This window comes from Leptonotus elevatus, chromosome 6, assembly GCF_054856555.1.
Source record: "Leptonotus elevatus isolate MCC_2025b chromosome 6, RoL_Lele_1.0, whole genome shotgun sequence".
In the NCBI taxonomy this organism is placed as follows: domain Eukaryota; kingdom Metazoa; phylum Chordata; class Actinopteri; order Syngnathiformes; family Syngnathidae; genus Leptonotus; species Leptonotus elevatus.
In genome coordinates this window covers 13,480,970-13,591,734 of record NC_141244.1, presented here as the reverse complement: position 1 = coordinate 13,591,734, position 110,765 = coordinate 13,480,970, and the positions used below count along the sequence as shown (strand labels likewise).

The 110,765-nt window shown below is 39.9% G+C and overlaps 2 protein-coding genes across 5 annotated transcripts; one reads left to right on the top strand and one right to left on the bottom strand.

Moving 5' to 3' along the window:
• Positions 1–1,340: 1,340 nt before the first annotated feature.
• LOC147172094 (rap guanine nucleotide exchange factor 5-like) lies at positions 1,341–23,874 on the top strand. The gene is made up of 18 exons (XM_086077460.1): positions 1,341–1,628; positions 6,886–7,025; positions 7,601–7,701; positions 11,429–11,507; positions 11,587–11,731; positions 11,824–11,921; positions 14,528–14,558; positions 14,658–14,736; positions 16,645–16,794; positions 17,703–17,800; positions 18,080–18,202; positions 18,310–18,488; positions 18,812–18,902; positions 19,050–19,100; positions 19,590–19,677; positions 19,755–19,819; positions 19,906–19,960; positions 20,042–23,874. Exons 1-18 carry the CDS (start codon positions 1,446–1,448, stop codon positions 20,158–20,160), a joined length of 1,875 nt encoding a protein of 624 aa, XP_085933586.1. The 5' UTR covers positions 1,341–1,445; the 3' UTR covers positions 20,161–23,874.
• Positions 23,875–23,938: 64 nt separating this feature from the next.
• Positions 23,939–65,816, bottom strand: LOC147172093 (dynein axonemal heavy chain 11). Of its 4 annotated transcripts, XM_086077457.1 has the most exons (82): positions 65,616–65,816; positions 65,377–65,520; positions 65,086–65,279; positions 64,830–65,019; positions 64,648–64,747; positions 63,648–63,859; positions 63,305–63,526; positions 63,068–63,235; positions 62,856–62,972; positions 62,639–62,776; positions 62,409–62,524; positions 62,127–62,331; positions 61,105–61,206; positions 60,619–61,014; positions 60,134–60,466; positions 59,292–59,546; positions 59,056–59,225; positions 58,762–58,984; positions 58,555–58,671; positions 58,377–58,463; positions 58,141–58,299; positions 57,849–57,932; positions 57,598–57,756; positions 57,394–57,516; positions 57,033–57,155; positions 56,287–56,511; positions 56,123–56,214; positions 55,922–56,048; positions 55,691–55,831; positions 55,311–55,544; positions 54,828–54,959; positions 54,453–54,613; positions 54,224–54,380; positions 53,958–54,103; positions 53,758–53,874; positions 53,541–53,679; positions 53,380–53,472; positions 53,050–53,244; positions 52,889–52,966; positions 52,641–52,773; positions 52,104–52,231; positions 51,727–51,875; positions 51,457–51,607; positions 51,234–51,365; positions 50,803–50,976; positions 50,006–50,210; positions 49,701–49,866; positions 49,531–49,633; positions 48,547–48,786; positions 48,302–48,463; positions 48,002–48,195; positions 47,184–47,346; positions 46,646–46,769; positions 46,318–46,460; positions 45,380–45,541; positions 40,525–40,758; positions 40,210–40,356; positions 39,985–40,098; positions 39,765–39,908; positions 39,078–39,260; positions 38,889–38,990; positions 38,196–38,330; positions 36,929–37,099; positions 36,591–36,826; positions 36,286–36,408; positions 32,052–32,256; positions 31,796–31,960; positions 31,471–31,611; positions 31,139–31,309; positions 30,621–30,743; positions 29,343–29,536; positions 29,125–29,273; positions 28,924–29,051; positions 28,420–28,647; positions 28,135–28,326; positions 27,240–27,368; positions 26,721–26,963; positions 26,450–26,632; positions 26,253–26,368; positions 25,514–25,626; positions 25,277–25,417; positions 23,939–25,175 (listed from the first exon to the last, which is right to left on the bottom strand). In XM_086077457.1, exons 1-82 carry the CDS (start codon positions 65,745–65,747, stop codon positions 24,928–24,930), a joined length of 13,293 nt encoding a protein of 4,430 aa, XP_085933583.1. In that variant the 5' UTR covers positions 65,748–65,816; the 3' UTR covers positions 23,939–24,927. The 4 variants fall into 4 exon arrangements, 3 of the variants coding, with proteins under 3 accessions (XP_085933583.1, XP_085933584.1, XP_085933585.1); XM_086077458.1 differs by lacking the exons at positions 64,648–64,747; positions 64,830–65,019; positions 65,086–65,279; positions 65,377–65,520; positions 65,616–65,816 and having other exon boundaries at positions 62,127–62,322; positions 63,648–63,765; XR_015095298.1 differs by lacking the exons at positions 25,514–25,626; positions 64,648–64,747; positions 64,830–65,019; ... (1 more) ...; positions 65,377–65,520; positions 65,616–65,816 and having other exon boundaries at positions 25,028–25,175; positions 63,648–63,765.
• Positions 65,817–110,765: the final 44,949 nt, after the last annotated feature.

The window sequence follows — 110,765 nt, the reverse complement described above, 5'->3', positions numbered from 1 at the left end:
TCGAAGCGGCTCCTCTCATTCCCAAAGGCTGTATTTTGTGTTATTTTGAGGGCGAAAATAATTTTAGAATGTTACATAAGATGGAGACTGATTAGTTTTCAGTTTCAGTTTTGTACCATTAAAATATATAATTAAATATCTGCAGAAATGTGAGGGGTGTACTCACTTTGGTGAGATTCTGTATATTGATTACACATACTAATCAGTTTTAACAACCAGTCATGGTAATGTTTAACATTAAAATTACACATTATGTACAATTAAAACTACGTTGTTATGCTGAGAGCAGTATAATGCAAATTCCTAACAATACCATATATACTGGAACAATAGTATGAAATGTAAAATGTTGCATAAAATATTATCTGCAATACAGTTAATTAAGGATTTATGATGAAGGTAACAATTTGAACATGACTTTAAATTGCTGAAATTGTGCAGTTTGTCACTTGTTTACTCGTGACTGCCACCTCTGGCCCAAAGCGTAACTGTAGCATCTGTGTCAGGCTCGTTCATGGTGCGCGTGCGAGTGCGTGCACGATCTTAAAGCAACAGTTACAGTTGGCAAACGAAGACATGGCTTCAAATGAGGTAAGAAAAACTCCGCCCCTCCCCTCCCCAAAGAAACAGTGGAGTGTGCAGGGTGCACACACTCTACTATAAAGGGAAGATAAAAGCTGATAGGTGCAGTCAGGGTAAAACAGTCAGGGCTCCTTGTACTCATCTGGGCATTGGTGGAGCAGGCATGACGTAGAAACCTTTTTAAATGGCACAATGCACCTTTAAATGTTTTAAGGAAATCGATGTCAATGTTGCCATATAACAAAAACTCAACTGGTAGATTGTAATAATAATTATAATAATTTTCCCCCAAATTTTTTACATAACGTCAAAAATGTTAATCAGTGTCCTTTAAAGCATTCATATGTAGTTACTAAATCAAATGGGTCACATAAAAACAAATGTATCGAATGCCTAAAGATCATTTTGTGTAAAATTGTGCCCCTCCTTTATAATTTACCATTATCGTGTCCATCATTCATTGGATGATTAATACGAGGGCAAGTAAGGCCTTACAAATGTGCTTTGACATTTGCTTATTGTATCGTGTGCTCGAGTGTACAAAATGTTTGACCTTCCAGTACAAAGCGCCCTGCCCAGTCCTGAACCCAGACTCTCCTGCATTCAAGAGATTCTCCAACTTCCTTTTTGGGTGTGTTTGGCTGGCCAGATGTTTCCTGAACCTGCCCTGTTCCCAACTCCCTCCCCGCCCCCTGTAGTGAAAGGCAAGGGGAGGACGAGAAGGGAGTGTCATTCACTTTATACACACCCACCTGGACTCCCAGGGATTTTGCCTTCAGTGACAATCGAGCTTACAACAGACTGACTTTTCATCCGCTCACCAAAGTCAGCTCCAGTTGTACTCCCCGCTTGGTGAGGTAGTGATGTCGTGGGATTGCGGTCTGAGATACATGTTCTCCGTGTCCCCTTCGCTGCAGCCGGGCGGCATGTGCATCTTGCATGATAAGGACTCGGAACTGTCCAGATTGGAGATGGTCCAGAGACTGGCCAAGGATGGTTGCCGCTTCTTGCAGAATCACAGCAAGGGCCCAGAGAGGACAAATGAGGTGAGGGACACAGTACAGTGAGAAACTTGTGCAACTCTATTATGTAAATATAGTTTTTAGATAGTAGCACATGTTTGTGAAATGCTGCTCTCAGTGATGTAAAATGTGATCGATGTCATCAGTAAAATTTTCGTATTTACAAAGTTGCCGCTTGAGAACAATTTATAATGATACTCTTTGATATTGTTACAGATAAACTCAAAAGTCTAAGGTAATGCTGTGTAATAATATTAGCATTTACTCAATGAACAAGTTATTGCATGTAAAGTCAACTCGGAAACATAACAACACAGTACAGTTCTGTCCAGAAGTATTTGGGCAGTGAACGTTTTTTTATGATAAACATCACAATAGATTACCACTGTGTAAAAATAATAAAACATATTAATAGAAAATGGAAAGAAATGAACAGAAATTTAAAAAATGTGTAATAATATACATACTGTAGTATTTATGTGTTGTTAGGAGTTCTTCATTTACTTCCCCATATTTTTAGATTCAGATTTTAAAGGGGAAGTCAACACAAACATGTTCTTTACAATAACATGTTGCATGTGCCCCCGCTAGTCTAAGCATGCTGATTAATATTGCGTTTGTGGAATATGAGTTATCGGTAAATAGCAAAACCCACACAGTAAATTCTGTAGAGTAAATTTGACTCTCTTTAGAGTGGGACCAAATAGACTCAGTCTTAGAGAAGGACTTGGAAGAGAGTAAAATAAAGAACGGAGGGTGGGGGGTTTGAGGAATAAAATCTTCCACAAGTTTAAAATTATTCTGCCAACAATAAAGGGTTGAGGAACAAACTCATGACCTTCAATTTGAGAGACTGCCACAGTACTCTGCCTGAGCTATGAGGGGCATAGCTGTTTGCTTATCTCCAAGAGACCAAAAATTATGTTTTTCAATTCTTTATTTTACTCTCTTCCAAGTGTAAATATTACTCCAAAAACTGAGTCTATTTTGTCCCACTCTAAGTAGAGTCAAATTTACATCTCAGAGTGCCGCCATCTTGCCATTTGCTGTACATTAAAAATGATTTCAAAATTGCTCAGGGCTCAGGTAATGACCAATCACAGCTCAGCTTCAGAAAACATGTGACTCGTGATTGGTCGTTACCTGAGCCCTTAGGCACTGTAACGTCATTTTTAGTTGACAACAAGTGACAAAACGGCTGCCCCTTATAGGACATATATAGAACATATTATTGTAAAAAAATTAATAAAAAAAGGTTAACTTCCCCTTTATCTTCGCCAAAGAATATTCTTGACTTCCGTTAATGGTTTGACGGGCTTCTTTCTTTGCTTAGAAAGCATGATATCATTATGACATCATCCACTTTAGTTGTCTTCCATATCTTCGGGGCTTTTTAATTGTTGTCGAGGTCAATGGAGGCACTCTAGATTAAAAACTAAACCTGGAATTCTACAGTGGACATAAAGTCGACACAGACCCTGTTAGAAAAGGGTCTGCACGCCATAATAAATCTTAAGTAAAGATGACTTTTTTTTCTCTTTTTTTTTACTTTCCACTATTTTCAACTGAGTTATGGTTCACATTAATGATGGAAAAACTTTTTAAACTATTAATCTTATATATAATCTTATTTTTTTACATCACATAAACCATTAGAACAGGTTTGAGCAATAAATCATAAAATGTCCATTAATGTTTAATAAACATATCTGGACCCAACTGTGGGTTAAAATCTTCCACAAGTTTAAAATAATTCTGCCAACACACCATAGTTAGTGAACAATTGGTAAAATTTGAGGAATGAAGCATAAAAGATTTCCACCACACTTTTAATTAAAATGATCTCCTCTGATTGGTTGAAATTATGGCGGGCTCAGCTTCCTGCCGACTGGATGCTTGTGCTAGCTAGACTGTGCCAACAATGGCAGGAAGCAGTGACGCAAGTGGGCCAGACCACCGTGCGGGGACATTATGTGGCTTCAGGGTGGAGTCGAGTGCGTCAGGTCCTCGACCTTTTCTCCAAACACTAAATCTCTTTATCTTTGTTGTTATTCAACACAATGACGTTTTGCCTGCACAATGCCACTGCTAAACTGTGCATGATAACATGCATCAACTATTCTCATAGTGCCGTTATATACTGTAAATAGTGCACAATATACTGTACATATATGTACAGCATGTCTATCATGTGTTATCCTATCAGATTTTAGTTAATACTTGACATGGGATATATAGAGATTATCTAGTTGTGTTTACAGATAATGCAATAGTTTACAGTAATCCAATGATGCGGCGCACATACCAGCCATGTGACTCATATACATATCTAAATATGGGCATCAAAGAGCTTAGAGTTCCCAGATGGTGAACGCATGACTATTTCAGTCCAGTGCACTCTTGACTGTTACACAATCACTTTCAATCTTATTTAGTTTTATTTCCACGTGATTTACATCCTTCATATAATTCATATTTAACATGTCATCTTGTTGGATCGTGACAACGTGGAACTGCTCACTGCAAATATTTTGCATAATGTGATATGATGAGAGCCTGAGAACAGAGGCTTCTGCAAGGAACTTTTGGGGATAACATTAGTCAACATCAAATGCTACTTTGAAAACCAAGCTAGTGTTTGAACAACCCCGAGCGGAATTTGGACCAAATGTAAGCCGTGTCAAAACTGACATCTTCCAAGAAGGCCCTTTGAGTGTTCCATACCATGTATGCCAGCATCACAGTTAGAGCAGAGAGGGTCCCTCAAGCCAGCGAATGCATCTGCAACCCAAAGGGAGACAATAAACCATTTCCAATCACATGGCTCTCTCCAGTAGCATTTACTCTTCTCCAGACAAAGTCCATTTTGGGAAGGCATCAGGGCTAGATGAGCGTCGGGGCCAAGAAATCAAGTACCAGGATTTCTGTCCTGTTACAAGCACTGGACTCCAGAGAACTGATAACCGCAAGGCTCAGTCGATGTGTAGTAGCAGTGGCCGCAGCATCAGAGTCGGATCAATAACTCATCGTGAGGAATGGTTTGCTTGCATATTGACCGACAAACTCACTTAATATAGATCAACTTGCTTTGAGAAAATGCATAGATGTGTGTGTTGCGCTGTTTAAATATGTGTAATGTAATATTTTGTGCACTTGTGGTATGTACAGTATTTGCTACGGCATTTCCTTATACTGCGCTATGCTTGTATAGCATGACTGACACGTATCAACCAATCCTAAGACTGCATCCTCAATGTGAAACAAAAACCATTAGGTAGCATTTGCACAACAGTGCAAGGTTGCTAACACCTGTATCTTTGCATCTCAAAATGACTGTGAAAAAGCTTACTGATCAAATCAAAAGTAGCTCACGACGACGTAGCTCATGTAACCCATATTGTATGAATGCGTCCGGAAGCAATGCTTGAACGCTTCTGTGCAAAAGACAATTAGAGCAACAACAACAAAAAATCAACCGCTTGCAGGGTGTCTGCGCAGCTAATTGCATACACAGAGATGAGTGCTGCACTGACTGACGGCTGAGGGTAGGGGTTGGGGGGGGGGGGGGGCTGGGGGTTGAAAGGGCGAACTGCACCATACAGTGAAGTCCTCATTATGGCCAATATCTGTGATCCTTTCAAACCTGCCATTGTGGTTTAGAATTATATTCCTTCTTACAAGCTGGATGGAACAACGAAAGTCTACGGTATACATTTACAGTCTGTTACCATGACAATGTAGAAGGCTGTGCTGAAACCACACCCGCTCATCTGTCAACTGTCAATTAATTACTACTGCTACAACCTGGAAAAAAGAACGCTACTTTACCTAGGCATCTTAACAATGATTATTTGTATCCCAAAAAGAATGATACCATTTCCAGTGGTGGGGTATGCCTCCAAGTTGGAGAACAAGTAATTGGGTTTTCCACGGCAACTCAGACGTGGTCTCAACAAACTAAGTTTTTTTTTTTACATGAACTGATGAAGCTTTCTCAGATGAGAGGTGAAACATCGTATAAGACAAACAGAGCAGTCCAGTTGCGTTTCTGCCGCTTAATCTTTCCAGTGGCTGCAACATACTGCACAGGGCTATCATGATGTTTTTTTTTCTTTCACCTAGCTCTTAAAAAATAAAAAAGTGTAAAATGATGGGGTTTTTTTTTCGTTTAGTTTTTTTACACTTTGGTCTTGAAGTGCCTTCACTCGGCACCGTTTTAGCCATGCCCAACAGTTTAGCGCCTTATCGCCAAAATTCATTACTACATAGTGAAGGCTTTGCACATTTTCGGCAATTATCTTCAAACATGTATAATGTTTTTAGAACCAAATCTGAATAACCTGTATAGGGTCTTTTAATTTTGATATATATATATTTAAACCAACATTTTATGTCTAAACTTGTGTATGAATGTATAATGCAATACAAAAGCAGTCTCAGTAGAACAAGTACCGATATTATATTGTAACTAGAGCTGAACTTCATCAAGTATATAAATGTAATTCTCATTCATTTTCTTTCTTTTTGTCTTTTTTTTAAATGAGTATTTTCTGTCTTGTATTCTGAACATTATTTAACGAAAACATGCCCTAGATTTAAGTCCCAATATTATGTTTGTAAAAAGCAGCTCCAACACTTGACAGTCATGAGCAGATAAATGCATGTTTTTATTGATTTAGTTTTCACTTTATTCCAGACGGATACATTTCCTGGCATGACACACCGCTGGTATTTGCTGTGCACTTTATCTCCTTGCAAATAATTGGAACATTAATAGAAGTTACTGCACTTTTGCCACCCACACTGTCGAGTTAGCTGTACAAAAAGAGGACCTGCCTATTTCCCTGAATAAGACTTAAAGATGGAACAGGGGTGACCTTTCCTGGTTCAGATTTATATCTGATTGGGTGACTTGGCATGACAAATCTGAATATAAAATCATAAAGACAGGTAGGAGACAGCAGACAATGTTAACTCGACACCACCGAGACCCCGAAGGCAGCAGTCATAATTGAATAGAGCCGACATCAGGAATCAGTAATTAAAATATGTATGAGCCACTTATGTTAATCCTTGAATGGGCTCCAAATGATACAGCCTGAATAATGATCAGTGGAAATCGGGCTTCATTTACAGTGCTGGCTTTGACAGAGCATTGTGATGGAAATCAGTGGTGATTTGTGTTAGTTGGAGAACATGCGGGGAGTAGACGTGGGGTGGGAATCTCCTTGGTGATAATACAACCCCTCCCTCTCTCCCTCTCTCCATCTCTCATGTCCAGCCTGTCCAGAGTGACGAGGCAGTGCGCGTGCAGGAGCGGGGCCGCTGTGTTCTGGTCCTCCGGAGAATGGCGTCACAACCAGCGAGGGGAGGAGGGAAGCGGGAGTGGGAGGAGGAGGCGGCGGCGGCGAGAAACAGGAGGTAAAGCCACTCCACAAATCTCTGCCTGCCTCTCTCACTAACGCTTTCTCCACCTCTCATCATTCTCGCTGGATCACTCTTACACATGCGTCCATCACAACTACTGCTCATATAGCACTGTGTTAGATGGACCTAAACAGCATGGAAGTGTGAGCTCCAGCCTTCCCGATCAAGTCATTCGGGGAGTGGGGGCTTGTTTGGACTATCAGTGTGGGCAGTGGGGGGCACAGGACTCTGGATGGCGGGGTAAAGGGGGCATGCAACAGTAACCACGGTAACATTGCCGGTGTGAGGGCAAGGATGAGCCTGCTGCGGGATGAGATGCTGCTGCTGCACGTCGCCTTGGTGGAGCAGGAGGAGGACGAGGACGAAGACGAGGAAGGGTCCGAGGAGGGGACCGGCAGCAGCGGCGAGGGTACAGGCCGGGTAGAGCCGTCCACTCTGCCCACATTTGACGTGCCCTACTTCCGCTACATCGACGACGAGGGCACGGAGGGCGAGGAGGAGTGGAGCAGCGGTCGCTCGCTGTCCTCCATGGATGAAGACTCGTCCACTGACTCTGTGGTGTCTGACAGGTATACAGTGGTGTCAGGGACCCCAGAGAAAATCCTGGATCACCTGCTCAATGATCTGAAGCTGGAGGAGGACCAGGCGGCCACGCAGGGCAAAGACGCAGGTCAGTGGGATGCCTTCCATCTATGTATTACTACTGTTTGGGTTCTTCTTTAGGCAGATAGTTTCGGAATGCATAGGAATGCCTTATTATTAACTCGTTTGCTCCCAAAAACGTATAAATACGTTCCATTTGAAATATTACCATGCTACACAAAAACGTATAAATACGTCATATTTTAAATATTACCATGCTCCTAAAGACGTGTTTATACGTTTTTATGTTTGTTTTTTCATGCAACAACATACAGAAGGCTCTGATACAGCCTCTGAGCTGATGAGAATGGTTGAAGCAATGGTAGTTATTACAAAAAACGGCCAGCAGGTGGCAGCAGAGTATAAGAGATCAACCAGGGCCATGTTGCAAAAACTCTTTGCCCAGTGTTTTAAACATATTTGTAAATAATGATGAAACTTAGCTATTTTCTAATGCTAATTGCTACAAAACGTAAACAGATATAAACATACTTTTACTATTTTTCCTGATGAAAGAAGAGACTAATCTTTCTTTTGGTAGGTTTCATATTTTTAGAACAACAGAACACAATATTCTGTGAAAACTCAAAATCCAGTAAAACAGCCTGGAGCGAAGGAAAATGCAGTGAAAATGATTCTGTGATGTCATCATTGTGAACAAAAGTCTGGAAGACTGCCTCACAGTTAAAGGTTTTGGGTTCGAATCTTGGCTTGCATATTAAGGCATTACTGCAGCCCCATGGCTCAAGCACAAACCTGTCAGTAATTAATGTCTCCCTAAAAAAAATATATATATATACACACAGTATTGAATTTGCCTGTGGATGACCAAAGATGGCAAAGATCTACATCAGTTCTCTACCTGGGTTAGACCGAACCCCTGTCAGTCTCAGGGGATCAGCGGAGGTCAAAACACACACCCGACTCAAATGATTTGTGACAATACCCCCAGCATTGGCTGCAGTTGATCACGCTACTTTGCTTGGCCTGTGCGGCTGGAAATTTGGTCGACTTGATTGTTGTGATGGTACGTTATGTGATTTCTTTATGATTGTAATCCCTACTAACTACGTTGAACAAAAAAAAGAAAGTGGCCGGACGAATATGTGCAATATGAATTCACATGTAAAACTGAAGATATGGTGGCCCACAGGGTTAAATTCTGGGGCCTCTGCGGTTTTCATTGTATCTGCTGCCCATGCGATCCATCTTAAGACAACGGCCGTGGTTGTTTTAAAGTGCTCTAAAAATATATCATTAAGTGATAGGAGTCAGCGCCCTAACTGCATGATTTGCAATGCCAAGTTGAGCAATTCTACATAAAAAGCAAATAGGTGAGATTTTCAGCAAATAACAGAAGACAGTTTTCACAAAAATCGTCCATAGGTACGAATGTGATTTTGAATGGTCTACATTTGCCCTGTGCTTAACTGGTTCCAAGTCTAGGATGCACCCCCGCTCACTTTAAGCCATCTGGGACAAACTCAACCGTGGATGTCACCATTGTTTTTCATTTTATTTCCTCTAATCAAAGGCAATCATTCTCCAATTTTGCAGTTTAGCTCTCCTCATTTAAGAGCTTTTTCATACAGGAAGCTTTAGAATGGAAACACACTTTGTCAACAAATGCCTCACTCATGCCTTGTGGCAGCAGGTACTATAATAATAATAATAATAATAATAATAATAATAATAATAATAATAATAATAATAATAATAATAATAATAATAATAATAATAATAATAATAATAATGTGACACTGTTGCCAAGGCAGAGGAAACTCTGTTGCTAAAGCTTGGAAGAGAAATGGTGACCGCAGCCTGCAGAGAAGAGCAAGGGGGAGACCTCCAGAATGGAAAGAGGGAGACATTTACATACTTGGATTCCTGGTAAATGTTAGTGGTCACATTTGATCTGTCAATGGGATGGAAGCAGGCGAAGCCCCTCGACGGCGATCATTACTCATTCTGATAAGGAAGTGAATGAAATTGATCTCAATGTAGTCACATGGGATTTGTTGTGTGCAGTTGGTGTTGAATTGAACATTGTACAACAACAGCACACCATGCACATGTATTGACGCGAAAGACATCTACCTTTAAGTTCACTGGTCTTGTTGAGTAATCATTCAGCATGAATTCACCATGAAATCAGTGCACTGAAGCTCACTGCATGTAGCATGCGGGGTGATGTCCCAAGGTCAAAGAGCCACATACCTAAAATGAGAAGAAGCAATGATCTCCGTCCACTGATGTGTAATGGTCTAACTTACAGTACTCAATACAGTATGCTCATTGGCATCATGCATGCTTTATATTGTCTTGCTCAAAGATGGCGGAGGAAACAATAATTGAAAGTAATTAGCTTCTAAAAGCACCACAGGCACATACAGTATGAGGCAATTTGTGTGTTGTGTTGAAGGTGAACTTTTGCTGTCCATCAAATTATCAGATTGTGAGATGTCAAAACAAAGACTTCTAGCAACATTCCGCCTCCTTTGAATTTTATGTAAAAAAACAAAGAGGCTTTTTGCTTTAGCCCTTGTTAGAGCTCTGATGTGGCCGTTTGCAAGATCTCTGTATAAATGAGGCTAATCACGGAGCGACTGAGAAGGACGCATTAATCAGGAATTGATCCCATGCCAGCAGCACAAATATCCGCTATGTGAATAGCTTAACCCCACCAAACAACAGCATTCCTTTTTGTTACATTTAGTCTGTGCTGCAAGTTTTAAAACTGTACTAAAGAAAATTTTGTGTTCATAAACACAAGATGTTCCAGCGATTTTAAGCTTTTGACACATGGAAAATGGCTCCTTGGTGGCAGCTATGGTCAATAAGTGGCACATTAACAAGCTTAATTTGGTGGCTGTGATAATCAATGTTATGTCTACTTATTGAAATAGAAAAAGGATTGTCAGCCTGATTGATTCTATGGAAGACTGAAAAAGCGGATCAGTGAATGTTATGATTTTTCCCTATCAAGGTTTGGCTTAACGTTGAGGTACACGATAAAAGCAAACAGTTGCTATCAGGTATAAAATATTCATATTTTGAATACATCATTTATAAACAAAATGTATACCAGATGAAACACCAAAGCATCAATCACATTTTGAGTCAGTGCCGAGTTATAAGCAATCAAATAGAGGGTGTGGACATGTGACATGTTGTCCCACTATGGGGCAAGTTGTCTCACTATATGGGGTAGGATTTCACACTGGATTTTTTTTTTTAATGTGTAAACCAATTAGGCATGATAATGTATTATTTTTAAAGAAAAAAATGCCTTAACAAGGTTTCCTTTATTCAATTTTCCATAACATGTAAGCATATACAACGTTGAGGAGGACAAATAACACGTGAGGATATACTAGCAGAAAAGCACATTAAGACGATGGCTTAGCACAATCAGTCAGTCTCCATCATAGTTTGCAGCGATTCAACCTACACGTTAACGTGATTGACTTATCAACACATTTACAGGCCGAGATGTTTATTGTGTGTGCCATTGAAGATAAAGCCATGTTTGGGCTTGTTTGGGCTCGCTCGTGGAGAATCCTCACTGGGCTTGGTGGAAGTTATCATCAGAGGCTCGAAGGACTTTTCCTCACTGAAATGTCTCTCATGTTGCTCTCCTTTGAAATGACTCCATTTCATAAATGAGTCATGCTGGCAGAGATACAGTAATTTAAATGGTCCAGTAGCACCGCAAAATGTTCAACTGCATTCTAATGATGTGTCTCCGTTTACAGACACACTTTTGGATGACTTTCTGCTGACCTACCCAGTGTTTATGTCAACTAGTGATTTATGCCAAGCTCTTCTGGAACAATATCCTTCCATAACAATCAAATAGTGTTAACAGGCTCCCTAAGTCAGAATCACACCTGAAGCCTTAACCCATCCTTACTTATTGCTGCAAGCGTTGCCGAGTGAAAGAGGACACGAAGGAGGCTCTGGAGAGGAAACAGAAAGTAGCGTACCTGGTGTCACAGTGGATGCTTCTCTGCAGGGACTTCCTGAGAGAGGACGAGCATGTCAAAGTGTTCATGAAGGTAGAGGACGAACGGTTGACAAAAAAAAAGAAAAAAAAAGCAGCACCTGTGGGTGTAAAAGGGGAGAAATGAAAATCGACTTTTCCTTGCAGACTTTGTACCGCTACATGCTGGATGACCTTTATGAGCACCCCGCCTTGCAGAGGGATTTGAAGGAGCTGCAGAAGCTCTACCAGCTGCATCTGAGGCAGTGAGTAACATGATCAGACGTCATCAATGACAAATAACTTCATCATTGATCAACAATATTACAACGACTTGGTATGGCAATTTCAAGTATGAACTTCTGCAGCGTCGAGAGGAGAGGGTACATACTCTGCACAAAGGAAAAGCTTCTTCTCCTCTCATCAATGCATTCTTTCAGAGGCTGACGAGGAAACGCGGCGTTCTGTTCTTTTGTTCATGGAAATATGAAAGTCGCGGAGCTCTTTATACTGACGCTCCATAAATCGAGGGGAATAAAATAAAGACGAGCTGTCAGATGAATGACAGGTTTATATACCTTAACAAGAAGGAAGAACCTGCCCACACTGAAGCCTAATCTAATACAAAATACTCCTATACATAGTTAAAAATAATAATAATAATACAGCAACATGCAACATATATCTATATTTTTTGGGTGATAAAGCTTTGTGATGTTACCACGTTAGGCGAGGGACACCCCAGGGTGTGCGGCAAAGGAAGCTAGCGAAGCGAGGCTGCAATTTTAATAGCCACATTTTGGCACCCTTTCTGTCCTTGCATGATAACGAGCAAACTCATTATCAATGGAAGCGGCAGCTCATTGCAACGTCTCATTTCTCTGCATGAAAATATGCGAGGAACAAGCTGCACATTCATCAAATTATTCGGAGCTGTTCAAAGAAAACAGATTTAGATTAACTCACATGCACACACAAACGATATATACATTCGCAATCTATAGCGAGCCATTGGCACATGTATTTTACGTCATGAAATTGTCACTGCATCAAATAAAATGTCACAAAAAGTTTGTAAATATGCTGAAATAACTGTAATATTGTCTCTTTGCATTCACACATGAGAGTGAAATCAGGGTCTGTTTAACTGAGCTCAATGCTATCATTCTTGTGAAAAAGCACAAGAAGAGTCGCGGCACAGTCGACATAAAAATTAATCGGAACATCTTGCCGGCTGCCGTGCAGACGAATGATGAATAATAATCAAAATAAAATTCTTATTACTTTTAATTAGGGGTGTTAATTTAAAGTTCCTTTAACACCACTATTTGTATTATTATTTTTTTTTTATTGCGCGATTAATGACCATCCCTTACTTGGAAAGCCTGTACTGGGGCAATTCCAGTCGCAACGCAGCAGACACGTCCACATCAAAATTTAGCAGTCAGAAATTTAATAATAATGCATATATTTGTGGAGACTGGGGTCAAGCTGTATTTTACAATTTTAAATGTGTGCAGAATTTCACAAGTTACTTCATGTTAAAGATTAGATAGCTCTTAATAAAAGAAAAATGCACTTAGCTGTCACCAACGTCTTACAAATGCAATTATGCCATCTAGTGGCAGAAGAATGACCTCATCACAAATAAATATCACACTCATTTTTTACAGTACGTCTTTTTAATTTTAACTCAATTTTATGAATTATTATGAAATTACTGTATCAATGACTAAAAGATGCAGCCATATTTCTATTAGTTTAACATGTTTTCACTTTTATGTAAACAAGTGTGAAAACCTAGAAAAAAATATTGTACATTCAGAACAACATAAAATGTGCGATTAATCGTGAGTTAACTATTAAAGTCCTGCGATTAATTATAATTTAAAAATGTAATCACCTGACACCCCTACTTTTTATACATATCGCCATCTACAAGCTTTTGTGGAAATCGGTTCGGTAGCTGCGGAAGCCTGCTCACTTCCAAACGAACATGACCTTCGTGGTGAAGGTAACAATCCCCCACCTGACAAACACTTTACCATGTGTGGCTGCCCCTCCCTCTCCCTTCTTTGGACCGCAGCCTCCAATCAGAGTCTCCCTGGGGAGTCTCTGTCCTGCTGCCCATTAGGATCCATTGCAAATGATTCCGCCTGATGCTGTTGCTGCTTTTGTTTTCTGGCACTGACTCATTCCTGCTCACATCCAGAGAGGGAGACCCACCACAACCAGTACACTTTGTGTGGGTGGTACTAAGTGACATACTCTACTATTTATAGGCTTTTTACAATGAGACCCATTGGGAGGGCAACATTGGCTGCTTTGTGCTACAGATTGCAGACTGAGCCAATCTAGTAGCTTTTCTGCAAAAGAAAGCCTGTTGTGTGCTCCTAGGAGCGAAGTAACTTAACTCCATTACTTGTCTTAAAACCTTTCGTAAGGCTGCCCTAGCACTGAGTGCTGAAATATATTTTTATGAGGCCAGGACGGCTGCTGCCCAGCCAGTGGGTCCCTCAGGGTTGGCTTTGTGCCAACATCCCTATTGTGATGCAAAGGACCCTAATAGACATAGGGCTATCCATCATAGCCATCCATCAGGCCTAAATGTGAAGAATAGGGTGAATAAATAAAAAGGTCTGGGGGGGAAAACCCCCCACCAAAGAATCTGCACTTCACCTTCTTGACATTGACTTGAAATAATGAAGAGAACCCATACACGCATACACTTTGATTAGACAGTGTGGGAGATGTATTTATGCAAATCAAGAAGGAAAAATCACAAGATCCACTTCAGGGGCTAAATAATGAAACGTGCTTGGCTCTGTGTTGGTTGGTACTTTATTGTTTAATTTAGTCTTTTCTTTTTCAGCACGGTGGATGAATATTCCCCTCAAAGAAAGGTGAGTAAATGCTATAATAAAACTAAACATATATTGCCATGCTTCCTGCCTTGTTCTATATTGTGACAACACTCTCAGTACGCATTCTCCTTCTTCCAGAGCAAAGCACTTTTCCATCAATTAAGCCTGAAGGAAAATGGAGTCCTGTCCAGGGCCACACACAGACAGACCAAGGAAGGTAAAAAGAAGGGGTGTGCCAAAAAAATCGATGCTCATAAGAATCGCGATTCTCATTTAGTATCATTTAGAATAGATTTTAAATGTCCCAAAATAAATTGTATTTAAATTATTTTATACTGTCTTGCCTTTGTCTGTGTGTGCCTTTATTTGGAGCGCTGTTCATGTTGTACCCGGTTTGGCCACTGAGGGGGCAGTGTGGTTCCACGCGGTATAATACACTGTTAAGTTGTAGCCACATTAGAGAGTAGAAGGAAAAAGTCACGATCAAGTTTTTTTTTCAGCGTGGAGACGTTCTTTTGAGTGATAAAAGTGCCACGAGTAGCGCACTATTTAGCATTAGCGTGTCGGACTGGAGTAAATCATTACAATTCCTTGCACATCTATAAATTGAAGCAAAAATCATTGTCAATCAAATCATTTTGAATCAAAAATCATTCTTAATCGAAAATCAATTCTGAATCGAATCGCAGGCCCAAAAATCGTAATCGAATCGAATCGTGAGACATTCAAAGATTCCCACCCCTCGTAAAAAGACATGCATTCCTGCCATCATAGGTTGTTCCTTAAATCTGTTCTGGTGAGGAAATATCCTCAGCATCCGCACAATTGGAATTCTGCCGAGGACTGAATGTGACAGTTTGGCATGCACATTCCTGAGTTATGATCCGGCTGTGAAAAACAATGCAAACACAGGTTGCAACAGCATGTTGAGCTGCCGGGAAGCCTCTCAAGGGAAGTGCTAATTTAGTGATCATGACAACTGCTGCGTTTGAAAACTAGAACGACAAAATAGCACGCAGTCCTCGGGAAGTGAGTAAGAAAGATCTCAACTGGTAGAAAACTGACAACAAAAAAGGCTTTACTGTATATCAAATTCAATATGACATTTGGCAACTAATTAAAGAGATGACTTATATAGGCTAAGGTTTTGTGTTTGGTTAGTTCAACGGTTCTAAAACCTTTTCCACCATGAAACACCAAAAAGAAACCTTAGCTCTCGTAGTGGGCCAAATTATTCATTAAAAAAAAGGCTTTATTCCTAAAAAGTGTATTATATTTAGCCAGTACAGTTTGACCATTCACATATAGTTGTGATAGTCACAGAAAACGCATTACTAAGCTAGCATTAGCACTGTTATCTTCTTAGACAACCAGAACTAGCCTAGTTGCGATCGATTCAATGCCTTGAGAATGAAATGACCTGAATAAATGAGAATATCAACAGGCAAGACAACTTCAGCCATGGCTGCTACATTGTTTTTTTTTTTGGAGCATATAATCAATTCAAAATCAAAAAGATGTAGTATCCAAACCTAATTCTCTGTCGCTTCTGAATAATGTTTGAGGTCCCTTAGCTCTTCTTCTGTTTACTATTCTTGCCCAGCAGTAAGCAAACGAGGAGCGGGTATTTTTTCCCTCTATTTTTCAGAAACAGATATTTCAAAATAGTCGACAAAGTTCCTGAAGCCCAAGCTAACAGGTTGCACATGTGTGATTACTGTGCTGATGACTGGAGTGCGCGTGAGAGTGCACAACAAATGACTGGCACTTTCTCGGTCACACTTTCTGTTTCTCTTAGATTGTTCTTCCTCGGGAGCAGTGGTTTCTTAAAATAAATAAATAAATAAATTTGATATATATATATATATAAAACTATATATATATATATATATATATATATATATAAAACTATATATATATATATATATATAAAATTATATATATATATATATATATATATATATATATATATATATATATATATATATATATAAAACTATATATATATATATATATATATATAATGTATTGGATTTAAAGCCTCTATAATATTATACTCAGTTTGAATATTTAACCATTATTTTTGTTTTTTGCCTTGATAAAATACAATACTCCCTGTTTGCAGTACCATGTCATGTGTACATTACGATGGACTCGTACCTGAGCATGAGGGCCCATCCCGGGGCTGTGGCTCAGGAGTTGCTACAAGCAGTGGCTGAGAGGATGGGCGTCTCCCAGGGTGAACTGGTGCTGGTGGCCGTCCCTTATCCTGGAGGTAAACACTACATTATACAAGGTCACCTTTACAAGGTGATTAACATTAAGTACACCCAATTAGTCCAGCACATACTAGGGATGTAACGATAACAGCAATATCGTGATATCACGATTTTAAAACTGCCACAATATCATCGTCGTCATGTCACGTTATTAAACGCAGCACATCTGAAAAAAAAGTCAGGTTGATTTCCATTTGTGCAGTTCTAGCGCCCTCCGGTGGCTAGTTTTTTTGTGCAGTTTCATTTTTACAAGGAATGTTTTGGCCCTTCTATGTTTAAAAGCCACACTAATGGTCAGATGAAGGGGAACGTAATATGTGGAGGAACTCAATGTGTGCGTGGATCAGCAAGTGCCTCAATATTAAGTGTTATTAAAGATTGTAGGTGATTTATATGCATTGGTGTTTTTGTTAGTATGAGCTCATTTGAAAAAAATATTGTGACCTTTTTTTTAACCTCCCCACAATATCGTGATAATATCATACCGTGATGGTTGGATAACGTTACATCCCTAGTAAATACATGATTTGAAATTTAAATAACAAACAAGTGAGTTGCTACTGATCCTAACACAGCAGATTACACACACTTGATTGCTCTAAAACTACATTACTCACAATATATTGACCATTACCCTATTAAAAGGTACAATTGATGTCTCCTGCCAAACAGCTGCTGATTTCATACATGCCTACTAACCTTTAATGTTGGTCTAAACTGCTATATACTGGGGACAAGCATGAACTGCAGCATTTAAAAGGGAGACGCGTTTTATAGTCGATCAATAATCAGTTAAGTCCGTGTCTGCCTTCTTCCAAGTGGGATCCTATCTCTTGTACTCTGCTTGACATATCTTGCCTGATGTCTGCAGCTTGTGATATGTGATGCATTTCCTCTCCTGCAGGCAGAATCCTCCTGCAGCCTCACGACACGCTTTTCTCCCCATCCCTGCAGCCGGTGGGAAGGCTGCATGTTTGCAGAAAGGACCTGGGTGAAGTCCTGGTAGGGGAGAAGTCATCAGTCACTTCATAATACATATTATGTTTCCATAAGTAGACCATTACAACAACCAAATTGTTATTAAAGCTACTCAAGAACAGTACAATCTTCTTTAGAAGACAATGTTGTGTTGGTTGAAATATTGGAACATTTGATAAGTCGAGGACATTGATGTTGGAAGCATAGAATGATCTCAAATGTAAATGAGTAAGAGGTGAACTAAGGTGTAAATAATTATATTATAATAACAAATATATATTGCATTGTGTTGTTGTTTTTCAGAACCCATTGACAGAAAACTCAAAACTGCAACAGAGGACAGCCCACATGCTTAGTTTAAACACATGGGATGTTGCTGTAGCTTTCAGCAACATTGACTGGACCATATTTGACTCCGTCCACGAGGTTTGTACCAGACCCTGACTTTCATTTTCCATGGTTGTTGTCTCAGAAATGTACTTTTATATCTAGATCCATTTAGCAACCTGAGCCGTGTCATTCTGTTTTTGTAGCAAGAGCTGATCTACTTCACCTTCAGGCGTAATACTAGTGGAAACCACACGGCGGCGCTAGAGTTTTTACTTCAGCGCTTCAATGAGATCCAGTTGTGGGTGATGACTGAAGTGCTGGTGTGCACGGCCCTCTGCCAAAGAGTACAGCTCATCAAGAAGTTCATTAAGATAGCTGCCCAGTAAGTATCCATATAATCATTGTATTTCCTCAAATAATGCCCTCCATGCTAATAAACGCCCCCAATTAATCACTGAGTGCGTCATCCACTTAAATAAACACAGTTCCTCAAATAGACATCTCCTTACCCCCCATGGAACAAATACAAATATATTGTATTTAATATTCAAATGTTTACATGTAAAGCCAGTAATGCCCTGGCTGCTCTCTCCTCAGCAGTACTGTTCTGGAGCTGATGATGGCAAATGCTGTCCTCTAGTGGCTCATTAATGAACTGCATTACCTTGTTTGCTGTGACTAATTTCACTTCATACCATTTGGCAGCTGCAAAGCACAGAGGAACCTCCACTGTTTCTTTGCCATTATAATGGGGCTGAACACTGCTGCTGTCAGCCGCCTCAGTCAGACGTGGGAGGTAGCAATCACACATTTTAATAATAATATTAATAATAATAATTATTATTATTATTTTCTATTATAAGCACTATTGTTAATATTATCTGTATTATTTCACTCACTTCCTGGCAATTTGATAGTAATATGTGTTTTTTTATTCACACAGAAAATTCCTGGTAAATTCAAAAAGCTGTTTTCTGAGCTGGAGAGCGTAACGGTAAGCGTCTTTCAAGGTTCTCATCGAAAACAATGCATACTCTACACAGGTGTAATGCAACAAAAAATACAATACTTCCGAAAAGTTAATGTCAATACTATTAAAAAAAAGAAAGAAAAGAGAGACAGTACTCAGTTCGACAGATTCATTAAGGCCATAAGAAATCGGAGTTTCAAAATCCTTCTTATTATTTCTGATGCAATATTCAAATTCCTAGAGCAGGTGAATTTTGTGTTCTTGTTAGCTGTAAACCATCATTTTTTAAGATAATAAATAATAACTAAAACCATATATCACCCCGTGTAGCGAATGCATGATAGTTTCACTTTTTGAACTGAACTACTGAAATAATCCCCCCCCCCATATTCTAGTTTATTGAGATGCACCATATGGTAAAAAATTTTTTGCATCTTTTCAGTGACGGTCAATGTGCATGCGCATTGCACACGCTGAGCATTCCACACATTTGCTTTGAAAATGTCTTCACAGGATCCCTCGCTCAACCATAAGGCCTACAGGGACACCTTCAAGAAGACGAAGGCGCCAAAGATCCCCTTTCTTCCTCTGCTACTTAAAGGTACCACCACCATCATCCTCAACATTGTGACAACCACGAGTAGCTCAAAACTAAAGATGTCGCTCTCTTTCTTATAGATATCACATTCATTCATGAAGGCAACAAAACATTTCACGATCATCTAGTCAACTTTGAGAAGCTGGTAAGTCACGGAAGAGAAAAGCCGCTAGGTTTCAAATCACGTTGATTACTGACACGCTTGTTCCTCCTCTGCTCTTTCTTCACCAGCACATGATAGCGGACACGGTCCGTCTCATCAGACAGTGTCAGAAGGATCATGTGGGTCAGTACTCCTATTTCGTGCTAACCAGTTGCACAGAAAGTAGAAGATGACTCCAAATGCTCTCCCTTTTATCACTTCCAGGAAATGGCATGAGCCCAAAGAGCAGCGCAGACGTGCGCGCTTACACGGATAACCTTCACATCATCGACAATCAGCAGACCCTGTTTGAACTTTCGTGCAGGCTGGAGCCTCGGACTTGAAAGGAAAGACATGTGACTTAACTGTAGCCTTCTTCTTAACACTCAGGACCATGTCAGCAATCCGAGGTCACGCAGCTGAACAACCAACAGAGAGAGAGAGAGAGACAATCAGGAAATACTGACACGGGAGAATAACACAAATGGAAGCATTGTTTTATTTACACATATCAGCCCGACAGACATAGCATATTATTTATCAGCATTTTCACATCCAACTTTCTGTTTTTTTTGTGGCATATAGACTCTATGGTCTAAACGGTTGCTGTTACTCTCATGTCTAGCAGGTGGCAGCATTTGGCAAGTGGATATGATATTGTTCCAGTTAGGCTCATCTGGGGAGGTTTAGCCTTCTCTTTCCTGACCTTTACTACACACAAAAACTGTCACAAAAACGATATATACTGAAATGTTTTCTCAATTTACAAACAAATTAACTTACTTAGTGTAAAATCTGGTTTAGTTTAGTTGAACACAAAGCTATTCATATCCTGTTATGCGCAATCAATGTATGAGTAGGTAAGGATGAACAATTTACAGTATTAGTGCAGAATATTCATGTGAAAACATGGGTGAAAAGTGATAAATTAGCACCATTTTTTTTAATTTTGTATTCTCCCTTCATGTAAATGCTGTGGACAATCAGTATAATTAAGTAGCAGACACACTCATTGACGTCGGTCTATACTCAAGGTTCTTTACTTGAGACGTTGTTATTAGGGGTGAGAATCTTTGAATGTCTCACAATTCGATTCAATTCCGATTTTTGGGTGTGCGATTCGATTCAGAATCGATTTTCGATTAAGGACGAATTTTGATTGACAATGATTTTTGCTTCAATTTATAAATGCTCAAGGAATTGTAATGATCTACTCCAGCCTGATTCGCTAATGTTAATTAGCGCGCTACTCGCGGCACTTTTATCACTCAAAAGAATGGATCCACGCTGCAAAAAAACAACTTTTATTGGAATAACTTGATTGTGACTTTTTCCTTCTACTCTCTAATGTGGCTACAACTTAACAGTGTATCATACCGCGTGGAACCACACTGCCCCTAAGTGGCCAAATTGGGTACAACATGAACAGCGCGCCCAATAAAGTCACACACACATACAAAGGGAAGACAGTATAAAAATAATTTAAATTACATAGATTTTGGGACATTTAAAATCGATTCTGTATCGTACTAAATGAGAATCGTGATTCTTATGAGAATCGATTTTTTGGCACACCCCTAGTTTTTATACAGTATTTGTCCAGAATGCTACAAAGCCGACAGCCAATTTCAACTATCTAATTTCATCTCAAGGTTTACATGGATAGTGTAGTATTGTAGGGAGGAGCTGAGGAAGATGTTAACTGTCCCTTTAGAGAAAATGTGAAGTAAAATGCTGCAGCACTTTCAGGAGGTTCTGCATACATTTAGTGAGAAGTAATGAAAGAAAAACAAGTTTTCTATTTTAAAACCAATTGTTGCTGCTGCTGCCCTAGATGTATCTTGAGTTCGAACTCAGTAGAATGTACATTATAGGCCATGTATTTGTATATTTCAAGTCATGACTGTTCAACAATGCATATTTTTTTTGTATTTGAACTGTATTCATAAAAGAATGTTTGTGTATATCCCATTTATTTGTTTCAGAATAATTCATTTCTATTGTCTGAACGTATTGTTAAATTTTCGTGTGCAGTTTTGACTGGCCTGTGTGTTAAGGAAAATCATAGATTGAACCAGTGTGCACCTAATAAATATTTTTCATAAAAGTAACCCAATTACTATAAAATGTGATTTTTACATTGTATTATATATAGTAAGGTACATGCTGTCATTTAAAATGCATTACTTGGATGCTATTGATACTGTTGCTGAAAAAATTATAAAAACCACACATGTGAAGGGTGTGTGTTATAACTAGGGATACTCACGACCACGATTCATACCGGCATGGCTCAGTGGTAGAGTGGTCGTCACCCAACCCAGAGGTTGTGGGTTTGATCCCATGCTTATTGTGACCATGTCGAAGTATCCTTGAGCAAGTTACTGAAGTCCCAATTGCTCCTGATGCTGCGTTATCAGTAGTTGAATGTAAAGTGCTTTGAGGGCCTTAAAGGTGGAAAAGCGCTATACAGTATAAATGAAGGGCCAGTTACAAGTATTGGCTGGCCTCTAGTGGCCATTTTACAATAAGGAACTAGAAATTAGAATAGAACAGAAAGAAAAATGAGAGATAACAAGAATAGAAAATTGCCATGAATTAATTGTATGCAATATTAAGGAAATTCTATATTGAGATATACTGTATAGGTATTTTTGTCATTGTTTTTTGGGAAGAATGTATGTATTAAAAAATATTAGTGGTATCAGTACTTAGTATCTGTATTGGTAACTTCTCAGGAGTTGAGTACTCATAATACTCCTACTATATCGAACATCCCTAGTTACAACTATAAAAAATAAAAATAAAAACTCACCGACTAATGTCAAACCAGTGATGCCACTTTTCACACGTTTCTGGCTGTAAAACGGTAAAAAAAACCACATAGTTGTTAAAAACAACAAAGAGACAGTTGTGCAGTATTTGAAAGTATGAATATACGGTATAACACTAAAGGTCAGGGGTGTCACTGAGGGGCCACATGGAGGAAAATATAGTACCAAGTGGGCCGGACCGGTAAAATCATGGTATATAACTTAAAAACAATTGGCGTTAGTTAAGCACACATCTTTGCAGGCCAGTTTTAAATTGCGGGGCTCAACTGTAACTATATTGTTCTAATTCCTAAAAAATAGCACAAATGCAAATTGAATGCAGCAACACTTTGCCCGTATAAGTTCTCGGCGTATTACACCTACCTGTTTTGCATTTATATTGTTCCCAGAATACATTGCGTAGCGCAGTTAACAAAGTCATAGGATGTTAATCCATGTTATATGTGTGTATGTGTGTGACACTCAGCACCTCTATTTTTGATTTATGTTGGTCTATGTTTTTATTTGAATTTTTTTTTCAACAAACCATAACTTTAGGTTGTGTGTAAAATAATGACATCCAGGTCAATTCCGTGTAGAAGTTGCATTGCTCATTTGAGGATTGCATGTGTAATTATAAATTTATGTTTTGATTTTGGCCGTCAGCTTAATTGGTCCGACATTACTCTCTTTTTTTTTTTTTACTTTATAAGAGCATCTCGCGGGCCGGATTAAACCCCTTTGTGGGCCTGATCTGGCCCGTGGGCCGTATGTTTGACACCTACTATATGTACACAATCGAGTAAGATGCAATACAAAAGCTGTAACAAAAATCAACCTTTAATAATGCTGTTTCTAGAGTGGGTTGTAATTTGCATGTACTGAGCAATGTTTGATACTTTGCCATTTTATCTATTGTGACCTTTGTACATGAGCAATGACAGGATTGACTGATTGATTGTTTTCTTTGATCATGCAGTACAAAAAAATAAACACAAATGTATGATATAAATTGTATCCCACTATCAAAACATCATGGACTGCTGGTCCAAAAGAAGTAGGAAGAAGTAAAAATGTGTATTTCCACAGTATCTATCAGCACAGAGTCTTACTGACATTAACCAGGTGTCCTTGTTGGCCTTTTAACTCGACTAACTGTGGCACGTCCCCTGCTGCGACGGGCCCAGCGTACCCTGCCATTTCTGCCCAAATACATCGGGCACGTTATCATTTCCCTGTCATCAAATGACTGGCTAGCTGCTGTGGGAAGCTAATGACAGGAAGAGAGGGGCAAATGAAGAGACGCTACTGGGAAGACGAGTTCTTCATTTCCTGTGTGTGATACAAAGCACAGAGTCAATCTTACACCCTGCACAATTCTGCCTGCTGATACAAGAGATGTAGGGCGGAATTAGCAGAAGCGCAGACATCAGTGTTTGAAAAAACACATTTTCACATCATATGTACTAGAATTTGCATGCGTAACAAACTGAAAACTGTTGTTGAATACAGCACATGAAGCACATTTATTCATTATTTCTTCACATTATACCCTTAATTTTGCACATATGTGTTTTCAATTAGCTTGAAAGGAGTACGGTTGGGAGCTTCTGAGTTATTTTGGTTCATCAAGACAGAGAGCAGACAAATAAAAGATGTGTAATCTGATGCGTTGCTGTCTCATTGAAAGCTATCAATGGCTTTGAATAGGTTTCTTCTGCAGGCCCGGCTGAATGAATTACACTAGTCTGTTAGTATTCTACCGAAGCCGTACAAAAGGTCAATGTCAAATGCACCTCATTTAAAAGTCAATAGCGACCATGCACATCATCTCCTGGGAATTCAGGCCGGGAACTCTCCAGACGGCATTGTGTATCATTCAGTTAGTAGAGGGCAACCAGCGAGCTTTTTTTAAATCTTGACCTTCCAATAAAATATGCTCCCTTTCCAAAATTACATGGCCTAAAATGGAGACATAAGCTCCCAACAAATCATGGACAGATTGAACCATCTCAAGCGAGAGGTCCAACAGTGTCTGGACAATATCAGCTGCTTTAAACATGACGCTTGTGATCTTGGTTTACATTTTTTTCAATCTCTAGGAAAAAATAAAAAATAAAATACATGCCGAAGGATCAGTGCTGACATAAACAAATATCAAACAAATAAAAAATGCAAATGTACTAAAAGCTTAAAATGTATTTAAAAAAATGGATATGACTAAAAATACATTGTTATGCAAAACTTTGCATAATAATACTATTGCCAGAAATAATACTATTTGCATTCCTTTAGGCATCACACTGACAGCAGCAGGGCCACACCAGCTAAAATCCACTTAGCAGGAGGCTGTCTGTTTCGGAGGTAAAGCGTCCAAACATATGTAGATCCGCGATGTTTAGTGCGGTACACCGGACACTCGTAAGTGTTTTTGAGTTCCTGCTCTTCCGCCGGTACGGCTCGTACATATAGCACCGGCATGGGAGGGGTCAGATCTCTCAAAACCGCCTCTGCGATGACTCCCGACTGTGTGTCCCAACGTGCTCCTGAAGCGACATGGAGCATGTTATGTGTTGAGTCGAACTGCTGATTGCAACAGTTTTGAATGTTGTAATTCAGCAAAGTGAATATTGTGTATTGATTCTACCTTCTATGAAGAGGCCATGGATATAGGCCCCCTCCCGTGGTGGATGCCCAAAATCATCTTTCGTCTTCTTTGTCACATCAGCGGTTAACGTCATTTTATCCAGGGGCCACTGATTCTTACGGGCAATGCTCTGCAGAATGGCTGTCAAAAGTCAGGTGTCAATTAACACAATTTCTGAAGAGCACTTTATCTACTACTACTACTTTATAATCTGCCTCATTGTTTTTGAGAGCTCACCAGTGAGGAAAGACTGCGGGTTGAACATGCCCGAGAGCCAAACAACTGCAGGTAGAACAAAGTCCTGTGTCCAGCCGTCTAAGTCACGGCAGCTACACTTAATATCACTGAACCTAAAACACAAATCAAGTTACAATGTGACATGCACCGAGTTAAACTTAAATTTGTTTCTTTTAATTATTTAACCAGTCCACTGTTAAAAGCAACACTAAGGAATTTGAGTTTACGTTGATTATGGCGACACCGTATGGACAAAAGCGGTATTGTGATGTCTGAAGGAAAACCACATTTCCCATGCGGACAAGCGCATTGTGTCGTTTTTTTAGCTCACGCCAGCGAGTCAAAGCCGGTCCAGTGTTGATCCTTGACTGTCTTTCTATCCGAGTAGCTTCCCTTTTTCTTTTTTGTCTCCTCAACAAAACTTTTCAGTTGTTTTGCAGCTTCTGCCAGAAAAGCAGTAATTGTGCGTTGACATTCAAGTGACGTATGCCATAAAGCATTCAGTCCATTTTTAGGTTTTTGTGTGGCAGTGTTCCTACAATCCTCCTAAAAGTTGCTTAGTGCCAGTAAAAATTATAGACGCCCTCACGCCATGGCAAAGGCCACGGTACTAGTTTTAAGTCAATGTTTCATCAGAAGAGTTATGAAGATATTTTATTAAGGTTGAAAAGTTATTTAGTGTTACTTTAAAAGTTAGCAGTGACAAATGACAACTTATGGAGAATGTTGTTCTGTTTACCAATGTGTAAGTGTTTTGGTGGAGGCGTAAGCCAATCTGGCCCAGGAATCAGGTACATCTTCATTGAACAAGGCCAACTGCAGAGTCTCCATACTGGAAGAGATGGTGAGCTCTCCCTGTAAGCACGTCCAATCCTAATAAATTATGCAGCACAAACAGTAATTCTCATGACCAAACCGAAACCTTCAACACACTACCTTCAAGCCAAGATCTAGTTCATCAAGGGACTTCCTAATTTCCCCCAGTAAGAGATTCATGCGTTCACACTCCTGCAAACAGACTGAAACGTACGGGCTTCGCTCTGTTGCTTTAACCAACAACTCTGCCATGTTATACTGCTCAGGAAGTTTGTCGAGAAGGTCTTCAATCATAGATTTAACCTGACAAAAACATGGGCCTGTGGTGAGCATTTTTGGTGATTCATACAAGTGAGCAAGTTCTATAAAAGGTGACAGGGGGTGGCCACACCTTCTCCTCCATGCTCGATACTGCCCCCTCCCCTCTGGAGGAATCTTGCGGCTGCAGCTCCAACAGAGTCTTTAAGAGGTTGTCCGAGGTGAGAGTGAGGCACTCGAGCTCTGCATTTGAATGCAGGCCGTACAAACAGGGGCTCTCAGGTGGAAGATGCTCATCAATATAAGCGTGGTACCCGCTGTGGTCCATGAATGGAGGGGCCATAAAGCCAGGACACAGATAGAGCTCCCCTTCAAACTGGCAAGTAAAAAGCAGATTAAAAAAATACAATTACTTGTGCACAGAAGTTAGTAGGACAGCAAGACATAAACACAATATTGGTCTTTTTTTCTTTCTTTTTTGCGGATGTTATGAAGCACTTTGTGAGAGTTAAGACAATAAAATTGCAGTTAAGCTTTGCATTCCAAGAGGGCACCCTTTCTTTAAGAGTTAACACATACTAGCTGAAAAAGCAACATCTTTCACAAGTGTTATATAATGTGGATGTAAATGCAGAATAAATGACAGACTCACCATTTTGGGATGCATCAACTCTTTCAGATAGGCCTTACACAGCCTTCTGTCCCAGTTATTAGTAATGTGTCCGCCATACATGATCTCCCCGAAGAGATAGCACAGATCCTCCCATGGCACCTGCATGAACTTAAGCCACAAAAAAGACGTATACATATGAGTTATTCTTTGATTCTTCAAGGAAGAACAAGATGATCTGCCCATAATAACTGCACGAAAATACAAGAAAGTGCTTCTTGAAACACACTGATCTGACGTGTGACAAGTTTTCCCCTTAGCAGGCGATGATGAGAACCTGTGAGAGGTTAAAGAGGGAGAAGATAACCTGCGATTCATAACAAATTACAAAAGCTGGAGGTTCACAATCATTTGTACCTGTATTGTTTTGCAAATTGCTTCCTTCGTCAGCTCTAATTGCAGTGATCACTTATGTAGCGTTGCGAACTGTCACATCGGCTGCATGTAATTACATTTAGGACGACGCTTCATTGCTCTCCTAATGAATTCTCTGTATACGCACATACAGGTTACTGTTTGGTTAACATAATGAAGGACATTTGTTTTTTGGAGGGCAGAACACCTTGGAGACGTGATTGGTTCTGACCGGGGTAATAGAAGCTCTAAGAGGAACACATTAGCAGCGGCGAGTACTGCAGAGAATGGATTTTTTTGTCGTCTTGAAATAAAGCTAAATTATAGGTTGCATGTTTATAGCAAGCATAAATGCGGAATAATGGGATCAACAGCATCCATCATAAGAGTGAAAACATTTCACTAATTAATTTGAATTACTGACTTTTTTTTTAAACTACAGTATTTTGGTAATTACTAGAACTAATGATCCAGCAAATTGTGAAAAATATTCAAAACAATGACGAAACATTAATGAAATTACCTTAGTGTTGGACTCTAAGTAGTTGAACAAAACATTAGCTGAGATGGTGAGGTCTCCGGTGCTAAAGGGATACTTGTGGTTCCACCCTTGAGGGCCAAACCTCCGGCGCTCCGTGACACAAGCGTGAAAGAAACAGAGGGAGAACAACATGGAGTTGAATTCCTTTTCTCGTGAGCACATGTCCAGAGTGTCCTAAAAAAACATACACATATGAAAAACTCACACTGTCGCAACCAAACTGATTTTCAGCACAAAAAATAATGCATTTCTTCAAACTAAACATACTTGACTGAAGTTGTTGAGGGCGGCATGTAGACTGGGATTCATACCAGTGGGCGGCTCGTTGGTGATTTTGATTGCATTCTCGAGAATGCCTCTGGGGATTACGTGGTGCTCAGGGCAGGGTGCTGGCTCCCCAGTGATGAACACTCTGTAGCTGGGGTGACAATCCACAGCCTCTGTCTCCAGTAGAGCTTCGAGAGTAGGGAGCCAACGCGCTACCAGGTGAACATTCTAAGGAGCCAAATTACACATTAAATAATAAAGCATTATGTTTGTGAAAAGATCATTCTAAAAATGTCTTCCTTCATCCCTCAGGGACTGGCTTGGCTGCCAGCTTCTACTATCAAAGGAGGCTATTACAGGGCTGATCTAGCCAATTATGCTTTTTATTGAACCAAATTGAGTCTATTCCCCACTCCGGGGGAGATAATATCATTAGTTGCAAGGGCTAAAAGAACAGCTTGGCGCAACTACAATAGCCAGTTAGTGAATAGGAAATATTCTTACCTGCAGAATGACCCAATGTCCAAGTTTAGAAGAATTTCTGAGCATCCTTTCAGCTACGTCTTCCTGTCCCTGTCCCAGTGAAACATTGTGCAAATTGCCTAACTCGATTGACAATCCCAGCATTAATCCTACACAAACAAAATTATTTAGAATATAGTCACAGAGCAAGAAATTGCGGATTTTGGACCTGGTGTGTTATACCTAGTTTCTCTACATCTTTGAGTGGGTTGACACCAGGTGAGAGGATGAAAAATACAGGTGTTGAGGGGCCGCTACTTTCATACAATTTGTCAAATTCCAACCTTGCAGTTTCAACATATTTTGCTCCCATGCAGTCCCCCACAAAATTCCTGCCACGAAAGTAAAAATTATTGTCATACACTAATTACAACCATGAACACACATGGTCTTGTATTCACCTTAGCGTGTACATCACCCTATCGGGGCGCAGAGCTCTCAGGATGATAAGCTTCTGAATACAACTCTTATTTTTCCAGTCCTGTGGAAGTCTTTCCTTTTCAGGACAACTTGATTCAACGATCTTCCTCCAGCGCTTATGTGAACTTTCAATGTCTCGGTCCAGTCCGTTAAACTCCTCCATTGAGGAAATGGTCTAAAGTCACATGATACATTGTCAACTCTCTTGACATAATGAAGATTCATATTGAACATTGACAGCTTTAATGATATCTCTTTCACATCTGATGACAACAGTGATTCTTAAACTGGTGTTAGGTGAGTCAGTCTCAGGTGTTCAGCGGAGGCCAAAACACACCTGACTCAGCCATCGTTGGCAGCAGGTGATCACGCTACATTGCTTAGCCTATCTGTGCTGCAGGGAACTTGGTGCGCTCAGTACTCGAGTTATGACTGTTGTGATGGTATGTCGTGTGATTTCCTTATTACTGTAATCTTTTAATACTAACTATGTGAAACAAAAAAAAGAAATTGTCGAAAAATACAGTATGTGTAATATGAATTCACATGTATAACAGAACGTTCCACAGGGCTCAATTCTGGGGCCTCTGCTCTTTTCATTGTATCTGGTGCCCCTGGGTTCCATCTTAAGAAAACAGCGGTGATTGTTTTTAAGTGCTCTATAAATATACTGTAGAGTTGAGTTGAGTGATAAGCTGCATGGAGATGGGGAGATGCCACGGACTTCCGATTTTCGTGTTTCACACATCAGCGCCAATTACAGCCACTACTGGCCGCGTTCCAACACTCGCACGCCCACCTCTGCCCCTCCCAACCGCGCATACCCGCCGATGGGCGTAAGCGCGCTGAATGTCTCAGCTTTCTGAAATGCTTTGGACAACTGAGACAGACGCACTAAACACTCGCACCCATCGACGGGAACGCGCAACCGAGGGGCACAGGTGGAAGCGCTAGTACTGGACCGTGGCCCACATGTCGAAAACCGGAAACGGAAACAAAGCTGATGTGTGGCATATACCCCATACAAGAACACAACGCTTTCTGAATTCAAGGTGAAGAGAGACAGATTTAATGAAAAGGCTACTCTCCCCGTTGATTTTGTTCACCAGTAAACTCTACACTTATGTCTTGAATTTGAACAAAAAACACATTTTATTTTCTTTAAAGAAGGGTTCTGTGAATGTGCACAAGAAACTGGTGGGGCTCAGTACTTCCAACAAGGTTAAGAACCACTGGATTACATTGTCCATATGAAGTACCTTAATGGCTCCCCAGGCCTCTGGTGACAGGAAGGACACAGCGCTAACTTTGCTAGCTTCCACCGGGAAACGCAGAAGAAAGTCGAACTCCTGTGCATCAATCAGGTTCTGCTTGAGCTGAATCTGGAAGGAAGAGTATTTCATAATGATGTATTTCTGTCATATCAATCAATTTCAAAGCAAATCAAAGTTTCAAAACAACTCCTTAACAAAAGGACACTACTGCTATATCCGGTGTAAAATAGTGACGTGAAGGACAGCCTTCACAACTACACAGTTTCTTTGATGGGAAAAAGTAGCCGCAATGACAGATAATTCCATTATGCCACCAGAACCAACCCCCTTGTCAGAACCGACTGTCTGAACAGCAGCTGGTGAGCGAGGGGTGAGAGGTAATCAATAGCAGCGTATAGTCCTGCTGACTGCTTTTAATTGAAGTTAATGTGAGGGCAGAAATATCTTTTGATTGATCAGGGTGACAGGACGCTCCACCTCCAAGGCGGCCCAAAGTCCCTCACCTGGAAGGCAGCGTGTGACAAGAAGGTTAACTTGTCTCTCTCAAACAGGCCCAGGCTGGTGTACAGGAATACAGAATAGGTAATGGCCTCGGTGAGTGCAGCCACTCTGCTGCTCACATCCTCCTCACATTCCACACGCTCCATTGCTTTGCTAAATACTGAGATAAAGCTCTGCAAAACAGCAAATAGAACAGCATGTTTAAAAAAAGACATTTAAATGGAAGGAGTGCACATTTAATACTCTAAAAGTCATAATCTGACCCCAAATAGAAAAAATAATTAGACAAAATTGGGCATGCACAGAGGATTTTAGGGATAAAAGGCTATAATACCTTGAGAGAAAACTGGTACATGGGGTTAATCTTGTTGAGGTCATTGATGATGAAGAAGAGGAGTGATGCTCTCTCAGCAGCAGGGCGGTATATTTCCCGAGCCTCGTTGATCTTTGTCTCATTCTCTCGGGCCTCCACCACCTGTGTGTTCCAAATGCACAGAATGAGCTATGAGGCTCTCAGTCATGCTCCAAAAGCTGTTCATTACACATATTCCAAACTGCATAGCGTTTACTGCAAGTTCAATAAGAGATGAGTCACAGGTTGCAATAAGACATTGCGAAAAACTTAAATAAGTGCAACACTGAAATGTGATGCGTCGTACTTTGTCTTGAATGTGGGCAGCTGTGGTCTTGGTGATTTCAAGTTGCTCCACCAGAGATATATCCCCCAGGAAATTACCACAGGCTGTAGAGAGGCGACTCAGCAGATCATCCTCCAAACTTTTAAGCTCAATCTTAAAGTGGTTCTGCTGCCTGGTCAGCTCCATCTTTGACAGAGTGCACAAACCAGTTATTCCTTTCTGATATCCTGGAATTAACTCTCATATGTAAATTGACTAAATAACTACGGGGTTTGACCTTCAGATCTTCAAGGTCAGGCCTTTCCCGGGATACTACTTGTCCCAGCAGCTGCTCCTCCAGACCAGCCGGAGTCACAGTGAAGTTGATGAGGGTTGTTTGAGCCTGGAGCTCAGGAGGAAAATGGGGATTGGCCAGTTTGGTGTGCAGAATAAGACGGAAGTTACTATTGTATTCACACTCCTTGCCACAAATCTGAATGTACCTGGAAGATGAAAGAAAACTATTAGCCAGAAGTCCAACTTGGATAGTGAATATACTAACACTTAACTATACCACTTTAGGGATAATGTCAAAAACATCTAAATGACAAGACTTGGGTTGGGATTACCAAAATCATTATGTTAAAAAAAAAAAAGAGACATTATTTTATGGTCTGAAGAATTTGTGCCAAATATAGTAGCAGCCAGATATTCACAGATTTACATATTTACAAATGTGGCTCAACTTTGCATCCATATGCCCACTTTTCAGCCACATACTCGATCAGACTAAATCAATAATGTCTCTCTGTTGGTTACAGCCAAGTAGTGCACTGCACTCCATTTTTCATTGATTGTTTAAATAATTGATAAATCAATTTTCTATTCTACACAAGCACCGGAAGTTTTTTTTTTTAGCAATCAACAATTGCCTCTTAAAGCCAGTGAAACTTGAATTATATTAAACCTTACACAATAATTATCTACAATAATATAAAAAAAATACAGAAGTGCTTTTCAAGGGACCAGAACAGAGAAATTCATCAAATTTTGAATATGTTCAAAATTGCTCTGCCACAAGAAAACCCCACCAACTTCAACAACTACCGCCCTATCTCCAACCTTCCCTTCATATCCCAAATCCTTGAAAAATCAGTTGCAGCTCAACTCCATTCCCACTTATCCTCCAATCATCTGTATGAACCGTTCCAGTCCGGTTTCCACCCACTCCATAGCACCGAAACAGCCCTCATCAAAATCACAAATGACCTTCTCATGGCAGATGATTCCGGACTTCTCATCATCCTCATTCTCTTTGACCTGAGTGCGGCCTTCGTTGAACTGGTTTTCATCTTACCTCTCCTGCTGCACTCAGTTCATCCAACTCAAGTCCCTTAAATCTGTCCCCTCCCCTGTTACTTCAGGTGTGCCCCAGGGATCTGTCCTGGGGCCCCTCCTCTTGATCATCTACCTCCTCCCCCTTGGCAATATTTTCCGTAAATTTAACATTCAATTTCATTCTTATGCTGATGATACCCAACTTTATCTCTCCACCAAACCCTCCTCCACTCTAACACCTACCTCCCTTACAGACTGCATCTCTGAAATAAAAACCTGGTTCAGTCAAAATTTCCTGCAATTAAACAGTAACAAAACTGAATTCCTACTCATCTGCACCAAAACCAACCTCTCAAAAACAGCCAGTTTTTCAATCACTATTGACAACGCCTCTATTTCAACCCCTCTCACTACTGCAATTCTCTCTTTTTTGCCTCCCTCACAAATACCTCCATAAACTCCAGTTGGTCCAGAATTCAGCTGCCCGCATCATAACCCGAACTTCCTCCACCCAACACATCACCCCCATCCTCCAACAGCTTCACTGGCTCCCGGGTTCAGACTCACATCCAATTCAATTCCTCCTCTTTGCATTCAAGGTTTTCTGATCTTCTGCAAGTACCAACTCCCACCCGCACTCTCAGATCATCTTCCTCCATTCACCTGTCTCTCCCCGCCGTTCGTCTTACCACCATGGGGAGCAGAGCATTCAGCCGCTGTGCTCCCCGCCTCTGGAACTCACTACCACCTCAACTCAGAAACATAGACTCTTTTACGCAATTTAAATCACAACTCAAAACACACCTGTTTAAAACTGCATAACCAACTTAAATGTCATTCTGCTCTTCTACCGCACTCCATTTTTATTTTTTTCCCCTCTTTTAACTTACTGTACGGTGTCCTTAAGTGCTAAGAAAGGTACCTTTAAATATAATGCATTATTATTATTATTATTATTATTTTAAAATGATTTGAGAGCATAAAGAGTTTGAGAGAGTGTGGCATGTGTCTTTGCAACGTTTTTCAACACTGCCGAAAAGCAACATTCGCTACGTGCGTGCACCCTCATAAGCATGCCCCACTCAGTGACATAGGCTTATGTTTGTTTGTTTTTAATATCCAGGCAAGAAGCCTCTCAGACTTAAATAGAGAGAAAGTTTCAGAGGTTGTGAGCTGCGCCACTGAAGGCTCAGTGCCCAATTGTCGGTGAAGTCGGTGTTTGGGATGGAGAGAAGGCTAGCGCCAGATAGGTGCAGATTCTGTGCAGGCATGTAATGATGTTGGAGGTACTGTAAGTGATGCATGGTGGGTCCAAGGTGTGGAGGGATTTGTACATCAAGGAGAAGTTTGAAGACTATCAGGAGCTTGATGCACAACGGGTGAAACGGCATGAGGGTGATTTTTGAGCAGATGAGCTCTCAGATGAAAGTGGCAGTGGAGTGTTGGCCGCAGAGTTTTGGATCATGTAGTATGGCCAGGACTTTGTTCTATGTATGGGACTCAGTTGCAGTGGTCCAGATGGAACGGAATTAGGGCACCAAAAGTATTTGTGAAAATAAAGTAGAAGACGAAATGGAAGAAGAAGAAGAAAATGTAGTCATGAAAAGTATGTTGTTTGCTGCTGCCGCTAGTTTAGGATTTACTATTTACAGCACCAAAAAGCGCAATAACTGACCAGGATTCTACCATTGGTCACAATACGACGTGGGATTAGTTAAGATAAAGCATTTTAAACTGAAAAGAAAAACTTTTTTGTAGTTAGATGCATTCCTGATGCATTTTTTGACTGGTTACTCCAGAGCAACTTATGCTCTGAAAAATATGGTAAATATAAAATATTGCTTCCTCCACAGCCAATATTTATCTGTCCCTGCATTTCAATTAAATTAGCACAGGCTTGACAAACATGGGGGCTTTTAATTTTTCTCTAATTACCACTTGGATGGCAGGCAAGGCCATGGTGCTACAGCGCAGGTTCCTTGCGTCCTAATCGGGTTCAACTCTTTATCTTCACAAGCAGAATTAATGTACTATTGATAGAACCATTACTCCACCAAATTAAAGTTTGCTGATGGATTGTCTCGTAGTCTTCCGTCAGCCATGAAAGGAATAATTAGTATTCATTACTTCACACTCTACAACATTCCAATTATTAATGAACTTCAGCTGTGAAGCCCCACCAGATCCATCATGGCTGGCCCTGCTGGTTGTATTAATCATCGACAGAAACAAGTGCGCGGGTCATCTACAAGGGATAAACTGATAATCAGATCTAATATGATATACTGTGTTCTCAGGACAGACATGACGTCAGAGGAAGCGCAACGGACATGTAAAAAGAAGCTTCATACTTGTATATTCAGTACATAAGTTTGGTAGGAGTCAGCGTGAAGATGTCACTAAATTTTGGGGTGGATTTTGCGAATAATAAAATCAACTTGTAACGGTGCATATGTTAACACACTTATATTAGGTTGATAACAGTGAGCAGAATCAGCAGACATGGAATTCTGGAATCAAAAAAGGCTTTGAATTCCACAGCAAATTTCATTTATAACCGTAAAGTAGAGACTTCCAGACTTATTAGAACTTAATGGGATAACATCAAAAAAGGGTTATACTAAAAACAAATTTTAAAGCCGGTGAAAGGCATTCCTCGGATCTGTGTAGACAAATGTTTAACATGCAGCAAATCATTATGAAGTTTTTAAAGAGAAATTGAGTTTGCCATCATGATGGAGGGCCACTGCATTGAATGTTTCCTGCTACCTCTCTCCTGAGTCCTAATACATAACCATGAATGTTCTCCATTCTGCTTTTACACTGAGGCTCATCTGTTCAATATTCATCAGGCCTAAAGAATATGAACACACAAATATACATCTATCACCTGTCTTGAGGGATGGATCAATATGTTGCATTCATGGATTCAGAACACGCGCTGCGCATTCATTAATAATCTGAAAAACGGGCAATGATAATGTGTTCCGTCATGTCTTGCTGATGTTCCAGTGCTCAGTGAGATTCAACCATCTGGTAATCTGATCCCAGTGTCTTCTACCACAAAAACATTGCTGTTGCATGTATTTGTGTTCCAATAGGCAAGAAACAAAGAAAAAATGCTGTTGGGGATTAATGATTTGATGTTTGATTAATTTTCGCTGTTGCGGTTTAAAAAAAACTAAAAAACTAACCGTCCCCTTTTGATAGTGTTTTTGCCCAGGAGAGGCTCCAAAACAGGGTCCATTTTTTCTGGCACATTCTCAATTAGAATGGTTTCACCACAGGATAGTGCCTTTTCAATTACATCAAGGTACCTGTGAAAAAACAAAAAAAATGCAGGATTGCAGATTAGCACCCTACTGTATGATAATCTTACCTGTAAAGAGAAAGGTTTTAGTCTAATAAACATAAGACAGCCCCCCCCCCCCCAAAAAAAAACACACACATATTCAGATTTCCATCATAAAGTACATATCACGTCACAGTTCCTTCTCACCCTTTCTGTCCCTGTTGCACCACCCTCAGCTTGGAGCCTTGCTGGCTTCGTATCCACTTGATGCCCTGCCGCTGTGGGTCGACCATGAGTGGCCAGCGCTCACTGGTGGTCAGGATGGCAGCGTTCTCAGTTGACATCCTATCATTTGGCAGACCCTGGTTATGCCAAGCAGCCACAGCGGCATCATCTGTAAGCATGAGGATGGGATCCAGGCTGTCTGTCAGGGGTACAGAGACCTGGAATGGAAGCCAGGGATTGATGTCACTGAGCGCTGGAGGCAGAAACAGGGCTTGTAAAACATGTTTCATTGCTACAGTGTGGCACAGATGAAACTTAACCTTTTGAGATTTGAGGAATGGGATCCATTTTTCAATGAGTTCAGCACGATACTGCATGGTAAAGTAACCCATGTAGGAGACAAATGCTGATGTGATGGCGACATCCCCACACAGGGTTTTCTGTTGCATCTTATACTGAACAAGTGTGTGTGACCAACGTTCCTTCTCTGACTATAAGACACAAAAAGGATCAGTGACATTTAGGATGCACCCATAATAAAAAGAAAAATTTTAATAATCATTTCACCACATGGAGAACACAAATCAAAGAACATCAACGTGCATCCCTTACAACAGAGCTTAAAGTTTGATCTGAAATTCACTCACTCACTTTTATCACATTTATCTAAAGATTCAATACGACGACTGTGACAGCTCTACAGCGATAAATCATGCATGACATTTTCTTACAAGGGGCCGTGGATCTGAAATATGTCACATAATAAATTCTCAGGCAGTTAAAAATCACTATAATTTTACACTAATGTATTATGGATTGCCTGTAATATCACTCAGTCAGGGGTGAGACATTGTTAATTTCCAACAGCTGTTGAGGCTTTGAGGTAAGTTAATGATTAAATATAGATGGCCTGATTTATTAGTCGGAACACTATCGCTTCCAGGTCAATGCCATAAAGACAAAACATTTATCTTGATATGCTTAAAAGCCACGCTGGTCCATGCAAACCACATTCATTTTCTGGGATAAGAAAGTCGAATCTGCAAAATGACCACTTGAATGGACAGCTTTTATTTGGTATTAGCATCTATAACTGTAATACGTATACAGTATACTGTAGCAGAGTTGAGGGTTTAAAGGAGTTAAGTAAAATACTGGAGAAATCATACAGCAATTGGAACATGTGAAAATTCAAATAGTCCATAAATTAAGATTTTTTTCAACTATTTATATGAATTAACAAACCTGGAAAACACTGTATGTACTCTTCCATGTTGTATGTATGAATGCCATGTAAAAATGAACTGAAGCTACCCAACAAGCCATATGTTCAGTGCATACATCTCTGTGGTTGGGGTCACACTACCTGACTCACACTAAAATCTCTCTTTGCTACAAACAACAGCCAGAACAAACTGCCAAAATATAACAACTTCCTTCCTCCTTCCAAGTCCATTTCATTGAGACTATTTCATCCCTAGTAATTCCCCATGCAAACTTCTAAAACCAGCAATGAGACTTGAGAAAATTAATAGCAACAATTACAGTAAGCAGCACCTCTGGCTCTTAGATTCTCTCCCTGATTACCTCTAAGCCCCAGACGAGACGGTTGGCCAGCTCTATGGTCTGGTTGGTGTGGGTTACATCCTGTTGACAACTGATTTTCTCAGCTGTAGCGCTCTCAAACTGAGCGGTAAGATTTTGGAGGTTAGCATCCAAATCCTAGAGAGCAACAAAAAGGGCAAAGAGAGAATATATCATTGATAAAATGACCATCAAACTATGAATCTAAGTTAAAGCTGCCCTTGTAACAATTTGCTCAAAAATATCTTTACAATAGCCTTTTTATTTGACCATTTATGACTGAAACATTTTCTAATTAGTAGATTAACACCTTAGCTGTTCACAATGGGTACTCCTGCAAGCCTCTAGCCAATAGTTTCCAGACTGGATTTGTGTTCGAATTTCCCACTCTCTGTCTGCGGAGGTGACATCATGTGCACATTGTGTACGTGAAGAAGAAAGTGTGCAGTTTCCTATTCAGGGTTAAAGTTGCTGAATGCAGAAAATTTAATTTCGAATTGCTACCGCCACCCGTGGCTGAAAAATGAACCTGCACATTGCACACTCCCTTCTGCACATCTGACATCAGATCCACAGACAGAGTGTGAGAAATTCGAACCCGAATCCAATCTGACAACTATTGGCCAGAGGCTTGTAGGAGTACCTTGTTACATAGAGCAGCTTTAAGTATGAAACTAAAAAGATATTTTTACTCACTTCCAACTTTTTTTGGACAGCCATCAGTTTAGTTGTTGCGGTTTCTAGTTCTGCATTAGCATGGGACAAAGCCTGCCTCTTTGGAATGACCTCACAATAAATCTGTAATGACAATAAGTACCTGTTGTAATTAAATGCTTCATAACAAAAGCAAATTGCATTTTAAAGACAATAAGCTCTGTATCAAACCTCATAGTATCGAACAATGTTAATTGTCCAAGCACAGAGTCCTGCTGCAGCTGTCGATTTGGTCCTCACTTGATCTGGTTGGAAGTCTGGCTTTTTAAGGTAATATTGTTTGACCACATTTAAACAGGACTCTTGGATATGCTCTTTGTCATATGATACCAGGGCCTGCAGAAAATCATCCACCTGATAGAACACACATACGTTAAAATGTTTAAAGACTAAGGACTCAAAGTATCATAAATAAGATTTGAAGTTTGGGCTGCCCATAAAAATATATTTATTCTTTAATTATGTTAGTTAAATTTTTTATTGTTATTGTAATGCACGCACTGTATCAAAATATTTGCATGACAATTTAAACAATAATAATTGGCCTATTCATTATTTCTTATTTTAGCCGGGAAAAAAAGTCAGGCAAAACATTTGGTGATCCCTGTAAATCAATTCAAGTAAATACTATGTCCTGCTGATACAACAAATCTTGAAACGAGTAAATACCCATTCCATTTTAAGAGCTTTAAAATATGTCTATGGTGGGTGTTGAGAGAGTGTCTCCTCCCCTAGTATGTGAGCATATTCATGGAGCCATCCTGCTGTAATGTAAGTATGGGAGAGATGGCGAGCGGGGCCAGGGTCAAGGGCAGCGCAAAAATTAGATTGGCATTCATCAGGCGATGACAGCTTAACCTTGCCCATGAAGGCCCGTGCTGCTTTCCAGCTGCGATCCTTAGGTACCCGGCCGCGGGGAGCCAGTAGAACCATCACGGCTGCCGCTACGTTGATGACCGCCGGGGGAGGGTTGGGGAAGGCCTTCAGTTCAGTAAGATTTACCTAAAAAGAGTTATAAATGTTTTACAGCTTGCAGAAGGACTCCAGATTTGACTGACTTTTTAACAGCAGCAAGTACCTTGTTGAGGGTGTTCAGTGCTGCAGTGGCTGCTGTCAGTAACGGCTCTGCTTTGACAAGGTCTTGCTCACAATCCCGTTGTTTGATGGACACTTCTGCCTGCATGAGAGAAACCTAAACAAACAAAAAATAAATAACTGTAATCGTATTTGAATTTTGATAAGGGGAGTGTTGACGATATAAGGAGAGGGTTAGAGTAATCTAGAATATAATGTGTTATTTCACCTTTTGTGCTTCAACATCTGCTGCCTCTTTTTTACTGCTAACCCTCTCAGTCTGAAGTCCAATCTTTGTAATCAGAGCCTCAATATTCTGATTCTTATAGGTCAAATCTGATTCTTGATCTGCTAGTTTGGCTTTCAGGTCCTCAACCTAAATGAGAAAAAACATTCATCTATTACACATACTTTAAATTGTAAATACTGTACTCAAAAAGCAACATGACTTGGATCATAATTTAAAGCTAAGCCTAATTTCCATACAGCGACATTCAACCTTAATCATATCATCCTCAAGTGTACAGGAAATGATTTCACTTACCTGAGAGGCAGTGCTTTGGAGCTTTTGAAGGCCGCTGTCAAGCCGGTTCATCTTGTGTTGGAGCTGGGCTCGGGACTTTTGCAGAAGGTTCCTGTACAGGGTGATTTGCTGGAGAAAGCTCTTGGGGGTGGTGTAATTGTATCTCTTCTCATCGCGCTGGTATTTTTCACTTGCTTGGTTGACACTGGTATGAACGTAGGCCATGAAAAGACTGATGGATTCCTGGACAGCAGGCTGTAAAAATAAGCAGACAAGCGGGGGGAAAAGAGGGTGAGGTGGATTGAGTAGAGTTTAACATCCGCAAGCTGATGGCGACTGAAATATTATCTTCATAAATTTTGAATTCATCTACAAGTTTTTCCATCTTACTAGGGTGGCCCTGACTTACTCAATCTGAAATTTAGGTGTAGCTAGCAGAAATGATTAGGCTTTGAAACCTCTGTGAAAATAATTTCAGAGACATCAGAAACAGACAGTAGTGTCTAAAAGAAGGAGCATGTTAACAGTATGTAATACATTCAAGGGTCCTCATTTATCAAGTGTGCATACGCATAAGTGTGCGTAAAGCGTGTGTACAAACATTCCCACGCAAAATATGTGATTTATCAATTTTAATTATTCAATTTACACACAGCGCTGACTGTGTACACACAAAACCTTGTGGTATTATTCGACAAATTTGACACTATAGAACGGCTATACAAATATTACCAACAAGACGTAATTAAACAAGGGTTTCCCCAAACTTAGCTGAAGCCATGAATGAATTGCATTAACATTTAAATGAAAACATCATCACACAATAAATTATGCTACGTAAACAGGTAATGATTTCATTAAATCAATGCACAAATAGATGCAAAAATTCCTACAGGCTGGAGGAATTAACGCACGATTCATTCATTCTACAGAGAGCTATGCGAATGTGCACCTCCAATAAGAATCTCAGGAGGGCTGGCTGTGCATATAGAGTAGTGACTTCAAGTGTCTCCAGCTTGCAATACAGTATCCATATAACTTGCCTGTCCTCCTCCAGTAATTAAAGATAATTCTCGTCTATGGGCCCTGACTTCTTTTTTCCACTGAGTTCAAAACTGAGTTTAAAATTTTCCCACATATTTTTTTTCTTTTATTGGTCAGACCTGCATTAATTATTCTCAACAGTACTCAGTAATCAGCCGTCTTTGCCATGATTTTGGACTTCTTAAAGGGATTCCTGCTACTTACTTATATGGTCAATTGGAGGCATTTCTCAGTACAAATGAAACTAGACATTCACAAGCACAGCAATTTAGAACAGGTGGGTTTTATCAACACGCATTCCTTTTTTTTTTTTAGGGATAAGAAGCTTTATTCAAATTACTCTACCTACTTTATTTCTTTTATAAGAATTGAGTTGCGCGGTTCGGGGCCTGTGGGCCGCCGGGGTGCCCGGTGGTTCCCTCTCCCCTCCCCCTTCCTCCCCCTTGCTGCCTCTCCCTCCTCGCCTCTCCCCGCCCGTCCTCCGCCTCCCTGTCCCCTCTCCCTCGTCGCCCTTCCTCCTCCTCTCCCCCTCTCCTTGCGTCCCTGCCGCTGCCCCCTGCCCTTCTTGTCGTCCCCTTCCCTCCTCCCTTCCCCTTCCCCGGTACGCCTTCCTTCCCCTCCCCTGGGCCGGGGGCTCCATCCATGGCCCGGGTCTCGGTGCTATGGGGGCCGGCGGGGGTGGCTGGGGTTTGGTGTCGTGCCCGCCCCGCTCCGGTGGGCGTCCTGACACCTCGGGCGGGACCCAGTATCCGGGGGGCGAGCCCTATCGCCCCGCCGGACGGGTCCCATATGCCCGCCGGGGTCCTGGTGGGGTGGGTGGGGGCTTGGTGGGCCGGTGCGCCTCCTGCCCCCGCCCGGTTGGGGGGGGCCCCGCTGGTCACACCTCTTAACTCACTACACTAGGTTTGCACAATACACTTTTATAGACATATAGGGCACATAACACACTTTGGGGGGTGGGGTAGGGTGGAAACACCGTCTTCACCCTACAACTCCCCTCCAATTTTAATACACCACACAACTTGTGGGTGGGGGGGGGGGCTTGTGGGGGTGCCATCGGTTGGGGGCCGCAGTATAGAGCAGTGCTGCGGTCCCCTGTCCGTGTCGCCACCCGCCCCCCCCCCCGCCCTATCTATTTTTTTTTTAATGCACCACATACACTCAGCAACATGCTTGGGTGGCGGGTGGATCGGAGCGTGGGAATATCATTTCCATCGGCTCCGGTTCACCTGCTCCTAATTTTAATGCACCACACACACACACTTGTATATACACTGGGTGGGGTCACATTCACGGTTTAGGGGTAGAGTTCGCCAGTCCGCGAGCTGGCGGACTCAGTAACAGGGGTTAATTTTCACAAAGAACGCTGGGGTGACGACCGGGGCCTTCCCCCGCTGGGCCTGGGGTTCGGGGGTGTCGGCCGCCCTCCGGTGCCCCCATCTCCCCCTTCTGCCCCCGGTGTTCCGTCCTTCCACACGGCGGGGGGTGGGGTGGGCGCGGCTGCCCTCTCCGCTCCGCTGCCCGGCCCCTCTTCGGCGCCGGTGCCTGGGTGCGGGTGGTCCCCGGGGGCTGGGGGTCGGGGGTTGGGGGGCTGCCGGTTGGTCGGGGTGGGGTCGGGGGGGGGCGGCTTTGTTGGGGGGGGGCGGTGGTGGGGGTTGCGGGGTGGGGGGGTGCTGGGGGTGGGGGGTGTCTGGGGGATTGGGGGCATGGGGGCGGCTGGGGCTGGGTTGGGGTGGGTGGCGGGGGTGGATGGGGGGCGGGGGGTTGTGGGGGGGCGGGGGTTGGGGGCCGGTGGGGTGCCTGGTGGGCCTGCAGTGCCCCGTCCTGCTGCGTTGGGCCGGGGGCGCGGGCCGGGTTGGGGCGGGGGGCGCTCCTGCTCCTGGGTTTGCTCTCCGGCCGGTGGCCCTGGTGGGGCCCGGGGGTCGTCCTTTGGCGCTGCCGCGGCCTGGGGGGCCCTGAGGTGTTGCGCTTGCTCTGTTCCGGCGGGGGTCGACGGCTCCCCTCTTTGGTGGAGATTTTCATGCATGCCAGATCCACCACACCAGCATCTACCGAAACTCAGACACAATCTGTTTCCTCCTCAGGTTATTGAATCGGTGGAGGCTGGTGTCTCGGATCTCACGCGGCTTCGTCTGTCCTTCCTTCCTTTTCTCGGTCTCTCCGTTGGTCTCTTGAGGCCTCCCTGATTTTATGTTTTTTGGATTTGTTGGGGTCTGGATGTTTCTTGGGCTGGGGAGGAGTTCTGGTGGGGGGTGTCTGGTCGGTGCTGGATTTCACCTTCCTTGGTTTTCTTCGGTCCCCTCGGGTCTCCTGGTGTTCGATTTAGGTGAACGGTATGAGATTTTTTTTTTCTAATAGGTTTTCTGGTGAGCTAACAAACACACGCACGCATGCACGCACGCACGCACACACACATACTCACCCACACACACAAAAAAAAAAAAATGTATGTATGTATGTATGTATATATGTATATATGTATGTATATATGTGTATATATATATATATATATATATTAAAAAAAAAAAAAAAAAAAAAAAAGAGCAATGATGATGACATTTCCGAATGAACAATACTGAGCTCTAAAAAAAAAAAAAAAAAAAAGAAAAAAAAAAAAAAAAAAAATGAATTGAGTTGTAATTTTAAAAATGAAGTCATAATTCATGTCACTGATATCTGTCGCTTAAACATTTGGGAGGATGAATGACAGTGTCTCTTTTTTTTTTTTCTTTCTCAACACCCATTCCTTATTGGTGTGTATATGACAAGGTGTCCCCGTGTTTGATAAATACAGATATTTTTTGTACTTACGAACATTCTGGATTCAGTTGTACGAACAAATTTAGAACATGTTCTACACATTCTTTGATAAATGGCCACAGGTTTTGAAACACTATCTACAATGCTTGCGACTACATTGTGATGAGATATTCATCATATGTAAGATGCTCAATGACACGCGGGCTTCATTAATCACACAGTTAGCAATCAATTAAAGCAAAACAAATGCAGCAAATTTAAAGAGCAGCCTAAACCATAACTCACAAAAGCATCCTTAACGATTACAGAGCAAGTAGGAAATATGGTATTCATTTAATTAATTACATAATTTCAGACATAATGCGTTTTGACAGATAAACTATGTTTCTTTTAGAAGTGAACTCAGCAACCATTGATTGTCTTGTGTAGTTAATAAAAGGTCAAACACACACACACAGCCAAACTAAAAAAACATTTAATGTCACATCTTTTAAAAATCAACTACAAATAGATGGTAATAGATGACCATTGTACAGTGTCATCATGACCACTTTTGTAGGTGCTTTTATTTTTAGTCCCAGATCAACATCCACACAGAGACAGATGCGCACGCTCACTTCAGTGGAAAGTAGCAATCTGGCACATGCTTACATGTGAGGACACTTGCTTGTGACAGCTGTGCCTATTTAGTGGGTCGTTATGTGCTTAATCACTCTTTGCTCATTAACATAAATGATCCTGGACTGGGAGCGCTTCACTGCTATGATGAAAAACAATGTGATGCGTGCACTCACTGTGCGTCTTCGGGCATGTGTTGGGCAATTCATCAGAACCTCAACATAGAACTAATGATGAGGGATCTATGAAAATGTTAATCCAGCTGCACTGTAGCAATTAAAAGAGGTTCATTATAGTGTACTCGTGTCTGTGTCATGGAGAATCTTTGCATCTTTGATAACATCTACCTTTCTCGCAACTAATTATTGTTGGTTAATTTATACAAATGTGATAAAAACCTTGGTGTCAAAAAATATCGCCAACTGAGAATTTATTACGACTTATAAAGTGTTACCTCAATGTCATCAATCTCTTGGATAAATCTATAGCTGACTGATTGCAAAGCTTCCGAGCTCCATGGATGAAACCAGTCAATGGTGGTGCACTGGATGAGGGCAGGGAATCGACGGGCCCTGAGTCTGAGCTCATTTCCAACTGGTGACAAACATAACACCACCTATAACATAAGAAATCGGAGAGAGTCGTCTCACAAAATAACACAATTTTGCATGCGTACTTTGCTTGAACAATGACAGTGTCAGTGCTCTGAGAAAAATCAACGCATACCATATCATATAGCGCAGAAACATCCTAAAGGAAAACAGATGACTGGCACCCTCCAATACCCACCCACTTCCCTCACTTTGGCAAGCAGTCAGGCAAACACTTGACCATTTGGATGAAGCAGACGGTGCCACGACCATAGGCCCTGGCACAACAATTAGCTGGACCACAAATGTGTGGACCAGGACAATAATTTCCTTCCTTTTAACCTCCCAGTTTCACTGGGTCTTTTAATTTATCTTGTCAGGCGTAATGTTCTTAAAGAGCAGATGTGAATGGCTCAAACACAAAAATATGTGTATGTAAAAGCAAGTGACGCATGGCAAGAGCTGTCAAATTATTTTTCAAAGGCAGTTTAATAGGCGAAAATGACTAATCACTTTGTTTATATTTTTATTTTTTATCCGAATACTTGATTATTCAATAGAATTTTCAGTAGGATATCCGAATATCAAAATATTCAATATTGGCCACATCAATCGACAGATTTCCTCTTTTTGAATATCAACTGATTATGCATTCCAAAACAAAAAAATTCAAACCAATGTTAAAATAACACCCCATTAGGTATAAATCATGCTACAAACGTAGTTTACAGTAGTAGTACTAGCTTAGTATTGCTAACGCTTTTGTTTTGAAAAAGTGAGGTTAGGTTTAGAAAAACTGGACCGTGAGTTGAAGGCGGACTCTGTCAGTAAAGAACCTCCAGCAGTTCTCCCTGGTGTCAAGCAGCCCAAGAGCACGGACCTCAGCTCTCACAGCAGACACAATTCCTTCAATCTCCTCCTCACTGAAGACTTCAGGAATTTCTCCTGTAGGGAGATGCAGTCATTATTAGAAACACCAGAGAGGCTAAGATCAATATTCATTGTTCATGCAGTGGAAGATTTCACAATCATTTAACAGAGTGAATAGGTTGAAAATGGATTCTGGACTAAACAAACAAAAAACACTCCAAAAGCACTGAACAAGAATGAATGTGAAATTAGAATCAGACCTGATGACAGTAAGTCATTAACAATGACCAGAAAGTGCTCATCGGGTATTTGTGCATCAGTCACAAGAATAGCTACACGCTGATTCTTCACGCCGGTCTTAAGGAACAAACCCGCGAGATCCATCTGAGCAAAACCACAAATGAAATGAACGTACGTAAATGCAAAGAATGAAGCATCTTACTGTAATCAATACAATAACCCACATTATGACACCATGAACTTTTAAGATGTTTTTGTAACAAAAATGTGTTTCATCAACAAGATATTGAAATATTTCCCACTGGCCTTTAATGGTATCGGACAATTATTTCCTGCATCAACAGAGCAGCTCAACAAAACGGAATTAAATCAATATCATGCATGCAGCCACAGGGAATATTGATCAAGGTTTGTCACGTTCATTTTATTAACTACGGATGTTTTGTATAAAACCAATGAAATTCAAGACCTTGACTGCTGATACAACATTTAGGCGACAGCATGTTTTATGGCATTATACGGTAATTAATATCATGTTTATCTTGCAGCTGTGTTTACCTTGAGGTCCTGGATGTTGTAACCTTTGTGTAAAGTGATTTGGAAGACTTCCACAGAGGAAATGTAGGCAGCCAGACGAGTCAGGCTCTGCTTCCCACTGCCCCCAACCCCGATCAGTAAGCCATGACCGCCCGGGGACTCCAGGATCCGACTAATGCGACAGCTGGCAACAACAAGACCTTTTTTTTCTCAATTTGTTTTACTTACTTTTTGGGAAAACATTTCTTACTGTTTTTTTTTAACTCATTCACTCCCAGCCATTTTCACTGAAGCAATACCCTTCGCTCCAGGCTGTTTTACTGGATGTTGACAGATTTTGCAAGGCCCACAGAATATTGTGTTCTATTGCTATAAAAACATGGAACCTACCAAAAGAAAGGTTAAAGTTTCTTCTTTCATCAGGAAAAAAAATATTTCTATCTGTTTCCGTTATGCAGCAATTAGCATTAGAAAATAGCTAAGTTTCATTGTTATTCACAAATCTGTTTAGAACTGTGGGTAAATGAGCTTGTTTGCAACATGGCCTTGGTTGATATCTTATACTCTGCTCCCACCTGCTGGCCGTTTTTGGAATTACTACCATTGCTTCACCCTGTTCAGAGGCTGCATCAAAGCCTTCTGTATGCTCTAGCATTAAAAAAAATAAAAATAAAAACGTATAAATACATATTTGGGAAACTTAAAATATTAAAAATAGAACATACGTATACGTTTTTGGGAGCAAATGAGTTAAACTAATTATAGTAAGTTAAAAAAATTTTTACCAAAGAGACAAGATATTCATTCACTCTGATCATGTGCTATAAATCAATACGTACACATGTTGCATTGCGTCCTCAAACAACACAAGATTCATGGCTGCATTGAGTTCATTGTAGCTCTCCAGGGCATCAGTCAGGCTGGTCCTGAGCACAGACCAGTCTGTGACAGCAGTGTATGAAGATTCCTTGCCAATTTGTGCAAAGTGGCAAAAGATAAGGGGTTGCTTTGTCATCTTTTCATCCTCAACTCCCTAGATAAAGAAAAGTAATATTGATTTATTTGGGACTACTCGTCAGTATTGTTTGCAAAGGGTGAACGACAAATGTGTTATTTTTAAATCAGAATCTATATTGCACCTCAAAGCACTCATGCACAGTCTCCATCTGGAGCTTCCGGAAGAGCTGTATGTCTTTGATGTCTAATAGCCTGTCGGAGTAGACTCTTAAGGACTCATGCAGCCACAGCAAAGTCAGATCAGTGCTGTTTTCAACATTCTCAGGCTCAGCAAAAAGAATACCCTGAACCACACACAGTCAGATGAATATTTAACTTCATTCACAGGTCTTATAGCAAATAGTTGCAATATTACAATCAGCATCACCTGAAAGATGTTAGACATGTCTCGCATGTTGAATGTATAGTGGAATTTAATGGCTGTTGGCAGAAAAGTGAGATCCATCTTGTGATGGAGCGTTACTGCTGCCTGGACTACAGCTGCAGTGCACTTCTGAACGGGCAAACTGAAGTGTTGCTGTGTCAGGTGATAGCTCAAGATCTGCCCAAAGATGGACACTAGAGCCTCGGATGAAGGAAAGTTCACCGCAAATACGGAGAAATGTCTCTGTGGAAAGCAAATAGTACATGATCTTGATTTTGAAACCAATGATGATATTCCTTAGTTGTACCTGTATACCTGTTTAACTCATTCACTCCAAGCCATTTTCACTGAAGCAACCCCCTTTGCTCCCAGCTGTTTTACTGGATTTTGACTTATTTTGCGAGAACCACAGCATAATTGTGTTCTATTGCTATAAAAAAAAAGGAACCTACCGAAAGAAAGATTAGAGTCTCTTCTTTCATCAGAAAAAAAAGTATATTTCTATCTGTTTCCGTTTTGCAGGAATTAACATTAGAATATAGCAAAGTTTCATCATTATTCACAAATCTGCTTAAAACAGTGGGGAAAACAGTTTGTTGAAACATGGCCTAGGTTGATCTCTTATACTCTGCTGCCACCTGCTGGCCTTTTTTGTAACAACTACCATTGCTTCATGCATTCTCTTCAGTTCAGAGACTGCATCAAAGTATGCTCTGGCATACAAAAAACATTATTATTTTTTTTATAAATATGTCTTTGGGAGCATGGTAATATTTAAAATAGTAAGTATGTATACGTTTTGGGGAGCAAATAAAAGTTAAAAGCACTCCCAATACATTTTTATAATTGTATTTATTTACTAACATTCGGAACCACACAAGAATGTTATGATCAAGTTTTTAATTATCCTGTGCAGATATCGGAACGCAATACTAAAGACAAAAAATTCTCTGTATGTTATTATGTCATTTTAACTTGTAAACATACCTGAAGTCTTGGGTTGATGGTGAAGCTCCCAGCAGTTGGGTTCATGCAGGCAACATATTGCGTGTTGTATATTTCTTTTAGGGACAACTTCTGTCTATCGTACCTGTAATTATGACATAAATGCATTAGAATGCAGAAGCAAATGCAAAAGTAGAAATGTGTCTTCATACCAGTGCCCATAATCCAGATGTTGCCTTATGAGTGTGTGTGGTTGCACTGTTCCATAGGTGTCAACAGCTGGCATGTTCATATCATCGATGAAGTACACCAGCCTTCTGCTGCCAGCTGGTGCGTAGCTCCTGCCTGCTCTTTTTTCCAACTGACGTTCTAGGATGTCTACAAAGCCAACAAAAAAAATTAGGTTTTTTATTTTTTTTAAGTTGAACAACTGAACTCCTTCACCCTCTTAATAGATTGGAAAGCACCAGCAGATGGCACTACAGTTTACTAAAATGTGCAACCTCCTCCAACTCACCCTGCAGTGCCAGGGAGGTTATGTAGTAGTTGAAGGGTACTTTTGTAGTCGTGTAACTCTCTGGCAGGCCATCTAACGTATTCCTGACAAGTGCAGTTTTCCCCACTCCAGCGTTCCCTACAAGCATCAGAGGCTGTCTCCGCTCCAGCAACAAGTCCATGAAGTAGCGAAGACGCAGGGTCTCTGCTGTGTGTACCAGAACAGCCTGCAATCATACAAACAGCAGGAGGACAGGGAACAGAAACATACATGGTTATTAAGGCTTTCTTTGGAGTGATTTATTGACAGACATGTGTTCAGTGAATTGTATGTGATTTATAATTTCTTGTATTTCGTCAGTACACCACAACTATTCTGTCATAATAGCATCATTTGCTGAGAACAAAACCCCTCTAATTATGGCTCAGCAAGACCCTTTGAAGCATTCACAGCTGTATACGGGAGCATAAAGAAAGACAAAAGAGCGTGGGTGAAAGCTCAGGCCTTGTTGCTCAAGCCTTCATCCCCACACAAACTGGTATGGGGTGTAGTAGATGGTAATCACACACAGTTGCAAGCCTATCAACCACTGGAACACCCCTGCCACAACCTCTCAAACTGACTTGAGCCTTTCTGTGTTCACTGAGGCGTATGTACAATTTTAATATGCCTTCATTGTTGATTCTTGGTTATTTGTCTTAAAAATTTTAATGATTATGTATGTGACACATGTGAAACCTGTGAAAAAGTTTTGCATTTTGGAATTATCCCCTGACCCCAAAAACAAAAAATGTTGGTCCATATGTAAAGAGTCTCACTTGTAATGGTTTGCCAGATTCCATTTCAAAGGGAGGCACTATGTCTGTCCAAGGAAGCAAGCGCTTGGTTTGAGCATCAATGTAGAAGTCAAACACTGACCCCTGTGTTGGAAGCTTCACTGTCTTCATTGCTTTGGTCCACCACTTACTGAACTCCACCCGGTAATCATAGACCTAGATAATCGGAAAATATTTTAGAATAAGTGTTCTCAATGCACATGTCCAGTGCAAGTTAAGGACTGTCAAACTTTAGTTTAAAATATTTAAACTGCGAACATTTCTCTAAACAAATTATAATAAAGCATGCCATCCATTATTTACTGTACATCATTTATAGATGTTGGAAGATGATTTTATTTCACCGAAATACATGTTTTTTTATCTGTCTACACGGCTATATGTAATCATGTAATCAAATGGAAAATTAATACCTGGTCTTGACACAAGGCCCCACCAAAAGCCCAAATGCAGGCAAAAATAAAGTAGGTCTCATAAAGCTCCCTTGGAGAGTCAGATGGAATATTTTCTGGGGTTAGAAGGCAGTCGAGCAAAGTGCAAAGTGTCTAAATGAGAAGCAAGAAGTACAGGTAAGTTCCGACTTAGTGGTTTATACAGGTCAAATGGAAATTAATGTTCGCTGTCTATGTAATGTACCTGTATAAGAGAGTTCTCAGGAATTGGAATGATTGTCTTGAAGGTGGTTCTTATCTTTTCGAGACAGCGTGGGACATATTTTTCAAACAGTATGGTTAAGTGAGCCCTTTCTGTTTGCCGTTCTCGTTGGTCAATCCAACTGGCAACATAGCTGAGCAAAATTTTTTAAAATTATCAGTGGGATGATGCAATTAAGATCCCCCCAAAAAAGTCACATGTCATCCCATGTAAAAAAATATAAAATAAAAAAAATTATTGTTTGAAACTCACGGGTTCCAGCCTAGGTCTTGCTGGTTGATGTAGAGGATTCCTGCTCTGGACACAGTGGCAGGAGTGGCTGCTCTCAGGTGGCTAATTTCAAACACAAGCCTCATGGATGAGGTGAGTGGCACCCGCTCATTGCTAGCTAGAGTCAGGACCTGAAAGATTGTATACAGCTTTATTGTCCCTAACTAATACTCAGCAAGACATAACCTAAACAATGAAAACATATCCTCAGCTCAGTGACATGATTCATTGCTAGAGTGGGGGTTCCAATATTACTCCAGGCTGAATGAAGGAGGGTGAAAGAAACATATTTTTCTGTCTGTTCCACCTTGGTTGCTATGTGTTGTTAAGAAGTGTATGAGTGAACAGGAGGGAGGTACCTTGTTGTCATCCATCACTGTGTTGAGTGATTCAATCCACATCGGATCAATGTCTCCATCCAACACAATCCACTTAGGTCCTAGGTTGGACATGTTTGCTTGCTCTCGCATCAGCGATGAAAGTAAACCTTACATTGAGAAAGCAAACAGGAAAGGAGAATGCGAGATACTAAATCACTTGAGGGTCTTTAGCCATAGTTAATATGAATGAGCACAGTAGCTCATGGATTTAAATACTGTATATGGTGGACGCCCCACTGTTCACGGGTGATAGGGACCAAGTTGAGCCCCCAATAGCAAATGTATAATTGGCATCCATTGTAAAACCAGTTGTGGAGGGATATTTTTTCAACCCCCAAAAATTCAAAAATGGGGATAAACCGCCAATAAGCGTTTTCCATTAAAAACAGGTTTCCCCACACACACCCTAAAAAAATATTAAAATAAATCTGTGAATAGGTGAATCTGCGGGTACTGAACCACAAGAATGCTGGATGTCCACTGTATTTTATTTTATTTTAAATAATATATACTTGCCGTCTTTCCACTCCCGAGTTGCAGGATGGATGAAGCCAAACAATTCATCTCTGTCAACTGCTTTTGGATTTAGGTCATTCCAGACAGGCTTCCTCTTCAGGCTTACATAGGTTTTATAGAGAACCCTCAATATCTAGTGAAAGGTGAGCACAGTTATGTGACATGTTAAACACTATTGCACGTGTATTTATTTTATTGTCTTTTTTTTTAATGAGAATTAAAATGAATGAAGGCCATTAATATCTAACCGAGCTTTTCCCAGTTCCAGCATTTCCAACAACAAAGACAGAATGACGCACAGCCATGAGTTCCACCAATTGCATCACCTTAAAAAAAGAGATGATTAATATTTTGGTTATTCATGAATTATTTAAAAAAGTAATTATTTACAAGCCATGTTATGACAAACCTTGAGGATGAATGCTTCCTCTGGCTGGAGTCGGAGAGAAAGAGTGGTATTTCTAACTTCCTTTTCAAAGTCCCAGTCTCGTTCTCTCTCTACTTCCAGGCCAGGAAATAGATCTCGCAGCAATCCAAGGAAGATGGTGACATCATCAGTCACAATTTTTGGCATGTTGAAATCCCTCAGTGCACGCATCAACACCTAAGAAACACATGTAATGTTACATCAGTGTTTTTCAGTAGTTTTTGTTAATTTTTTTGTATACTGTAATAGTATTTCCTCTGAGTAAAACCAAAAAAGATCTTGTTTGTTCCCGTTCCAATGTTATTGCATCACCTGATCCTCAGGTCTTGTCTTGTCTCTTCTTCTGAGTCCACCAGCCACGACCAAAACAGATTTGACAGCTCGTAAACCCCAATCATAGTGGTCCTAACAGATATAGTAGATGTGTATTTAGGTCAATTAAAAAAAGTAATAATAAAATATTACCGTCTTACCTGCTTGGAAAGAAGCTCTTTGCACAAAGTGTACAGAGAAGTAAACCTCCTTGCTAGAAGCTTGGCACAACAGAAGCCCTCTGCCACTAACATGATCTCACAGATGAGCTCAATATCCGGTACCACCATTGCGCATGGTCTACGGCAGAATGAAGATAAAACATAGATTAAATGTAAATCTACTTGATGACACATAATGAAGATGTACAATTTTCACCTAAACAAAGCCTTGAGGTTCTCTGGTAGTTCTGTCCTTCCGGCATAGCCTGGATTCATAGTAATGAAGATCCCAACAGAGGGCTTTAAGAGAATTTCTGTATTCAGGAACAGGAATCTGAGGATATATGCACCTGTTATTAGGACCAGTAATATTTGCCTTGTTCAAAAGTCTTCATCCATTAAGATTAATCTCCTTACCTTTTCTTTTTAGATCGGATGGCATCCTGGATCGTTTTCACCTGCACCGCAACGACAGACAAAACCTCGACAGGGATGCGATTGAATTCATCAAAGCAGCCCCATGCTCCAGTCTGGGCCAAACCCTTGTAGATATTGCCTGTTGACTGAGCATAAAAATAACATATATTTTTTTTAAATGATAGAAAATAAAAAATAAATATATGCACTGGCAACAACGTCTGAATATAAAGTGAACATAGGAAGTTGATTGTCAAATCTCCAACCCTGTAGTCCATCTGCTCAGAACAGTTAAAGATGTAGACCATGACACCCATTGCTCGGCCAAGATCCTTTGTGGTCTCGGTTTTGCCAGTCCCAGCAGGACCCGCTGGTGCTCCACTCATAGTCAGGTGCAGTGACTGAGTGAGTGTGATGTAGCAGCTAAGTTAAAGAAATATAGAAAATGTTGAAACCTTGATGCATTTTCTGGATGGAAATGGCCAGCATTCTTACCGGTCTGTGAGGGGAGTGATGACTAGTCTTGGTGTATTTCCAAGATACTCATAAAGGTAAGGGAACTGGGCATCGCAAATGTTAATGAAACAGTGGCGCTGCTGCTCATTCCAGCAGTGTCGTAGATGGGAAAGCCACTGGAAGGCCTGAGAGGTAGTGACCTAGACACACAATTGACAACTGACAAACTATGCTCTCGAAATGCAATGAATCAACACAATGACAAAGAAATATGACGGTCGGAGCTGATTAAAATTTTAGTTTCATTAGTCAAATAAAATTAGTCTAAAAATAGAAAAGATTCCTGATTTGTGAGATTGAGTTGTAAACATTTGTTTGCATTACAGTAGGGGTATATACATATAGATTGCTCACCTTTTGGGCAATCAAGCCGGCAACAACATCTCTCGCATGAACATCAATGGTGCAAATAGTCATGATCTTCTGTCTGTTTCCTTCACTTAGCTCGCCCAACAGCATGTTAATCAACACGTTTAGTTGAGCAACCTGGGAGAGATTGAAAGGATCAACATCAAACAAATCAAAGACTAACAAAAAACAATATTAACAGTCTAACACTTGACTCTTCATGCTCCCCACAGCACAAGTATATTAAAGTGAGCGCTGGAGCTAGATAAATTAGCACAAACAGTTTGTGACTAAAATATCGCTGGAATAGTGTATTCATCACAGGTCTTGCATGACAGCTATAATCTGTCTGCTGAAGACAGGGAGAGATTATTAAAGCAGCAGTCAAGGACATGTTAACCTGACATAGCACTGGCAAAACTGACAAGCACAAGTCGTTGAGTCTGATGCGATTATGATGGCATGGAAAACATTCACACATCATCTCACCAGCTTCTTGTTGTAGTCTTTCAGAGCAGACTCAAATCCTTCTTCTAGTCTTTTAAAAACAAGCTCCACATCGTTGCTCCACCATATCTGTGACGCAGTCAGAGCAACTTGTGCCGGGAAGTCAATAATCCACTGCTCTCTGGGCCTTTCCTCATACACTGATACAGCCTCAGACAGATGACCCCTTACACTTTCCCTCATGGACTCCTCCAGACAGGAAAGCCACACCTCCACCTTGTACAATATTCATGTTATAACATGTAAATGTATAACAACGAAATGTCAGAATACAGTATGGAATTTTAAAGTTCAATTTCAAAATTAATTAAAATGTCAACTCTATTCTATTCTGGATAGAATATTTTATTGCAACATCTTACCGCGCCATTACAGTAGCATTCCTTCTGGAATGGAACATACTCCCTTTCTTTGCTGTACATGCCCACAGCAAGTTTAGATTGATTGTTGGAGAATTCCAGATCAGAAATATTGTCAAATAGTTTTAAGAGATGGCATGTTACCTGAAAAACAATAAATTGTATTTATGTACAGTGAGTATTTAAATGTGACTCAATTAATACTATAGTAATAAGACGAAATAAAAAATGTACATCGTTAGGGCGGCTTCCTTTAGAGAGAATATCCAACAAGTCTGCTGATGATATGAAGTAGAATCTCGGAAATGCAAGTCTTTTGGTCTCCAGGTACTCAGCAAGAGCCTTTTCACATAAAGCCAGCCTGGCAAAATATAGGATTTATAAATGTTGGCAACAGCATTCTGTTTAAAGCAATAAAGTAGAATGCACAAATACCTTTTCTGAAGATCTTCTAACTTTTCAAATAATTTGGGTTTATTGGTGGCTTTGATCACATGTTTTGTTTTGGCACTGTCCAACATTAATTCCTGAAAAGGAAAACTGAATTCAATTTGGGGTCTTGTTTGCCCATAAGTGCAACAATGAATGCATGTGCAAACCTGAAATTCAGCGTCTATAATCCGGAATCTGTGTACATCTGTTGGTAGTTGCTGGCAGATATCATCACAGCCTTTAAAAATACTTTCCAAATAGGCCCATGTCCTCTGCACCTCCATCCAGACCATCAGCACAGAGTCAGCCACTGTTAGCTGTTTTTGAAGCTCCACAACTTGGACAAGAAAGTGATCTATGTGCTTGCTCTGAAAGATGCCCTGGAGCTGAACCTTAAGGATGGGCACAAAGAGTTGGAAGAAATGGTATAAGTTATCAACATTTGGTACAACCATAAAAACAAACCTGTAGAGAGTCGCATCTTGATAAACTCATATCATCACAAGCACCAGTTTCATTTTCAAGCCATTTCATCAGCTTGACACACCACAAAAAACGGGGGAGGGATATGGTCAATTTACACAAAAACAGAGGCACTAAAGTAGTAAGACTTCTAATTGCTGGCTACAACCCCCCAAATGCATCTGGTGTAAATGTACAAAGACCGTCGGGTGCAACAATGCCCCCATGTGCAACAGCAGCTATAAATCTGAGGACTCAATAGGAACCTCTCCAGTCTCAGCTGTGCTGTTAGACGGTCAGACAGAGAGGCCCCATTCTGCATTATCAACCATTCAGCCTTTAACTACCAGTGCTTCTAACAGTCAACTCATTTTGAGAACTTGTGTGTTACACAGCTATATCCTTTTTGAGATGATAAGGTCATTCTGAGCAGTCTCTCTCAGCAACTTACCTGATGATCCTCAAGCATCTCAATGAGCTCCTCATCACATTTAAGAAGTGGGATGGAGGTTTGGTAATGATCTTCATATGAAAGCTCCATTGATGCCCATATTTGACTAATTTCTGTCACAACCTGTAATTAAGGAGAGATATTTGTATACACACAAACTGCATTTTTGCCAGAATTTACTCACACTTACCAATAGACCAATCCACACTAAATATATATAATCTTAGCATTTCCCAATGCAAAAACCAAAAGACTTTGAGCCATAAAATGTGTTAAGACACAAACCATTACAATAGTTATGCTAGTGATGATTGCTTTCTTTATATGATTAACCACCATCCATAAACAACTGAACAACAACCTTCTCAATGGCCATTTCTTTCACAGCCTTATCCACGGTGTTGCGGACTTCTTCTTCGTAAAGATGAAGTTGCAGAGCAAGGAGGTCAGCTAAGGTGGTATGATCAGTCATAGTGAAGTTCATCTATATATAAAAATAGACTTTCATGCAAAAAAAAAAACAACATTTCTCGGTAGCACGACATTGCTCTTAAGTAGTATGCACCTGCATTGTCCTTATTAGTTGTGCCCAGTGGCGCTCTCGGATCGCAAGGTTCTGTAGCTGACTCACAGCTCGCAGTGATGTCAACAGGTTCTTCACAAAAAGGTCTAAGCCAGAATACACATTCCATACACGAGCCTCTTTGTCAAGCTTCCGCATGTCCTACACAAAAAGAAGGCTTGTTACCATCATTAGTTATGAGGCCAATGTAATAATCAAAGCAGTGGTGCATGGCAGTCTGTTGGTGATCTCACCTTAACAAATCCCCTCAATTCTACATCCATCTGCTCTACGTTTATCTTCCTCCATTTGCTCTTTGTCCAGTGTTCCACATTGGTCTGTATAGATAAAGACACATGCATAGGGGTCATTGGACTGAGGAGGCTTAATTGGGGCATTTAGTGGCAAGAGAATCAATGACCACACAGACAGCAGGCTGGTCAGATTATTGAGTTATTGGCTCTTGTGGCTTTTAGTTATATTTCCATTTTCTTACCATTTTCTAACTTTCTATTACATTACTTAGATTTCTCTTACACAACTTACTTGAACAAATATGACTATGTCCCACAGTTCTTTGAGAACAATGATCTCTCGTTTGCAGAGCCTAATGTCTTTATAGTCAGGGATTGTGACGTCAAATAAGTTTGTTGACTCCTGCAACGCTGACAACTCCTTGTCCAAATCTCGAATTGCTTTTTCCGACTACAGAACAGAAAACAAGAGAAGACATATGTTATCTACAGTATGAAGTTAATTCGCTGGCCATGATTAACTCATACTTTCTCCAAACTAAGGTAGGGATGAGATGTTTCGTAATTGAAAGGCGCAGTTGTTTTGAAGATGTCCCTGAATTGGCTTTGTTTCACCTGAATAAGAAATACAAATTTCATGACACATTATGTCCAAGTATGCTCTATTTTATGTATGCATTAATAGAAAACAGAGATGAGTTGTGACCTCAAATTCCAAGCAGCGTCTTCGTAAAACCATCATTTCCTCATTTTGCATAGGGGCCACTTCATGCCTCACTTTTAAGGAAATTTTTTTAGCCCCATTCCATTTTTCAGGGAGTTCCTAGCAAGAGTGTGTATATTTAAATGGTTTCATCATTTGCGAGTGATAAGCAAAAGAGAAAAAAAAAGTTTCTTTTCTTCCCCCCATTACCTCGAGCTGAAAATAGACCCTGTCCGGAATTGTCACGCTATGCCGTTCAAGGAGGATTACTGTGTCTCTCAGAGGCTCAAACATCTTGTCGGTGACAGCTTGTCGGTCTCTAATAGCCAGGAGGTGACTCATGACTTCCACCAGACTGTGGTAGTCTCCTTTAGGCACACACTTAGCAAGCCCTTCGACAGTAGTACGGACAAATCCTTGAAGCTCATCAAGACTGAAGGGAATAAGGTGAAACATAAGAAAGGCACATAGACATTTGTCTTTGTAAGCAGATTTGATGGTGACCTGTTTGTGACATATGTCAAAAGATGCTCCTTGAAAAGCCAGCTCCACTTCTTAATAGTGTTTAGGACGCTGACTTTGAAGTGTTTGATGTCCACCAGAAACCATCCATCAAATGCCCTGGAGACTTCAAGTTTGCATGTTTCAGAGTACAGGTCCTCGTAGTAATCAATCTGTGAAGTGAAGACCACTGTTTACAAATGAAAATCTCGTGTGATTTTGGAAGTGATGCCTTTCACCTGTTCTTTGAAGTGATCAACTGTAGGAGGGCTCTCTGGGAGAATATCAGCTCTGTGAGCCTCCACCTCTTCAGGTGTTAGTGCCCGTGCATACAAGAGGAACTGGCTAAGGAACTCTGCCCGGTCATCTTGCCACAAATGGGTGTAGCAATCAAACTGTCTCTGGTAAGATATGGCTTTGTTGAGGACATTCTCAACTCTCTCCATCACTTCTTTCCGCAAATCCAACAAGTCAAGCATGTCTTCCATTACATCCTGTTAGGGTTCAATCACATGACAATTGTATGCTAAAACACATTTACGCAGTTGTGGCAAGTGAGGACATTTTTTGGCTTCACATTTCTACTCTTTCCCTTTCCTCTTTATTTTGGAGGGACTTTCCTCCTTACATGCCGAGTTTTAATGCAACAGCGATGGGCAACTGCACAAAAGTCAATCAACATTAGAGTCTGTAAATTGTTGTAATTGTAATTCCCCCAAGTCCAGTCAAATATTTAAGATTATCGTTACACAATGAATAAAGCTACCTAACTCCGTTAAACTCTACAAATAAATTATATATGCTTCTCATTTCAAAATTTAACCATATTTTTTGTAACAAAGAATCTTTTGCATTTAAGGAACGGCATATTGATTGATTGATTGATTAATTGAGCGTTAAGAATTCTGTTGATTGCGTGTTAATTAGCTGTCTTGAACAAAAACATTCAATTACATAGTATCCCATTGCATTAAAAATTCAATAACTATGAATCAATTAAGTGATCAGTAATAGTCAATCAAGGAAATTATGTCATATGCCCATTCCTAATTGTAATACAGAAGCCAATGAAATTAAGTACCTGATAGCTGTCCACGCTATAATCAGCAGCCAACCTGTTGATATTTACTGACACCTTAAATATATCTCCCACCAGTCCTTCTACCAGCTCATAGAAGCCATCTCCTGCATCTCTCTGCAGTGACGGTTGGAAGATCATGCCCAAGTCAGTAAGCATCAAATGAGCCTGCAAGAGAGGGGCCTGCTTGTGAAAGGAGTCCATGTTGTCCACAAAGAACTGAAGTGAGTGGCCAATGTAGCCGAACAGCCCCTCGACCACCATCTCGTCCACATAGTCCATGTAGGACTGCCAAGCGTCTGAAGTCGGGTCTGCCTTGAAGAGCATCATGTTCTCCTAAGGACGGAAAAAAAGATAATACACAAAAAACATGCAGCGTTATCAGCTGCAGATTATTTTCCGTTTTAGATCATTACAGTTATAATTAAGTATACATGTGGAAAATGTGACCTACATAGGAGAGAATAACGCCACAAATTGTGCTGTACCTGTACCAACTTGTGGATAGCGTCTCCATCTTGTTTTATGGAGCTATATATCTTGCTAACGCGGTCCCCCCTGTCCTCAAGCTGTAGCAGTGAGCTTTTCCTGTTGTCCTTTCTGCAAAACATAGTGTGCTTGCTCCATCTCTTCATCATTGATTGCATGGCATCACGGTTCTCCTTTGCTCTACTGGCTCGGTCGACAAGGTCTTGGACCTGGTTTTTGATGATGCATATGGAGCTCCAGCAATCCTGATCTTGCCACGTTAAGTCTGTCTCTGCTCTTTTCAGTAGTTGGTCTACTGAAGTCAGTTGATCTCTGATGAGCGGGAGTTCAATTTCAAGGACTGTCTGTTTGAGTGTGTTGTACCACTGCACTACTAGCTGCAAACTCTTCACATACTAAAAAATATTCAGAGAATAAGTGATGAGGACCTTTTAAACACTGTCAAAATAGTAGCGGGTACTGCTGAGTGGATGTGAGTGTCTAACCTTTGTGAAGAGGTCACGTTTCTCAAAAACAGTCATGGCTGCCACAGGAATGTTAATGTTGAGAGTTTGAATATACTTCACATCTTTCAAGACTTCAGCCAGCTGAGGAGCCAAAACAAATAGCAGTAAGTGACTCTGAGCAGCGGTATGTTTTTCGGCAGAATTGCATAGAGCAGAGGTTCCTAAACGTGTGGGGTGTGACCCAGAGAGGCGGGGATGCAATACAGCAAAAGCGACCGCAATGATTATTCAGTAATTGTGGTAACGTCCAATAAAATGCCAAAAACCATAATTTATATATGCACTATAACTTTAAAAAACAACAACTGTAAGTGTGTTGGCATAGACATGTATGGACGGCGCCTCAGAATTGTTGCTGTGCTATGTTAGTGCGTCCGCCATATTTGATGTGGCAGATCCGCACATAAACTAATGCAATGTAACTGGACTGAACTTCATAGCATTATATTGTAACTGAGCAACTTTGTAAAATGTTCTAAGGGCATTGTATCAATCGCAACTGGACTGCTCTGGTTGTCTTAGAAAATAAATGAAACATTTCTATGGAGATTAAATGTATTCAGTTGGTGTCTACACTGGTCTAATCAATACTACTAATGTGAATATCACCCAGAAGGAAAAAAAACGCATTGTATATTACACATTTATAGCATGTATCCAGTATCTTTTTCATTTTTATATTTTAAATTAGAGTATGACTAATATTTAATATTTTATTTTTTAAATGAGTGTCATCATTTTATGCAGACAATGTTAGAAACAATGCTATTGATTTTTTGGGGAAGCGTATGAAAATTGCAAAAAAAAAGTGGGGTGGCAAAATCTTGCCTGGGCAAAAATACTTGTCAATGTGTTAGTTTTGTTTAATAAACACTCCATTATTATAGATAACAATATTATTTTTGAGGATCAACAAAATGTATTAACCATGAATTGACTATTTAGAAACAAAAACAGTGCTGTGGGTGTCTTGCTTATTGGAGTGAAAAATGGGAACTCACCTTGGGATTGAAATTGACTGAGATGAGATCGTTTGAGGAGTTTCTAAATAGGAGTGGTTGTTCCAGGTTAATCTGGCAAACTTCCTCCAAACCATTACACCACTCAGAGTAAACTTGTTCCTCACATTGGTGTAGAAGACCAATCATCTCCTTGTACATGTGGTGTTCCTTTGTTGTATCCATACCTCCCACAGATCTGAAAATGCTAAATAATAAGTTTTGAGCTTTAATACACTACTGCATCCACATATATAACTGTAGAATTAAGTCATTTAACTCAACCTTTCAAATAAAATTTTTGTTTTTTCCCATGGGCCTTCAATCCTTTCTCTGATCATTTTTGCCCCTTTTAACACTCCAGATGCACGAGCCATGTTCTTCCCAAAACAACTTTCCATCTGTAAATAAAGACAGAATAATAATGGTGTGCTGCATTAACCTTGCATTAATAAATTCGATTTTTTTTTGTTTTAATTTAGCGATTAAATATAAATTCCCCTTTTACTACCCACCTCATTGAGTTGTGACTTAAAGATCCATTTACATTTGTCTAGCTCATCTTGGAATTGTTGCAGCAGTAGAGGAATGTTGGGACTGAATATTTGTCTGATGTGCCCTCTCTCAAGGAAAGGTCCAAAAATTGTTAACAGCTAAAGACAACAACAATAGAAGATGATGCAATGATTGCTGTCGCAGTACAGAACAGTTGTCCTATCCAATTTCTCTTACTTTAAATGCTGATTCAAGTCCGGCGCAATCCTTAAAGGCTGAGCATAGAAGACTAGCAAATCGGCATTCAAAGTCCACAATCTTCACTTTGAAATCCTTATATTCCTTCTCAAAATCCTGAAGAATAATTAAATGTATTGTTATTGTTACAGCATAAAAACAATGACTGCAGTTTGGATTTGGTCAAGCCAAGTTTTAAAAGAAAGGTTCACCTGGGAGTTGCAGTCAAGAGGGCTGTGATGACAGTGTATTAGCAACAGGCAGTGCTCACTGAACTCCGTGTACATCTGAGCCGCGTGCTCACTATAGAGTTTGCCTTTAGGCCCACCAAATTCCAGTTTTTCCATCCTTTTGTATTCCAGCATTATTTCAAAAATGTCCTGCAATGGAAAAACAGTATACTGCATAACTTCATACCTGACATGACATATACAAAGTTTTAACCTCACCTCTAGTTGCAGCATGCGGTTAAGGAAGTTGCTGAAACGTGTGAAAATCATGACTGATGGGAAATCCCAGGGTGCATATTTTGCATGGCATGCCAACCTCTCCCTCATGCTCTGATAACTCTTTGTGAAACATCGGAAGACTTTTATCACCCTCTTCACCATGTGCAGACCTTCCTCTGGGTCTTCCCGCGGTAATAAGTCAGTAGACAAATATGTTGATGCCTGTAAGATAAAATAGTACACCTGTAAATGTGCAACTCAACCTTTGCTGTCACACAACAGCAAAGCACATTTATTGCATACACTAGCACAATAACTACAATGGTAAAATAATTTGCCGTACCTGTTCAATGAACATATTGCAAAGCTGCTGAAGTAAGACGACAATTCGTGCCGGCCTTTGATATGATTGGCAGCTAGTCCAGATCAGGAATAACAAGTGAAAGAGTATAGGGATGGAGGCTTCAACGTGTGGGAATCCTTCATTTTCCATTTGAGAAAGTTGACCACACAATGGTTGCAGATGAAGGTCAATGTCCTCTGCTTCTTGGAGCGCTTTTGAGAAAATAATTTTCATATTTTGAATGTTTCATTTTGTTTGATTTTGCCAGGGCTCTACACTAACTTTTGCACTGGTAGCACAAAAATTGGTTGCATCAGCACAGAATTTGGTTGCACCCTTTTATGGAGAGGGCTAGTTTTTTAATATAACGTAAAGATTGAAAGTGACCCGAGATATACAGTATTTGTCTGCAACAAGCAGTAGCTGATAAGGTCAATTATTTTTAGTAGTTAAAAAAACAAAAAAATAAAAGTATTTGCTATTATGTGAACATTGCATGGTTTTGTTCTACATATAAGGGCCAGCGCTTAGAGTATGGGGAGAAGTTTGTTTCAAAATTATTCACACACAAATATCTGCAATTTTCACATGCTTATCGGATCCACCAATATAGCTGCGCTTTATAATTTTTTTATGTTGTCTGTGCAATTATTATAACTTATCATTTGGAAATATTTGATTTGGTTTGTGAATTGTTGAATGTGCATCTGTGGATCAGCGGACAGAGGCTGTGTTGCTGTCTCAGTTGAACGGGAACTTGTCATCTCCCATTTTTAATTTAAAAATTGGAAATTGAAAAATGAAAAACAAGCTTTTATGTGATCTTCTATTGTGTGTTTATTTAACACAAGTCGGGAAAGAAAATACCTGAAGACTTTCTTCTTAAGCTACCCCGCAGAAGCAGCAGAACAAAATAAAATTAAATAAAGTTAAGTAATGTAATTTTTGTATTTGGGGTCTTGTTTGGTTGTTTTGTTGTTATTGTTTTTTTTTGTCTTACCATCATATACATTTCCAATCAGTGTTTTGATTGCAGGATGATAGCTGCTTTCCATCATCTCCAACATCTCTGCCATCTTCTGAACAACAGGACTCTGAAGCTACACAGGGAAAATAAACACAGTCTGTACCAAGGAATGCCAGGAGATTAAAATAAAGAATATGACCGTTTTCAGCGCATGCCTGTTGATATATGCTCTGAATATTGCTCTTCCTGGAAGCCCAGAAGCCCAGCTCCGCATCAGGCCCAGGATTACTGCCAGTCAGAAGTATGTCTGATGAATCTTCCTTCAACATTCTCTGGATCAGATTGGTCCAGTTGCTGATCTGTGTCTCTATGTTGTGTGCCAGTGCCCTGTCATAACTACCATACCTTAGGGTGAAGAAATAAAGATCTTACTTCTGCGCCATTAGATTATCTGCTAATACGTACTCTTACATTTTAAAAGTACTGGACACATTTTGCATCCAGTCTGTATCAGGTGAGACAGCAAGGACAGATTCCCCCAAAGCACGTCTCCGCACAACTGATGTTTTACTGCATATTCTCTGTGCATTTCGAGTAATGTCTTCAGATAACAGTTGTGGCCATGTGTGCTGGTTCAGACTGTTGGACAGCAGTGGGACACATATCTTGGGAGTAAACAAAACAAGAAGACATAAATAACTGAGCATGTTTTTTTTGTTTTTTGTATTAATATTATTAACCAAATGAAGGGAATAGTAATACCTGTTCAACTATGACTGATAATTGCAGTACTGGACATGGAGCCAGGACACCAAAAAGCAAAAGCTCCTTGTAGTTTTCCGAATGGGCAGGGGCAGCTCGCTTCTTTGTGGTGTAGATAAGCTTACTTCTGACAAAACTCGGTGTCTACGTTTGAAAAAACAACAACCCTATTTAGCTTTGCTAGCACAAATGTTATGCCAGTTATTACAGTACTGCATTGGTTAAAGTAACAAGCATACCTCATTAGTAGCAACCAAGGCACCTATCTTTGGCGAAGAGAAATAAAGAGCAGCGTGTTTTTCAAAAAAGTCTACCAACAGTGTTTGGAATTCTTGACGGGCAGCACCTTCTTCCCACGTTTGAGGCTGCATTTGTAGGAATTTACACACTTTCTCCTCGAGAAACTTTACTCTTACGTCGTCAAGAAACGAAGGCGCACTTTCGTCGTCGTCCGACATTTTGGATCACTTTACGACCCTGACGTATAAGTTCGGGAGAAAAAGAAAAGAAAAAAATCATGTGGTATTGCCTACCTAAAATACATCCCCTAAACGATTAATTTTACTCCACAATTTTGTCGGCGAAGGAAACTCTCCATGAGTTGAAGTCCACCGGGGAGGTTCAGCGTGTGGTTACCAAGCAACGGACAGTCTCCTCAATCACTGCCGATGACGTTTCGGGGCTCTGTCTGTCACCATGGGGAGTTTGTGGATCATGTCTACACCGAACAAATAAATACAGTCTGACAATTTGCTTTAATCGTTGTCGAGAGGAGAATAAGTCAATATTGGTCAAACATATCACACAGCTTCGCACGAATGAGGCCATTAAAAATCAATGTAGGTGTACCTTTTGGGGAATGCATGATTCCAGTGTATCTTTTGGATGCTTCATTTGCATTCATTGAAAGTTTTACACTGTGAGGGATCTTAAAGCTTTATTTCGAGTGAACCACATATAGAGCAGAAGCCGATTTGTAGTTTTTTTTCCGTCTTGCTTTTGCATTTGCTTTTTCTTTCTTTCTTTTTTCCTTTTTTCCCCAGTTAAAGCCGCGTGTGATTGGTCAAGATGTGTGGCGGTGCCTGTCTCCGAACTGGAAAGGGGGAGGTTAGACACGCAACGCAGTGAGCACACAAAACAAACTGGGAGAGACGAGACAGTGCGAGATAGCATTGCTTTAGTGAGAGACGAGAGCTAAGTTGAGCAAAAAAGAGCATAAAAAATGCAGGAATTTTTCGACACATTCAAAAGTAAATAAATAGCTCGAGGACAGAGTGCAGTCTTTGTTAACATTTCATATTGGGTGGACTCCACAAACAACCTGCATTAGGAATATCAAATGCATAATGTCTGCCCATTATTTCAATTAGACAAGAAAAGCAAGGAAAACTGCTGTGAATAAAGTTACAAGTGTGTCGACAAGGATACCGCTACACCGGGGGTAGGGGGTGCTATAGCACCTTTAAAAATCTGTGTATCTCAGTCAAGCGCCACAAGCTTTTTATTTGACATTCTAAAGTATATTTAGAAATTATTTTCTCAGCCCCCTTATATATTGGTCAAGCTCCCTTTAGCCCCGGGAGAGGAAAAAATCCTGGAGCCGTGCCATGTCTACTGCAACTGTTGCTGCTTGTACACTAGTTCAACAATACACTAAAATACAGTACAGTATTATCTTTTTGATGGTCCTTTGTGGTTGTGTTTATTCATTTATTTATTTATTACTTATTTTATTGTGGCATGGGATGTGAATTAATAAAGCAATATAAATGATGCTGATTCTATGCAATGTGTTTCTTAAATTAGTAATTAATTTTACTCATAATCGGGTAATAAGTTAATTGAAGCAAAATAAACACTGAAGAGCCACTTGGGAGTCGAAAGAGCCGGCTCTCTTGAGGGAGCCCAGCGTAAAGAACAGGCACTCGAAAAGGGCACTCGAAATTCTCATTAAATGCTGCCCCAATGTAGTTAAACAGCATTCTCTATAGTCCACCCACTGCACTATTAAATCTCAGTACACCCCTCTGTCAGTGCCAATAAATATTTTTGGCATTATTATTGTTTTAAAAACATAGAAATCTTGTATTGGATCTCAGCTGTTCAATTGTATAATGAAGTGTTCCATTAGTGTGTAATTGTAGCTCTGGCTCATTTGCTGATTAAACCAAAATTTCATTTGCTTTTTCATTTACTGCACTGGTATTCAAGTGAAGACACTCATACAAAGTGAAAAGTGATTCAGATCGTCAGCTCAGGTTTGCAGGTGGCACCACCATTTTGGCCCACATCACCAACAATAACAGGACCACCTGTGGGGCAGAGATTGCCTGCCTGTTGCTATGGTGCTAATAACAAGTTGGAAGCAATGCAATGAAGCAGTAAAGATGAAAATGGCTCAGGATTCATGCCAAACATTCATTTTATTTTATTTTTTGCTGTAAAATCAGAACAGGTGTTAACATGGTAGAGAATGTGAGTCATTTAATTGGCCCAAGTGCAAAGTAGTTTGGTCTTCATTAGGATACACTATATTTTCTATTTCATCTCAAGGAGAAGAAAAGCCTTTCACAAAATACATGTTGATCACTCATAGTTATGCATCAATTTGGGTCAGTAGGAGGAACAACTGACAGTATGTTATAATAATAACAATAATCATTGACTTGCCACATTATGCTTCATTTGAACGGGCAAATTTCCTCATTGTGGGACTAATAAAGCTTGTCTTATATTATTATTTTATTTTATTTATTATTATTATTATTATTATCTTATATTATTTTATCTTATCTCATAAGTCAATGAACATGCTGCCTGACAGAGAACAATGATTTTAATTTACTATATGGGTTAGTATTGTGTTTGTACTTTGCACTTTGTCTTTTGGTTTTGACAAAATGTCATATTCATCATCTTGAAGCAGCTCATCAGTGCTGGGCAGTGAAAGTTGACTTTTCTTGATGGTCTTGTACCGATGCCAAAATATGGGCATACAAACAGATACAAATGTGATATTGTCGTTTAATCCAATCCAACATCAGCGTTAAGACAAATATGTTGCACATACAAGACATTTCTTGCGAGTAATAGTCTGACATAAGCAGTGGGTGTGTTATTTGAGGTCTCATTAAATGTACGCATTAGTATACGGTATCTCTTTATAGTGCTAGTAACCACCTTTGGTAACTCAAGTATGCCACAGGCTTCTTAATTGGGGAGTAGATGTTATTTTTCTCCCTGGCTCCTATAGTCGAATAGAATAAAATAATCAAGAATCTTCATTCATCTTTAATATTGTTGCATGAAGTGTTGTAGTGAGTGTGCTACAAAGTTATAGGAGCCACCCAAATCTCTTTACCTTTCCTGTGTGCATGCGTATGACTTGAATCTGTGGGTGGTGCAATGCATGCAGCGGACACAAAAATACATACAGTAGAATGGAAGTAATGGAGCGGTTTGCACATACCCCTCACGTTACTGAGGTTTTAAGTTCAAATTCAGCCTTCCTATGCAGAGTTTGCATGCTCTCCCGGTGCTTGCATGGGTTTACTCACGCTTCGTCGTGCATTCCAAAAACATCCATGTTTGGCTAATTCAACACTCTATATATAGATATTTATAGGTGTGAATGAAAGGTTATTTGTCAATTTGGCGACCAGTCCAGGCCAAGGTGTATCACACCTCTCACCCAAAGCCAGCTGGGATAAGCTCCTGCTCAAATTAATGCGGACAAGGACTACACAAAATGGATGGATCAATAAAAATAGTAGTGCAACTTGACCTTGCGGCTTAAGATGCATCCCTAGTCTAAAGGGGAAGTCAACCCAGACATTCTCTTGACAATAGTATGTTCTATGCAGCCTAACTAGTCTAAACACGGTATTCTGAGTATTATTTAATTTGTTTTGTAATATGAGTTAAGTAGCAAAATCTTCTGTTTTGAATCCATCTCGGGAGCGGCCATTTTGCTACTTGCAGTCGGTTGAAAATGAGATAAAAGTTGCTCAGTGCTCAGATAATGACCAATCACGGCTCACTTGTTCTCTGGAGCTGAGCCGTGATTGGTCGTTTCCTAAACCATGAGTAACTGTGATGTTTAATAGCTGACAAAAAGTGGTAAAATGGTCGCCCCCTGTGATGAATAACAAGGGGTGGATTTTGCTGATTAATTCATATTCCACAAGCACAAAATTATTTAGAATGCAGTTTTTAGACTAGTGGGGGCACACACAACATATTAATAATAATAATAATAATAATAATATCCATCCATCTATTAATTATCTGAACCACTTATCCTGATGCATCATATTTTAAAGATAATTTAGGGGTTTACTTGCCCTTTAAATCAAAAAAGAATATCTTTTTCCTTCTACTTCTTTCTTCCTCCCCTTCTCTCATGTTTGGATCTTCTTTAATATACGAATGCATTCACTAATCAGTGCTTTGTTGTACCAACTTTTACACAATGAGAACCATGGAGCTTCTTTTGAGAGCCTACATTTCCAATGTTGCCCTGTAGAGGGCACTAGCTTTTTTCTTTTGACGCGTCTGCCATTGGACCTCAGGTTGGGAAGTGACTACATGCCAACTTAAAACATACTGATAAAAGACAAAATTATAGAAAAAGATTATTATTGTTATTATTCTATTGTTATTCAAGATTAGTATAGTTTGGAATTGTGGAGGCCCTTATGAGGGGAGCATGCTCCTGTTGTTTTGTGACCTGCCCGCTGTAATAATTGTTCACGCTGACAAAATAATAATATCTTGTCAGTCATTACTTCATGAGCTGTCTCCGGAAACACACACATATAGTTTTTGATCCACTGGTGGCAAATAATAGCCCAAAAGTGTAGTGAGATGGGGGTGGCACTGCAACTTGTTGTGAATTAACATTCAACAAGTATTTAAAAACAAAACAAAACATGATTGCTATGATCTGACAGTTGGATCTCTGTGTCAGATCACACAGAAGTCCCACCGGTGAGTGCTAATGCTCTTGAGGTGTGATGTAAGCCCCAGAAGGTACAAATTTGTTAGCCCACACCCGAGGGCAGCTGGTGATGGATATGCTGTCCTGGGGGAGTACCAAAGCCTCAATACAACAGCCGGGTCGCTTATCTTGAAAGGCTTGTTTTTAGTGCCTCTTCTGCAGTCAAACAAAAGCTTTAAGAGCCCCCATTACCTTACAATTGTTCTTCAATTCCCATTGTTAAGTTAGCTCACACACATACAGTCCATATTAAAAAGCATATGCCATGCATTATACTTAGCACTATTTATTTAAATGGCTGACAAAAAAAAAGAGAATTATTTTTAATGCATAATGTGACTCATGAAACCATCTAACAATTTTCCTAACACATGTCTGTGTCAAGTTTGTGTATTTATCTATATGACGGTTAGGGGTGTGTAGTGGAGGAAGTCCAGGTCCAGGCCGTTATAGGCAGCTCTCCCCTGAGGACGTTCAGGCCACTTGTGTGTGAGGAGCTGGTTGATACCACTTAATCAGCATCCTGAGAGACTGGCACTGCCCCCCTCCCTTGGCCATAATGACGGGGGGGTCCTCCGAATGAAGTGCAACCTTGCCAGACAATGCTGCTGTCAATCAGCCTTAACCTGAGCTGGGCCTTTTCTTCCTCATATAGTGTACTTGTGTAATCATTCACTCCATAAATGTAAATTATTCGCATCAATGTTTTGACTAGTGCAAGGTAAGGATACATCTGCAGCTTCTTTTTGTGCATATCAAGCATGTATATTTCTCACAGGGCAGTTGGCCTACATGGACAAATGCATGCATGCATGTCCTTTATGCAATGTTAATCACACACACACACACTGTACACCTGCTTTACACTAGATAATTTAAAATTCTCAGACACTGTTTTACATAATGTATGTTAAGCACAATTCTCCCTATAGGGTAAAGCTAATCTCCCTAAATTGATCATCATAGTGTCATCTGGCTGATAGCACATTCATCTACAACATAAAGAAGACACCTGAGGATGCTTTTGGGAATTTCCATTTTATTGAGACTATAATTTGTACCTGTTCGCATGGAACATACAGCCTGTTGCAAGGAATATCCCAAGGGCTTGTGTCAGTCCGGCACCGTTTTAAAACGGTTGTCAAGGGAGCCTCCTTGGCCGTTTCTCAAGACTCCGGCTTCCGAGCACGTGCCTTTTTGCTTTCCTAAGCCCGGCACAAGCGACGTGGAAGAACGCCAGCGAGATATTCCGCTCACAAGCTGTGATTTATGCTCACAGGCAAGAGCATCACAGGTTGTTTGGAGCTTATGTAAAAAGTTTTGATATCCAAAACTTGGCGGAAGAATTACAGCCGTTCACTAGGAGAGAAGGTAGTTCAATAATTGTTTGGAATTCAGCAGAGGCCTAACAGAATGTACAAAGGTGTGAATCTCAAATGATGAGTGACAGACTTCAAAACTTTGCCTGTTTCTAATAAGAACAAAAAGATAAATAGTTTGCTCGTACACAGCTCATCAAACCAAATCAAATGCAAAGTTCTTGGAAAAGCCTGTACTGGGGGGGGGGGGGGGGGGGTTACAGTCATAACACAACAGACATGTCCAGGCCAAAATTTAGCAGTAATAAATGTAATAATAATGCATATATTTGTTGTAATAAGTTGTATTTTACAATTTTAAAAATGTGCAGAATTTCCCAAGTTACTTCATGTTAAAGATTAGACAGCTCTTAATATGAAAAGAAAAATGCACTGAACTGTCACCGTCTTACAAATGCATTTATGCCATCTAGTGGCAGAAACTGACAATAACTAAAATCAATATCACACTCGTTTTTTACAGTACAGTACATCTTTTTATTTGTAACGGAATTTCATGAATTATTATGGAATTACTGTATCATTGACTAAGAGATGCAGGAATAGTTAATTAATTAGCTTAACTTTTTCCCCACCTTTTGGTTAACAATAGTATGAAAACTTTTATTGTACATTTTATTGTACAGATATAAAATTTGTGATTAATCGTGAGCTAATTATTGAAGTCATGTAATTTTATTCACCTGACACCCCAGTTGTGGCAATTCATTACTGCCAACTGTGCAGTTAAGGACCTTAAGGTGAATAGGTCGACCTTTGCTCATGTCACAGTGAAAGCCTCAGCATCAAATCATGAGAGCGGACTGGATCACTGCCCTCTCTCAGGAAAAAAACAAAACAATACTCGACTCATCGCCTCCACAACATGTTACAATTTATACACATGTCTTGACTTTGTACACAACCCGAGGCAACCATTTGTAACTTGGAACAGATGTAGTTAAACTTAATACCACATTGTCCACATTTCTGTTGAGGCATGTCACTGACAAGCTTCCACATTGATTTCATAACAGTGATCATCCGCTTTCTCTCTCTCTCTCTCTCTCTCTCTCTCTCTGAACACTTTAAGTTACAGTAAACTGCTCCAACGTCTCATATACTAATGGTGGCATTTACCACCCATCCCCCTACACCTCTTTGACTAGTAATTTAGATCCAGAGGTCAGGAAGGCTTTGCAGTGGTGTAGCTAAGTGCAGTGACCTTTTCAACTCTGCTTTAAGCATGTTACATACTGTTTCTAGTCTCAAATAAGATGCTGTAGTTCTACTTTGAATTTATGCTGAAAATGCATTTAAAATGATATAACAAGCTAGGCTTGTATCACAGGGTCAGAATATGATTTTTTTTAAATACCCCTCTATCCATTCATCCTTCCATCCATCCTCTGTACCACTTATCCTCACTAGGATCGCGGGTATGTTTTATGGCTGAAATGTTGCATTTCAAGAGGTTTACTCTAGGGGTGTCAGGCGATTCAAATTGTTAATTGTAATTAATTGCATAACTTCAATAGTTTACGATTAATTGCAAATTTTATATCTGTTCTAAATGTGCAATAAAATGTACAATCAAATATTTTTTCTAGGTTGTCATACTGTTAACATTTCATAATAATTCATAAAATTGAGTAAAAATTCAAAAGGTATACTGTGCTGTAAAAAACGAGAGATTTTTTTGCTACTAGATGGCATAATTGCATTTTTAAGACATAGTTGACAGCGCAGTGCATTTTTCTTTTCATATTAAAAGCTTTCTAATGTTTTACATGAAGTAACTTGTGAATTTCTGCACATTTTTATTAAATGTATTACTGCTAAATTTTGACGTGGACGTGTTTGCTGCTTTCCGACTGGAATTCCCCCAGCCAGTCGGGGGGGTGCTGTAAGATAGGGATGGGCGATACCAGTGATTTTGGATTTGATCCGATACCAAGTAATACTGGGACCAAATATTGCGATACCGATCCGAAATCAAAAGTGTTTTATTTGTATTATTATTATTTTTTTAAATACACAAAGCTGGGGGGGAAACACATCTGCCCTGCCACAAATACATATACCAGTATGAAATAGCAATGGCAAGCACATTTTTAGTTGGTGACAAACATTATTACTAAAAATCTTTGGTGATAAATTACAGTATTAAGAACTTATACATTTGTTCACAATTTGTAGATAAGGCTTTGAGAGGACAATTTGGGATATTAAACATGCAAACATTACCATAGATTCACAGTTCAGTTGTGTAAGGTTCATGGTTGTGGTTTTAGAGTTCATATATCAAAATATTTACCATAAATTAAAGCCCACAAGTACATTAGTCCCCCTGCTGCTTTGGATTGTTAAAAAGCTGCAATAGTGTACACATTAATAAACCTCGACTGTAACCCTGTCAGAATTTCCCCTGTGATTTTATGCAAAAAGTGCACCTCCACAAGGTTACACAGCAGATTCATTTAGTCCTTACTGTGTCACTCCTTATCCTCTCCCCACCCCCTCCTCCTTCTCTCCCAGCTCCATTAGACCCTGCAGACTAATCGAGCAGTACCAATTGCTCCCGCGGTGAGATCATTAAGTAAATTATTTTAAGATCAAACGGTCAGCAGCCACAATGAAGTCCTATGTAATGGTAAAAGCCTCCGAAACTACCACCCGCCCTTATCTTCCCAATTAAAGCCCAGTGGGGAGAGCAGTGCACTTCTCAGGTGGATGCGTTCCCCAACCCCCGGCCCTCCCACCTCCATCCAGGCTTGTTTAGCTTAAGGCTAAGGTAGGACCCACTAATTGGTCCTTTGAACACAACTAACCCATCGACAGGATCTGACTTGTATGTGGTTTGAGAGTGTTAAACTCTTGCCGGCCAAAGTTTTAAACCACTTACACGTGTAGTACATGCTAAAATGGATTTATATAGATTACAGTTTACTTCCTGTATTTCACTAGGGTGCCAACATAAAGGCTGGAATGATCTCCAAGGCTTGTTCCGATCACGTCCATGATCTTTTCTGCATTATGTTTGAAAAATACATTCATCCATTCATTCGCTTGTCTGCTTATCCTATCCCAGTTGCCAGCCAATTGCAGGGCACATATATACATTATAGACAAACAACTATTCACACCTCTTGTCAAATTAGAATCTTCAATTAACGTACTATGCACATATTTGGAGTGTCAACGGAAACCTATGCAAGCACTGGGAGAATATGCAAACTCCACAGAGGAGTCCAGGTTTGAACCCACGACCTCTGAACAGTGAGTCAGTTATGCTAATTAGTCAGCCACCAGTTTGCTTAATAAAAATTAAATGGCAAGAATGAAATATATTTCTTTATAGAGATAAGCAACTAACTAAACTGCATGGTATTAAGGTAGACAGTCGCAGTCCAAAGAGAAGATCCATGGGCCTTTTAAAAAAAATTTTTTTTATGTGATAATCATGATCGCATCATGAGTATTTGTTATATTAAGTTACTGCTCTTGGGTGCCACATACTTCTTCTACTTTACTTCCAGCTAATAATAGGAAACATCAACACACTCATTAGAATAATCATTACAATTATTGAAGCACATAACTGAAAAAGCCAAATCACCATATTATTTGTTCGTCACAACAGAAAACTTAAATAACCCACACAAATGTTGGAAAGTTATTCAATCTAAACAGAGAGTTTTTGATAATATGCACTCGTCTTTCATAATGTGTTTATAAAATTCGGTGTTCGATATGTAAATATGCAAATATAGGGAAAATGAAAACACCACACAGGAGAGCTCAAGTTAAGATTCAAACTCCAAAACCTAAATCCTTACAGAATACAGACTCCATGGACTACTGCCACCTCTAACCTCCTACCCCAAATATAATGAATTAAAAACATTCAAGAATATGTGCACAGTAATACAATTTCATGTGGCACATAAAAAAAAAAAGCTATTAGTCAGTGATTGCTCACAAAATCCTGACCTTGGATGGACATCTTTCCCTTTAAATAGGTCAAAGTATTACGTAAATACATTTGGAAAGATGCATTATTTTGGGTCACATGGAAAAACAGTTAATAGTGAGCACATTCTACCCAATATCAAGTCATGCGTCCACTGTTTGCTCCCCTCAGCAGACTAAGTGTTGAAGTTGAAGTGTGGAGGCAGGATCCAATGCAGCAAAGTGACTGGGAGAGTGATTTATCCTCCTTTGGCATGAAGCTTCGGTGCCATCAATCACATGGTTTTAATTAGTGATGGCCCCCCTCAGTGGCTGACAATTGTGCATGTAATTCAATTTGGGACTCGCTTCCGCCTCAAGAACTTCCCTCAAAGATTTGTCAAGCCACCGTAAGTTCATGCACAGGGTGGATGCTGATGAAGATGACCACACACCACTTGGCCAAGAATGTGTTGTATGTCAAACAAACAACAAGGGACTCAGTGCACAGCCTTTGAAAATAATATTTTTAGCCATACTTTTTAATTTTCTAATGATTTCAAGAAAATTGTAACATTTTACAATAATAAAGATGAGAAAAAATAATTTTGGGAAGAGTTTGTAAATTTGGACTTTTACGAGAAAAGAAACATATATTAATTTTATGAAAATAAAACAAGCTAGCAAAATGTATTCGTAAAGCACCTTTAACAGAGCAGGGCCAGAAAATGCTTTACAAGTCAAGTCACAATATTACAGGCATTAATGTATACATGCATTGACAAATATTTAGGATTTTATTGTACAAGTTCAGTAGAGTAGGCAGTCAATGTTTTGTCCAAATATTTGTGTGTGTTCCCAAATCTGACGCTCCATAGTGACGTCACACTCGTGCTGTCATTTTGCTTGTCATTAAAGTCACTCTATGAAAGGGCAAAAATTAGCTTTCATTTGATTTCCCCTTGAAAGAAAAATCTAACCAGTACCAATAGCAAAGGGCTGAGTCTTAATTAAAAACAATGACAGCTTAGACTTAAAATGGCCATTGAAATGTAAAAATAGCAATAGTGGTTGTTTAGTCCTGTCTAATAAAAGCCCTGTTTTGCATATTAAATTTGATTTGACATCATTGAGTCTGACCCCTGACCTCATCACTGTCACTTTATTTTGCTTCCCGCTGCGCATAGCATTGCATTTAGGAGAAAAACGAACAGTTTGACTGAGTGGATAAATGATACTACTATGCATATTATTGGTCGGAATATTTAGAGAAAGAAGCATGTTCTCACTCTCAAACACAAAACACAGTTACTATGCAAGCTTGTAGAAGTACTTTGCAGCGCAATCAAATCCAAATATCAGGTCTTGTCTTTGTTTTGAGTTTAAATGTCAAATTTAAAGGCTGCTTTGTTCTGGGGACACATCAGCTACCTTTCAGCGTCTGCCCCAATCACCTCCTGTGATGTCTGCATCCTATTGAACTTTTAGAGGTGCTGATTATAGTCTGCCTTGTGACTCTGTAGATCAACTCCATCTCACTCTCCTCACAATCAAGCTCCTATTTGGCCCCTGACAACATGCCCACGCCATTAACTGATGCATCGGGGGGAAGAAATTCTAGACCTGTGTCAACATTTTGGAGAGGAAAATGTTGCTTTCACCTTGTGCTGATTGACTCTAATCAGCCGCTTCGTGCCAACATCACTTTGGCCTGAGCTTGGTGTGTGCTAGTGCTTGATTGCGTGGGTCGGCATACAGTTACGTTCAGAATAATCGCAGCGAGTTTAAAAAAATAGAAAAAAATAAATAAAAATTTCACGATTTACTTCTATATCTGCATTCAGTTCCAACTCAGAACGTGAAGACAATGATGCATCAACGTTATTTCTTTAGAGTAAAAAAAAAAAAAAAAGGATTATAAGGGTGTTAAAAAAATAGTGCAGAATTTGCATTTTTCTTTACAAACTCCATCAATGCTTGAATATTTTTGCTTTCCAGTCAAGATATACTGTATAACAACTGTTTTATGATTGTATTGGTTGGGTCACTGGGTCATAGGTGTGTTTTGGGTTGGGACATGAGGTTATTGTGTTATGAATATATAATTATTATGCTGTTACTATGATAAGTTATTATTTTTATGCAGGTCAGTAGCATTATGGATGTGTCATGGATGTTTTAAGCATATGCAGTTACTATGTTTTTAAGGGGATGATGGTGATGATGATGTTTCGCTGTATAAGCCACTCTTAGTTTGGCAGGTTGTATGCAGTTACTATGTTCAATATGATGCTAATGATGTTTTAGCCATATTAGCCGCTCTTAATTTACCAAGTTGTATACAGTTACTATGTCCCTTATGACAATAATGTGATGATGATGTTTCGCTGCATTAGCCACTCTTAGCTTGGCAAGTTGTATGCAGTTACTATGTTCCATATGAAGAAAACGTGATAATGTAGTCAGTTGCCGTCTTTGTTTATCCAGTCACTTATTTTATCCTATTGGCCATTATTCTGTCACACAGAATTGTGCATTGCTCTAGAGAGAGTTACCGAATGACACCTTTGTCAATACGTCAAGATTTTGCAAGCATTTTTTTTGGCATCCAGCCAGTTCAAGATTTCATAGTCAAGGTTTTCCTGTCAAGTGTTTTATTCAAGGCCATCAGCATCCAGTCCTGCTCTCTGTTGTTTTTTTAGTATTTTTGTCAATAAAAACTCTCTGTTTTCGAACTTGTCCAGAATTGTGAGATAGACATGCTAACCACTAGTGCACATGCAGTGCACAAAGAGTTAATAACAAAGACCATCGACAAAGATTCTTGACTGTTGGTTCTCAAAAAGCATTTTTTTTTATGCTACACTATATAGCTCATGTATTGGCTTGCGTGCTGAGTGGGTTTGATGATGATGAAAAAAAAAAGAAGCTTTGACGCCAGGCTTGCACCGTGCTGTCTGGCTGTGCAAAAGTTCGTTGCTCCAGGCTGTTTTCACAACGCTGGGATATTTTATTTCTTCTTTAGCTGCCAGTGACATAAATTTAAGTTAGTCGGTGGTTGTGTCCAGCAAGTCACTGGGAGGGTTTAGTCTGACACACTGAAACATAAGCACAATGATAAGTATGCTGCGAGTTCAGGGGCAATGTCCAGAGGCTATGAGAGCGAGCAACTTCCTATATCCTGTGCTTGATGGCGAGGAGCTTCACCTGGGCTGTAATCTGGGAGGACTGATCACAAAGAAGCGCAGCCAAGTGAATTCCGCCTGTCCGACTTCAAACACGACAGGACAGTAAATCAGACTGGTAGACAACATGAGGCAGCTCACTCATCCCTCGTGCTCACTCCCTCCGCCGCCCTGGGGCCAAAAGGAAACAACTATGCCAGTAATGTCACCTGACTACACCACTGAGACACTATGCCGCATAACTGCTAAACAAGGCTAGCGAGTAATGTATGTGTGGCTTTCTTTTCTACAACCAAAATGTTTCTTTTTTTAATACGTTTTTACTGTTTTATGGATTTTTTTTTCTCTTTTTCACAATATTTTCTGTTTCATTTTTTTCTATTTTTTCAGTTTTTTCATTTTTTTTAATGAGAGAAAAAAATCTATTCCAAAAAACAGACCAAAAATATTCCAAAATACTGAGTAAAAAATATTCTATGAAACAGCTAAAAAAAAATTCAAAAGAAACAAACTAAAAAACAAAACAAAAAAATGTTAGAAAAACAGTTTTGTGAATGCAATACACTTCTGTAGTACAGTTTATTTATTTATTTATTTATCTATCTATCTATCTATCTATCTATCTATCTATCTATCTATCTATCTATCTATCTATCTATCTATCTATCTATCTATCTATCTATCTATCTATCTATCTATCTATCTATCTATCTATCTATCTATCTATCTATCTATCTATCTATCTATCTATCTGTCTGTCTGTCTGTCTATCTATCTATCTATCTATCTATCTATCTATCTATCTATCTATCTATCTATCTATCTATCTATCTATCTATCTATCTATCTATCTAGTTTTAATCAACATAACTTTCACAAAACAATGTGCTTTTATTCCATTCATTTTAGGTGGTAAATAATCTAAAACTGCATTTTAAACAGACTTTACAAGTATAAATCATGTCAAAAACATATAAGATAAAAATGGACATCAAATCAACATACATTTAGTTCAGGATTTACTATATCAGTTTGTCCCTATTTATTAGATATATGCGCATTTGATGTGAAATTAATCTCTCTCTCTCTCTCTCTCTCTCTCTCTCTCTCTCTCTCTCTCTCTCTCTCTCTCTCTCTCTCTCTCTCTCTCTCTCTCTCTCACACACACACACACACACTCTCTCTCTCTTTTAAATGTGATAGAAAACGGTAGACTGCAGCATCACTTTGCACATTCAACAGTCATATTGCCGGAAGACTTACAGTCTATATGCTTAGGTCAGACTTGTGTGAGAATTCCCAGGGGGCGAAAAAAAGGAGGATCAAATGAAAAAAAGGAAGACCAAGGGCAGTGTGATATTTCAAGGGTTCCACTTTACATGGCTGCATAGCAAATGAAGGCCTTCAATCAAGTGGGATTGAGTGAGCGCAACACTCAGCACTGCAAGTAATAACAAAAGGAATAAATCCATCAGTTGTGAAGAAGACGAAAATAAAAAATGAAGCGACAGAAAAAAGAAAACAGGGTCATGATGCAAATGTTGCCACACACAATCTACAAAAATACTATTGCATCACATTGTACTCCAGCATCTTCATGATTAGAACAAAAACAGCTTCAGACTACAGATCACAATACAGTAAGTATAAGTAAAGTAAATAGAATGGATATATGGAGGGAGGATCCCGTCACGTAAAATTGTTGCAGAAAATATATATGGCTGTTATGCTGTATAATAATGAGTAAAACAACAATAGACTGGAAGGAAGACATAAGATATAGTTATGTACAGTGTTGTCACTAACGTAAGTAATAATCAATAACGAGCAATCTAACGCGTTCATTTTTCCAAACCAGTAATCTGATTAAAGTTACTTTCCTGAGTGGCTGTACGTTACAATTTTTTTATTACCTCATAATGTATGTAGAATACAGAATTTTGTTGTCCATTTTGAAGAGAATTTCGAGAAAATATTTCTCTTGCATTTGGGAGTGACGTCACATCGCATGTCACGTTCTATCAGCAGAAGACGCAAAAACCTCTCAGTGCGTTGCAAACGTTTGCGCTGGCTCCAAAACACTGTCGACCGCTAAAAACTCCACATCCAATTTGAGGAAACACTTATCACAGCACAGCACAGCGCGATACAACTCGAAGCAAAGCCGACAGGTAAGGAGACAGCCAGCGATTCTACAGTTACTTCAGAAACATGTTCATGTTTCAAGTTTAGTCACTTTCATTAGTATTATTTAAGTAACCGGTTGTCATTCTTATGTTGAGGTAGCAAAGGGCGGAAATTGGTAAAAAGTAAATAAGTTACTTTTTAAGTAACTTAGTTACTTTGATGATAAAGTAATCACGAAAGTATCTAGAATACTTTTTTGAGGAGTAATCCGTAATCAGTAATCACATTACTTTTTCAAGTAATATGTGACAACACTGGTTATATAAATACCAGGGTTATAACAGTTCTGGAAATTTCATCATAGTTAGTTTTTATTTTGTTTTGCTTTTTGCTCTTAAAATTCCATTAGTTTTAAATATTTTTAGAGCACTTTAAATGCTTTGTTTTAGTTTAGTTTCCATTTTGCTTTTTAAATATATGGTGTAGCCTGTTTGTCGAATGCAAGTTAACAAAAAAAAATTCACTATGTTTTGTGTAATTAAGTAAAGTCAACTACAATTCCAATGACTGTTAGACCACCATCCTTGCAGTGAAATGTGAAATCAATATGAAAGTTCATGTATAATATTACAAGGGCAGTTTACAATTACGCCCAAACTACTATTTTTAAAACAGCGCACAGCGCATGGGCGTGGCCAGTTGATTTTTGGACAAGAAACACAGGCAGGCGACTGATGGAGTGTATTCGTACGAGGCAAAACTTGTGAACTGACTCGCTATTTCACCATAAATATCTTTACCAAATGTATTATGGTTACAACAAACCTCTGCTGCTTTGGTGTCTACCGATATGCGACGATATTATGACCGGGATCGAATGAAGGGAGTTTCCAGAGGAATGTCTCGGCTGGGTTCAAGCATGTACAATTAAACGGCAGTGATTCACGCAAAATGTTTTACCGAAGACACTTTTATGTGTTTTCTACATTTTGTCGGTGGAAATGGGCCAGCAGCTGAAAATCCAGAACCAATCAATTGCAGGTGTGTTTATCGTCTGCTTTCTCAGCGTTAGCCTTGCTAGCTGCCTGCTACAACATGCTAGCTACTATACATCATGGTGTAAATGCACCACAAATACCTCGAGTTTACCTACGGAAGCCACTGGTAGGCTTAAAATCTTTAATTGAAAATCGTGACTTTAATGTGTTTCATTTTTGTGAAAATTAGCGACCAACGCGATATTAGCAGTCATCTAGACCGCACCGGAGTGGCAGCAACGATCATGCAATAAATCTTACCTTTCTATGCAAACTGCTTTCTTTCCGCCCACTTTGAGGTCTTTGCATGTCAACCATCGTTTAAGCCGTTCCAAAGTGTGTTTGTCGATTGAACCATGTTTAAATTTTTCGCCTGGGACGTCGTTCTCTTCCAAAATGATGTGTAAGCGTGTGTCCAACGCTGTTATTTTGTCCGACTCATACATATTAATGAGGAAAACGTGAAAACGTGAGATCAACCCTGTTGACAAAAATGAAAATGAACGTCATTTTTGCCTTTTGTAATTAGTTGTTGTAGTTAGCTTCATAAAAGTAAAATACAGATTCAAGTCATTTTCATTGTTATTTTATTTGAAAATGTTTTTCCCATTTTAGTTTTTTTCCCCCTTAGTGTTTATTAACTATAATACTTTAGTATATTCAGTACATTCAGATTCAAATATTCAAATTTTTATAATAATTAAATATAAATAAATAAATAAATAATTAATTAATTAATTAAATAAATAAATACATAATTTAATAATTTAATGGCTAACAAATGCTAACTTCTTTAAAAAAAAAGAAGTGACAGACACACTAGACAAATGTATTCGAACACACTTCTTAATCAGTTCATTAATCAATCAGGAGTTGCATTAGACCCTTTATACACCAAATTCCAAACTTCCAAGTTTATGGCAGCAATTTGAGAAAATCCAGATATTTATATCTACCGTATTGTGGAGATGCACACAGTAGAGAGATAGACCAAAATAAATGTACATGGATATGCATTTGAGATATGAACAGACAGATGGATATCACAGTTATGACCATTAACGCCACACCACCCTGTCATTAGAGCACAAAAATAAATATGAGACACACGTTCTCTTTTCTCATTTGAGCTCCAAAATGTGATTTCAAAAACAATATGCATTAAAAAAAAGAAAAAAAAGAAAAAGAAAACGTGTGTCATCTCTCTGCTGCCCTCATGGAATATATCCATAAAATTACGTGTACTATATTAGGGTTAATCCATCTTGCAAGTGCCATACATCAACAGTTTGCTTAGTCTAAATATGAGCCAGATGCACCAGTGCTTTAACAATCAATACATTATGTTATGCGCATAGTCCAACAAAATGTTTGTGTGCCAGTGTGCAAAACAAATGAAAAGGGCAAACAGTCAGTAAAAGAGCAATTGATAAAAGTGAAATAGTGAGGATGCGCTGGTGATGAGGAGGGCCAGTGAAAAATCTCTGCTGACCCGCTCATCCCTGCACTCATCTATCTCTCACTACTGTCCACTGATAGATTTCCCCTCACTGATTTATTGCAGAAAAAAAAGTGTCACAGTGGAATGGGCTTTTGATAAAATTGTTCAAGAGCTTCCAGGCAATAAATCCTGATCTTTACATCCACGTTTGCTGGCTACTTTCACATTCTGCTGCCATCAATAAGAGCGCTCCAAACATGACAACTAATCAATAACTTTACAATATGCTGGTCAGTTTGGGAAAACACTAACGTTTATATTTAACAAAGCGCATGTTTCTCTATTATATTCTGCACAGTATGCAGATAAGCACCATGTTTGCAGAAGCATTCGGATTTTATTCAAATGTAATTTGCATTTGTAGAATTTTCGTAACATTTATTCTGGTACCTTTACAACATTTTTGTAAAAACAGAAATCTTTATAATAGCGATTTATTAATGTAACATATATCTCCTAATTATTTTTGACGTTATTCCCATTACGTTACAAAATCATTATAGGATAAATACGGCGTTTTTTTTTTGTGGTGATATTGGAACTTGCAACACTATGACTTTTTCTCTCCCTCGTATTTTAAACAGGAAAAGTAAAAGTGTAAAAAAATAAAAATAATAATAAATGAAAAAAGGTCAGATGCTAAATCCAGGCCATACCTTTCATAAATTGATTTCAGTAGATTTCCAGCAAACTTAAACAAGGAAATGCTTCTTCATTTGTTTATTTGATGAAAACTTGGTTTCAAATAAAATGTTTTCAGTTACGAAGCATGTTTTCCCACTTTCCGACTCTTCCATGTCTATTTCAGCTTTTCACATTTTTGGGACTGGGCGAGTTTGCGTTTGATTGCTCATCATTGGAATATACCGAGTAGAAGACAGAATAAGAATACTCTCAATATCTTCGCTCCATGAAGGCATCATGAACGAGACAGGTCTGAGGCATCTGTCAATCATAACTCCCACCCCCCCTGCACATAAAGTCCAGGGGCTCTATTTCCCTTCCCAGCGCAAGTCTAACTGCGCGCATGCGTGCAGTTTTCTTTCTTTTGTCATTTTTGTAGATGGGCGCAGGTAGAAAGGGGCGTTTTACAGAGGTGGCGAATCCAGGTCCTGAAAGTAAAAACCCTGCCACAGTTTGGCTTTAGCCTCTAATGCTAGCTAGCGAGCTAGCAAGCGCCCGAGCTAGCTCCCCGGGTGTGTGGTTACCTGCTAGGGAGCTAGCTAGCTAGCACAAGTGGTTAAAGCCAAACTGTGGCAGGGTTTTTACTTTCTGGACCTGCATTTGCCACCTCTGGCATTTTCCCTTTTGTGCACCATTGTAGGATGGAACACAGCCACCTGCCGGCCAATCAAAGTGGCTCCAAGCTCATTTAAAATTAAAATTTAGCGCAGAAAGAAGCGCATGTGGTGGATATATCGCTTTGGAGTCCATACAGGAGATTGGCATTAATACAAGAAGATCTCCAAATTCGGATGATGTAAAGTGGGCCGCTGTTGGCTGGGCACTTCACCCCTGATCGTGCGTCGGTGTTCAATATTTAAGACAAACAAAATTCAACTCATTCTGGATTTAGCACGCTCATATGTTGGCAGGTGACAAATGCCTGGAAGTCGGAGGATGCCTTTTGCACATACGCAGCCCGCAGTTTCCCCCGAAGCCAAACACCAACGGTACCAATGAGTTGTTGGATTTCTACAAAGCCATCAGTCATGATGAAGTGTTTCTGACAGGAACTCTTCTGTCAGCCCGGTGGCGCCAGGAAGGATGAGTGATTCAGCAAACCTGCCTGGTGTTGTCTCACGGCTCCTTCCACAATTTTACGACATAGCTAAAAGGAAAACAATGAGCCCGTTGCTCAGTACAGGTGTTCCTCTGAAGGGATGACTTGTAAAAACAGGTAGCTATGCAGCAGCCAGACGAGAAGTGACTCACGTAAAAGCTTTTTGCGCCTGCAATAACTCAAAATGAATTCCTGTTCGCCTGCCCAGAAAAGCTGAAATCACTGCAGCAATGTTTGATTGGAATAAAGATGCTCCCACGGATGAATGTCAAGCAGTTCCTATTTGACACGTTTGCAGTAAGTGCAATTATTTGGTGACCTATATGGAGATAAACATCCGCACTTGAGGAGACAAACACGAGCCACTTAGGAGGACATTTATGTGACCTTTGCACCCATGCTAAACAGCGAGAAGTAGTGCAACATGAGCTCGTAGATGACAGTGGAAGAGACAAACAACACACTTTGTCTTTCAGATTAAAATCACAGAAACGTGTAGTGACAATGACACAAGACGGGATCAGGAAATGAAATGTTTAGTGAGTACGCTGATAAGACATAGGGCAGCCAACAGAGGAAGCGTTCAAACACAAAAGCAGACATATAAGAAGAAGAAGAAACAACAAAAACAAACACAAATCTTAAGGCTTAACATACCCCAAGCCACAGGATAATCGGCATACCTTAATTTTTTTCGAGTGCATCTCATCAAACTGTGCACGTCAGCCTCATTTAAATTCTGTAAAATTCGGTTTGTCTTGTTTGCAACACATTAGAGTCGTCAAAATGAATCAATTATTCGATTATCAAATTAATCGACAACTATTTGAATAATTGAGTTATCGTTTGGAGCCATTTTTTTTTTTAATTTAAAATGGTCCATATCCTCGGATTTCAGTATATCAACAGTAATTGTTCACTGCTTTCTGTAGTCCTTCATGAAATAAGAATGGTTATCTTGTGTGTTTAATCAAAATAAGGCATTTGCAAACATCTGTTTTTGCTTTGGAAAACAATGATCAAACCTGTAACATAGTTATCAATCACCCTTTTTTTAAACCACTATACAAATACGAAGTACGAAATAAACACCAATCTGGTTAATAAACAACAATTAGGGGAGTGGGGAATGCCTTTTTAATACACTTTATTGCAAAATTCAAATGAATCCGATTAGTCGATTAATCGATTCTAAAAATATTCAGTAGTGCAGTACAAAATATTAAAAGTATTATTCCACGGCACATGAATAATACTCTTCTACACTGTCAAGACTGAAATGGAATAAAACAAAAGTTTAACTGGGCCTCACACGATCACTGTCATGCAAAGGGTCCACATCCAAATGGCTGAGAACATTTGAATAAATTCACTTGCCGCAGCCTGGCTTGATTTCACACAACACGCTTGCCCAGGTCCATTATCTTGCCCTTGTTTGCAGGGGAAGATGAAACCTTTTTTCTCTCTCTCTCTCTCTCTTTCTCTCTCTCTCTCGCATCTGATTCCTGCAGCCCCACAACAAGCATGTTAATTTAACATGTCATGCCAAACATGTTACAAAAAGATGCTTGTTCTTATCTTTGTAATCACAGCAGGGAGAGCAGAGGGCGCCCCCCCCCCCCCCCCCCCCGTGTCTCATTCCCGGCGTAATCTTACATTTCATAGCCCATCTCGCCATATCAAACGACACAAATGGCTCAATTTGCATGACAAGATTTGCAACATGGCGAATCAGGTGTCAACCTCGATTAAACATTACACTGGCGGCGCGCGATCATAATCAGCCGCCTAATGAGTGTGGCCGCTGGTGTGAGGGGCTTGGATGGATCAGCCAGAGGGGCTTCTCCATGCTGCCAGCGGGGGGTAAGCATCTGAGGGATTAAATGGGAGCTGCCGTCTCCTATGGGCCCCGACACGGGGATCCTCTGGGTGGCAGGCATGGAGCCCTGTGACGCTGACCAGACAAGGCCACAAAGGCCACACACACACACACACACACACATAGACACACATCAAGGAGGGGAGAGGCGATCTCATGGCTGAAACGTGCAGACAGGAAGATGAGACAAATTCAGCCTGGAATGGAAAAATCTCAAATCCATCATGTCATAAGGAGATTGACTGTGTTTGTTTGTTTTCTTGATTTGTCTGAAAATAAAAAAAAATTATAAGAAAATTATGAATTTACTTTTACAATGTGTAATCTTAACTATTATATTTACAACTAGACAAAGTGCAATAGCTGAATGCTAAGATTTGGATGCATGTGCTTATGACGTAAATTGAAAGATGAATTATGTGAAAATTATAATTTTTTAATTGTGGTTAAATGACAAATGAAGAAAAAGAAAACTTGAATTGCGATCTGTCTAAAGTGGGATGTAATCATGCCAGAGAAATTCTGATCTATATATGCTGTCGAATGTACTAAAATATGGTCCAAATATGGCGTGTGTACGTATGTATAATATTTATATTAGGGATGTACAATATCAATTTTTTTCAGACCAATAGTCTTGAGTATTCACCGATACCAAGTAGGTCTACCGATACCACTAGTACTTTTGATACATAAAATTTCCCCCCAACAAAACAGTAACAGATCATTTCAAAGGAAGACCTACATATCCCAATGTAGCATTTGTCCTTAAAATTGCATTAAATTAATGACAATTTTCTATTCTACTTGATTTTGGCGAATACTGGTTTTGGCTGCCATTGCGAGTACCGATACCTTAAAATAAGGCTAGTATTGGCACCGATACCAATACTCACCCATCCCTAATTAATGTAATATTATCTTTTTATTTTTAACCAGTCCTGATTAAATATATCAGTGGTCATTATGAATATAGAGGACAAAATGTCCATAAATGGGTCATTGTGTACCAATTGCTGATTTGTTTCCATCCGTATAAAACAAATCACTTCTTCATTTCATTTGTATTTTTTTTAATTAATGATTTTCTTAGTGGTTAGCGCATGGACCGCAGAACGTGAAGGTGATCCAGATTAGGAATGTTCTGCGCTCCACTGATCGCCATTCTACTTATCTGTGTAACTGAATCACATCACATGATGAGTTTTCCTGGGCAGACCTCCTTCCCCGCCTACCCCATCCTCACTTGGGTACAGTGGGCCCCTCCCACTGATGAGCCCTCATTGTTATCTAGTGAGTATACACTGTTGCTAACGCTGCTGCTGCTGCTGGCCATGTTGATGTGCATCTCTTTGGGACCCCAGAGACTTCCCCGTTGCCACCATCCTGCCACTCTCAGCATCAATGGCCCCCCTCCCCTTATAAACCAACACCCCCCCCCCCCCCTTCCTCCCACCCTTTGGCCCGCTCCCCATTTGGGGTGACCTGGGCGCTGTTCTAAGAGTTCCTCACACCCCAGAAGCTGTCAGTAGCCTCCTTCCTTCCCATGAGCGGAACACACAATAGAGAAAGGGCTCCGGCTGAGAGGTTCAGTAGCCATTAACCCCTACCAGCTGTTCCTGCCGAGGGTATTCTGTGCCACAATACGTGCCCCCGAGGGGGCCCTCACGTCCACTAATCTAGCCATTGTTGGCCAGGAATGCTGACAGAAGAAAAGAAATTTTTCTTGTGTCCATGCAAGCGTGTGTATCCATGTGTGAGAGCCGAGAAACGTAGGGCTAATTTCTATAGTTGGCTGTGAAGGAGACCATGAAGAATACCCTATTTAGCTGCTTGACAAAATTCTCTGGCTTAAAAATGGAAAAACAATGGCAATTGTTTTCAAGTGGACTCCTTTACACTGTCCAAAATCTCTTGAAGAAAAAAAATAATCCATTAAATTCCACTGTGCAAAAAAGTAACATTATGAAAAGGGAATGATTTTAGTTGGATTCATTTTCAATGCATGGCTGGAAATCATTCAGTTCCAAAGCTTGATTAAATTCAAGCAAAAGGATTCCATTTTGGTGTACTTTGGTCTTGGAATATATTAACAATTAGTCCATTTCAATTAACAGGGAAATTAAAATGGCATTTTCCAGTCAATTTAACCACAATGCAGCCATTGTGGGCTTCTGGTGCACTGGGCATATTACAACCGACAAAAGACAGACAGAGACATTTTGCACACATGCATTATTTAACTTTGTGTATTACAATATAAACAACGATATACATGCAAAATCAGAAATTGAAATTGGGATGTAGGTTATTATGCCCAGTGATTTCATCTACTGCGGTGATGTCCAAACTTTCTCCTCCTACGGTCACTTTGAATTTTTACTTTAATTGATAAAGCACACCAAAACCAGTCAATCAAGTAAGTGAATATTGATTATATATTGCAGTGTTTTTTTTAAACTGCTACCAGAATAGCTTTCTAAAGCGAATTCCCTGTAAGTTGAATCCCATCTCTACATTCAGAACCAAAACAGGAGCAATCTATCTATCGTAAGATGACCATTGATAAAGCAGTTATTTGGGAATCATCTATGTGATATGTTCATAATTTGGTCCTTGACAGAGCAGAAAGTGGAGGAAAACATTTTTGCTTGTAACATTATTCACCAAAGTGTTATGAAAAGAAAGCCATTTTCACTGAAGCAACCCCCTTCGCTCCCAACTGTTTTACTGGATTTTGACTGATTTTGCAAGGTCCACAGAATAGTCGCTTCTATTGCAATAAAAACATGGAACCTACCAAAGAAAAGAGTAGAGTCTCTTCTTTCATCAGAAAAAAAGTATATTTATCTCTGTTTCCGTATTGCAATTAGCATTTAAAATATAGCTAAGTTTCATCATGATTCACAAACCTGTTGAAAACTCTGTGAAAAAGAGCTGGTTGCAACATGGCCCTGGCTGATCTCTTATACTCTGCTACCACCCCCTGGCAGTTTTTGGTAATAACTACCATTGCTTTAAGCAACCTCTTCATGTCAGAAGTTGTATCAAAACCTTCTGTATGCTCCAGCATAACCCCCCCCCCCCCCCAATAAAAGTGGGGGAGTTCAGGACAAAGTATTAAAAACGTATTTATACAGTTTTTGAGTTTAAATAAGTTTAATTGTAAATAATTCATTTGCATATTTAGAAAGGTTCTACAGTGTATACAATTAATTTATTAGTAGCACATATAATTTTTAGTAAAGGCCACGGGCCACGTAAAAAAGGACAGCGGGCCACAAATGGCCCCCGGGCCAAAGTTTGTACAAAGGGGTCTACTGCATATGTCAAGATATAATAATAAAATATATTATTTTTGTTATTATTAAGATATGAAATGAGAAGCCAGCAACAGGAAGTGATACTCCATAGCTGTGAGCAGAGCGGGCGGGTGTCGGGTGCAACATTTGTCCAAAAGAAGTAAAAAGGACAATGGCGGGAGGGCACAGCTCGTGTAAACTGTTAGGTGCGTTTTAAAGAGGAAAAGGTATTTTTGGGGATATATTTTGCCCGTGTGTTGTGACAGCAGGGGGATCTGCCTCAGTCAATTATAAGTCCCAACAGACTTTTGTGCTAATGAGGCGGTCCCGCCATCGGCAGACTTCCCCTGTCGTCCAGAAAAGATCACTTTCATTGCTTGCAGAACTAATTCAGCGCACAAAAGTGAGAGCTTCACCATTGCAGCCTCTTTTACTGCTCCTTTTGTGGAGGCTTTAGAAGTGCGCTGAAGAGAGGGCCTAGCGCTCAGGCCTCTTCATCTCCAGTCCATTGCCTGTCATTAACATACATATCCATATGAAAAGTGGGCTAAGGCCGGAACAGCTGTCCAGTAAAGAGCCAGTGATTCCCCTCGCCCAAATGCTGACAGAAGCCTTTAGCCTTCCTTGGGCAATAATAAACCAGAACCATTTAAACAGCCTTTCAGGGGGGGAGAAAGAGATTGGGCCATAATACAACATTCACAGGCACCGGTGGCCCTCATTGGCTTGCAACTGTCGCTTGTGGACTCACACAAGGAAAAGGAAAAAGTGGGAGAAATCATCAGAAGATGACCTCCACATTACCGTCCTCAAAATGGAGAACAAACACATTCACTTATAAAAACTTCATATTACAACTATTGGAATAATAAAAAATAAAAAAATTGCCATTGTATTCTTAAATTGATATTTTTTTATGACAATGATATGTAAACCATGTGTAGGGCTCCATCGCTGAGGACTTCTCACCCTGAGGTAAATGGTTTGTTCCAAGGAGACGTGTGGGTTGTATGGGGATGCAACTGAGCAATCCTCTTGTTTAAACTTTGGGTGCCGGCCATGAAGACAGAGGTTAAGTGACTTGCCACAGGTCACATGGGAAGTCCTTTATTTAGGCAGGATTTTGCCATCTAAATCCTCATCCACTCAGGCCCTCTTGGGGGTTTCTAATTCAATAAAATCCCATTTAAAAGTGTGTTGATTAAAGACTCACTGGTGACAATAGACAACATGAATTTTTTTTTGGATTCAATAGTTACAGAATAATGAAATCATTCAGTTGTCCTTAATGCACATTATGGAGCATTTTAAATACATTCTATTCTATTAAATGGACACAAAAAACATTTCTCTATAGTCGGAGTTTAAGTTAAGTGTTCCACAATAAATAGAAATAATTAAAAAAAAGTCTGCAAAACAAGTAGTAAATTGAGTTCCATCATTATTATTATTATTATTATTATTATTATTATTATTATTATTATTATTATTATTATTATTATTATAATGATCATTATTATAAAATATGTCCGATACTAGTTTTTTACACAACTCAAGAAATTACCAATACCGATACCAAGTACCGATACCACGAGTACTTTTGATGCATAACATTTCCTCATGAAACAATGACACATCATTTAAAGCAAGACCTATATATCTCAATATAGCAGTTTTCCTTAAAATTGCAAGGGCTTAATGAAAATTTTCAATGCTTCTAATTTGGAGTTCCTGATCGAAAAATGGCCACAAGAGGGCAGCCGATACCAGTACCATCACCAATACCAATACCTTTAAGTAAGGCCTGGTATCGGCCTGATACGATACCAGGTGTAAATACTTGACCATCCCTAATAGTAGTAATAGTAGTAATACTACTACTACTACTACTAATAATAATAATAATGATAATAATAATAATAATGATAATAAGTTACAAAAATGTAAAAAGCCTTCTTGGTTCAGGTTGAAAAAAAAATTACAGGTGAATAAGTGTTGAGTTAAATGAGTTTAAATTACAGATGGGCAGGTATTGGTATCGGGCTGATACCCGGCCTTATTGTAAGTTATCGGTGCTCGCGACAGCGGGCGATACCAGTGTTGGCTGCCTTCTTGTGGCCGTTTTACGATCAGGAACTAGAATTAGGAGAATAGAAGAATACAAAATTGCCACTAATTTCATGCAATTTTAAGGAAAATGCTATATTGGTATCTATAGGTCTTTCTTTAAAATTATCAATGTCATTGTTTCTTGGGATTTTATTTTATTTTATTAAAAGCACTAGTCGTATGGGGTACTGGGTATCTGTATTGGTGACTACTCACGAGGTGAGTACTTGTACTGGTATCGGTCTGAAAAATGTGGTATTGAACATGCTTTAAATGATTTTTGGATGAAATACACACTGTTAATGTTAATGTTAATTCTGTACTCATTTGTTTACAATGTAAATAAACCAGTTAATATTAATTATATCTGACATAGAAGTATAATAATACTGTTCAGTGCGGCATAACAACTCATAACTGCTCATGTTGAATTGATAAATCTGATTATTGTCGCAATACAGCGACTCAGCATGTCTGGCATTATTGAAAAGCAAAACGACTTCTTACTGATGTGATTTCAGTGGTTTTCAAATGGTTGGTTTCTTGCCTTGAAACCAGTGCATCCCTCCCCAGAAGAGGAGGCAAAAAGAGAAGGCAGAGTGTGCATCTAATGAATAAGAAAAGGCTTTGCTTTAAAGGGGACTGGTTTGTCTCTTCATGGCCGCCTTTTTATTCAGCTTTAGAAATACGAGGAGTCCTGATTGATAAATCCCCTCTCTTACCCCCCTGGCGCCTGTGACCTCCGAGTCATCGCCTACAATACGCGCCACCGTCACTTTCTACATCTGCCACTGGAAAACACAAGGAGTGAATGTGGCTGTTTTTTTGGGTTTTTTTTACAGTCGTGACGACACCAAGGATGGCAACCAGCAGCTAAATTAATTTCCAATTAAAACCTAAACACAACCGTATAATGGTGGTGATTAAATGCAGCGGAAGTGTTTTTCCATAGATAAGCAGCCAACACCTCAGGCGCTCACCTATCACACACCCAGCCGCTGGTCAATCCTTTATTTATCACTCTTCAGCTGTTTGTTGTCTCTTGCTAAGTTCCACAATTCATTAAAGGAGGAAAAGGTTGTGGGTGGGGGGTGGTTGTGTGTGTGTGTGTGTGGGGGGGGGGGGGGCTAGGGGGGTTACTGAGACAGTATGGGCTGTAAGGGAGGAAAGGGGAGGGATTAGGATGACTTCTTGAACACATTTTCTCCCTTTTTGCCGCAATTAAACAAAGTAGGCCTGTGATTAGTGCAGCGCGGGGAGCGGAGAAAAAGACACCCTTGAATCCCAATGGAGGGACCTGACTGAGCATTATTGCCTGACAATGCCTGAGTTTATTGCTCAAACCTGCTTAGCCTCCTGCATGGCAAACCATGGGAACTCCAGTCAGGTGGAAACTTTTTTTTTCTTCCTCTTTTCTTTCCTCGCTCCTTGCTATTTCTCCCCCCCTCCGAGCACGGAAGCCCTCCGAGCTCACTGTGTGCCACACAAGCACCCCCTCCCTTGGTAACTGAGATGTTTAGGATAAGCTGTGCCTGTTTTTTTGTGCATGAGCTCCCACTTGTCTGCTGTTGTTCGAACACAGTTAATGATGAGCTTCCTCTGTTTTTTTTCCACACCCCTTCCCTCTCTGCTGTCCTCCTCCTCTCGCAGCTCCTTTTCTCCTCTCGCATTTGAAGCTAAGCGGCTGGTTAAATGAGCGCCTCCTCCCTCCGGCTCTCGGGACGGCTCTCAAGGGGCCTTTGCTTGGCACTGTGTGCATGACACATAATGAAAACAATTTTACGCTGCGGCGGGAAGTATGAGGCAATTACGGATGTGACAGCCACCTGCAGGCTCACCCCCCTACTGTCTGCAACATGCTCTCTCCCAACCCGACCGCCGCACGGTGTCACCTCGCTGGCGAACACCCCGCCGCCCCCCCGCCCCCCGCCCGACCCATCTTTCCCAAACACACACTCCACCAGCACACAGCTTCATGAATAAGTGATGACTTGATGATGTTGTGAATGGCCGGGGCAGCCCGGGAGGGGTGAGAAAGACCGAGTCTGTAATAAGTTGCCCAGCTGGAGGTGGTGTTGTGGCCCTGTCACCCTGTGGCAGTCCATAGAGGCACCTCTCCACAAGTGCTGACCCCGGGATCGCCCTCCTGACGGGAGCCAAGGGATGACGTGACAGGGGCGTGCAAAATGCTCCCCCAAATCTCTTGTTGGCCAATTTTACACATGAGGCCGGGCCCAAAAGCCCAAGTGGCAGGCCTAACAGAGCCCTGATTTAATTTGATAACCTGCTTAGTGAATGTGAATTAAATGAGTATTTCACATACAAATTATTTCCTTTCATGCCATGCTTGAAAGAATTAGTCTTGAGCTCGACCACAACAGATGTCTCAAAACCTTGCTTTGTTTTATGTATTCACATAAATCTGATGTATTGCTTTTGTTTATGTCCAATAGAAATGCATCTTGTGCCAGTTGCATCTTAAAAAGAAAAAAATCCCTGAGGTCTATAAATTTAAAATTTTCAAACGCAACAACATGTGTGACAATTTAAATCCTTGATCTGCCAGGTCCAAATCTCACAGTGCCCAGCTGTATGTGAAGCCTCTCTGACCTGAAGATTATTCACTCTCCGGCCAAAGACTGCTTTTATTCTCCCTGTCACTTCTGCAAAAGCTGCCTCCTGGTAGTCTGATGTGTCCTTAACGACCCCACTGAACAACAGCTTAACACCCACAACGCTATAAATTACAGCCTTGATCGGCATCGACAATGTGGATCAGACCAAATCTTAGGTGGGTACACCCATACCAATAATCAGACCAAATTTGAGCGTTTTCCTTCTCTTACAATCAAAGTTAGCAAAGGCCCAATTGTCTGATGGCCCTTAAAAATTATGCATGGCAATTATACTGTGGTATGGGTTGTGTGTGTTGAGAGTGACAGTTTATTCCCCAATTAGTAAATTTAAGTTTATATGAACAACAATTCGGGTTAGAAAAGGGGTAACCCAGGGGCCTTATGCTGTTTTTTGTTTGTTAGTTTTTTTGCTTTTAACCCGTGCCGTGTTGGTCATCTCAAATACACCAAACATTAGAAAACACTTTCCATTATTGATCCATGGACGGTTCGGATTAGGCCCCACGGTTCGGGTCACGCCCGATCGGAAATATAGAAATATACATTTTCCTGATCAAAGAAGAGGCTTCAATCTTTCTTTTGGTAGGTTTCATGTTTTTTATAGCAATAGAACACAATATTATCAATATTATCATTATACATCAAAATCCAGTAAAACAAGTGGAGGAGTTCAAGTATCTTGGGGTCTTGTTCACGAGTGAGGGTAGGTTAGAGCGGGAGATCGACAGGCGGATCGGCGCAGCGTCTGCAGTGATGCGGACGCTGTATCGGTCCGTTGTGGTAAAGAAGGAGCTGAGCAGAAAGGCAAAGCTATCGATTTACCGGTCGATCTACGTTCTTGCCCTCACCTACGGTCACGAGCTGTGGGTCGTGACCGAAAGAACAAGATCCCGGATACAAGTGGCCCAAATGAGTTTCCTCCGCAGGGTAGCCGAGCTCTCCCTTAGAGATAGGGTGAGGAGCTCGGTCATCCGGGAGGGACTCAGGGTCGACCCGCTACTCCTCCGCGTTGAGAGGAACCAGTTGAGGTGGCTCGGGCATCTGGTTCGGATGCCTCCTGGTCGCTTCCTTGGGGAGGTGTTCCGGGCATGTCCTACCGGCGGGAGGTCCCGGGCACGACCCAGGACACGCTGGAGAGACTACGTCTCTCGGCTGGCCTGGGAATGCCTTGGAATCCCGTCGGAGGAGCTGGCTGAAGTGGCTGGGGAGAGGGAAGTCTGGGCTTCCCTGCTAAAGCTGCTACCCCCGCAACCCGACCCCGGATAGGCGGAATTGAAGACGGAACGGAACAGTAAAACAGCCGGGAGTGAAGGGGATTGTTTTAATGAAAATGGCTCATTCAATGTTAAGGAAATTTGCTATAGTTTTTTTTTAATTATTATCAGGAAATTTTATGTATCATGAGTACTAATGCTATCGCACTTGGTATCAGTATCGGTGAATAGTGACGATTAGAGTATCGGTATCGGTCTAAAAAATTTTTTTATTGAACATCCCTAAACTGTAGTAACACATACAAATTTAAACATAAGCTTACTACAGTGCTTTTTTTACTAAGGCCTCCCAGGTGCACGTGAAGCCTCTTTGACCAGATGATTATTCACACTGAGGCAGAGTGTTGTTTTTTTCCTGCCAGTCCTCCACAAGCTGCCTCCAGATAGTCTGATGTGTCCATAATGGCCCCACTGAGCAAGCAACATGACAAGTGACTCCCCAGCAACAACTGACACATTAGAAAGCAGTGTTTAAAAACCACTGGATGCATTCGCCCTCACATATACAGCACACTGGCCATGCTGCATGAGACGGTCACGTCCTACATGGCACCAAACAAAGACGTTGGAGGTACAGGCAAATCATGAGCACACATGAGAAACATTGGGGCTGGTTTTGACAAATGGTTCTGCAAAAACCTCCTCTAAGCGTCCATCCACTGAGGACTGTATTCTCTTGGAGCTCAGGAAAGTGTGATATAATAGATGAGAAGACGGAGAGGAAGCAGGAATGAAGCGGCAACAGCAGCATATATAAGCGTGACAAATATTAGAGGAGACGTTGCCGACAGTAAACTGAGAATGTAAGAGATGAGAAGTGGTAAATTAATCTTCCCGCAATATCTGCCGCCAGCGAAAAGTGCCCCGCTCTTTATTTCTTATAACAACTCAAGACAAATGAGCACAGCCTGCACATTGCTTCTGATAAGGGACATGCAAGACAGACAATGGCTTTCACTTCTTGATTTAATCAACCCTCAGGATGATGCACTTGAGAAAATAACTAAATAGATTTATCAGGAATGATGACACGGAGGGGGTGCAAGGGCAAGTGTGTGATTTCTCTACACAGCCCAGATGAAATATACATAGTTTAATAAAAGGACCTGCAAGCTGCCAGTAGAGCACGCCATGGCTCAGCAGCTGTGAGATTGAAGCTGTGGAACGCCGCAGTACCAAAATACAGTGCCAAGTGAATTAATGTGACCCAAGTCTGAGTGTGTGCACATCCACACCAATCTGGGGAGTCCTCATTTATTTTCTCCCTCCAACTCTTCCTTTACAAAAATGACAGCGTCTCCTTATTGATTTTACAATCACAGATCAATCAGCTTTGCCCTGACTTTCCCCCTTCACAACCTCACTCAGTTACATGCTCTGATGAAATGATAAGAGGAAATATATGGTCACGGGTAGTGGTCGGAATATTAGGCACACCTGAACAATATAAAGCGATCCAGAAAAACTTTTTCATCAAAAACCTTGCCTTTATAAAGATAATAATGTTGATGTTTTATAGACATTATAAGAAAAAGTCCTGCTCCATAACCTAAATTACGACTTTTTGTTATATCATTGCTATGATCATTTTGACAGTTGGTAGGCCTCAAACGTGATAGGACTCATTCAGTGTGATGGCTTTTTACCTCTGATGCACAACATATGTAACGTTCACTCTCAATCATAACCGTAAACCATTTCCTTTCTAAATATATATGTGTATCTTAATAAATTCTAATACCGTAGAAAAGTTCATTTATTTCAGTAGCTCACTTCACAAATTGAAAGTTATATATTATATTGATTCCTTCAGTAGCTCAAAAGGCAAATTCTGACCAAATTTCTAATATTAATTTTTGTTTAGACACTGTCTTCTTTTTTGCCATAGTTTAAGATATGATCATCAAAATTATATTGTACAAATAAAATCATGAAATATTTCACTCTGTGTATAGTCATTTTACAGGATAAATTAATTTCAGTCATTGGTACTGAAATAAAAAGAGTTTTGCATAATATTCTAGATGCCCCTGTAGGTATAACTGAAGACTGGATTACAAGTGTTACGTATGTAGTATGACAAGTAGTACAAAATATGCTTTGAGTGACAACAATCATGACAAGTGTATAACAATATTATAGTAACACAAACAGTAACTAACTGCTGTGAGTTCCCCCTACCCTTTAGAGCAGCAACATCTGTGTGAACAAGGGAACATCCTATTAAAAAAAGAGGACTCGGCGGAGTGTGCCTCAGAGCGGATTGGAGATTGTAACTGAGCACATCTCTGTCCGTTCTCCTGGCGAGTAAAATAATCTAAGTCTCTTTTCTTCCTTCCTTGTCTATTGTTTATTAAATGTTCTAGGTTGACTGAAACTGACACCACATCTTTGCCTAAACTTAGCTATCACCAGAACTGATGTTTCACGTGTTTGAATCCCCTTCAATGGACAGTGGAAACCGCCCCTCCTATCATACCACCCCACAATTTCATGCTGGACCCAATAAAGGTTTTTGTCATTCTTAAGAGCCATTCAAGTAGTCCCAAACAACTACAGGTGAGAGGCAGAGAGCAGGTCAGTCATGGCGAATACATTTCCATTGCTTTGCAGCAGCATACAGATAACCGCTGTACAGCTGTGTTGTCTCACAAGCACACTCAAGGCCTTTACCTCACACTCAGGCCGGGTGGGTTAATCCAACATCAATTCAGCTGGCCCGGCTGGCAGACAAACAGCACTTCTCTAAATTCATTCATATTAAAATTGAATTGAGATGCATTTAGTTGTCAAAATGCAGGGTAAAAGTTATTTAAATGGTCAGCTGCAAGAAAGCCATGGTAGGCTAGAGTGCACGATTGATAGGGACACAGTCAAATGGCTATTATTATTATATGTGTGCATATTACTGTCACACATTGACAGGGGATAACAAAGCTGCCTGTCTATGTTATGATGCTTAGAATAAAAAAAACAACAAGACAATGGCTAAACCAACGTCATATTAAAACAAATGCCACTTTTTCCATTCTGACAGTTCCTTTTCAAAGGACGAGCTGCTTCAATCACAGCTCTAATGCACTAGTGCGGAGTTAAAAAAATAAATAAATGTGATGGTAATTGGTTTGGTAAAGATCGTTTTCCATCACACCATAAAGCTCTACACAATAGAAAAGGTCAACAATTAAGTAATCATGAATACCAAGCACTATAGCTGATGAAAATAGGGCAGTGGTTTAAATAGATTTGCAAGCAATTTACCTTTTCACAATGTTGGCAATCTGATGCAATTTGCTTGCAATTTTGTCTGCTTTCAGTAGCCCTCGCAGCTGCCACGACACGGCGCAAATGGCACCGAGAGGAAAGCGCAGGCTAATGTAAAACTATCTTGGCCACATCAAGGTATCAGAATGGCGCTTCATCAGGAAAATTACAACAATTAGCATAAGTGCTCCAAAATCAACACTTTAAATGTCAGCGGCAAAGGTTGTGGGGCCACAGATGCGCGAGGGAGAGCAGTGTCCTCCAAGATGGACTCGTCGCGCAAACACTGAGCAATCAGACATCATCTCTCCTCAGTGATGGCCCTACAATTGCTGTGACATTCTCTCCGGCCTGTCACTCTCGGTCACGCGCGGTTATTCTACTCGGACTTGATTTGCTCAGAATTGCAAAAGGCATGTATGTACCTAGCAAGAGTGCACCCCCACCCTCCCTCAGCCTCCGCACTTAACTTTATCGTTACACATCTGACAATGAGGATAATGTATCTCGGGTCAGGTCCTCGCTTATGTACTTTTTCATTTGGATTCATGAGGTTTTCTGGAAAAACACACATAATGGGGCAAATAAATTGTGGACTCTGTGATGACCTGTCACTTTCCTCCTTAGATGTGAATCATAATCAGCAGGATACTGTGACGAAAACATGCGCTGAAATGAAATGAAGACTTATCCAAAAAGATGGACTTTGCTATGTAACTTTGTAAGCATTTCATGACTTATTACTTTTTCTCATATGATAAATATCATATTAAATGGTGCAGATGTGCGAGTATAGTTCAAGATGGAGAGGTAAAACATGTGGTGTCCCCCAGGGGTCTGTGCTAGGACCCTTATTGTTTTTGTTACGTATAAACAATTTGTAATATATATATATATATATATATATATATATATATATATATATATATATATATATATATATATATATATATATATATATATATATATATTATATATATATGTATATATATATATATATATATATATATATATATATATTACCACTGCTTGTTGATATTTTTGTTTTTCATTAATAAATAGTTCTCAATGGGAAAAGTTTGGACATCCCTGCGGTACTGCTTGATATGTGGTGGGGTAGGCATCTATACGTTCTGCTTCAGCCTGCCCCTTTTGCGCTGTATTTGCCATGTACTGAATATTTTATGTAAATGTATCAACTGGAATGTACCATGCCCAAATAAACTAAAGTAAACTAAAAATCCTGCCAGCATAAGCATAGCCCAATCTTAATGTTCGTATAACTAGATCTTAAACCTAGATTATTTTCTGCATAATAAATTCAATTATTGAAGCAGACTTTCTTCCCTGAGGTAAAGGATCAGTGTCTGTAGCCATTTCTGATTCACTGGAATATGCAGACAAGTCTTATTGATTTTGAAATTAATCATTTGACAAATAATGTGTTCCGTTTGGGAAATGACCTTTAACGATGGCACAATGTGTTAGCTGGTTTGTGATTAAATTGAATGACACTGCGACAATAGGCTTGTCAGTGAATTATTTAAAAGGATTTTGATTTCATTTTACTGGATTGGACTTTCAGATTTAAAAGAAGAGTAAAAAGAAACAATTATGTGTGTCTTTGAAGCTTCTGCTTTATATAATTTGTCCTTATAGATTTTAGCTCATGCTTTTCCTCTAATGCTTCGTTTTGTCAATAGCCTCTCTGCTGTGTATTTAATATATACCAGTGTCTGAGCATCAATATAGCAAGATGAATTAGTCTGGCAGTGTCTGGATCTGCAACAATAGCAGAGCGAAAATAAACAAGTGAGTAAAAGCAGTTTTTTGTTGTTGTTGCTGTATTTGAAAAGTTTCACAGGCAGATGACAATGTGGTCAAAATCATTGCCATTTGCACAGACCTGCCAACACAAGTAGCTGTTATGACTGTTGCATCCAGCCCCGCTCTCTATTGTTACTTGTATTTTTGTATATAAAGACTCTGTTTCCCAACTCCCGTGTTTTGTCTGCGTTTGAGTCCTAATCAGATTAGCACTCTGTAATATACAGTACATTCAAGATCAGTAGTAGTCGAAACACTACGCACATTCACACCAATTGCTTGTCAATATACACCAATATTGCGATACAATATCTGTGACCGAGGCATTCTGGAGATATTGTTAAATTAGTCTTTGGTAGTTCTGCTCAAGGAATTTAGAGCTGCATGAGCTTTGTTGAATGCTCAAATTGGTGTAAGCGAGCAGCATTAGCTTCTAATAAGCGACATTCTGTGCAGTAAAGTTGTTGTTGTGGTCGACATGTAGGAGGGTTTGAATTGGGCAATGTGTCCAAGCACAACATACAGTTGAAAATGCTTTCACCCTCCACCCTTTTTTCCCTGCTTCAACAATTAGAAGCAAGTTGCTACCACTCGCCGCTGAGTAATGCAGAAGAGGTCATCCTTGTAAAGAAAGCTAGAGGCGCCATTGGCCCAGCGGAATAAGAGGCGGGTTGAGAGCTGCCTCACTTGCATGACAAGAGCCAGCAAAAAAAAAAAGAATCTAATTTGAACAACACAAGAAATTTATAAATACATAAATTGTGCTTTTATGCTTAATCCATAATATGTTGACAAAATCACACATTGTCACCTTCTTAAAATAATTACTTTTCTTTTTTTTTTACAAAAAAAATGATATGTCTGAGATATTGTTTTTGCCTAAATCATCTTCTCATGATGCAAATAGTTCCATTTTTTGTGTTTCCTGAAATATCTGGAAAAATGACTTAGATGAAGATGTGTGTTATTAAACACCTGGGAACTGTTGTAAATGGTGACAAAAATATTCAAAATATGTTTCTTTCACCTTTCTCTTTTGACAGATTTTGGTTTACACAGGCACAATAAAAGTGTGAAAAAGTGAGACTTCTTATCACAAAGGTTATGTAAGTAAAAATCTATCCAATATCCAGTTTCATTAAAAAAAATAAAAAAAACATTTTATCAATATAGCACCTCTACCAAAAATACTCACAAAGTGCTCTAAATAAAAAAAATTAAAGCATCACAAATATAAAAAAATCAACCAACAATCAAGTCTTAGTGGAACCCATTCTGAATCGTGTTTAAACTCCTTTTTCTTTGTTTTTTCTTTTTTAAATGTCTGAAGAAATTTCGATCATGTGTGAGAGGCAGTGAGTCAAAGTGGAGCAAAAAGAGAAAGGCCAAAACAACAAAGCAGGAAAGTTTGTTTGTTGTTCTGTTGGCCAGCATCAGTTTATAGCGGCCCTGACTCAGGAGCGTCCCCCAGCGTCGGAGGCGTACTCATGATGGCCTTTGCACAGATGGGCTTGAGCCCGACTCCCAGCTCGCTCCTTTGTAGGGAGCCTGCTCTCTAATTACACATGATGTTAGGGAGAGTGATGCAAGGAGGGGGGGAGGGAGTGAGTGTGGGAGAGAGCGGGGGGAAGGGGGCGCACACAAGCAGGTGACAGGACGAGGAGAGGAACCTGTGGCAGATTCTCAACACCATCAGGCACAACGTAGCTGTAGCATGACAGCTAATTAGAAGCGACACAGATTTCTCCCAATGTAACAGATGTTGCCTAATCAGTCCAGCTCGGGAGAACCCTACGCCAGCAGCATTTCATGCACAATTTAACCATCTAAAAAGGGATGAAATACTTAATGCATTGTAAGGCCAGCACAGCTGTTTCTCCCGTCAGAGCATTTCTCTGTCTAAAAAAAAGAAAACAAAACATGTTTTATGTAACTCCAACCAAGTGTCAATAATGCAGAAATAGCAGAGAAAAATTAGCTGCCACACATCCGTCACAAGATTTCAGCTTCATGGTTTGCCAAAGAGCTCTCAAAGGAAAAGTCAATAAAACATTAAATAGAGACGATCCATGTGTGGATCAATGGGACCATTTCAAATGCACGACATGGAAATTGGGAGACGTACAGTCATTTATTCTTTCTAGCTCATTCTATACAGCAAAGACAGTTCATGGCTGTGGATAACTTTGGGGAGAAACCCTGCATTGGTCGCCGGTCAGTCGTAGCGCACACTGACAAACAATCATTACAAGAACCCTTGAACTAACCTGAGATGCATTTTTGGGATTATGGGACATGTGGAATGTGAAAACAAAACTCGAATTAACTTGCTGTCTTTGAGGAGTAGTTTGTAGAGCTTTATTAAAAGATATAACAATATAAAAATAAAGAATTGGATTCCTTTTTTATACAACCAAAATATTTGATTTGATTGTATTGTGAATATCAGCAAACTGGAGCAATTTTGCAAATATACATTTCAGTTTAAACTTAATATTTCCTAAATCTACTTTGATGTAATTTTGAGGACATGTGCAGGTCTCATAAGTCAAAATCAATACTCAGAACTGTATTGCGAAAACAAAGGACATTCGTGATATTAAAAAATATTCACTATACAACATTAATGGGAGTCCTCGAGCTACGTGGCACGTGCCTCGTCCGTAGCACCTTCTTTTTCGTTAATTTCCCACAGTAATCACGCCATTTTAAAGGTATTTAAAGTTGTGTTGTTGTTACCTCCAGCAACAGGCACAATCAGCCGATCGGCTCGCCATCAGGTGCGTCACATTTCCGTGTTTAAGCTTGAATTAGCTCCGCTCCGCTATGTCCGTGCGAAAACACGAACAATATTGGTTCCGGCGTCTTCCCGGTCGCACAAATATGGTCTTTAAAATTACTGTGCAAAGTATTTTAATGTAAATATCGACTTTAACGGGGAAATCCGACTTAAGTGGAAATTCGGGTTATATCGTCAGCGTAGGAACGGAACGCCGCCATAACTTGAGGACCCCCTGTACTGTATTCTTAACCCTGTAGGCCACTTCTTCCAGGTGACGTAAACCGAAACGTAACATATTCATTTCTGGATTGTGGTTCTGTGTTGCCGTAGTTTTTGTGTATAATTTTCCTCCCAGACATTTATTAAATTGCCTGCCATTTTGTTGTTCAAAGTTGGATACTCTCTGCTTCACGCGGTTCCAGCCATACTTCTGTGAAAAGTGTACTTACTCACCCAAAACTTAAAATCCAGGGTTAAAGATTAGATTACATGTTATCTCTGGTTAGCTTAGCAATTAGCATGGCTTCTCCGTCTTTCCTTGTCATCTGTTCTTGAATATGGTACTTGTTAGTGCAGCTTATTTGCCACCACAGTGGCGATGATTACTGATTTGTGACTAGGTAAGCCAACCAAAGCTCATTGCTAGCTAGCTGGTGTGGCATAAATAGCAATGAGCTTTCACGCTCAACTTCCTACTTCCCGGCAAAAGCAACAAAAGTGCCCAGAAGCTATAGGGACCGTTAGAAATACTTTCAAATCTATAATTAATTTTGCTATTCAATGTGTTTTAATAAAGCTTTTTTGATTTGTATTCTCAAATTGCGATACTAAACTGCTTATTTTGAGCCTTGTGTAAATATGACTTAAAATAGCCAGAGCTGAGATTCAAAGTTAATATTTTGTGACATTCTAGATGGAACACAGTACGTATCAAATCAATCAATCAAACAACTCAGAAGAGAAAAACCTGACAGAAGAAGACTACATTGTGCATATGAAGTTACGTAAAGTAAGCAAAGAAAATTGAACTAAGACACAAACATCAAGTAGAGTGTTTTGCTCTTCAATGTTTTACGGTGAAGGACACAGTGGGTTTTCTCCAGGTACACTGGATTTCTTCCATGTTACTGCTCATAGGAGGGAATGTGAATGTGCTTTTAATATTTACCCTTGGATAGGGTCTCGCTCACCCAGGACCCTAATGAAAATAAGCAGTGCAGATTGTTTTAAGTAATTAATGATGGCAACATTTCTTCACTGGAACAGATTACCTCTAGTTCCATTTTGTCCAATGGTAAAAGTGGTGTCTGTGTATATGGATATTATACATTTGCACAATAAATATCATTACCGGATGCCTACAAGAGGTGTTTTAAAACTTCTAATAAATCATTTTCATGTTTTACTATGAGAGAAAAAGTATATTAAACGGCAACAAATATTCCTAGGCAGGCAAAGATGTGCAAATCATATGCTTGTAGGCCATTTAAAATCCCATAATATACAACCACAAATCTCTCTGGAAACCAGCAGTGATTGTGATAGTAATGTGTTTTATTTGGCATCCTATCAGATAAATGTGGATTTGTGTGCTCGCTCTTCCTCCGCCGTCCAACATGGAGCATCCAGATGTTTTTCTTGCTATCTGCTCCCGTATTGGCTGTATCTCATCAAGTCCGCATTTTTATCTGATGCACTGGATGACAGGTAATCTAACTGAAAGTTCCAACAATTGCACACAAAGGGAGAAAAAAAAGCCTTGGCTGATGAAATCTGAGCGGTTATCACACTAACCATTACCTGTCAAGCCCTCCGCTTCAATTTAAGGGTGCATCAATTTTCTGAAGAGGAAATCAAGGGCGAGGAAGAAAAGCAGTGCAGATAAACAGTGACAAAGGCCTCCTTTCTGCTGCTTTTATTTATGATGGGATGTAGCTGTGCAGGGACCACACCGAGGGCTTTATCACACCAACTGATACATCTCTGATAGCGCCGGAGTCTTCACCCTTGATGAAGTGTTGCACTTGCCGCAGAAGATTTCTGACTCAAACGACTTTGGTTTGAAAAGCTGAGGAGATGGGGGAGAGTCCCAAAGTGGTTGCTCGTGCTTCACTTGGGTGACACACTAAGCAAACAAAGATGGAAGTGCATGATTGGACCAGGGACACTTTTCTGGGACGCTTGTTGTAACACATTTATTGTATGAAAACTATAGCTGTCAAAATGAAAGCGTTAACTCTGGAGATTAATTTCAATTTCATTAAAGTGTTGAAAAAATTTACTCAGTTAACTCAGAGTGCAGCCAAACTTGAAGGACTCACTGGCGGGAAGATGAATAAACATGGATTCTTGTTGGACAACTCGAAAGCATTTTGCGCATTTTGCAGAGGCAAATTCAAATATTCTATTCAAGGATTAAAGGAAGCTATTGTTTTTTTATTCCAAATGTACTTTTTATTTGATAATTTTACATTAAGTCATTTATTTCCTGCCATTTTCACTGAAGCAACTTCCTTTGCTACGGTTACTGGATTTTGACAGATTTTGCAAGGCCCACAGAATATTGTGCTCTATTGCTATAAAAACTTGAAACCTACCAAAAACAAATATTTGTATCTGTTTTTGTTTTGCAGCAATTAGCATTAGAATATAGCTCAATTTCATCCTTGCAAACTTGTTCAAAACACTGGGGAAAATAGCTTTTTGCAACATGGCCTTGGTTGATCTCTTACACTCTGTTGCCACCTGCTGGCCGTTTTTTGTAATGACTGCCATTGCTTTAAGCGACGTCTTAAGGTCATGGCTGTATCAAAGCCTTCTGTATGCTTTAGCATAAAAACAAACAAACATAAAAAACGTATAAATACATTTTTGGGGACCATGGCAATATTTAAAATAGAACGTTTTTATACGTTTTTGGGAGCAAATGAGTCAATTTCAAGATTTTACTCAGGTAAATATCTTTTACAAGCAGAAAAAAAGCAGATGCAGAAGTAGAAAAATTTGATTAACTGCAATTAATCATGATTAATTACGGTAAAATGTGTGATTAATTGCTTTAAAATTGTAATCGTTTGACAGCACTAATGAAAACATTTTATATGATATCCCCCAAAACTGTGCACCAGCAAAGCAAGTTTGCTGTTAGTTGCCATCTTAATTTTGAGCACATTCCAAAATTTGGTTTCTGAGGTTAAGCGCAAAAAAGTGCATTTTCAACACCTTGCTGCAACTAGCATCTGTCCCCAACTGCCTAAAGACTGCATCCGTCTCCTGTAACCAAGACCTCCACAGAAACACGTCTGAATGACTACCAGTAAGAAGCCGTCACTCTGATAGTCACAAAGTGCTTTAAGAAACCCATCATGGCACAGATCAAAAACTCACCAGTACGTCTACATGAAGAACTGCTAACAGACTGTCAGGATCAACAGCACCGTCTCCTCTTCCATGATTCCAAGACCCTCAGAACTGGCACACCGCAAGGCTGTGTACTAAGCCCCCTCTTGTTCACACTACTAACCCATGACTACATTGTGAAATTCCCGAGTTGTCCTATAGTGGGACGCATTATAAAAAAACAATGAAACTGAGTACAGAGACAAGTTCAAACATATGGTGGACTAGTGCAAAGATAACAACCTTTGCATCATTGTGAAGAAAACTCAGGACCAGTAGAGGCGATCTACTGAAGAAAGCTCACCAACATCTCAACTTCTTCCAAAAGATGTAATGTGTCGAAGAGGGGATTCTGATTCTGAACATCAGTACAGTTTAGTATGAATGTTAAGACTTCACTCACGTCACTTATATGTTTTGCTACACATCTTGTACAACTCTAAACTGGCAGAACATGAAGCAATGAGGAGGGAGTCTAAGTCCACTGCGCTAATGTGCTTAGAGCAGTGTGTGTGTGTGGGGGGGGTGTGCGTGTGTTAGTGAACATGCAGGTTAAGGGCTCCCATGCTGACAGTAAAGTGAGTAGACAGAGAGGAACTATAATTAGATTCATCTGCTGTTATTGACAGATGCGACAAGACTCGAACCTGATCAATACACACACTCACTATATTGTCCTAAATCCCGATAACTGTGAGTATCCGTCTTAACTGCATTAGTTACAGTCAAATAATTAAATGTACTCTTTTCGGTATGGATGGCTCTGTGTGCCAATGGGCTGAGAAATAAATCTAAGATTTGAATCCTGATGAAAAAGATCCCTTTTTTGTTTTAATCTATCTAATTCGACCTATCGTACTAACCAGCAAAATTATTATTTATCCATGTTTAGAAAGCATACTTCTGCAAAATGTCACCCATCCTAACCATGTGTTAGCTCGGCCTTCTTCATATTGTTAGTCATCATGTACGATCCAACTTGACCATCAACGGTTTCCACAGCGAGTATGTGAGCCTCAAAGACCGAATCCATTATTGACAATAGCAAACACGCTCTCACTCCCTGCCATTGACATTTGACCCCGCCTTAGTATTTGTCCTCTATTCACAATCACTGATAGCTTTTAGTTTGCTATAAATGCCCCATTTATATTTCCGCAGACTTAGTCTCACGCATTGACCACCTGCCTGGGAGTGATGCAGATAGCCTTAGCGGTATTGCACATAATGACCACCATCACCGACCATTTAACAATGCATTTTAAATGGGCCAATGGCGACATCTATGCAGCTGACAGGGATGTCAATAAATATATATTTTTTTGAGAAACTCAGAGCAGAACTCAAGCGTATTGTTGAGGGGATCAAAATGAGTGAGTAAGTGGATTTTCAACATAATGACCTCCACCACTGCATTCAAACAACGGGCCTTCAGTAAATATAGTATGTCGCAGTCAAATTACACGCATCAAGAAAATGATGTCTGATGCCGTGCATTGCAAATTATAAACACACTAATAAACATATTGTTAAATCCATACCTAACTAAGAGTGTTTATTATGAAAATATTACTATAAAACAACAATAAACACAAATATTTGAATTTTTCACTTTTGTCTGTACGTTGAGATTTCTTCATCAAGTTCTTTCTTCAAGGTTCTGCATTCAGCCCTTCTCACTGTTGTTACTTTGTAGTTTGAGATTTTAAAAAAAGAATGTTCTGTTTGTCCAAATTTCGCACCTCACATGACACACATACTGCACATTATTCAATAAGCCACATGCTGCTAAAAACACATACCTTGCGATTTGAGTGACCCGACTTTTGACTTTTTCACAATAAGCAGCAGTTTGGCAAATAGCAAATCATCCAAAAAGAGGCTTTAAGCTGTTTAATGTCATTCCCGGTTGAAGATTAGTATCAAAATAAGCGTGAATTAAAGTGAATAAATGAAGATAACCAATGTTGCTTTAACATTTAGTAGAACAAGCCATTGACATGTTAACGGTTAGAATTAATAGTTACCGTTTTAAGCAATGGATATTTGAACAGACCAGAGGAGCACCACATGTAGACAGGCATGTAGTCTTTATCCTCTACTAAATTTACATCTTATTGTGTCACTTACTGTAATATTAATAGAAGAAAAAGTACTATTCTTGGTGTGTGCATAACTGCTCTATACTGCTCTTGGTGGCCAAGGTGGGCACATCAAAAGGAACAGCACAATGAAATGAATTGCAGCTTTTAATTTTTGAAATTCTTTAGTTTTTCTATTTATATATGTTATTGGTCTCTCTCTCTCTCTTTTTTTTTTTAAATAAAGTACAATATTATAGAGTGCTATTTTTCCTTATTAAAAAAAAAACGAACTCTTTGAAGTGGACGACTAGAACGCATAAATGACATTTTCATTATTTTCAGAAAGGAAATAAAGAAGACACGAGTGTTTTGAGCTACGAGCCCGCTCATGGAACAAATTCACCTCACTGTATGTTTTTACTACAACTTGCTTTATTAAATTGTCATTACAGTGTCTGGGTATTTTTTAGCTTTATCTGTCAAGGGAGGCTCTATAAACACATTACTGTACATTGTGTAGGTGTACCTAATGAAGTGACCAGCCAGTGTGCGATAATAATAGGTTTAAAAAAAAAACATGATAGTTTTAGAAAGAAGTCTTTTACGTGAATACAATCATCACAACTTGTTGGCCTGACTGAGCCGTGACAAGTCATAACTCAAAAGACAGCTGCTCATATTTGATGAATGCTTCATATTTGTCATCTGTCCTTTGACCCTATAGGATAAGCTAATGTCTGAGATGCTGACCCCTTTACTTGCGCTGAGAACAACGCAGCGCACACACACATTCACACACAGGGGGAGAGTGCTTGAGGAGTCACAGTTAATGGGATTACCCAAGCGGTCCCTAAGCTCACCTCCAGGTCCCAGTGTGGCAATCAGAGACCCG

Excerpts from the sequence above, each read along its gene's own strand:
- LOC147172094 (XM_086077460.1), top strand. The coding sequence starts at position 1,446 with ATGTCGTGGGATTGCGGTCTGAGATACATGTTCTCCGTGTCCCCTTCG. Across the intron at positions 11,508-11,586 it reads TGCCAAGCTCTTCTGGAACA|TTATTGCTGCAAGCGTTGCC; the intron begins ATATCCTTCCAT and ends ACCCATCCTTAC. Across the intron at positions 19,101-19,589 it reads CTGAGCTGGAGAGCGTAACG|GATCCCTCGCTCAACCATAA; the intron begins GTAAGCGTCTTT and ends ATGTCTTCACAG.
- LOC147172093 (XM_086077457.1), bottom strand. The coding sequence starts at position 65,747 with ATGCAGCCTCAAACGTGGGAAGAAGGTGCTGCCCGTCAAGAATTCCAA. Across the intron at positions 54,960-55,310 it reads AAGACTACAACAAGAAGCTG|GTTGCTCAACTAAACGTGTT; the intron begins GTGAGATGATGT and ends AATCTCTCCCAG. Across the intron at positions 54,104-54,223 it reads CTGAGCAGATGGACTACAGG|TCAACAGGCAATATCTACAA; the intron begins GTTGGAGATTTG and ends TTTTATGCTCAG.